General features: G+C 39.4%; 5 protein-coding genes and 1 long non-coding RNA gene across 11 annotated transcripts; 4 read left to right on the plus strand and 2 right to left on the minus strand.

Moving 5' to 3' along the window:
- The first annotated feature begins 12,373 nt into the window (after positions 1-12,373).
- Positions 12,374-20,758, plus strand: LOC103715469 (ARID/BRIGHT AND ELM2 DNA-binding domain-containing protein). Its single transcript, XM_008803092.6, has 2 exons — positions 12,374-13,751; positions 19,354-20,758. Exons 1-2 carry the CDS (start codon positions 12,885-12,887, stop codon positions 20,287-20,289), a joined length of 1,803 nt encoding a protein of 600 aa, XP_008801314.4. The 5' UTR covers positions 12,374-12,884; the 3' UTR covers positions 20,290-20,758.
- Positions 20,759-34,210: 13,452 nt separating this feature from the next.
- Positions 34,211-40,164, plus strand: LOC103715470 (uncharacterized). 3 transcript variants are annotated; one of them, XM_088718195.2, is made up of 2 exons: positions 34,211-34,386; positions 39,779-40,164. In XM_088718195.2, exon 2 carries the CDS (start codon positions 39,779-39,781, stop codon positions 39,950-39,952), a length of 174 nt encoding a protein of 57 aa, XP_088574321.1. In that variant the 5' UTR covers positions 34,211-34,386; the 3' UTR covers positions 39,953-40,164. The 3 variants fall into 3 exon arrangements, with proteins under 3 accessions (XP_088574321.1, XP_088574320.1, XP_088574319.1); XM_088718194.2 differs by having other exon boundaries at positions 34,216-34,386; positions 39,708-40,164; XM_088718193.2 differs by having other exon boundaries at positions 34,222-34,386; positions 39,773-40,164.
- A 5,944-nt stretch (positions 40,165-46,108) lies between these two features.
- Positions 46,109-55,453, plus strand: UBC6 (ubiquitin-conjugating enzyme 6). Its single transcript, XM_008803097.5, has 6 exons — positions 46,109-46,309; positions 46,411-46,490; positions 46,951-47,065; positions 47,220-47,272; positions 47,411-47,539; positions 55,181-55,453. The coding sequence occupies exons 1-6, from the start codon at positions 46,266-46,268 to the stop codon at positions 55,309-55,311; spliced, it is 552 nt and encodes a 183-aa protein (XP_008801319.1). The 5' UTR covers positions 46,109-46,265; the 3' UTR covers positions 55,312-55,453.
- An 81-nt stretch (positions 55,454-55,534) lies between these two features.
- Positions 55,535-56,838, plus strand: LOC149768083 (uncharacterized). The gene is made up of 3 exons (XR_016399875.1): positions 55,535-55,673; positions 55,859-55,953; positions 56,755-56,838. It is a non-coding gene; the product is annotated as an uncharacterized LOC149768083 (long non-coding RNA).
- Positions 56,839-69,139: 12,301 nt separating this feature from the next.
- On the minus strand, positions 69,140-73,772 carry LOC103715472 (uncharacterized). Of its 2 annotated transcripts, XM_088718196.2 has the most exons (3): positions 73,631-73,731; positions 72,535-72,577; positions 69,140-72,333 (listed from the first exon to the last, which is right to left on the minus strand). In XM_088718196.2, the coding sequence occupies exon 3, from the start codon at positions 72,259-72,261 to the stop codon at positions 69,241-69,243; it is 3,021 nt and encodes a 1,006-aa protein (XP_088574322.2). In that variant the 5' UTR covers positions 72,262-72,333; positions 72,535-72,577; positions 73,631-73,731; the 3' UTR covers positions 69,140-69,240. The 2 variants fall into 2 exon arrangements, with proteins under 2 accessions (XP_088574322.2, XP_008801321.4); XM_008803099.6 differs by lacking the exon at positions 72,535-72,577 and having other exon boundaries at positions 73,631-73,772.
- A 9,106-nt stretch (positions 73,773-82,878) lies between these two features.
- Positions 82,879-102,919, minus strand: BRM (transcription regulatory protein SNF2). 3 transcript variants are annotated; one of them, XM_008803102.6, is made up of 14 exons: positions 102,273-102,919; positions 99,720-101,054; positions 98,249-99,568; positions 96,520-96,632; positions 96,183-96,270; positions 96,006-96,092; positions 95,645-95,737; positions 95,475-95,558; positions 92,510-92,713; positions 91,421-91,666; positions 89,749-91,341; positions 89,086-89,610; positions 85,694-85,951; positions 82,879-83,780 (listed from the first exon to the last, which is right to left on the minus strand). In XM_008803102.6, the coding sequence occupies exons 1-14, from the start codon at positions 102,450-102,452 to the stop codon at positions 83,070-83,072; spliced, it is 6,837 nt and encodes a 2,278-aa protein (XP_008801324.4). In that variant the 5' UTR covers positions 102,453-102,919; the 3' UTR covers positions 82,879-83,069. The 3 variants fall into 3 exon arrangements, with proteins under 3 accessions (XP_008801324.4, XP_008801323.4, XP_088574323.2); XM_008803101.6 differs by having other exon boundaries at positions 99,720-101,057; positions 102,273-102,898; XM_088718197.2 differs by having other exon boundaries at positions 99,720-100,948; positions 102,273-102,896.
- Between the last annotated feature and the right edge of the window lie 17,163 nt (positions 102,920-120,082).

Genomic DNA, 120,082 nt, shown 5'->3' on the forward strand with positions numbered 1-120,082 from the left:
CGTAACTCTGCCCTTGAAACCGAGGTGTCGAAGATCTAACACCCCCCCCGCTGCCACCACACTGGAACGCGGACCCTTGATAGGAAATCCGACCCCTCTTCTCCTGCCTCCATCCAGGACTGAGCCATCAAATTGACCTTGAGAAAACTCGAGGGTGGGGGCTCCTACGTGAAGAAAACTGTATGAGGAGCTGCCGAAGCAATGTTGGGGCCCCAAGTGTTCCGAACTCTCAAATGTCTGTGATCTAAAACTGCATAGAGAATCTTTGCTGCCTGTACCTGAGCCCGCTCCATCACGAACCATGGGGACGGACTGAGCTCGCTAAATACCCAAGCGTTCCTGGCTGTCCATACCTGATAAGCTATGCAAGATGCCCTAATAGCCACACGACACATTTGGGGGGTACGAGACCAACGTCAAACCTCCTCCAGAAAGCGGTCCCTCCGGCTCCAAACATCCTTCGGGATCTCAGATAGCCCTCCATGTCCCCTCTCGCCCATACACGCTGGAATAGCACATGGTCCACCGACTTGTCCACCTCACAGTCCAGGCACAAAGGAGGGATGCCAACTCTTCGTTTGCTCAGCATGGTACTCGTCAGCAAACGCTCCCAGGCCACCTTCCAGAGAAATAGTGCAACCCTCTAGTGTAGCCCAAATCTCCATACCCAGCCGCAGTCCATAACCAGCTCTGACTCCTGCTGAAGAATCCGAGAAACATCGCTAATCCTAACTCTAGCTCTGTAAGTAGTACTCCATACCCTAACATCTTGACCTGCTGATCCCGGGACGGAAAGAGCCCGTACCCGCTCTACTAAATGCTTCCTAAATAACTGACCCAGTCTGTCGTCATCCCACTCCGCCTCCCCCAGCCTAAGGAGGCCACACACTCGGAGCCTAGCAGCCCCCTCACCACTGATCACAGTCTCAATGAGAGTGCATCCACCCATAGTCCTCCATCATATCAATGCTCCGTCCATCGCCAATCAACCATCTAGAGTGCACCCGGGCCATTGTCAGATACCTCCCAATCTCTTGCCACATAAAGGAGCTCCTCCGGCTGCCCGCCACCTGGCCAACAGAGCCTGTCTGACCATATCTAGCTATCATGACCTGACTCCAGAGTCTATGCGGCTCTAGAATAATCTGCACAGCCCGCCATGCCAAGAGTGCCTCGCACCTCACCAATAGCGATTGCACTCCCAAACCACCCTCGCTCAGTGGCAGACAAACTCTCTTCCAGGCCACCAGATGTACCCCATGGCCCCCCAAGGGAGCCCCACAGGAAGCTTTGCATGAGCCGCTCAATCCCCGCCAGTACCATCTTCGGCACAATAGTATGAGCCATAAGATAAACAGGCATGGAGCAAAAGACTGACCTAACCAGCATCAATCTGTCCATCATAGAGAGTAATGATGCCCTCCAACTCTCAAGTTTGCTCCGCACCCTCTGCACCAAAGTAGCGCACTCCGCCACTTGCAATCGCCTCCCTATAAGCGGAACCCCAAGATAGTCCAGCGCCCCCTCCTACTCCTGCATCCCCAAGATCGCTCTGAGCTCCCATCGCACCCTCTGCTCCATGCTCGGACTGAAATATATGGATGACTTTTGGAGATTGACTTTCCGCCTGGATGCCGCACAGTACTTTGTCAACACACTTTAGAGGGCTCTTGCGTCTCTCGCCCTCGCCCTGGTGAGCAACAGGCAGTCGTCTGCAAAAAACAAATGAGAAATGGGACGGGCACCAGGGGCTGGATTGTAGCCACCAACTCTCGGTTCCCACAGGCTATATGCAGAGCACATAAAAGTACATCAGAGCAAATGATAAATAAGTACAGGGACAGAGGACATCCCTGACGAAGCTCCGTAGTAGTTCAAAAAAAAGAATGATGGCATGCCATTGACCAGAATAGAAAAGTTAGGCCCCTGCACACAGCCTAGCACCCAATCGATCCAGACCTGATGGAAACCAAAACTCTCCAGCGCCTGCTTGAGGAAATCCTTACGAATCCGGTCATAAGCACGCTCCATGTTCAGTTTCACTGCTATCAAACATTGCCCCCTCGGGGCTCGCTGCAAATCTCTCATCATCTCCTGAGCCAGCAAAATGTTGTTCGATATACTCCTCCCTCCCACAAAAGCTCCCTGCTCCTGGTTGATGATGCTAGTAAAAGAATCCTTCATTCTCCCTACCATGAGCCTCGCCACTACCTTATATAAAGTAATGCACAAGCTAATGGGCCTGTAAGCAAGAATATTTGATCACACTTTCTATCCAAAAAAAAAAAAAATCTAGATATAAGAATTGCATTTTTTTAATCCTTTTCTAGATAAAGGCCCAAATTCCTCAAGTCGGCTATCGATCACCACACTGGTCCTAGACTGAGCATAGAGAGTGGCAGTGAGACCATACTTGTGAAGTGCATGAAGAACAAGATGCTCTGAATTTACTCTAATGTGAAGTTGAAAAGATTGAATTTTCTTTTTCTGGAACCTATGCCTGGTATACACGATATGAGTATATGGGTTCTCAAGCAAGGGGTTTCTTCTTCCATGGTAGCTGCGTTGGGAGTGGCAGCTGCCTTGGTAGTCTTCTTCCAAGGTAGGAAGAAGACAATAAAGGCCATATTATAAGCTATGAGCGTCGGATAAGGTCCGATAAATTCCTACTCCCATAGGAATTCAACCCGAACTGAACGCGTTCGTGGGTTGTTATTGAACCATGATATTGGAATTATATTTCTTTTCCCATTTCGAAGGCAAAATAAGGTCCAAATACATCAAGTGTGCCATTAATCACTTTCTGGCCCTCGAGTTGAGGAGAAAGAGTGGGGTTTGACCATTATCAGAAAAAAAGCAAGGTTTTAAATCCTGTGAAATAGAACTGTCTCGGTTTTTCCATAAAATGGATACGCCGCCTTCCCACCCTATCTTGACACTTGGGATAGCAGATGTTGTGGTTCAAATTTGGCTTGAAGGTGACCACGCCGGAGGAGTCGAGGGGAGCTGCCAGACAGAACGAAGAAGGAAGTCGCTTCCTGCGCGCCAGCGGACCTGCACAACTCGCCGATGGGGTTCCGGTGAGGACCCTCCGATAGCGAAGTTAGAGTAGATTTTAGGTGGTCCAACCAAAAAATCGTTAGGTGTTACCTGATGAGGCTATTTATAGTCCCCGCAGAGGTGCCCAGGTAGCGTGCAGTCAGGGCTTGCTTGAGGCATACGGTGTAGGCCGTCCTTGTGAACGGCATGGCATCGACAGAGGTGGCAGGGTATGGCCCTTGGTTGACATGTCGTGGAATGGCCAGCAAGCAAAGCATGGCGCGGTGAGGCTGTAATGTATGGCCACGTAGATGTGGCTGTGGACGAGGTCGGGCTCGCTTGAAAGCCGCAACATATGCTTGACGAAGTTAGCTTGATGAGCACTGAGGTCGGGCCGACTTGGGGCCATGACATGTTTAGTGAGGTCGGCTCAACGGACTCTGAGGTCGGCCTAGCCTCCTCGGCTTTGAAGTCAGCTCGGTAGGGGGCCTTGAGCTCGAGCCGGGGCGTTGTTGCAGATACCTGCAGTCGACGAGGCCTCTTTGGCTCTCGGTCGATCCTGCAAGGCATTCCGAACCCGGCTCGAGGGGCGTCATTGTAGATACCTGCGGTCGACGGGGCCTCTTCGGTTCTTGGTCGACCTTGCAGGGCGCTCCAAGCGGAGAGGTTCGGGCGAGGTTTGCTCGGCCTTTTGTAAGGTCCAGGGTCGGACTGGTGTTCAGGAGGGCTGAGGTCTGGCCTGCTCGGTGCTGATATCAATTTGGCTGAAATTGAGTGGTCTCATGTTGTGAACAAGATGATCGTTTTTGCCCCCCATTAGCAGATATCTCAATATATGTTTACTAGGATGCTAGGATAATGGTGGGATGGTTGTGTTCTACGGGACGTGATCTTAGGACTTGCGTTCTTGGCTAAAAGAGGAAGAAGGAAATAAGAAAGGAAGAAAGAGGGGCAAAAGAAAAGAGGAGGGGGGCCTCAACTGGGCCAAATAGTAGTGCAATTTGTGTTTTCTTTGACTTGAACCTAACTAGCCCAAGTCACTTGTTGGGTCAGGTTAGACTGATGTTTTTTAAAATTTGAGTTGGACATGGGTTTAAAAGTTCCCAATCTAATGTTTTTAGGTCAGGTGAAATTTGAGCCCAACCTAAAAACTTAATCTTTGTCAGTCCCAACCTAACCCAATGAGCTGCAATCTAGTAAATTTGAGCCCAACCTAAAAACTTAATCTTTGTCAGTCCCAACCTAACCCAACGAGCTGCAATCTAGTAAATAAATAAGTTTATCTATATGGAATACCAATATATCTTGTTTAACTATCGCTTTAGTCCCATTGAATTATAGAATTATGTAATTGAACTCAAATAAGTTATCGACCAATTTGATATCGACCAATTTGATCCAAACCCGGCAAAAAGCACGTCTGAAACCTCTCTTGAACTTAAATTACCTATTTAACCTTATCTAACATGACTCATCCAACCCAACCTAGCCAACATGACACCAAACCGACCAACCTGAATTGATCTTAAGATGAGGTTGGGTTAGGGTTAGCCCTCACAACGATGATTGATATTTGACATAATAACAATCTAACCATGACACCTTTCAGGCCTATCAAAATTTTCAATCCATCCTTCCTGGCAAAGAGGGTCACAATGGAAATAAAAATATCCAACGACCATGATTGATGGGGGAGAAGGCCTCCATGACACAACCTCAAGTAGGATCATATCATCCATGTGCTCTGGAGTTCTTAAGGCATGCTGAACAAGTTTTGGGAGGTTGTCACCTCTATTAGCTCTTTCAAGATGAGTTCTAAAGGCATGTTGGATCCATGTTTGTTGGATGTCCCCTCTCATCGACACACTTAAAGATTAATTTTGATGGTTTTCTGTGCTACGATAAAGCTGGAGCAAGATTCATTATTAGAGATCATGAACGAATGCCGAGTCGTCTATATTAGTGGATGAGTTTTCTCTTCCTCTTCTAGTCCGAGTAAAGCTGATCAAAATCCGGGCCGGGCCGGGCTCTACAGCAAAATTAGGCTCGATGGCTATGCCCAAACTCGGCCCGACTGTCGGGCTTAAATTTTTGTCCAGACCCGACCCGACTTTATAAATCTGGTCCCAGGCCCAACCCGATAGGTCCGATTTTTTTTTTTGTTTGGAATCTGAAAATGGGCCAGAATGACCCAACAGCTTAATGGGCTCTTTAAAACTGGATGTATTTTTCTACCTTTATTTTGTTTCTCCAATGGTGTTTTATATATAAAACACGGGCCAAGCCAAACTGGGCCATTTTAAAAGTTCCCAGGCCCGGCCCGCTTTTTTGATTGGGCCGCTTTTCCTGCCCAGGCCCGACCCATGGGTTTTTTTTAATACCCAAGCCCGAAAAATTTCGGGCCGGGCTGGGCGGGCCAGAAGGCCTGTGATCAGCTTAAGTTTGAGCAATTGAATTATGAGCAGCTTGGGAGGGCACGGAGGCTTCCTTTGTATGTTCAATGCTAAAAGAATGACTTTATTAAAGTGGTTCAATGGATCAAGAATCTTGAGGACTCAACCATTCCTAATCAACATCAACTACAGGATATTTGGACGATGGGAAGCAACCTTGACTACTTAGAGCCTATTTGAGTGATTGGGCTGAAAATCCTATTGGATTCGTGGGTTAGGCCAGTACAACTAGCAAGATCATCTGATTACAAGATGGTTTAGGCCTACATTTATAAATATCCAGAAATAGCTTTGGAGTATACCGGCCTGAATCTCATAGGGACAAAAAAAAAGGCCTCAGCCTAACCTATGAATCTAATAAGATTTTCATCCAAATCATCCAATATGTTACGCACATTAAGGCAAACCAACTAGTCAATTGGCTTGCTTGGAGAAGTGCTAAGTAGGATTTGTATCGCCCCATGGTCTTTCTCCTCGACTCTTCTTGCGTATCTCTTCTGATTATTCCCTATGTACTTTTATTAGATTTCGAGACCTCGGTCTCCAACTGTACTATAAAAAAAAGGGAAGACTGACGGATTGGCACCATCTACCTCAATTGTAACCAAAACTATTTTCTTGACAAACTTTACCATTGTTTAACAATCAAATGTTTAGCACAAATGTATCCATGTGGTATTACTAATAAATGGGCTATATTGAGATGTGAACAAACTAGACATAAATTAGAGTTATGCGTGTTCATGATCATGTCTTAAATTAGATAATCGAAGGAAGACGAGGGTCACAAGTCAACGGCAAGACTGGTAGAATTTAGAGATGGGCATCGGGCCGTGCTGGGCCCGGCCCGGCCCAGGCCCACCGGGCCACAGACCAAACGGGCCGTGCCTGGCCCGACCTGTTACTAAACGGGTCGTGCCTGGCACGGCCCGCTTAATCTAAAGGCTAAGCCCAGCATGGCCCTAGGCCCGTGGGGTGGCAGGCCATGCCGTGCCAGGCACAAGACGGGCCATGCCTGGCACGGCCCATCTGTCAAAAAAAAATAGCCGTTATTTGTGGCCCATAACAGCTATTTGTAGCTTTTTACCCTTTTTGCCCCTCCCAACAGCCATAAAACGGTAGGGGCGGCAATCGCGTCGGGTCGGATCATAAACGGGTCGGGTCACATGCAGGTCGGGTCAAAAAATCATAAACCTGAACCCGACCTGTTTATTAAATAGGTCAGAAATTACAACCTGAACCTGACCTGTTTATTAAACAGGTAACTCGATCCGACCCGTTTAACCTGTTTAATAAACAGGTAACCTGTTTATCCAACTTGACCCGACCTGTTTAACCTGTTTGCCCAACCTGACCCATTTAACCTGTTTAGACCTGTTTAACCTGCCCAACCCAACCTGTTTAACCTGCCCAACCCGACTTGTTTAGACCTGTTTCGACCCGTTTAACCTGTTTAGACCTGTTTAACCTATTTAACCCGTTTAACCTGTTTAGACCTGTATAACCTGCCAACAGTTAAACGGGTTAAACGGTTTAAACGGGTCAGACATCTAAAACCTGTATCCGACCCAATTAATAAACAGGTTAAACGGGTCGACCTGTTTACGACCCAAACCTGTTTAGGCCAAACCCAAACCTGTTTATGGCGGGTCGAACACGGGTCGGATTGGCGGGTCGGGTCATATTTTGCCACCCCTATAAAACGGCTAATATGAGGGGTATTTTGGGGAAAAAAATTGGATTTTGAGCCCGCGGGCCGTGCTGTGCTTGGCCCACGAATCGTGCCAGCCCAGGCCCTTATGAGCCGTGCCGGGCTCGGCTCGCGGGCCAGAAATCCTTAACCCAACCCGGTTCCCTTTTACGAGCCGTGCCTAGCATGGCCCGTTACTGTAGCAAGCGGGCCGTGCCTGGCATGGCCCGCTTCGTGCCGGGCCATGGGCGGCCCGGCCCAATGCCCACCTCTATGGTAGATGCACGGGCATACTACCAGTCTTCCTTCAAATGCCTTGGTCTTCAAAGATAATCGAAAGAGGATGATTAGAGTAGTATGAGTCCAAATGCCTTGGTTTTCAAAGACTTTTGCTACTATCACACCGTCCGTTGAAAAGAAGATGAATGGGGACAGAGTATAGTCAAGGCTACGATTGAAATGATCTACCTCCACTGCTACTCCTAAAGGTAAAGTAGAGTTTTACTGGTAAACTACGAGCAAAATAAAGTAAAGATAATTAAAGATAAATTGTATTCATTGATGTGTCAAATGGTTCCTGTTGTGGTTCAAATTTGGCCTGAGGGTGACCACGCCGGAGGAGTCGCGGGAGCCGCCGGTGGTTGGAAGAAGAAGATGGGGGCCATCTCCTGCGCAACGGTGGCGGCAGACCTATACCGGTGAGGGCCCTTCGACGATCAAGTTAGAGTGGAAAAAATTTGGTCTAGCCAAAAAGTTCCTTAGAAGTTACCTAACTGGGCTATTTATAGTCCCGGTAGAGAGACCCAGGTGGCAGAGGCACTGTCCTCCCTCATCATGAGGGGGCGTGGCTCTGAGTCGAATGGCGCGCAGCTAAGGCTGGTTGGTGGTGTGTGGTGCTGTCCGTTCTCGAGAACGGTAAGGTGTTGACAGTTACAACAGGATACGGTCGGAGTTGTCATGGTGCCATTCTTTGCCTGTCGAGGGCCAGCTATCGAAGTGTGGTACGGTGGTGTTGTAATGTACGGCCACGTAGGAGGGCATTGGCATGCACATAGGTGCGGTTGTTGGCGAGGCCAAGCCCATTAAGAGGTCGCATCATGCGTTTGGCAAGGTCGGCTAGACGGGTGCTAAGGGTAGCTCGGCTCTCCGGATTTCGAGGTGTGCTCGATGGAGCGCTCCGAGCTCGAGGATCGAGGCGCACTACCGAAGTAGGCGCCCCGTGCTTGGTCGGGGCGGGTTGGCGAGTATTGGAGGCACCCCGAACTTAGTCGGGGGAGTCAACGAATATCCGAAACCAATGGAGGTTTTGGCGAAGTCCAAAGCCGAGCTAATTCTGGGCCGAATCAAGGATTCAACCGGTCGGTGTTGGCGTTTATTGGGCCAAAACAGGATGGCCTCTTTGTTGTGGGCTGGATGATCCATTTCGCCCCCCATCAGTTCCTTTTTTTTCTTATTACATTCATCTACATGAAGATACCCAGAACAACATCTAAAATCATCAGTTAATCGCCTATCCCTTATAAGGCTCGTCATTCATGTTTGGCCTCTTTCCAGATAGTTTTGGAATTTGTTTATAACCACTTCTCATATCCCACATCTAAATAATTGTCCAATCATGTGTCAACCACCAGACTATGAGGAGAAGCAGCCAATTCGCCGCCTCCAACATGTAATCACCAGCAAATTTGGAGGTTGATGGTCTCGAGAATTTGACCTCCATTGTGGAGCTCCTAGGCCCACTTGATGATCGGTTTAGAGTTGCCGAGGATGGGGCCACGTTCGCAGACGGAAAAGGATGACGGTGCCAAAGGCATAGATGTTGGATGAATCCATGGAGTTCTCCTTTACAGGATAGAGATTAAGATGGCGTGCCCTCCCAGGCTTCTAACGTCAAAGCTTCAGTCAATAATATCATATCAAACCTAGCCATGGAATTTGTTCTAAATCATGAAATTCCAAATTTAGAAGTAGCTGGCTAGGGCGGCTACAAAGGTGCTAGTCTAAAATATTGTGGGGCATATACTCATATTGGGAGTGACACTCGATACTTGTAAGATTGTCTTTGCCAACTTGACCTTACTATTGTGCCATATAGGCCACAATTGTTATGCATGATAGATAATTCAACTACTCCTTCCTATGCATGGACAATGATAATTGTTGGCCAACCACCCTGGTTTGGGTCAATAGCTCTCACTCCCATGGGTCGATACCCCAGTTACTTGGTCTGCATTTTGGGTGTATCGGCTTCCAAACTACTATCATCAGTCTTGATGTGGTGGAAACAAATGCTAATATATTACAAGTGATCAATGGTAATAGAGATAAGAATAGTGCAACATGGTGTTGGTTAGCCGCATTGAAAAGTTCCATTTACTGTTTATGAAAAATATTTGTGTTTATGAACAAAAAATTCCATTTACCACATGGCAAGTTAGGATTGGTTCAATACTTAGAGAGGTCAGCTAAATTAAGAAGCATTGCATCAACACCACTTCATAACGAGGATTTTTTCATGCGATTGGACAATGCCATTAGTATTTTTATCTTAACAAATCCTTAAGTTGTATTACACATAGATTTTGATTGTTTCTAGAGCAATCATTTTTGTGGAGTAATGCATCTTAAGCTGGGGGTATATAATAACATCCATTGAAATAAAAGTGGAAAATTAGAGCATGTTTCATACAAAAATAAAGATAAAAAATATGTTTCATACTAATGTTTTTATTTTTATTTTCCAAAAGTTACCTCCACTATTTCTAAAAAAATAAAAAAATAAGAAATGTTTACTTTCAATTTTTTTCAAAAATAAAATATTCATATTTTTTTTTCACCATCTCCCCACCACGACTATCGCCTCCACCGATGCTGTTACCCCTAACCCCACCATCATCAGCACCTTTACCATAACACTGCCACGATCATTACTTCCTTCACTATATCACTAGTACTATCACGGCCACCATCATTGCTGTTGTTGCCATACTATTACCGCCATCATTGTTGACCCTATCATATAATTAATACCTCACTACCACCATCATTGCCACCGCCTCCACCACAACACCACATTGCATTTGCCATATTGCCGATGCCACCACCACTATTGCTACAATAAATTATATAGAGTGATATTTAAGAATATCCCTTTTTATTCTATATATTTATTAGTAATAAATTTTAAAATTGATGCCTTAAATTAGTTACTAATCTTGGATTTACCGTATCTACTTAGATTTATATATTAATTCAAAAATAATCATGATCTTAGAAGATTTGTGATCTTTTCCAAAATTCTCTATCTTTGCACTTAGGAGAGATAGACCAAGATCTCATTTTATCTTGTTCTCACTCATCCATTTAGAGATAACTAATACCTCAGGTTCTAAGAATGTGGCCTCTGACCTAGAGCAACAAAAATGTAAAAATCAAATATGTGTTTGTGTTTATTAAATCCTATAATTAATAGATCTATTCATTCAATATGTTCCTTTTTGGAAGACAAATTATCGCATTTAAATTATTTATCAGATATACTAATACCTTATCCATCCATCTGAAAATCTTTTTAATTAATTGGGAAAATGGAATCATCAATGCATCTTTCTTTCGCATGCATTGCTTGCACCTAGCATTACTTTACACAATCAAAGGCTATCCATAAGAGGTGAACCACAAATCTCTTTTTTTTTTGGTACAACGACACCTTACACAAAACATGCATGAATGCAGCCAACAAAATCAGAACAGAAAAGTTAGCGGAGAGAAGAAGGAATAGACACTTAGTGTTCTTTAGTTATAAATACACAAGGTGTCAAGAAGGATCTCATACCCAATGCCAAATCCATAACAAAACAAAAATTTAAAATATTAAATATGGCGGGCAAGGTCTAAAATACTTACATTATAAGTTTGGTCGCCTTTGATGATCTATCAAATCATCCCAAATCGATAATTTTAAAGGTATAATACGTTACATTTATTTTATAACAATTTGATATATAAATAAGAATGCCCACAATATATGCTTTTTCAATTCATAAGCACTTTAAACTTTACAAGTTACATACAATGTCTGGATTTTCGTTTGATAATTGATATGTTTAAGTTAGACATTGGTGCAACTGATAAAAGGGCACCCACAAATGCATGAAGGAGGAACGTAATCAAAAGTTAAAATTGGTTAAACCATATGAAAATTTATCAAAATTATATTAGTATGTCAGTTAAAGAATTCATGTTAGAATTGTAGTTTCTTCAACCATTTGATCTAGAAGATATTGATCAAACACTAAAAATGAAATGACGCAACTTTATGCAACATTATAATTACATGTTAAATTTTTTTTGTAATCTTTAAAACTACAATTCTAGAAAGCATTTTTTTAGAATTATCAAATTTTGATGATTTTGAACCCTCTTAGAAAGGCCTCTCAAGTTTTATATGGCCCTCAATAAAAATTCAATGCTTTCTAGATCAATATGTGACTAAAAGCTATAGTAAAATAGGGGCAATTTACTTTAATTTTTAAAATTTGAATTTTAATAATATTAGAACTTTTCAGAAAGTAATTTAGATGGCAAGGATTTCTTCAATTAAATTCCAAGGCTATGACCACTTTTGACTATAGACTAGAGGCATTTAGGTTAGGTCGGGGGTGTATCTTTTGCATAAAAGAAAGATTTACTTTTCTTCGCACAAATCCACAATTGGATCATCCACTGGTTGCTTTGAGATATATCCAGGCAAATGAATGATTGAGTTCAAAGTGCTTTGAGAGTTGTGCATGTGCGACCTAAAAACGGATTTGCACGAAGGATGGTGAATCCTTTTAAAGAAAGCAAGTCCTTTTTTTGCGCAAAAGAATATGATTCCTCCTTTCACATGAAAAATACAACCCCAATCCATTTTGGTTAAAAAAATTGACAGACAGAATTTAATAAGATAATATCTTTTTCATTTAATAATATAGTATAGATAACTTTTTCTTTTCGCTTTATGCGTTACAATTCCATCCTTCTTATAATAAGTATGTATCAAATACAATGAACTATACATATTAAATGACACTTGGTGTCATGCAGTATGTAGACGATTTTTTGTTAATACACTTGTACAGATTCAATGTAGATCCATACAACAAACAAAGATGGCAACTATAAATCCTTCGAAACAACAAGGTGCACTGAGCCCATCCTTTCTCAAAATTAGGGTTTCGTGCTTTTGGGCACTCATCCCACAGGAAGGCCACAAAACCATTGAATTAAAAAAACCCTGGCACCCTCAACATCCAACTTGCCCTTAGTTTCACAAAACCTAAATGAGGTCCTCTCTCTCTTTCTAGGGGCTCAAATGATAAAAAGACCAGGCCAGCCCAATCCTCCCTTCTCTCCCCCTTGATTTTTATTTTCTTACATCCCTCAAACTCCAAGAATCTCAAGCCCCTGTAGCCTGTGTAGCCAGTTTTCCTCCTTCCGTAATAACACCCGCACATCGCCCCTCTGTTAAATTTTTTGACTTCAACCCCGCCGGGCGGTCGAAACCGCGCGACTAGATGGGCAGCTCCGCCGGCCGAGCGCCACCGCCGCCGCCGCCGCCGTGACCTGCTCTCCTCCGCCGCCACCTCGCCGCCCGCCGGCGGCTAAAGCCCTCTCCGCATATTCGAATTCGGAATCGTCGTAAGCTTTTCTCTCTCTCAATGGCTGGTTGGTCCCTCTCTTCGGAATCCCTCTCCCTCGACGTCGTCGACATCCTCCACAAGCTTCAGAGCGTTGGCTTCTGCAGGGATCTCGATGTCCCCGCGATAGAGCTCAGCCGGGAGATGCTCGGCTCCCTCTTCTATCAGATGCTATCGGTTTTCTTCAAGGAGATCTACCAGAGGTGGGAGATCCGGCCTCTGCCGCCGATGCTCGGAGACGGGCGCCCGGTGGATTTGTTTAAACTCTATTTGGTTGTGCGCGGGAAGGGCGGGTACAGCTCGGTGACGGAGAGCCATCAGTGGGAAGCGGTGTCGGAGGCGATCGAGTTGGACTCTGGAGTCGCCCCTTTGTTGAAACTAATATATATCAGGTATTTTGATGCGCTTGATCAGTGGCTTTGGATAGTTTCAGAGAAGAATTCAGTGAAGAAATCGAAGGCGAAGGTCGGAGGCCTTCTGTATGACGTTCCTATCCAGAAAGCTGAGGAATTTCGCTCCATGCCACCTTCAAATTCGAAGAAAGATCACTTCTTGACACCAGGTAGAGGAAACGAGTGCAGAGAGCTGCTGCTTGCTAATAGTGAGTGCGACAATGGTGGTGTGATGGTTGAAGAAATGGCTGCAGTGAATGGTGGGTTCTCTCATCTTAAACGAAAGCGGGAGACCATGGTGGGGATGCTGAACTGGCTGAAAAATTTGGCAAAGAATCCTGTAGATCCTTCGGTAGGAAAGTTATTCTCGAAGGATGGCGCGAAAAGTAAGGAGGCTTATGCATTCAATGGACTCTATGTGCAGGTGCTTCTGGCTAGGCAAGCAATGTTTATAAAAATGATCCGTCACACGAGCTCTAACGGTTCTCTCGTGCAGGTAATTTAATGTCATTTGGCCGCTATGCAATTGCAAACTTTAACTCTTGATGCTTTATTCGATGGTGCTATGTCGTATACTTGACGATCCGTAGACGTATAACCCTTTGCATGGATGCATAACCCTTTGCCTTCTATAGAGCTATTTATAACACTAGGTCTGTATTGGTTTTGGTAGATGTTCTACTCAAACATCAAATGACAGGCCTATGTTAGTTTTAGGTACTTAAGATGCAAATATAGAAGGGATTAGTCGATTTGGCTGTAATGTGGAATAGCAGATATCAGAATTCTGACCTCCACCTAATGAATCAAGAAGAACATTTATGCTCTAGTTCCTAGCCCTATAAGAAAAACCATTCTCATCCAGTAATCGGAGCAACACCTTTAAATTGTTAAAGTAACTCCTAGAGCCATGTACTGAGCATCAGCTAATGCACGATGCTAGACTGGAATAACCTTATCCAGGAAATATTTGAAAGTCAATTTTAAAACAGAAGAGGTGAATAAATCCAAACTTTGTGCAGATGGTAATTTCGAATTTGAGGCTTAAAGGATATGTGTTTTAAATAACCAACTCTACTAATGCGTGCATCCCTTAATTTAACAATTTAAGTCGAGTGTCGAGTTCACAAGCACATAGTGTCGATGGTCTTCACATAGTGAAGCAACATCTGATTCTAGAGCTATTAGAAAATTTTATTTTAGTTAAATAGTATTTTGAGTCAAAAATATATGCTTAATGCATCCAGATAAGGTTTGATGCAAAATGCTTTAGCATCCAATGGTTTTTTTTCAGAAGTTGGTCAAAAGTGACTATGGACTGCTTTTTGCTTGATTTTCTTAACATGCCTTTTAAGAGTGTTATGATTGCTTGATTTTCTTATGATGCCTTTTAAGAGCGTTATGGTGCTTTAGAGCCTATAGAGCACACATTGTGCTCAAGTTTTGAGTAAAATAGTTTAATAAATTAAATGTTTTGAATATTATAATTGGTATCAAAAGCCATGCAAAGTCTGTAATTTGATGTTGTAGACACATCTTGAAGATCTTAATTTTTATTGTAAGATATGGAGGAACGAGCCTTGAAAAACGATTGCTGTCAACTCCATGTTATTTATGAGAGAGTACTTTCTCTTTGTAAATATTCTTTTGTTTTCCGCTTTAACATCTTCTATATGTTTCTTTTCTTAGTTAAGCCACTTACTTATTACGACCAATTATTTTATTTTGCTGTTCATTACTTTAGCTATACTTCCATACTAGTGTAACTTGTTTATATCAGCTTTAAAAAGGAGTAATTGTTATTACTATAAGGGGTTTTATTATACAAATAGCGGAAAGATATATTAAGAAATATATAATGGTATTAAATTGATTCATTGAAGTGGAAAGGTGATTCTGTGGTATTATGTGATCAAGATATACTCTGGTGTATCAAAGAAAAAACTTCTAAGACAATAATAGGACAATAACAAGGTCTACAATGTGGTATGGTTTATAATGTTGAGTAATAATAATGGTCTAAGAAAACGTGCTAAACATAGCAAAAAGTGAGAATATTGAAATTGATGTGCGGATAGAGAATTATTTATAGTAGAGGAGCTATAGGAGTTGCAAAGATTAAGGACAAAATGATGGAGAATCAGATTTGATATCACAACCATGTAGAATACCATGCTGAAGGGGATGTAATAAGAAGTGGTGCTTTCATCATTGTTGATGGATGTCGGAAAAGGATGAGATGACCTAAGATAACATGAATGAAAGTTGTAAGGATAGAATATGGTAAAGCTTTAAAATAACACGGGAGAAAGCCCTAAATAAAAAATAACACGAGGAATAATTCATAAAGTTGGCATGAAATACTTAGGTAACCAAGTTGTCAGTCTTGGTATCAGACTGGGTTGGTGTGGTATACCCCTGTATCAACACATAGTTCACTGCTGGAGATGGCAAAGCAGCTTTCCTATGTGTTGAGACGGACCTGTAGCAAACCCCTGTGCCATACCAATGCTGTGTCGAGTTGGTGGGGTACAATCAATACTTGACAGTATAGGCTAATCTAAATCCCCTGAGGCTAGTGCTTGGTGGTTATAGTTAACTGGGAATAGAATGAAGAACACCATTCATGACCCCAACATTTGACTCGATCAATTTGGTATTAGCACAAGTCTTGTTCATTTGGGACTATGATCTTAAGGTCAAGATCTAAGATTGGAATTTAGAGGTCCTCTTGGAGGGGAGGGTTTTGTTGGTCCATGCATTTTGTGTTTCTCCGTAAGGATATTTAACAACACCAATGGGCACATTATACATGTGGATTCTACATTGCATGCTAAAGTAAATAATAAACCTTCTATTCCTCGAAGTAAATGACGCTCTTCCTCCTGTTCGACCTATAAAGTCTTTAGCGGCTTACCGTTGGTATCGTTCCCCTTTGACTGCATGGTCTTCTTGCTCTTGCCTTGCAATGCTGACTGGAGCTAGGTAAATAAAATAGGGTCTGCGGTAGCAAGATTCTTGTTATGATTACTCACTCGACATAAGGGAATTGTCCTAAATGGAAGAGGATTTCTTCACAAAGGAGAGGGATTTATGGCAGTAGATTGGCTTCAGATTTTCATGCTAACATTCGGCATCTAGATGTATATAAAGTCAATGATTTACGGGGCAGCATTTGGCACCTAGTTTAGTGCGGTCTTCTATAATGTCCAGTTGCTTCATATAGGTAAGCAAAAAAATAGTCATAAACTAACATAAATGAACTGACATAATGCATACAATATAGGTTGGACGAACACATGGAAAGATTGACTTGATAAGTAAATGCAAGCTTTAAAGCTCTCTTGACAATGATTAAACATGAACATCGATCATGAAGTCATGTATCAAGAGAGGTGATGCAACCAATAGGCCCTTGTAGCTAACATGTTTGAACTTCATGAATATGACTTTTGTAACTGAAGCTGAGGAAGGGATTAGGGAAGTAGACCTTTGAATATGATTTTAGGAAAAACCTAGGAAGTTAATGCATGTGCATAATTTTGGATGGTTCTGGAGTAGATATGGTAGTCTTGCAGAATATTCTGGCTACTGATGTCTAGTCTAAAATAGAAAGTGTTCATAAAAAGCATTCGAAGGTCAAAATTGAATCTAGCAGATAATTGTTGCTAAATAAGGACAATTTGTTATCATGAACCTGTCATTAGTTTAGAAGTGATGCAATACAAACTAAAACAAAAATATTTTCCTTGATAGTTGATATTGTGTATCAAGTGTTTGAGTAGTTGCTCATCTGGATTTCTTTGGTTGAAAATTTTGATGATATCTAGCTGTATACTAGATCGAAAGTGGAACATTGTTGTCATCTGAGGCAAGTGATGTGCGCGGTGCAAGAGGATAAAGTATACATTACTTCGAATAATTCAACCCTAGTCAAAGGTTATCCTTTCGTGGTTTGTCAATTTGCCAAGGGAAATTGAATTTGACCATGAAAGTCATTTATTGACAGAGCTGCGGGGGAGCTTCCATGGCTAGTGACTTTTTATATGATGTTACATTAGATCTTTTAGAGCGATCTGGGCACCAAGGGATCAAATACTAAATCCTCCAAACCAGGCCCATTTTGTCGGGGCTAAATCGGCTAAGAAAGCTTGGAAGAAAATAGAGTAGAAGATAACTAAAATTATGCTTGCATTGCTGGAGTTTAAGAATATCTGTGAGGTATCATACACCATCACATATGGTAGGAGGATATCCAATAGTATAATTTAGTAAACAATTTAATGATGCTCGAATATGATTCAACATGTAACTTTGAAAACTATGTTATTGTTTAAACAGTCGGGCATTGTTAGCATTACTTGATCCATGTCGAATATTTATTATATTTTGACCATGAAATTAAGGGGTATGTTATTCTCAAAATAATATGAAGTTGCATAAAATGGAGATAGACTATAAAGAGGTCAATGCCTGGGGACTGAAAACCTACATCGTATAAGCCATGTGAGGATCCGTGCCATGCGGTTGTGTGTTTAGTCCCATATCGGCTATACACTAGGTATATCTTGAGTATTTATACGGGGCCAAGAAATCTAAAAAATACCTTCTGGCCAGCCTTTTTGGGTGAGATCTTAGGTTATGACTAATGGTATCAAAGCGAACCTGGTCCATAGCTTGTAGACTAGGAGAAACTGCTACACAGGTACATTGGGGCTAATCATGGGCCGTTCGTGGTGCTTGTAATTGAATAGATTTGAACCTTTATTCTGACGAGGATGCCAGGGTTTAAATGGAGGGAGTATGTGAGGATCCATGCAAATGTGTATTTAGTCCCACATCAACGATGCACTGAGTAGATCTTGGATACTTATACAGGGCCAAGAAACTCAAATAATACCTTCCGGCTAGCTTTTTGGATGAGGTTTTGCATTGTGACAAGCCATGACCATCGAAGTTGCATGGTTTAAGAAAGTCAAGAATCAATATGGAAATGATACGTATTTTGGAACCACTTATGGAACACAAATGCATAAAGTAGAAACAATCTGAAGTGTCTATTGCAAATGGGTATTTGGCCAATGGTAGTTCCACCATTTCATGCACTTCTCTTCGGCTCATTAAGAGTGGGATCCGGGCAGAGAGCAATTACACGATATGCGCATCGTGGTGGAAAAATATGGGTACGTATATTTTTCGACAAACCTGCTACAGTAAGACCTACGGAAAGACGTATGGGTTCGGAAAAGAGATCCCCCAAATGATCCACCGAAATCACTCCCGAACTCTTTTCTATAGGAACATGTCACTTGTAGTAACATTATCATCTCATTTGAGTAATTCTTCAAATATATCTAGCCTCAACAATTATTTGCCGCATTTCTTCATGAGTATTTTGTTATAAAATGCAAGCAGAGATATTAATTTGAATTCAAGTAATTAAGCTTCCAACTTATTGACTGTAATTTCTCAATATTTTTTGTGGATTAATTGGTAAAATCATAGAATATAACATGAAACTATTATTTTTTGCATTTTCTGTAATTACATTGATAAATTGTCCGTTTGGAAATGTATATCTTGAGAATTAGCAGCAGCTTCTTTAAGCTTTGGGTGATTATCTGAGGATCCATTATTGGTAATAATAGAGTTTCACATCAGGGGTTTGTAAGAAATTTTGGTTGGAATAATTCTTCTGGGGAGGCCTTTACCCTACTTAATTGAATTGTACTACCGAGTAACACAGTATCTTGTACAAGACAACATGATTTTACTGCTAATGCGTGGCTTATACGGTTACCTCTTTTAGGTTAATCTTTCTTTTGTAATGTTTGCAAAGTTAATCTATGTTAGCAAATCCCGTAACTGTACCAGATATCATTGCTGTGGATGCGGATTGATGTACAAAGCGCCAAAATACAACAGTTGGCTCTGTTAGTTGCTTTTAACAATTACATATCTGAGCATACGAGTATTCCTCTCCGTTAAAGGGACTTCTATTTGCCTTTATTTTTTCATTTATAATTGTCCTACTGGTTTCCTTCTGGAAATTGCATAAATACTCATAATTCTTTTGTAAACTCAATTTGGTCTTGCAGAAAGGGCAGAAGGTACATCCTTCCATTTATGATGATTCTATTTATGGAAATTCCGAGACTGTAAAGAAAATAAGATGCAGCCAGAGGCTTCAAGCCGTAAACAAGCAATATAATCTGGGCTATTGTTCTGATGCATCCACACATCCTGGCGGTGACATGGATGAGATGGGTCTTATGGCTGTGGGATGGGAGATTAATGATGTCAAACGAAGACTCCAAAATCCCAGCTTGATGCTTGATGGAATAGTTGACTTGCTATCTATAGATCAACTACAGAAGCAGCAGGTCCCTGTGGGCCCATCATTTCAGGCAGATGTGCCAGATTGGACTGGCAAGCCTTCTGAAACTTCTAGTGATCCTGAAACCTTGAAATGGTTGGGGACACGGATTTGGCCTCCAGAAAATCAAGAGAAGAGGCTGTCATTCAGTCAAAATTTTATTGGAGAAGGAAGGAAAGATGCCTGTCTTTGTGATTGTCCAGGTTCTGTAGAGTGCATTAGATTTCATATTGCAGAGAAGAGGTTCCAACTGAAACATGAACTGGGTCCAGTTTTCTATGCTTGGAGATTCGATCGCATGGGCGAAGAAGTTTCACTTTCATGGACAGAGGAAGAGGAAAGGAAGTTCAAGGACATCGTGCTGCAGAATCCACCATCCCGAGCAAAGAGTTTTTGGGACCAGCTTCATCTATGTTTTCCTTTTAAGAGGAGGAAAAATCTAGTGAGCTACTACTTCAACGTGTTTCTTCTTGGACGCAGGAGGTACCAGAACCGGGTGACTCCAAACAATATTGACAGTGATGATGAGGAATCAGCATTTGGCACTTTAAGTAATCGTTTTGGTCATGATACAGTCAAGGTTCATGATCCCCAGTCTATCATCTGCGTTCTTAATGAACAATGTCTGGATTTGGATGATGATATGGACACAAATTAGAATTCTAGGATGGTGGTGTAAACTTGAAGCATCATATTTGATCTTCAGAGCAGCAATTTTGACCGCAGATGATTATTTTCACTCTTTTGCTATGATGATGATGAAGAAAACTCTCTTAGAGGCTAAATCTTGTTGTGGATGAAGATATGTTTGTTCAAGGAAAGGAAAAGTTTGTAAAGATTCCAACTGACATGGTTGGCATGAACTCAGATAGACTTGGATTCTCCTGCAGTGTTGGGATGATAGCAGCCATTTGGATACATACTGGAACAGAGAGGCTGGCAATTGTAGACTGTACCTTCATTTTGACCTCAAGCACCAAGTAAACTTGTCCTGACAGTGGCAGCATATATTTCGAGGTTTCATCATACTTAGATTCCTTGTGCTTTTTCACTTTTTTTATCTTGTCCTTAAAATGCTTAGTGAAAATCATATGCAATAGCCATTATGTCGAAGGATATTCAGTCTAGTTCTTTTCCTTAGTAAACCATATATCCTGCAATTTTTTTGTCCCACCATCAAGATAGGGAAAGGAGGAAAAATAAGAAAAAAGAAACATTAAGGCGGCCTTTCAAAAAAATCACATAGTAGATTCTGTTGTTGAAAATATCTTACCACACATATGCCTTGAGCACATCATAGAATGATCTAGGAGTGTTCTTGACCAAAGAACACGTGTTCTTTGCCACTTTGGGAGGCAAAGGCTTGCATTTTGCTGTTGCTGTTCTCATAATTTGTGCTACAAATGACTATTTTTCTCCTGCACATGAAATATTAGTTTGCTTGACAAGAAAACAACTCTTCTAGCTTATAAAATGTGAATTGATTGGAAAAAATTAACCTCACGTATGAAACTTTCAACAGGGATGGAACTTTTTCATGATTTAAGTTACCGAAAGCTCATTGAAAGTAAGATAACAATGGTTAACGCACCATATTCTATCTGCAGTACTAGATTTAAAATCTGATGAAAGAAAAAATGGAAGTTATCCAAAAGGTTTCTGAAACTATTCTTTTGAAAAGGGCTAGAGGGAAAAGAGGCTAAAGAGCTAACTAAAATTGTGCCCATTTTTTAGGTCTTAAGTCACAGCATTTTGAAAAATATCATGCTTGTTCTCTTGTGGCTTTTAAATGATAGTTGAATTTCCAGTTCATTTATGAAATGATTTGAGAAAAAAGTGGTCAATATCGCTAGAACTTACCACTGGAAATTTTAATATAGAAGTATGATGAGTAGTCTAATCAGACAAGGAATTAAATATTGAAGTTTCGGTCAGAGACTGAGCTATTTGGATAATGTTGGATGACATTGTCTAACTGAAAGCATTGTATTTTTCTTAGGGAAAACTTTTTAAGATGTCATATGAGAAACAATTCTGATATTTAGCAACATATTCTAAGTATTGTGGGTAGTATTTGAGGACACCCTTTCACTTCTACCTGTTTCCCATAAACCTTTCCAAGGCTTTCATCTGGTGCCTTTGATATCATTCTCTTGAGATCCATTCCTTCAATTGGGCATGCTTGTGATTTTAGATTTCGAGTACAATTACATGTTTTGTTGAGCTTGTCGTGGTTATACATTTTATATTCATGATCCATTATTTACTGATATGATCTTAATATCATGCTTTGTGCTGATTTTGTAATTTAGGCTTTGTTCAGTTAGAAAAGGTAATTTGAAGCTAAAAACTGTGTTTGTATAGGCATTTAATGTATTCTGTTTCTAGATTTTGGTTCAATGATTGAGATAAATGAAGATTCTTATAGCCAGGGTCTGTTTCAACGAGGCACTTGAATCAAGTCAATGATGGACAGAGATTACTTAAATAGTTGTATTTTGATTAGCCTGAAAGATATTGGATTCTCATAGGGCTTTTTCTTTATCCTTCCCTCATAATCTAAGCTTGGTGCGGTGGAGGATGACCACAGTGCTTTTTGGATAATTTATAGGAGGATTGAGCATGACTAGAAACATATACCATTGGGAAACTTAGGTGATGGATTACAAAAATACTTGTTAAAATCTTTGTTGCTATTGAAAAAAGAAGTATCCAACCATGGATCTGTGAGAATAAGCATGGAGAGTTAAGCTTTTTTATTCTATCATCTGTTTCATTACAAGGCTGACTCCCGTTATGTTTATTTGGTCTGGTTTTTCTTGAAGAAACTATGAAGAAGGCAGAAGAAATGATGACTTTTCACTTTCAATGTTGCTTTTTTATAGCATATTACTGAAAGGACAAGCAGTGTGAGATGGAAAAGGTAGGATTAAAGAGAGGTAACAATTGTGCTCAACTATCACGATCATCTTCTTGACATTTTTCTTAGGTCTCCTACATATACTTGGATTTTGATTTCCTCCTTCTGATAGGAAGTTGCAATGATTCTTGTATATGTGTTAGAGTTGTTCTTTAGGATGTTGTGATCTAGTAAATAAAGAAAAAAAAATAAGGAATTGCTTTAAATGCAAAATGATGCGATCCATCAAAGAGTCCAAAAATTGAAGTAAAAAAGAGGAAGGACAGAGATAGCTGAAATCTGTTAGGAGCGCTTTCTTGGAGAAGCCCTGCTATCGCTTGGAGTCCATTGGCTTGATATGCTAGGTATGCAACATGTATTAAAAACAGTAATATTAATATTTTTGTAGCTTTTAGTAATTGGAATTCAAGACTTGATGAGAACAGAATCTTTGAGTTCACTTAATTTAAATTGAGTTCTCTAGCATTGTTAAATTGGAATGGACCAAAAATTGCATCAAAGTGATATTCCAAATCCTTATAAAGCTGTCTGGTCAAACAGTCCCAAAAGGTCAAAACCTTATAGGATCCACCTGCAACTAGTTGCATTCATATAATTAGGTTAAGTTTGGGTCAAACAGACCCAAACATCCCTTATGACTTGCCAGAAAATGCTTGTGCAGTAAGCATTTTGGTACCTAAACTTGGCAAGAAGGACTACATTTTGCAATACCTTTATAAAATCATAGTTCGTAACTGATAGAACTAGTTTCGGGAATTTTATGAAGACAGGAAGCAGGGAATACTTTTTAGAATATGTGCTAAAGAAGGAAAAAGGAAACAGAATTCCAAGGCTGAGGAAGTTAATAGTCTGAGAGGCTGCTAAATCCCACTGGTTTGTCTTAATATTTGTTGAATTTTCTGATAACTTCCTGGGTTCCACTACAGTGGGGGGACTAAATTGAAGCAGTTTACCTGATGCTTTTCCTGGGGTGCTATTTATTGAGCAGGAAACATGTCTATTGTTATTTATGCATGGAAGTGCTTTTCAGAGGGAAAAAGTAATACCAAAACAGAGCAAAGGGAAGACCATTGTTAGGCAACCCATTGGTAGCTGTCCACAATAACCTGGTGATCATTTTTTTTGCCATTTAAAGGTGATTCATCTTAGTCAAAGATTACCGGTTATTAAATGCATCTTAATGTTGCTTGGGAGCTCCTTCGAGTAGTATTTTGGAGCTTTATCAAGCAGCATTGTCGGTGCAAATTAGTCATGTTAACCTAGTGTGAGGACTCATACGGATCTGTGTTTGTCTTACATTGGTCCTGTGGCGAAAGGTCTTGGATGTTTAGAAAGGACCAAGTCCTAGTTGATAATTTTTGGCTAGATTTTATTGGGTAAGGTCATGCATCGTTGCAAATAGTATTAGCGCTGACTTTTAACCACCCATGAGCGGCTAGGGGATATTGCAGCATGAATTCGTTTGGGATTGATCATGAGCCAATCATGGTATTTATGATTGAATATGTGATCGTACAGCCGGAACTTATATGGAGTGTGAGGGGATAGTCATGTTTTTATCCCACATTTGTTGCGGATTAAGATTTTAGGAACTTAAACAGGACTACGATCCCAATTAATAACTTTTGGAGTTCGAGATTGTTATGCTCGGATCACTCTAGCCCGTCTCTCTCCAAGTTTTTGTCTCATGAAGAAAATTAGAGCCACTAGGTTGGCCATGTGATCAATGTCTAAGTTATATATTTTCAAGCTGAACTAAGATAATTGGCCAGAAAGGATCAAGATCAACCGCGTGAGGGAACTTGGGACATGCAATCGACATTTATGGGAACCAGACATGGCATGATCAGTATATAGGTCAAGCTTGAGCCAAGGATTTTATATTTAGTATACAAAGGATAATGACTAAATTGTCGATCGGTCTGAGCAGCTTGAGCTCGGCTCAAAATAATGTTGAAGATGGCTGAGTTTTGAATAGAGCTCCTGAGCTTGAAGGTGGTTCATAAGCTTGAAATTAACCATTTTGATCAGGCTCAGCTGATATAATATTAATAGATACATAGTCAATCATCTTGATCAATAGTTCAATAATTTTTTTTTACAAGATTACATTATATGATTGATATTTTCGTTAGTGGGTTCTTGAATCAATTGTGTTAATTGAAACTTAAAACAAACTTGCTGCAAGCTCATACTGATTTTTAAGGTTACCAAGTTGATCGAAACAGGCTTATGTGCAGTTTGGTTCAAAATTAAGCTTAAATTAGGTTCAATCAAATAATAATAAACCAAGCCTCATTCCGAATGCTGAAAAAAAGTTTCAAGCCAAGTTCAATGAGGCCATCTAGCACTTGCTCGGATAATATTTTCTTGTGGCACTTGGACAATGAGAGGATTCAATTCTATCTAAATTTGGTCTAAAAGGTAAAAGATTCGGATTTCTCCCCACTTTTTTTCAAAAAAATCAATCTCGATGAGACAATCTTGATCGAGCTCGTATTTCCTTGCTCTTTTAATAAGAATACCACAATAGTCAACTTGTTCCATGGTTTTCATCGCAATGACTGCTATAAGATATTTAAAATAATTTCAAATCTTATTATCTTTGTTGATGCAGTGCATGTATTGAAATTCATAGCACTGGATTAATGCTGTCCGCTCCAATAGACCATCTAGATTCAACCATGAGGCATGCTAGCAATTGTGAATTGCTTTTAGGTACAAACTCTTTTCCATTTGATGCGTAATTGTAACAAGCGTACGTGTGATGCGTATTGATACGATCTCTTTTACATTTGCTTCTGAACAAACTTTGATTCGTCTCAGATAGGCTCACCAACAGAGATGGGCATCGGGCCGTGCCGGGCCCGACCCAGGCCCACCGGGCCATAGACCAAACGGGCCGTGCCTGGCCTGGCATGTTACTAAACGGGCCGTGCCTGGCACGGCCCGCTTAACCTAAAGGCTAAGCCCGGCACGGCCCTAGGCCCGTGGGGTGGCGAGCCATGCCGGGACCGGCACAGGCCGTGCCGGGCACGAGACGGGCCGTACCTGGCACGACCCGTCTGTCCAAAAAAAATAGACCCATAACGGCTATTTTTTTGGCTCATAACGGCTATTTGTGGCTTTTTACCCATTTTGCCCTTCCCAACAGCCATAAAACGGCTAATTTGAGGGGTATTTTGGGAAAAAAATTAGAGTTCTTTTGTTCCGGGCTGGCCCGCGGGCTGTGCCGTGCTTGGCCCACGAATCGTGCCAACCCAGGCCCTTATGGGCCGTGCCGGGCTTGGCCCGCGGGCCAAAAATCCTTAACCCAGCCCGGCCCCCTTTTATGAGCCATGCCTAGCACGGCCCGCATCGTGCCGGGCCGTGCCGAGCCATGGGCGGCCCGGCCCAATGCCCACCTCTACTCACCAAGACGGGCAGCCTCGAAACTTGGAACCATCGCCAACCCATTGAACTATGGGGCGAGTACGGGTCCAAACCGGACCTATTGTCTCTTTTTAGGTCTGATCTGAGTCTAGTAACGATGTATCTGACCTGGATTTGATCCGATCAAATCATATATATTATTAATTATTTATCACGATACAGGATTGATTTTTATGTACTCAATCCAAATTGCACTTGGAAACAATCCGGATCTAATAGTTTATCTGGTAGATTATACATATTGTTATTCTCATATTTTTCCTATTTATTATAAATTTATTAGTCACATTTGAAACTAGAGAGCGATCGTATAGATATGTATTTAGTCTCATTTTGTACATTGAAGAAATTTTCACTATTTTAATGAGACTAGAAATTCTAAATATAATTTTTAACTAGCTCTTTTTTTTTAATGAGCAAGGCCGATTCAACTCATAATTGATGTAGACCGGGAGATACTGCAACCACACTTTTTTAAGACTGATCATGAGTCAAACATGGTATATTTGTTGCTGATTAGATATTTGTCTAGTCAGAATCTCGCTGACATAGATAGGAGAATATCACCCCTATTGTATTCAATCTAAATCTAATGAGCTCCGGTAGAATTCGAATATTAACGTAACCGGCCTAGGCGTGGTTTTGATAAATCTTATGAAATCTCTGCTATTGAATCAAGACCCGACTCTATAATAGTTATGTTCCAAGTGTCGAGCTCAGAGCTATTTGGAAAGAAATAGCTTATGCGCAAGTCAGATTAGGAGCTGAGTGTATCCATTTGGAAGGTGATTCGGATACTATAATCAGGTGGATTCAGGGCTACGTAAGAGCAGGAGATGAGCATCCGCTGCTACAGGACATTAGAGATCTCCTAAGGAATTGTATGGCCTTCTAAGGGCTCGTTTGGTTCGCGGAAAAAGAAGGGGAGAAAATATGGTCAACGGAAAAGTAATGAGATGCCTCTTGTTTGGTTCGAGTTTTCAAAGGAGAGAGACGGAAAAGTTGTATTTCCATGGGAATATGATTCCCACATTTCATGGAAAAATTATTTTCGCATGAGGTGGGAATCACTCTATTTTTATTTTTTTCCCAAAAAGGCCTTTCAGCATTAAAGAAGCATTAAAGAGGCATTAAAGACCTAATTTTATTAAGGGTATACCTAATTTTATTAAGGGTATAATAGGACTTATACATAACTTTTCCAGGAAAGTTGATGGTTAGCCAAACATAAGCACTTTGGAAATTTGTCACTTTTCCATGGTCAACCAAACATGCCAAAAGTACTTTTCTAGGCATCCTCTTTCTAAAAAATACTTCCCGCGAACCAAACGAGCCCTAAGTTTCTCATGCTTACTGTGAGGTGAATAGCATAGCTGATTGGGTCGCCTTGTTCGTTGCACCGCACTCCGACGGCTAGATTTGTGAGAGTTACGAGAATGCTCCATTCTTTTTTTGTTATTTTTTTTTGATTTTTTTGGATGTATTAATAATACTAAAAGAGTTTGATGTATTGGGAAAAAAAATAAGACCCTACTCTCAAATGTTTGAGCCAAGCCGAACTTGCTTGCTGGAGGCTGGGAACGTAGCGGTAGCTGACTTGGTAGCGCTGCGACTCGCGGAGAAGTCGTTGGATTCTGCGTTTTCGTTCTACGAAAGCTAGTACGTTCTGGGTTGTCAAGTTTGAGAATGGAGGAGAAAGCATTTCTTTTATTATTTTTATATCTTATTTGTCCATTAAAGGGCAATAATAGGGAAACTAATATATATGAATCTTGAAGTTATAGCGGTAGAATTACTCTTTTCCTTGAGAAAATAAAAGGAAAAATAAAAAAATAATAGATACAAATTGGAGCTTATTTCAATGGTCATATTGTTTTGCTTCGTAATCAAAGATTTTCAGCTTGAATTGAATTTCTAAGAGGAAAAGTAGCACGGGTTAAATTGGATGTTCATATGTGGAAATGAAGAGATGAAACTTTTTTCTAATAAGAGTTTGTATTATAACAATAAGGATGAAGCACTAAAGGGACATATAGGACCAATAAAAGAAACATGGCAGCTGATATAGAAACTGTACCAAGACGCGTAATATTGTTGACATGTGGTAACTTCAGAGACCAGTTCCCATCCTCTAAGATAGGATTGTTGAAGAATGCAGACTAATTTGGTATCTTATAAGGTGAAACGTACCTATCGAAAAACTAATAGTACTGTAGAGCGGATGGCGACATGCGTAGTTATTGGACTATTTATGGAATGCTACATCAGATATTTTTTTAAAATTATTAGATATTTTATTTTCTGATTTTCACTACAAATTGGTGGTGGTTTCGCTATAGGAGGCCTTCATAAGCGAGAGGTACTTAGTGGACCAACTAGCTTAACCATGGAGAATAAAGTTTTTGTCGCTTTACCTCCTCTCCTCGATGAAACCTGACGATATACGTAGTCAACTTGCATCACCTCTTCCTGCCAAGACTTGTCGCTCCACCTCACCAATGACGTCAAGCATATGCAAATTAGCGATTGTCTACCACCACCGAGCAATTTGGCTGGGACCTGCAGGCCAAGCATGTGTATCGAGAGGCCAACGGGGCAGCAAATTGGGTAGCCTCCTATGTGGTTAACTATTCTGATGAGACTTTATGGCTGGAGAAGAGGGGACCACCCGGTGCCTTCGGGAACTTGTTATTTTTTGATTTCTTTGAATGTATTCGTATATGTTATGTATGATACATCCGTTTCAGCAATAATAATAATAATAATAATAATAATAATAATAATTTGACTGGGAAGAATGGAAGGGGGGACGACGTGAGAGAGAGAGAGAGACGCCTCGTTTTGGAACAATTTTAGTTACGTTTTCTCGATGCCCATCCGTCGTTGTTCGTTGGCGCCACGGTTTCCTCCTTGAAGACTATTTGTTGATGCCGCAGGCCAATAGCCTTACGCATCCTCATACCATGGCTGAAGATAGCATTATCCCATAAGAAACAAACCCAAATAAGTGGAAAGGATAGAAGCAAGAATTCTACTAGCCAAGAAAAACATTAGACACAAGATAATGCACAATATCCAATAAGAAGAGGTTGAGTAGTGCCATACGGCTCCCATTATACGTTTACATGAGCAGTTCTCTTATCATGCTGTTTGGGAGAATTGATGTAACTTGTAGATTTGTTGCCGCGCATGAAAGATCGGTTGATTATGGAGTTGCCAAATCAGTGTCTGTAGGCTTGGTGATTTTTTTTTTTCTTGTAAGATGGCACGGTTACATGACCCTAGGTATAGATCCAACTAATTATGGTTTTGGAGTCTCCCTCCAGTATAATGTTGGGGGCTGTGGCTTTGAGGATTGTGATAGCATAAACCAAGTCTTTTCAAGTTCTTCTTAGCTCCACGAAAGGCGTTGAACTGTCATAAAGATGACATCCACCTTCTTGCACCAACTTTGAGATTGCAGATGATAAACACAACACCATTTTTTAATACGCTGCTATCAAAGTTGACCTTGAGGAAACTAAGAAGTGGAGGCTGCCAGGTAAAGTGGATCGCCATATATAGAGGATGTAAGGACTGCAGTAGGAAAGGCTCAATTTTTCCTAGCTATCAAAGGCCACCGAGTGCATTGGCAGCAGTGACAGTTAGGGGATGTGCATTCTTTTATGGTGCAACACAAATCAACGTAAGAGACAATCCTAAGCTACTTTTCAGAGTAGGAGGGCTACTCCAAGATGAATACCCAGCTTCCAAATCCAAGCAATATCTTTAAGCACCATGGAAGTAGGCCACAGCAGCTTGTGCAATTCCTTGATTCCAACTTTGGAGCAAAGCATTCCCTCCCATCTTAGTTTGTTCGGGCATCTCGATGTGGGGATAGCCATGGAGAGATACTTCTAGTCGAGTCCTCGCCAAACACTCGAGGTATAGAGTTATAATCCCATTTTCTTTCATTGACTATGAAGAGGTTCATCACTCTCATATTTTCAAGTCTATCGAAGTCAATAGTATTAGGTGTAAGAGCTGAGAGCATGCCTCATGGAGAATATCAATGGACCTGCCATCTCCAATCCTCCATCTAATATATAGAGTTATAATCCTATTTTCTTTCATTGACTATGAAGAGGTTCATCACTCTATATTTTCAAGTCTATCGAAGTCAATAGTATTAGGTGTAAGAGCTGAGAGCATGCCTCATGAAGAACATCAATGGACCGCCATCTCCAATCCTCCATCTAAGAATTTCGATGCATTGGAGGTTGAAAGATTGGATACCTATTAGCCTCTGCCACAACGCTTTATAAAGGCCCCATTTGGAGGAGCTTTTAGAGGATCAAAAAGCACTTTCTGACCCTTCAAAAGTATTTTTGGATGAAAAATAGTATTTGGTAAAAATTTTGGAAAGCTGTTTTAGCTTTTTTAACAAGCTAAAAACAGTTTTTTGGAAGAAGCTCCATTTTGGAGCTTTCCGAAAAAGCTGTTTTGAGCTTTGTTGGAAAGCTTTTTTTTACCAAAATACCTCCATTTAAAAGTCTCTTTTTTCTCCCAAAACCCTTCATCCCGCCTCTTCCTCTCTCACCCATCCCCCTCCCCCTCCCTTTCTATCTTCTTCTTCCTCTCAACGCCGCCACCCAAGTTTCTTTTTTGTTTTGAGAGGTTGCCTGTGGCTGCCCATGGTGGCAGCCACCACGCCGGCCACCTTCCGTGATCGGTGACCCCTCCGCAGGTCGTTGCGACGCCACCCGTGGCGCGCGGCCAGCCTGTGGAGTGGCCGGGCCTCCGCCAGCTGCGAGACCGGGGAGGCGAGCCGCAGCGAAGCCCTCATGGCGGCCCCCGCCTCCCGAGCCCCCTCCTGGCCAGCAACTGTTTGTTTGGAATCTCATTCTCTTTTTTTAAATTTTTTTTGTTGAAACAGGTGATTCATTTAATTCTAGTACAGATACATCTAACAAGATCAAAGACAACATATCCGGAAGCGTACTAGGCAGCTCTCTTTCTCCAACCCAAAGAGTGTCTCTAAAGTGGTTGGCCACGTATAAGGCCACCCAGTCTGCGGCTCGCTCAAAACTTTTCAGATTTCTCCTATTCTCCCGCTCAAACTCTTCTTTCCTTCTATTAGAAAAGGATATATTTTCTCTCGTTTAATTTCCTCTTTTCTTTTCTTTTTTTAATAAAGAAGTACACCACTTTGCATATTTCCAAATATCAAGGATTGTGGTCCGCCCAGATCAAAATTTGATTTTCCAAGAAAGCTAGCCATGGGCCTTCAGCTTTGTTTGGAACTGGAGAAGTCCAGTATGCATATCACGGCTGCTGGTGCATCAGCTCCGTGCAATGCACCATGCCTAGTCCCAGGGAGAGGGCTTATGTGATCATAGATTGTCATGATGTACAAAAATGGTCACGGCTACTTGGTCGGACCTCTTGAGTTCCATATAGAACTCTACATGATCCATACTCAGAGATACTCTCTATTGTTGGTAACAAAAACACCAATTTAGGTGCACAGATGCTCGGCCATATCTACAGCCATGGGTTGATGGAGGTTAGACGCTACCTTCAGCATAAGCACTCGAAGCAGATGCTATATCATGATTCGATCGGTCTTGCTGCAAGTTTTTATGAGACTGGGAGTTATGTGAGGGATATACAATTGATAGAGATGGTTTGCAACATTTGTAGCTTCACAAACTTTTCTAATGCTAATACCCACCCTCTTCTCCCTCATCCGCCACCTTTTTTTTTTAAATTTTATTCTGGCTTAATTATTCCAAAAATCCTGAACTTTTTGGAGGTTTTCATTCTTATCCTGAACTTCAATTCGTTGTAATCTGGTCATCTGGCTTTTAGGACATTGGAATTACATCCTTTCATCCGATAGCTATGATAGAAATGGTCACGTGTCATCATGCGACACGTAATGGATGCCGATGTGCCATCAGCCAGTTTCTAATTGCAACGTTTTAAAAGTTAGGTGGCCTAATTATAATGAATTGAAATTTAGGATGAAAATAAAAATCTCCTAAACATGATTTTTGGCATAATTAAACCTTTTACTTTTGTCCTATAGATAATAGGCTATCTTGTGGACAGCCCCTCCTTTAATTATCCCTTACTTTGCAAATGCCAATAAATGCAAGATTTGCATCTAAATCACCGGCATAGCATCCGATGCCCTTTTTTTTTTTTTTTTGTCAAGTACTGATGAGAAGGACCCGTTGAGATGGAAGAAATTTTTGTTTCTTGGATGTGAGATATTAAAATCCCCCATCCATGAGCATTTTTAAATGTTTCATGTGAGGACCGATGTGGGCATGTGTCTAGTCCCATATCGATTATTTGCTAGATAGATCTTAGATATTTATACAGGATCAAGGAATCCAGATAATACCTTCCGGCTAGCTATTTTGGGTGAGATCCTGAATTGTGACAAATGGTATTAGAGCGGATCCGGCCCATAACCTATATGAAATAGGGGACACTGCAGCACGGATCCATTGAAGCTGACCATGAGCCAATCATGGTATTTGTGATTAGATTTGAATGAATTTGAATCCTTAGCCTGACGAGAATGTCAGAACTTAAACAGAGAGAGTATGTGAAGACCAATGCGGGCGTGTGTTTAGTCTCACATCGGTTATTTGCTGGATAGATTTTGGATACTTATACAAAATTAAGAAATCCAAATAATACCTTATGATATTTTTTTATTGAGTTATGACACGGATAGTCTTTAAGCTTGTGCATTGCTTAAAAAAACCATAGTGGGTCATGTCCCATGTCAAACATGAACGAGATCTTCCAGCTACCGGACCAACGGCAAGGTAGAGAGTGCCATATACCAATATCGGTTACTTTTTTAATTTTTCCACAATGCTACTCAGAGTACTTTGAACTCTTTCATTCATCTATCTATAAAGATCTCAAAGCAACTATTATATGCTCCAACAGCGGATCCATGCAAGAAAAGGTAAATCCGTCTTTCACACGAAAATTGCAACCCTTGTCCACTGAGTTAAAGGCTCATGAAACTAGGACGGTAAATCGATAGTCAAAGTGAGGGCTGATATCTTGTCAAATTGAACACCACTCCTTGCCTTGAGTTGCAAGAGGCGGTACCATTTTATAATATAGAAAAATAAAGAAAAAAAAAATATATAGACATGCTTGGATATGCTGTCATTCCAACTTTCTCTTTGATGCAATTATATTAGCTTCTATCAAATTGGTGAACTAGAATTTATTACAACAAAAGGAATTTACAAGGTTTCCAAAGACACTTTATCAACTTTGTCTACCATTTGTGTTCCAATATAAATGCTATCTCCGATTGAAGTGGTGCCAATTGATTCAAGTCCTATCAACAAGACACCTTCTTAGTCGATTGTCTGATCTTCACTCTTGCTTTGCTGTTGGATTGGTCTTTCAGTATCTATGACTGGAAGTATTCCTTTAGTTAAGAATAAAAATAGTAAAACTTTTTAGATGTAATTTGATGATGAATTTTGTTTAATTTTAAAATTAATTTGAAAATTTATAAGCCTATGAGGTTATATATCATTAAAAACTTTTAGTTTTACATTCTAATATTTTAACAATTGAAAGCATACATATTAGTTATAGTTATTTTTTATTCTGAAGGTAGAAAATTATAAACAAGTGGTGGCAAATGCAACATTAATGGTTGCGATTATTGTAACAATAGGTGGTGGCGACAACAATGACATGGCGGTGGCGACAATAATAATGCTAATATAAAATTAAAATTTAATTTTATAAATATATAAATAATTTATATGATGCCATAATAGCAACAACGATGACGAGGGTTAGGCATGGTGGTAACAGTAGGTAAAACGATATGGGACTACATCGAAGGCCATGATAATTGTTAATTAGGATGTCAAATGAAGTTCAAACAACAGTGTTATAGCCGTTTTAATTGGTAATATAATGTAATACAGAAGGATAAATCTCCTTATACGTGGGAGAGGTTGTTTGAAGGAGACAAATTGCATGGAGAGATTTTAAAGGAATTCGGTCTCTCTGTTCTGGCAAAGAAATTTGTCAAAATAGGTGAAATTTTGATTACGGTATTGCTAAAATGGGAAAATTTTGATCGAGTTTTGAAGATAGAAGGGAACCGAGGAGCTACGACTAGCATGACCGAGACATTTATAAACTCCCAGTGCCGGTCCGGTCCAGAGTGTAAACCGCACGAATCGGGACCGGTTCGAGCCCAACTCTCCCCGGCCGGCACCAACGAGAGAGTAATCGAGGGAAGCCCTAAATATAAACCGCGCCGCGCCCAAGAACTCCGGACCTCGCCGTCGACTCCTTTACCTAGAAGAAGCGCCCGCGGATCGCAAGTTGTAGAACTCGTAAAACCCTAGCCAAGATCAGGTATGCTTCCTTAATTTTTGGTATCACGATTCTCTCTCTCTTCTTCCTCCTTTGTTCTTGTTGGAATTTTGGGCGGATGGTTTAAGTTTTGGGCGGAATTATATAAATTGTTGTTGGATAAAAAAAAATTATTTTTCATCTTTTGTTTTGCATACTGATTTGTTGTACCTGCAAGCAAAATCTCTATAATGCTATTACTAGAACATGCGTGCTTGTGTACATGCATTTTCGTAATTCTTTGTATATAATCTCGTCCTGCAGTTTTGACGGCTTGAATCCTTCGCAAATAAGAACTAAATCTCCAGCTTTGGTTCTTGTATACCAAGTTAGAGTCATATAGGCATGATTGTTTTTTTTTCCCGGTTTGTTCATTTGGCATTAGCATATTATTAGAATTTTGACCTTTGTTCTTGCTGATAGATCATGATGATGTATGCTTACAGTCTCGGGCTTTAAATTGTAAATTTAAGGCTCGGAAATGGAAGAATTGAAACTTCAGAAATCACGAGGAGCATGAATCATGATTCTATGTCTCGCAAAATGAAATCTGCCATCTTTCTATTTGTAACTCCCTCCCTTCTTGGATTTGTTTGCCCCACTGTTGGACAAGTATCTTTCATAAACAATATATTCATTTCAAGATGCTTTCACACCATAGCATAAGTACTGGTTGGAGTTGCATTAGATAAATCTTGAGAGTAGCCAAATTAGCAAAGATGATGAGATTAGTTGAATTCTTCGAGGAGACAAGGACAAAAATTCTCAGACAAAAACTAAAAGCTAATTGTAAAATGCTGGATCCAGAAAAGATTTTGAGATGATTCAAGATTACAAAATATTGCTACTGATAATTTTCTGATAGGAGAATTAGTTTTAAACTGAATTCCCTTAATCTTCATTGTTTTCTGTTTTTCTGCTATTTTTCAGCAAATATATCATGTTCACAATCACAAAAAACGAACTTAAAAAAAGAAAGAAAGAAAGATGAGATGGTAGATGCAGAAGAAAAATCTGAACATTATTTTGCAATCATTTTTTATAAATATATTTTCTGATTGATTTTTAAAGTAACATGTGTGTGTATATCCTAAGATTTTTATAAAATGACATGTAGTACTGTATGCATCTTTATAGCATTCTTAGAGTTCATAAGGTTTGTGGGAAATAGAAACATCCTTCATTTTGTTCAAATAAACTCTGTGCAGTGCTATCCTGAATACGGAGATTATATTTTCTTATTTCTATGCAAGATGTTTAGTTGCATATGCTCCAAATCTCAAACTCTTATTGGTGAAGACTTGTTGTGATTGACATTTTTTATGCTTGGGATGCATCAAAGTAGTCTTTGAGATATATATAAAAAAAGTAATAATGAGTTTGTTAATGAGATTCCTCTAACACAACCATATTAATGTTATCTACAACGTGCAAATGTCCATGATTTAGCAATTTATTCTGTGCACCAGGAATATGTTTGAGGAATATCTATATGGTGTAGTGTTATCTTTGTTATGGAGCAGTGCATCATGACAAATAAATTCCATGGCCTAGGGTTTAGATATTAGAGTTCCTTTAAAATCTAATAATGTTTTTGTGGGAACCTATTAATTACTTAAAATGCTTTAATCAATTGGAGCTCACATGTGACAATACTCTAACTTGTCACTTACGATTATCACTTAGGATCATGATATGTTATTTGGGTTCTTTGGCCCTATATAAGTTTCCAAGATCTACCCAATGCATAGTCGATGTGGGACTAAACACACGCCCGCATGGATCCTCACATACTCCCTCCGTTTAAACCTTGGCATCATTGCCAGGATAAAGGTTCAAATCTATTCAAATCTAATCACAAGCACCATAATCGGCCTACGGTTAGCCCCAATGGGCTTGTGCTGCAGTGTCCTCTAGCCCAATAGGCTATGAGCCGAATCTACTCTAATACCATTTGTAACAACCTATGATCTCATCCAACAAGGCTAGCCAAAAGGTGCTATTTGGGCTCTTTGGCCCTATATAAATTCCAAGATATACTCAGTGCATAGCCGATGTGGGACTAAACACACATCCGCATGAATTCTTACAATGTGAGTCATATCATTTGGAGCCCTTGAATTAAGGAATTCTCTCTCTGAACAGGTATTTGATGCTTTTGGGCTCATCAATATTCTGAATGTTGCTTTAATTTAAAGGGTTCTGGGTCAACAGATTCTTTGCTTGAACAGCAAGGTTTAAATACTTGGTTCTGATTTTGACCAGACCAGATAGTTTCAGTCTTGGTGATTCTACTCTAGTTTCAGCTGTTTTTTTTTTTGAAATTAAATAAAAGTTAAAAATTGTCAACTAAAGTGAAGGAACTTTCAGTATCATTAAAAATTATTAAATTTCACATCATTTCAGATATGCCACATCCTTTAGAACCTTTAGATGTAACTTTCAGTTGATTTATTCTGGAACAAAAAAAATAAGTTTTTAATAAAATGTTCAAAATCTATGTTTAGAGTGTAATTTATCATTTGTATTTAACTATAATAATAGAAATGACTGTGAAGTTTAAACCTAGAATATGCAAGCTGCATTAAAAACTTTAATTTTCATTTGAATCTTTTTGGATTATCACATCATTTCAATTGTTTTGGAGACTTGTAAACTGACTATAGAGAACATGCTTCCGATATCTTAAAGAAATAAAGGATTTTCACATGTTACTCCCCTTTTCCAACCGAATGTTAAAGCTATACACACAATTAGATTAATGACAAATATATCCAATTGGATATCAAAAGTTAGCCCCAAGGATTACTTTCAGCCAGAACTCCAAAACCAGCACCACTTTTCTATATCAGGTTCTGGCTGAAACTAAAACATTTGGTTTTTGGTTTTTGGTTTTAGGGTTTTAGATGTAACATTGAACCATAGAGGATGAGCCATAGAGCAACAGTAAGGTTGCTCCATTGTGACTCGGAGTTCATAAGTTTGAAACATGGAAACAACCTCGCCTCATGCAGGGTAAGGCTCTGTATATGTGACTCATCCCAGACGCGTAATGGTAGGAGCCTTGTGTGCTAGATTGCCCTTTTATATGTAACTTTAACAATGATTGAAACTCTACCAATGTGGGTGTTGGTCCTAGTTTGATACATTGTTCCCTAGAGAGATGAAATGCTATGAAGTTGATTTTCACAATCGCTATTCCTTGCAAATGTTGTAGATGAGACTTTGTACATAGCTAGGTTTTAAATCCCATAGGATGGGGTGTCCTCGTTTCTCTATAGAACGAGATGCCCCACTGTCCCATCCCATCCCGATAGGTACTCTTCGTCTCTCTCCCCTTCCTTTTCCTTTGTTTTTTTTTTTGTCTTTCTTTTGTTTCTCCCATCTTCCTTGCTTCCTTTCTTTTCTTCTTTGTTCCTTCCTTCATTCTTTCCTTTTTCTTCATTCTTTTCTTCCTTTCTTTATTTCCTTTTGTCTTCTTCGTTGTTTCCTTTCTTTCTTCTTTCTTTTCTTTCTTTTTCTTCCACCTTCTTTCCTTTCTTCATTCCTTTTCTTATTCTTTCCTTCCTTTTTTTCCTTTTCTTCTTCTTTCCTTCCCTTCTTTCTTTTCTCTTCCTCTTCTTACCTGCATGGATGAGTTTTAGAGTCCCACCTTTGTCCCAGTCTTGTTTTCTCACAAGAATGTGACAGGATGTCCGAGATGACCCCTATCCCACTGGGATTTAAAAGATTGGTATGCAAAATGATAAAATCTATCGATAGGAGATCTATCTTGTCAAAAGGGGTGAATCCTGAAATTATTGAGTTGAAGTTACAATTAGGTTTCATATCCATGATCTTGACTGCTTAACTTGGATCACATGTGTGAAAGGCCGTCCTAGAGCACGGGGCTCCTGCCACTGTGGGTTTGGGGTCAAATGTATGAAGCCTTACCCCTGCATACGGAGAGACTATTTCTGTGTTTTGAATTTGTGACACCTAGATCACTATGGAGCAATCTTACCATTGTGTGCCAAGGCCCACCCTCTAAAAAAATTTAATTAAGTTGGTGATTCTTGATATCTTGAATAATTGGTAATTCATGGATTATCTTTTCAAACAATTGTTAGTTTATTGCACTTAAAAGACAGATTTTACCCTGTATAGGAGTGGAGACTAAGAGATGATTAGTAGGTGGTAGCCTTGATTTAATTCTCGAAGCCTTACTAGATGATAATATGCAAAAGTTGACATTTGCATAGGATGTGACTAGGGAGTCAAAATAATCAATATGTTGCCCCCTCCTATCAAGGAAAAGGCAGAGCTATAAGTTGAGCTGCATTTATTTGGACCACACTTGCAGTCAGCTAATCAGCTAAACAATATTGCCATTTTGTCAGACAACTACTACTGGTGTACATTTTATGGCCATCTAACATACATTAAACATTGATGTATTCAAATTGTAGTTCTATAACTAATAATCTGAATCTATTTATGTACGGTTAATATATCTGAGGCCAAACTGGGTTTTGTATCGTAAGAGTCATGCAGAATGAAGCAGAAGGATCCAGTATGCTGCTTGTCTCGTTTGTGTCAAATTCAATTCGTAGAGAACTATGTTTATTTTTCAGATTCATCCACCCTTCACGTGTAGCATCACATCGTAGTCTTCCTGTCTTGATTCCCACATCTTTGAGGTCTCTGCCTAAATGACAACAAACTGTTCTGTCATATAAAATTTTCAATTAGATACTTTGGATGCTCTTTTTCATCTGTTAGCTCTTGGTGACATCCCTACAGATTGTAAATCGAAACATTTACTTTCCACTGATTGTGAGAATCGACTGAGATATTTAATTTTTGATGCACTACTATTTACATGTACCAATTCCTGCAACTATAGTGGCAGCACAAGAAGATGAAATCAATTTACCGTGAAGGAACCATTTGTTTGGTGTCGATTCCCTCACTACTGATCCCCAATGACAAAAGGTGTCGGTTGGATAGCACGAATATTGGATGGATGCTTCAAGCAATCATAAGAATAGTCATAAATTTATTTATTTATTTCTGAAGCAATTTCTAAGAACAATTCTTTAATTGCCGAATCATTTACACAATGTGAAATGATTTTGCCTTTCCCATGCTGCTGCTTTGTTTTTTTTATCCCTTCATAACACCCATGATTGTTGTTTTCTTGCAAGAATTTTCGATGCGGATGTCTCAATCATTATATCTTCCATTTTAATTCCGTTTTGATAATTTTAGGACTGCTAGTTTATTTCCAAATATTGAAGTAGTAAGAACTCACTACCAATGTCTTATTCTGCTATGATGAACAGATAAAATATCGCCTGAGGCTAAAGCTTATTTGGTGACTTGGTTTTTCTTCGCTTTATTTTGCTAGACATAGATGGGAAAAGCCAAGGGTGGATCAATTTTCATCAGGCTGGTTTCGGCTGCAGGAACTGGATTTTTTTACGTTAAGCGAAAGAATCCTCGGAGAATCACAGAGAAACTCGAGTTTCGTAAGTACGACCCGCGTGTGAATAAACATGTTCTCTTCACAGAGGCAAAGATGAAGTGATTGATATCTTTCATGATGTTTCTTCCAATCTGTCGCCGGATTTACCGTCCAGAATTCCATATGTAGCTAACCGGCCATATCACTCAACCACCAAAGAGTGATTAGCATTCCAGTTTCAGGGTTAAAAAAAAACAAAAAAACATAAATCTCAGATTTTGTACTTTTCCAGCGAAATTCTTGATCTAGTTGGCCGCACTATTCGCCTTCTTTTATATATATATATATATATATATATATATATATATATATATATATATATATATATATATATATATATATATATATATATATATATATATATATATATATATATATATATATATATGTAGTTCGGAATGCTGTAAACTCTTTCATAATTTCATATATATTTTATAGGAGTAGATGCCTATTCAAATGTATGTCTGTGGGCACTCTTCTGAGTTCAATCGCTGCATCATCCTTAAGATGGATATAGATTGTTATTAGGACCAATCTAACAAAGATGATGCTGTTTGGGAGCCCAGCAATTCATGTCATTTTGGTTAATATAGTTTGTAGGGTTTTTTATTATTATTGTTTTGTGCTGAGACGGGTATGTCAAGCTCTATGAGTTCGGATATATTCAATAAAGTTAAAAAATAAAACATTCCATTGGCGGTTTTTGGTGAGATGGCAGATGTGATCTCGCCTATCCATCAGTGCAAGCTGGGCCTTACTGTTCACTTGTTTGTACTAACAGGGTTTGGCGTACAATGCGGCTGTGCTCGGCAAAACACAACCGAGGGTCGGTGACTGCAGCATCAGAGACAGCTGTGTAAGTTACGGTCCCACCCACGCGCCAACCCGTTTGAAAGCGCTCCACATCCTTGGGTTACGACTTACGACAGTGGATGTGACACATCGATTGCCGCCGACGCGCGGGTAAAATTAGTATCGGCGGACGTCTCGGTTAATTTTGGTTTCTCTCTCTTCTTTTCTTTTTTTAAATAATAGTTATAATTATTATTTTTTTAAAAAAAATCCTACCCTCCTATCTTGTAGACTTGCGTGCACAACCATTTCAACCTTTTTTGTGGCAGAAATGCTGTCACGATTGTCTTTCTTGGCCAAACAATTATGGTTTTCTTCTGAAAAGTTAGGGCCCCTTTGTTATTAGAACAATATGATATGTTATAGTATCATTTATTTATTTATTTATTTTGAGCTTAGAAGGGAGTTTTATCTGTTTGTAAGGATCTATCGTTGAGATAAAATCTTTAGAGATAATACCATTCAACACTCTTGACCTTGGAGAGCCATAGAGTAAAATGGATCTCGACACAAATTTGTTCGACTTCTTTTTTTCGGATTAGCAGCTAAACTAGCCCTGCCTAATTCAAAAGGATGGTAATTGAAAATGACTAGCTCAAAAGCCAAATCAAGTTTTATTTTTATTTTTTTTCACTTGGTTGAATCATGTGGAAATATGTAAGAGTTAACATGTAAAATAATTACTGATTAAGCTCGACATATTCCAGTAGTTCGCATTGGATGGTGGTTTTCCTTCTGCTACATTTTAAAGAAAATAGTTTTCACTAATCTATTCCATCAAATATATATAATTATTCTAAAAAATAATAGAACAGAATTGTCATCCTAATTAACTTGTTTTATGTTTTTTGGGTGCATTTCTTATTAACTCGTTAATGTTTTTTTCTGATTGTATTGCCATTGCATATTTAAATTTAAATATTTTTTTGTAATTTTTTTGTATCGCTTGATCCTCGATTGCTCCTTTCACATTATCATATTTTTTTTTTCCTAAGATAGACGAGTACGAACACATTCAATAAAATTAGAAAACAGAATATTATAGAATGCTTTATGCAACTCCTCTTTTCGGGTCTACAGGGTGCCACTGGAGTTATTGGTTGTATAAGTGGCTATCCAGTCCGCCGCACTGTTGGCCTCTTTGAAGACGTGCTTGGTCTGAAAAGCTCTTCCATCTCCATCCATCGACCAAATATTTCGAAGTAGGAGGTGATCTCCACGCAGGCCACTCGGTCTTTTCTAAATTCAATCTATCACTATGATGGTGTCATTCTTCATAATGATTGAATCGGTCTGTAGCACCAGTCCAGCACAGTGAATGCCTGTCCATGCCGTCCAAGCTTAGTTTTAGGAACAGTAGTGTCGGAAAGCCTTTTTTTTTTTTTTTTTTTTTTGAGTCTAGCAAGGACGTGGAATCTTCAAAGGTGTAAAGATACCCTGCCACCGCAAAATCACAGCCAATCATCGAAGCGAATCTCTGCCTTGTCAAGTACCACTGTTGACACCAGTCATCAGAGATAAGATGGCTGTGATGGTCCTTCCGCTGAGCCATCATTTGAATGGCCCAAGCAAATAAACCTATAGCGTAGGACAAGAGCACTAGTAATCCCCTACCCTTCAGCCTCATAAATTAAATCAATTGGTATCAAAAAATTAAATAAATATTTAAAAATTAAAATTAAAGAATTATAAATCTGCATCGAATCCTCTAACTCCACAAATTATTGTTCGAGACGTGTATCTACAGGACGATTACGTGTCCCACCTCATGTTGTATATATAATATGTATATACATGTACATGCATCCACAAACACCATGGAAGGTAATATTTTTGGATCAGCTTGATGTCGCCACAGAGACGTAATCTGAGTGACTCACACGGCAATAACAGGTTGATTACAAAAATCATCTTCAGAGTTTGCTATAATTACTGATATGCCTCTGGAAGATGTAGCTGTAACCATTTTCCCACATGCAATGCATCATTGAAGGTCAATACAGTAACGAGGGTACGATTGGAAAGAGAAAAAGGAATCTAGAAACTAAAAAGAAATTATTTTGAATTTCATAGCCTAAGTATATAGGATGCATTTGGTTCTGTTATCGAAATTAGAATTAGAATTGGAATAGAAATTTAAATACCATGTCCTTCAACGTATTTGGTTTGCAATCTGAATTAAAAATAAATTTGAAATTAAATTTAAATACTAAAAAAAGTAAAAATTAAATTTTAAGAAATTAAAATATTTTTAATTTTTAATAAAATAGAAATAGAAATTAAATTTTTTTCAATCAAATAGTCGGAATGAGTCATTCATTTTTATTCTAAATTTAATTTAATTTTTTCCAACCAAATATACCCATAATTTAACTACCAATAAACTAAAGGTCGCATGGAAACAAATCCTCAATTTTATGTCATTTCATCGTATGTCATGATAGCTCCATTATTTGAGTTTGGCTTCTTAGGCATCAAGATCTTAATGGAGTATGTTATTTTAATATATCTCAGCATCACTAACCACTAGAATAAAAATGGCGGCTATTGTTTACTTATTTTCTATCTAACTTTTGAACGATTTTTTTGAATTAAAAAAAATCAAGGATCTGCAGCCAGTAGTAGGTGTATATGAGAACGACAAAATTGTTTAGTGAATATTAAAGAAAGAACAAATATGGCAAGTATTTCTGTGGTTCCTATAGTAAACAAAATTTTAAAAAAAACTTTTATATATGTGCTAATATATATATATATATATACACACACATACACACACATAATCCAAAATCGGGCTGCTAAGAATATAAATTATAGAGCTCATGGTAATATAAAATCAAGCCATATTTTTAATATTTTAGAAAAAACAGTCAGTTTTGCAACTATATGATTATTGAGGCAAAAATACAGTGACATCCTTTCAAGTTTGGATAAAAAATAGATTGACCCTAAAAAATTGAAAATTTTTAATTAACTTCAAAAAAAAAAAATTTTTTGTGTCAATGTGGCCTAACTTTTCATCTCCATTAGAAGGCGTTATCATGTAATCTATCACATGACAATTTAATATGAAATGCCCTTCAATTATACATGGGCTTACAATTTTGGCACCTAGGGAAGAAGAGTTGCATGACTATCTTCTCTTCGCCTCTCAAAGCACCTCAGGGCCCTTCTCCATTTGCCAAACCTATGGTTCAGCTCTAGCACTCACATCATTGTCGGATTTATCACTACTAGCAACCCTCCTGCGAGGTTTGCTCCATCATTGCGTGCTCACCATGCGGAGACCCTTCTTCTGAAAATAATTCCTACGGATACGATGTTGCGAAAGCTTGCAAATCTCATAAAGGGATTCAAGGTGGCTTGCTGCAGGAGCATGGTGCTAAACTATATTTACACTGGTTGGGTGGGCTCACTTCCAAGGAGAGTGAGAGTACGTCGATAAGCAATGTAGCCACTACATGGCTTGCTACCTTGCTCGACTTTATTTTCCAAGAACCCTAATCTTGATGGATTTGCAAGGCTTTGGAAAATCCAATCAGGAAGAGGTGGTCTGGGACAAAGAAGTATGCGTTAGAGGTTGGCCAGATGAAGAAGCAACAATTGCAACTAACATCAAAGTTGGATAAGAAGTTATCGTCAAGAGTGCTGACCCAGGTGAGATGGAGGAAGGGGGAGCAACGTCGGTGGGAGGGCAAAGAGGGACCCAATAGTGGATGCAGGAAAAAAGTAGGAGAGGGGAACGAACATCGAGGGCATGGTTGGTGAGAGGAAGGCAGAGCGGAACATGACGAGGAGGAAAACCCTAGGCCTCATGAGTAGTAGAGAGGCAATGCATTGGAATGGGGTGGGAGGTAAACAAATATTTGGTAGGAGGGCGTAAAGGGAGGAAGGCGAGTAAAGAAGAGTACTTTGGTTAAGAAGGCGAAAGAAAGAAATTCCTAATCAATAATAAAGATATTATTATCTTTTCAATTAATTTATTATAGATTATATCAATACAATATAATGGTGATTAATTGATTTTTTTTTAAATTTTGGGATCAAAGAATTTCTCATCCAAAGTTGAAGAGATATTGTTGTATTTTCACTCTTATTGATTAGGATCAATTTGATTATAGTGCAACTCACTGGCATTGTGGTCCCAAACATTTTTTCTTTTATAATGAATTTAAAAAACCCTCATTTTACCAAGCATATGCACAAGATATGCTTGAATTATACCTAGAACCTTGTCATGGTATATTATGAAAGAACAATTGGAATCATGCGTCTTCACTATTTATATGATCAAAATAATATATTTTAATTTTGGCAATTCACTACGTGATGTGTCAACACTTAATAACAGCATAAATAGCCACATTATTAAGTGTTGACACATCACGTAGGGAATTGCCAAAATTAAAATATAGCCACTTAATAACAACATAAATAGCCACATTATTTTGTCATTATATTTTTCTCTTAGAAACAAAATCTTTATAATCTATATTTAGCATTACAACGAGTTGTAATTGTTAATACAACAACTACCATTTTAAAAAATCCACAAACATATTTTATTTTAATATTAAACAATAATTTCCGAAGAAGGTCACTACAAAATTTCATACTTCGTTTTTTTTTTTTTTTTGAGAGAGAGAGAGGCGTGATATTGTTATATCAAGCCATACAAAAACTCATGCCTAGTGCATAGATAGAAACCTGGCAGAGCAAAGATAGAAACGGTGACATTCCCACCGTGTGGTCACCAAATTGTCACCACACGGTAACAGCCTGTGTGCGTCTCACACTGATTCTGATAGAGCTTCGACCCCGAGGGGCAGAATGGGATATAGAAATGGACATGGTGGGGAGGAAGAAAGCGAGGGGAACCTGAAAAGGATGACGTAAAAAGTGAGCGTGGAATCTTAATAAAACCCCACCGCCAAAAAGGAGCGTTGAGAGATATATTATAATAAATTTATTTCAAGCTTTATAGGCAGCTACCACGAGGGATATTGGATAGCCTTTGGGCAAACATATTTTTTATAAAACTAATGGGACTTCAGATTGGATGGCTGCCTATATAGCTAGCTATATGGATAGTACTATATAGGTTGAAGATGATGAGTTATTTCGGGCACTCTAAAATGTTATGTTTTCTATTTTTATAGGATGTATTCGTATTTACCAAGATATCGTCCGTCATATATATATATATATATATATATATATATATATATATATAATAAATTTATTTATTATCTAAAAATAAATAAAATGTGAGAAAGATTTAGATATATTTATAATAAAAAAAAGATAACCTAAAAAAAATTGAGAAAAATGGTCTCTAAAGGGTAAAGACTAAAGGGCGGCCCGTTCAGCGTTTTTGTCCTCTGCCCATCTCTTTTTCTCGTCCCCTGTCCCTTAGAAAGGAGAACAAAAGAGTTCCAAAGAACCAATCTTTCCTCTCTTCTCTTGAGAACCTACCGGAAGGAAGAAAGAAGCCCATCTCGTCCTTCGAAGAAACGTAGCCAGGATGTCTTCTCCAAGCAAGCGCCGCGAGATGGACCTGATGAAACTGTGAATCTCTGGAACCCGCTGCCCCTCTGATGGATGGATTTCTCCCTTTTGTTTTTTTTTCCTTATTTTTGAAATTTTGGATTCTTTTTGATGTGATATAGGATGATGAGCGATTACAAGGTGGAGATGGTGAACGATGGGATGCAGGAATTCTATGTCTATTTCCATGGCCCAAATGAGAGTATATCATCGGAGCCATTTCTTCGTTTTATCTTATTCTTGAAAGTTTTTCTTGGTTTTCGGTTTTTTCCCCCTTGATCTGGGTAGTTGATGTACTCACTCTGGAAGGAAAAAGTGTCTCGATTTTTTTTTTTAAGTTTTTTCTTCTGATCTTTCTTTCTTTCTTTCCTAAAGATAATTCTTTTATCGATTTATGAAGCAAAATTTTCTTCTTGAAGTTGTCGGTTGTCTTTGTTTGTGCTACCTCGTCTATTTGCTCAAAGTTGCTCTTCTTATGTCTGCAATAATATGCAGCCCCCTGATGTTCTCAGAAATTTCTTTGAGATGGTTTATTGATTTCATGATCTAGTCTTACAGTACTTTGATCTCTAAGTAGTTTAATGCTGTCCTGAATTCTTACTGGTATCATAAAACTGGTATTTTAAGAGATTCTTCTGTGATTCAACTATGGGATGTGTCAGGTCTTTATCAAGGGGGAGTGTGGAGGGTCCGGGTGGAATTGCCTGATGCTTATCCCTACAAATCTCCATCCATTGGCTTTGTTAATAAGATTTATCATCCAAATGTTGATGAAATGTGAGTTTGAAATACTGACACTATGGCTTTTTAAACTCTAATGGCGAGATTCTTCAACGATCACTATTTGTTGCTTATGGTATACTAAATCAATAGAAAAAAAATGACTTCGCAGTTTGCATCTTACAATTGATTTTCTTTGACTCTATTTTAGGTCTGGTTCGGTTTGTTTGGATGTCATCAACCAGACTTGGAGTCCCATGTTTGGTAATAGATCTCTTCTTCTCACCATTGTGCATTAATGCCATGGCTGACTTAGAATTCAATAGATGTTTGTAGTGGCTGGTTAGTAGCCACTTCTGGTCATCATGAGTTACACTGATCATCCCCTGTCTTTCTTAACAGATCTTGTTAATGTTTTTGAAGTGTTCATTCCTCAGCTTCTTTTGTATCCTAATCCTTCTGATCCATTGAATGGGGAGGCTGCAGCATTAATGATGCGTGATCGACCTGCATATGAACAAAAAGTGAAAGGTGAGGTTTTTAAAGTTCATCCTTGATTTATCTTTCTGGAATAGGTACTTCTTTAGTATCTGTATTTGGATAAATTTTCTGATGATTGTGCCGGACCAGTGATGGCCTAAACTTACATGTGAATGCTTGCTATTTTACACCACTAGGTTAGAATGTATGATGCACAGGGTCATTTGTATAACATTATGTTGTACTAAGTTGCAAGTAGGTGTTTTATGTGAGAAACATTATATCCATTTACTCATCTAATTTGTAATGTTTATATGCAAGGGAATTAAGCAGCTTGTCATTGCATCTGCTCATGCTTTTGAGACGGTTTCTATTCTGTATTACATTATTTTAATCCTTGGAACTCTGATGATAAATCAACTCCATATGCACTCCTATATGTCAACCCTAACCAAAAAGAGGCTTATGGAGGAAACTGTTTCTTTGTGTGGATATTTTAGCATATACAATTTTTAATTTATAAAATGAACAATAGTTATTCAAAGACAAACCTATACAACTCATGAAAGGTCTCTCATCTAGTTTGATACAAATGGCATTGGATTGCACCTGTAGTTTCCCTAAGGAATGTAAATTCCTTCTTGTTTCAGAGTGCTAGGTTTCTAAGTCAATAAATAACCTGCTGTTTCATTCTTAATTCTTAATGCTGTATTCCATAACGCAAAATTAAAACTGAGATCTTCATAAATTGGACAAAAACATGAGTTTGACATCTGTTGAGCTTCTCTATTTGTGATGTTTTTTTGTCCAATGAAATTCAGATGTGTGAAAGAAGGTTTTGTCTGAGATAGTTGAAAAGGTTCATTGGTGTTCTTATGCAAGACTTTAAGTATACAGTTAAATTTCTTCCACTCTAGTTTCTTTGAAAGAAGTATCAGTAGAGATAGAAAAAAATATAAGTCAAAACTTGTACTGATCTAACTCACTAGAGAAAAATGAAGTAATAAAGGGCAGCAGCATCTTGAAAGATAAAGGAGGGGATAGAGTCCCAAACGGTGTATTCGAAATAGTTAAAACAAGGTCTCAAGATCCAATGAAACTGAAGGCATACATCTAAGGAAATCTGACTAGGGATACAAAATTCCAGATCTTCGAATTAGTTAAAATAAGGTCTCAGATCCAATAAAATCAAAGATATACATCTAAGAAAATGTGACTAGGGATATCTTTATCTCTCCATTCTTCATTCATAAGTAATGCTTCTATGGAAAATTTACTTATCATATGTGTCGTGTATGTTTCTTTTTCTTATATCTGTATATGACTACAAGTATAATTCTGAGTGGTTTTTTCTCCATTGAATGCCTCCTTTTTCTAAGTCAGTTTGAAAGTTCTCTTGTAGATACTTGTGAGAACTTTATTTTCGGCACAAAGAAACTTAGTTTGCAGCTGAACTCAATCAGCTAGTCTTTACCAACCATATGGAGTTGGCCTATTAAACTGAATCCAAGTTTGTATGGCTTGAAATCCTAATATTAACCATTTATGAATTGGATCCATTTTTACCATGAAACTTGAAAGATTAACCGCTTCTTTACCCTCTAACCCATCCTTTCTCAATATGTTTTAATATTGTTTTGCTTTACATTTTGGTCAAATGGTTCTCTTTGGATGTTGTGGCCTCCTTGATAGAGATGATTGCCATGAATATAGCATTATTAATAACGTTTTCCTAGGTCCTTTTGGAAAAAAGAAGGTATATTTTACTAGGAGTGAGTTCCCAAATATGTGCATCATCTTCGCTCTAGCTATATGTTGGAATCACCTGCGAGGAACATATATATTAGAAGAGCTATTGGATTTGCACAAGTAGGGGCACAATGATGGAGAATTGATTGAGATATAGGCATATACAATGTACTATTAAGTATTCTCTTATATGATGATGCACTTGGATGATCTTTGTTGATGGATTTTGGAAGATTATGTTTTCGTGAAAGTGAAAATGGTGTATAACAAATAGCAAATAAAAAAAATGAGCTATAATTTTAATAAACTAATGCATAGGTGGCCCATGCCCAAGAAGCTTGGCCTGCATACACATCTAATAAGCATGAGGAGGTTGTTGGCAAAAGAAGGTGACAATTCATGGAGAATTTTGCTGCATCGAAATCTCAAAATGCAGCACTGATGCATCCTTTCATTGAAGATTTTAGTAAGAATGTAAGAGTGTAAGATATTTAGGTACAGTTATAGTGGGTACTCTCTTAGCTATGTAATTACTTGTGCTATTACATATCTTACTAATGTCCCTCCCAACAATAAAGATTCCCTTTTCTAAACCAGGAAATTTCTCAATGACCAACTTCAGTCTGTTGGTTAAGAATTTAACTAGAATCTGCAATGAATATTACGTAAGATATGAGCTCCATTACATGGACTTGAGGATTTGAATCTATGATGTTTATGCATGTCTAAGTGATGGCTCCTTTCAATACTTGAGTGTTTGCTCTTACAAAGTAATGTCCAAGTGTCATTCCAGTGTCCATTTTCAAGTGTTAAGTGCAGGTAGTCTAGGCTAGATTGAAGGGTCTGGGTAACATGGGGTATGGGCTATACTTTTGTTTTTTGAGAGGATTTTCCTACTTGGGAATAAGGACACTGTAAGCCAAGTTCCACTAAGATCGAAGAAACCTGATTTTATGGAGTTAGCTTACTTCATTGCAAAGGGTGGACAAGCAATATCCCAATATTTTGTATAAAAATCCCCTTCAAGCCCTGCAGCCTTCCATGCTAGAGATAGCCTAAACAGTTTGCTTATTCTCTTGATTAATAAAGGTTCTAACTAACATCTCAGACCATGAAGGGTCTGAAGAGGGTGGAGTTGGCTGTTCTTCACACTCAAAAATCTGATCATTACTGTTCCACAGATCTTGGTAGAAGTTAAGGAACTCATTCTAAATAAGAGAGGGTTCTAAAGACCAAGATCTATCAAGACATAGGATATGCTCTATATGGTTTGTACCATTGTCGAACTTGCTTGGGACCCTTTTTTTCTCCACTTCTCTCCTTCATTTTGTTTGTGCGACAATCTGCATCAAGCTGAGCATATTTTCCCCAAAACTTCTTGCATTCTTAGCCATTCCAAGGTTTAATAGTCTAGGAAATGAACCTTGATGCTCTTTTTCCCCTTTCATTGATGCTCTTTTTCCTAAGTCAAGATTTTTAACTTCGAAGCTTCTCTTTTGTAGCATCTCCTTTCTGAACTGATGATTTGTGGAACTTTGTACCTTGTGTTTTGAAGCATTTTTCTATCATGTAACTTGGCCTGCAAGAGGAAGCACGTTAGGCTTCGAGACCCCAAAATTTTCTCATTCAAACCTGAAGATTTTTTAACAGATTTAAACAAATTCAAAACTCAATTTTCTGTCTAGAAACTTTTTAACCTCTTTCATTTCCTAATCATTCCCTCAATGTAGATTTCTCTTGTATTTGCTGAAGATTTGTAAACTCCAAGCATGTTTATATGTTTTAAAGCAGGTTTAGGTGTTCATGCTTGAAATTGGACCTTGACATATCCAAAACACAATTAAATATGGTGGTGTTGTATTTTTAGAAGTTGATGACCGCATCATGAGATTATAATGGTTGTTTGGTCATAAACAATTTTTCGAGTGTTGACCTGTGCTGATCCATACCAGGCCAGTTTGGTAACCAGTAGGGTCAATAGCACCTGGTAAATCATTTTTTAAAATATTTTGTTTACTATATTTTGATCAGTTTCATCAATTCCTTCTTGATTTGGTTCATCATTGTAAATTGATTTTCGATATTAGTAGAAATAGCAGTAGATATTTTTTATAAACTTCTTGTATGTCACAGTGGGTGGCATGTGTACTGGTGGCTGGCATGTCCATGGGCATCAGAGCTTAAATCCTTGGTCATAGCTGATGTTGTAGCCAGAAATACAAAAAATATAGGTTTTTAGACCATCTTGGCTGAACAGCCCTTCCCTAATTCAATCTCTAACTCCATGCTTTAATTTATTATTCACTTCTGTTTCATTTTCTTTCTTCCTTAATTTCTTGAATTGAGAAGTACATTATCAGATCCTTGGTAGAATTGATGTTAGCGTTGACAGCTTTTCTAGGTTGATTCTGGAGCCATAAAGTGAAGATTTTGTGTCACTATTACTATTAAAGTCAAGTTTATCTCATATTGCATTGTAGCCCATATAACCACCTCTGCCTTGAAAAATCTTCTTTTCTTGCTTGTTGTCAACTTTTATTGAAGTTCCCACTTATTTTTATAATCATGCTTATGTTGTGTGTGGAATTTAGGCTAAAGATATCAGAGTTGAAGGGCACATCTTTACTCTAGATGTGCACGAGATAGCAGTGGAGAGAAGGGAGTAGTATTGTTCTCAATGTTATATGCCTAAATAAATAATCAAGAAATCATAGCTAATTAAGGTTAGATATATGGGCTTACCTTTTGTAGGGAGTAATCAAATTCTGTAAGTTCATATATCCTAACAAAACACATAGTGTTGTTTAACCCAGTAGTAATGCATTTTCAATTTCTAGAATCTAGTTCTAGACCATTTTTTAAATGATTGAATTGGACCCTTCACGTCAACAAGCTTATAGTCTTTGAACTTACTAATACTTGGTTGCAGTAGGAATATGGTAACGGAGATCTGGATGTCATAATGGTGTGCTTATGTCTAAGATTGTCTTTTTTAGCTTCAATTTTGGTATCTTGATCATCCATTGGATCTTTAAGTGATCTTTGGGTGCCTGTCGGAGATGGTTTCTATGACTACTTGATTTTCAACTTTGATCAACCATTTGGCTCGGAGACTTTGGCTTTTAATAGATTTCTGGCCAGATATCTCACACATTATCCAAGTTGCTTTCTGCAAAATCTTTTGTAAGTATTCTTTTAATACCTTCCGATGATGATTAAGTGTGATACGTAATACATCACCAGAAAATCATTATAATTGATGCTGTGTTTCATCTTGAAAGAGCATTCAATCATCATGATGGAGTGAAAATTATTGTTTGTCTTTATAGCCATATTGAAACTTTTTTCCTTCTTTTTGTGTGTAAAAACTCCTTGCTTCAATTTGTTGATGCAAAATCCATGCTTACATCTTGTATAAAGCTGCTTCTTAATGAAAGTACTTCTCTTACCGAAATGACCCAACAAAGTGATAGCATGCAAGCGGCAATTGATAAGATCCTGCAGTTATGTATTAAGATACATTTTGATTTAAGTTTGACAAGATCACAATTCCTACTTGGCATGGGCAAAGCTGGAATTTCTTCATCTTATATGAACTTTTGCTTTTTTCCCAGTGAGGAGGGTAAATTGAGCTTTCTTTTTTTTTCTTCAATAACTAAAACCTGGGAAGACTTATGGTTATGATATTTGAATAGTTGACTTCTTGGGTGCTTCTGCTTGTTTCTCTGACATCTTCTGGCATCTTTAGATTGACTTGTTCCCTTTCAAAATGGAAGAACAGCATTATCTCTTTCTTTAGTCATAATATTTTACTAGGCTTCCCCTTGATGGATGTGATAGTCCTTTACAGGAAAGATATTACACTTCTTCCCATTTATTTTTGAACTAACTAAGCCATTGTGGTCTACCTGGATTGTAATATCATCAACCTTTGTTACTGTGTAGGGTTATTTTCTCAACCCCTTGTGATTCTTCTTTTTTTATTCCTTTTGATGGTGGAGGCTCTTGCTTTGATAATTTGAAGCATAATGGTCCTCACCAAGACCCATTTATTTCCAGTGGGTTTGGGCAGGGCCAGAAAATGCCAGCCCTAATGCTTATCAGATGCATGACAGTAATGAGTCGTGCATATTGGCAACTCCAACTTTAAAACTACGGTTTGTAGGCAATGGTATTTATACCATGTAGGGCTCTTTAGAATCATATCAATCAACACATGCTTAATGAAGATGTGCCATACCCTTAAGATTTGTTCCATCTTTTTGGAATATTTCCATCCTCGGTTCCTTCCCATCAATCGACTTAACAACCCTTTATTTTTTGTAGAGGACTTAACAACCTTTGATGGTAATCTTTTTGATCTGATCATTGCAATCATAGGGATGCCAATAAAAGAGGGAAATAAACATTTTTGGGAAATTGAATTTTTCTATTGTATGTTGTTTTTGAAACTCTTGGCACTAAAAAAAGGGTTCTTGGAAAAGTAGGATGAAATCTGTCAAAATCTTCTTGTATAATGCTCTTTTTGAACCCCCAATCTCATCATCTCCTCAATCATTCCACATCTTCCAATAAATTCTGCAAAACACTCTTGGTCTTGTTTATTCCTTTTTTTTCCTGTTATCTTACAAGTGCTGGAAAATCTGATAGCTGCTCCATCTCTTCCTTTTCTTATTAAAGATGAAATATATTTCCATTCTCCAAAGTAAATTTTCTACAATTTCTAATTGCTAGAAACCCCTAAACACAATGGAAAGAAATTTTGATGAAGTTAATCCAATACTATCATAAAAAGTTTCTGTAAGGTCAAACTCACCCATTTCTACTCACTTTATGAACAATCATGTTAGCATGTTAGCATGTCTTCAGCCTCCGACCTTTGTCCTTCATTACCACCTTCATTTTCCATAACAGTTCACTGTAGCCACCATCATCCTTGGCCATTGTCTCCTGCTTTTGCCATCACAACATTCCACTCGCTGCCATATTAACCATCCTCCACTGCCACCACTTGTTCAACATTGTATTTTGGTTTTTGCAAATATTCCTTCACTATTGCTAAAGAATGAGTTAAGAAAAAACACTTTGATAGCAAAGCATCTGTGCAAATGTATTTAACATTGGTGGTTTTTATGTTGACCTCTAAACTACAGATCAGTGAAAGGCAGAACCATATCTAGTTCAGTCAATAGATTATGAGAACAATTTTTCTTTTCCCGGTACTTTCTTTTGGAGCAGATGGACATAAAATAAGGAGAAACTCTGGGAATTGTTTGGTAGAAAATTCCCACGAGACTCATCATCATTGTTATTATTATCTTTTCTTTATTATTATTATTTTTATTATCTTCTCCTTTTTTTAAATAAAATTGTTGTCGACCCTTCATTAACAAAGATTAGGAAGACAACTCGAGTAGGAAATGATTTTAGTGGAGATTAACTCTGAACTCAACTGCTACGGATTTCAGATAAAAGAACACACTGTAATAATGTTACAAAATTTAATTTGAGTACTTAGTGGTAAAGGTCGTGGGATGTGCACAGTTTCATAGTTCGTTTTTGTGGATGTCTCTGTTTGACTGAAAAATACTGATGAATGTTGATGATTTACTGTGGAAGACATGGCATGTATGCTTGCACTGAATTCAGCATATGCATGGAAGGTATTCTTCACCTATAATACAATCATCTTAGGACACAATGGTAAAGTAATGACTTGATCCCATGCCTCTCTGTTTAAAATGCCCCATACCAAGGTAAACAGTTGTATTGCTTCCTTTCCTGACTGAACCGAATTTCTAATTAGTTATGTCTAACCTGAGTCCAGGTTTTGCCTCTTTTAAGTATGTCTAGCATCTTATTTTTTGCTGTCGTGCTAGTGGATTAGAAATCCAAGTGTTTGGTGTGCTATTACTCATAAGTTTCCTCGTCATCATTTTTCAGAATATTGTGAGAAGTATGCGAAGCCTGAAGATGCAGGTGCTCCCCCAGAAGACAAATCAAGTGATGAAGAGCTGAGTGAAGATGAATATGACTCCAGTGATGAGGCGGTGGTTGGCAACCCAGATCCATGAGAGCAAGCTTATTTGGTTGGCTGGTCCCCTTGTACATGTTTCAGTTTCTGGCAAAGTAGACTGAATTCTCTGTCAGCTTCCTGTCACTGTAAATAAATGTACTCAGGTTAATGTTATTTATAATGTTCAGTGATTGAACTTCCGTGCATGAGCCAAGGCACATTGGGTTTTGGCTGCTCAGATCAACACAGGCAAGCACGTTCCCCTCAAAAACAGGCATAGAGGATTCTGAGCATTGCTGCCATTGATAAATTCTGACCATGATCACTTCTGAGAATGTGCTGAATTCAGGACATCTTCATAGAGCTTGGATTAGAGGGCAGGCTTTGACGCAATAATAAGGTTGTTCCATTGTGATCTAGGTATCATAAACTCAAAACATAATCATATTGCATATATCTGATCTTTTCCTGACTCGCAATATTAGGAGCTTTATGCATTGGAATATATATATATATATATATTGCTTAATGTAGAGCTTGGATTGACAAGTAGCTATAATCATAGGTGATATCCTCTGTTGAAAGGTCTTGATTGTTGTGTGCAGGTTACTGCTACAAGCACAGGTTTCGAGGGTTGGTGGATCTGTTTATGTTTCTAAGCCCTCAGCAACTATTTGTATCGTGTGGTGGGATGACTAAGGTCATGTTTGGGGAAGCTGTTAGTAGTAGAACTTTTGGAAGTAGAGCTGTTGGAAGCAGAGCGTTTATAAAAAGCTGTTTGATGTTTGGTAACTACATTTGTAAAGTGTTGTGGCACTTTAACATGTGTTTGGTAAACAAACTGAGAAAGTACTTTTGTGTGACAAAATAACCATAAAGGACATTATCAGTATTATATAATAGAGCATAATAAAATATAATATGTATTAATACATAAATATATGATATAGTATAATATTAATGTAATGTAATATAATATTATTATAATATAGTACTATAACATTATGTATTATAGAATAATAATTTAATATAATATTAAATTATTTAATATAACATATCAATGTATAATGATATAATGTAATATAATATTATATTTATAGTATAATATAATAATAAATATATAAAATATTATAATTATTAGTGTAAATTAATTTTTCATCATTCTAATGACCATTTATCTCTCTAACAAATAGAGAGAAAGGAAGAAGAAGATTGAGATGGAAAGGAACAAAGGAAGAGGCGGGATAAGGGTTTTGGGGGACAAAAGTGATTTAAATGGAGGTATTTTGGTCCAAAAAATAGCTTTCCGATAAAGCTGGAAATAGCATTTTCGGAAAGCTCCAAATTGGAGCTTCTCTCCAAAAGCTGTTTTCAGCTTCCGACAAAAGCTGAAACAGCTTTCCAAAAATTTTACGAAACACCATTTTTTATCTAAAAGTACTTTTGGAGGGCTAGAAAGTACTTTTTGGCCCTCCAAAAGCTCCTCCAAACAAAGCCTAAGTTGGTTCTGTTACCTCTCTTTTAGTGAAGGTTCTTTTACCTCTTAAAGATAGCCACCCAGCTCTTTCAAATGGCTTTAGCCACCCAGCTCTTTCAAATGGCTTTAGCCACCCTGCTCTTTCAAATGGCTTTGCCGACCTCATCCATCTTGCGGCTGGCTTGCATTATATTTTTGATTTCCCAGACTTTGACATAGCATGGTGTTCCTTCACAGGAGAGTTACCGATGGTAGATCATGATGATGAGAAATTTCAGGGCGTATTTTAGTGTATGTAGTGCCTCAATATAATAGATATAAAATTTTTGGAGGGAGCTAGACTCTGAAATGGAAATGAGTAACCCTTGTCACTCCCCAAATTCGGATCATGACATGGTCGTGCTATTGCAAACCTTTGCCCGCAATAACACGCAGCCACTTCAAACCTTCAAATCAATTAGGAACAATTGAATTCATGAATCTCATCAAATATTTCATCAATAAGGATTGATACAGAGCTTATAAAAATGTCAGCATTTAATATTCCATTTTTTTCCATAATCGTGAAGCATGTCACACTCCTTGTTCCTGGCATCTCCTATTCATCCATAAGAATATAAATAAATTGGTGTGAGCTATAAAGCTCATTAAGTAAACAAGCATAATGTTTTGTATGCCAATGCACTATTTGAAAAACAAACAGTTGTAGCAAAGAATGCATTTTCTATAATCAAACGAGTCATAAAACTATGCATATCCATTTATGCAACTTCATAAATATGATTATGCATCATAAAACTTTTATCATTATTTCATGCTTTGAAATCCGTACTCGTCATTATTCATGCTTTGAAATCTGTACTTGCTATTATTCATGCTTTGAAATTCGTGCTCTTAGATGATAGTGCAGCTATGGTCACTATTATTACCCGTGACAGGGCCATAATCTTTACCAACTATTATTCCCCGTTGGCAGGGTCTAAGCTAAGCTATTATAACTCGTTGGCGAGGGTCATATGCCGAGCTACTATAACCCGCTAGCGAGAGCCATAATCTTTGCCAACTATTATTCCCCATTGGCAAGGTCTAAACCAAGCTACTATAATCCGCTGGCGAGGACCATATGCGGAGCTACTATAATCCGCTGGCGAGGGCCACATGCCGAGCTACTATAACCCGCTGGCGAGGGCCATAATTTTTGCCAACTATTATTCCCCGTTGGCAAGGTCTAAACCAAGCTATTATAACTCACTCGCGAGGGCCATATGCCGAGCTACTATAACCCGCTGGCGAAGGCCATAATCTTTGCCAACTATTATTTTCCATTGGCAGGGTCTAAACCAAGCTATTATAACCCGCTGGCGAGGGCATATGCCGAGCTACTATAACCCGCTGGTAAAGGCCGTACATAGCAATTTGAGAGTTCATAAACCATATCAAACTTTTCTTGGATCTTATCTCATAGATACATTAAAAAGTGAATGATGACATTATGATGAATAAAACTCATGATCATGCTGAAAACTTTATTTTTCCATGCATCTTTCTACATCATCATAATCATGTGTATATAATAATAATCATGATGGATGCTATTTATCTAAAATCATGCAATTATTAGCTAATACATGCTTGATCCTAATTTTGTGAAAACATAAATAATTATATACTATTTATAATTAAATAGTCACATGTATTTGATAAAACATAAGATTACATCAGGGATGCTTACTTTTTCCACAATTCATATACACAATTTAAATTGCATAAATAATACTTATTCATCTTATAAAATGTGATACATGATCCATAATAAGATTAAGACAGGTTACTTACCTTAATTTGCTCACCAAATGCCAATTCTCCAATACCTAGCAAGATCATTAAATTACATATCACTTGCACATTTAATTTCTATTTATTTATAATCTTAAAGTCATTTACAGCCCATCAATAGGACTCAATTTCATTTTCAGATCCATAGCCTAATTTAATTTCTGGTTCAGGCCTGGGTCTATTGCATACTGGTTCAGACCTGGGTCAATTGCATACTAGTTTAGTTAATTCTAGGTTTAAGAATATTGGGCTCGGACCAGGGCCTAGCCTGGCCTCGGGTCTTTAAAGCCCGGTTCATATGAAGCCCACCGCTGGAATCAGGCCCAACTCGGTCCACATCAATTTTTATTTTATTTTTCTTTCTTCCTTTCTTTTCTTTTCTTCTTTTTCTTTTTTTTTTCTTTCTTTTTCTTCTCTTCTCCCTTCCCGAACCTTCCTCTCTCTTCTTTCTTTTCTTCTTCTCTTCTCCTTCCCGATCTCCTCCTCCTTTTCTCCTCTTCTCCCATGAAATTAGGAGGCGAGCTCGGAAGGGGCGCTCGGGAGGAGGCAGGCCCGAAGCCAACGGCGCTGCGGCCAACCAGCGGCACCGCGGTTCGACCTACAGCAGCCGCGGCCCGGCTGGCCGCTCTCCTCCTCCACCTCCGGTGGAGGAGATGGGGCACAGGCACCTCTCGAGGAGCAAAGGAACCGGCTGAAATCGGTGGTGCCCACGTGACGCGCGGCCGAAGCCCGCAATTGGCCTAATGGCATCCACAGTGCCCCGAGCCGGCGGCGTCCACGGCCAAAATAGGGGGATTCACCCTTCCGCTCTTCTTCTTCGATCATCTCTGGCTGAAATCAAACCGGTTCAACCCATATGAACCAGATTTGCATGAGCCAAGGACTCTTTCCATGAATCAGGAGGTAGGTTTGCATTTTTGAATTTCTAGATCTAAGGTTTTAATGGAAGGAAAAGAAATCGAGTGAAGGAGAAAGGACCTCAGCGAATGTCAGCTCACGGCCGATCATTGGCTAGACCTTTCTTCTCCCTCCTCTTCATCTTCTTCCTTCTCTCCTTCACTCTTCGATCTCTTCTATTTCCTTTTCCCTTCTTGGTTTTGTTTCATAGCTAGACTGGATCCTACTTGAATGAAGTATGAATGATACAAGGGAGAAGAGATCAAGACTTACCTAGCTCTAGAACGACTCTGTGATGTTTCTTCCGGTGATTCGGCGACGGTGTCGAGCTGGAGATACCTCTTCTTCCGTCGCCGCCGCTCCCGATGCAGTTCTTTGTAGCAGGAGGGGAGAGTGAGGGGTAGTGAGAGGGTAGTCTATTGAGTCCCTCACTGAGGAATCCATGAGCGCTTATAGCCCTTGGCCAGAAGAGGGGAGAGTGGTGTCAGGCGGTTCTAACCGCCTCAGTTGGCGATCACCGCCTTTGTATCTCCAGATGGGCCGGCCACGTTGAGCTTGGCCCATTAGCCCACTGTATGTGGGCTGGTTCTCACATTCGTCCCTCCTTAATATAATTTCGTCCTCGAAATTTACATACCTTAATTCTTAAATAAATGAAGTTACTTAGTCTTTTATCTAATATTTTACCATGTTTCCGCTACGCACTCTAATTCAAAACACTAAAATCCTTGGATTCACTAATAACTTTGGATCAAAATACTACTTGTATTATAAACTAAAGAGATCCATATTTGCAATTTTCCAAGTATGCCAATACCAATTATAATCTACATACGGATTTAACCTTGAAAAACAATCCTTTATAATACTATGAAAAAAATCTTTCTTGGCTCACTCCAATATTATGACCAATCCATGTACAAATCACACCCTAATAATCACCTCCAAATCTATATCAACTTTAAACTTTCAAGTCGTTTAACTAACATCCGAACATGGTATAACCGCTATGCCATGGTTAACCTTCCTACACTAATCTTAGCTCAAACATCTCTCATCATGATCAAAAACATCTTATCCAGTCCTTCCGTACTCACTGAATACTAAAATCCAGTACTTACATTTTATCACAATGCTTAGTGACCTTTCACCTAAGCACTGAATGTAATTTTACTACTCTTGTCATGTCCCAAGTGATCATAACTTTAAGCTATGATACATTTATGTTGCAAACCCTAGTGATCTTAAACTTATTCTCTGATTCTAATCTTGTCACAATCCTATGTGATCTTAACCTAAGCTCTGATAGTTTTCCAATTACAATTCACAATGATCTTAACCTAAGCTTTGATAGTTTTTATGTCACAATCATGTCCCTAGAATGGCTTGTATTAGCCCTACCTTCCTTTTTATTGCTCATTGTCACCTAAGACAAAATAAACCAAAGTTATTATTTTATTTTATACTATTAATATAGTAATTCTAATTATGTGAAAGCTAACTTAGCTACCCATTTCCATGATTAGTCTTAAAGTTTTTAATCATGGTTAAATCTATGGCTCTAATACCACTGAATGTCACGCATCGAATTTGGATCGTGACACGGCCGTGCTATTGCAAACCTTTGCCCGCAATAACACCCAGCTACTTCAAACCTTCAAATCAATTATGAACAATTGAATTTATGAATCTCATCAAATATTTCATCAATAAGGATTGATACAGAGCTTATAAAAATGTCGGTATTTAATATTCCATTTTTTCCATAACCCTGAAGCATGTCACGCTCCTTGTTCCTGACATCTCCTATTCATCTGTAAGAATATAAATAAATTGGTGTGAGCTATAAAGCTCAGTAAGTAAACAAGCATAATCTTATCGGATCAAGCATAATGTTTAGTATGCCAATACACTATTTGAAGAACAAACAGTTGTAGCAAAGAAAGCATTTTCTATAATCAAACCAGTCATAAAACTATACATGTCTATTTATGCAACTTCAAAAATATAATTATGCATCATAAAATTTTTGTCATTATTTCATGCTTTGAAATCCGTACTCATTATTATTCATGCTTTGAAATCCGTACTTGATATTATTCATGCTTTGAAATTCGCGCTCTCAGATGATAGTGCAGCTATTGTCACTATTATTACCCGTGACAGGGCCATAATCTTTACCAACTATTATTCCCCATTGGCAGGGTCTAAGCCAAGCTATTATAACTCGCTGACGAGGGTCGTATGCTGAGCTACTATAACCTGCTGGCGAGGGCCATAATCTTTGCCAACTATTATTTTCCGTTGGCAGGGTCTAAACCAAGCTATTATAACCCGCTGGCAAGGGCCGTATGCTGAGCTACTATAACCCGCTGGCAAGGGCCGTACATAGCAATATGAGAGTTCATAAACCATATCAGGCTTTTCTTGAATCTTATCTCATAGATACATTAAAAAGTGAATGATGACATCATGATGAATAAAACTCATGATTATGCTGAAAACTTTATTTTTCCATGCATCTTTCTACATCATCATAATCATGTGTACATAATAATAATTATGATGGATGCTATTTATGCAATCATTAGCTAATACATGCTTGATCCTAATTTTGTGAAAACATAAATAATTATATACCACTTATAATTAAATAGTCACATGTATTTGATAAAACATAAGATTACATCAGGGATGCTTACTTTTTCCACAATTCATATACACAATTTAAATTGCATAAATAATACTTATTCATCTTATAAAATATGATACATGATCCATAATAAGATTAAGACATGTTACTTACCTTAATTTGCTCACCAAATGCCAATTCTCTAATACCTAGGAAGATTATTAAATTACATGTCACTTGCACATTTAATTTCTATTTATTTATAATCTTAAAGTCATTTACAGCCCATCTATAGGACTCAATTTCATTTTCGGGTCCATAGCCTAATTTAATTTCTGGTTCAGGCCTGGGTCCATTGCATACTGGTTCAGACCTAGATCAATTGCATACTGATTTAGTTAATTCTGGGTTTAAGAATATTGGGCTCGAACCAGGGCCCAGCCTGGCCTCGGGTCTTTAAAGCCCGGTTCATATGAAGCCCACCGCTGGAATCAGACCCAACTCGGCCCACATCAATTTTTATTTTATTTTTCTTTCTTCCTTTCTTTTCTTTTCTTCTATTTCTTTTTCTTTCTTTTTCTTCTCTTCTCCCTTCCCGAACCCTCCTCTCTCTTCTTTCTTTTTCTTCTCCTTCCCGATCTCCTCCTCCTCTTCTCCTCTTCTCCCATGAAACTAGGAGGCGAGCTCGGAAGGGGCGCTCGGGAGGAGGCCGGCCCGAAGCCGGCAACGATGCGGCGAACCCGCGGTGCCCGCGGTCCGACCTGCAGCAGCCGCGGCCCGGCTGGCCGCTCTCCTCCTCCACCTCCGGTGGAGGAGATGGGGCACAGGCACCTCTCGAGGAGCAGAAGAATCGCTGAAACCGGTGGTGCCCGCATGGTGCGCGGCCAACGCCCGCGATTGGCCTGATGGCGTCCACAGTGCCCCGAGCCGGCGGCGTCCACGGCCAAAATAGGGGGATTCACCCTTTTGCTCTTCTTCTCCGATCTTCTCTGGCCGGAATCAAACCGGTTCCACCCATGGGAACCGGATTTGCATGAGCCTATGACTCTTTCCATGAATCGGGAGGTAGGTTTGCATTTTTGGATTTCTAGATCTAAGGTTTTAATGGAAGGAAAAGAAATCGGGTGAGGGAGAAAGGACCTCAGCCATTGTCAACTCACGGCCGATCACTGGCTAGACCTTTCTTCTCCCTCCTCTTCATCTTCTTCCTTCTCTCCTTCACTCTTCGATCTCTTCTATTTCCTTTTCCCTTCATGGTTTTGTTTCATAGCTAGACTGGATCCTACTTGAATGGAGTATGAATGATACAAGGGAGAAGAGATCAAGACTTACCTAGCTCCAGAACGGTGTTGTGATGTTTCTTCCGGTGATTCGGCGACGGTGTCGAGCTGGAGATACCTCCTCTTTCGTCGCCGCCGCTCCCGATCCAGTTCTTTGTAGCAGGAGGGGAGAGTGAGAGGGTAGTTTATTGAGTCCCTCACCGAGGAATTCATGAGCATTTATAGCCCTTGGCCAGAAGGGGGGAGAGTGGTGTCAGGCGGTTGTAACCGCCTCAACTCGCGATCACCGCCTTTGTGTCTCCAGATGGGCCGGCCACATTGGGCTGGGCCCATTAGCCCACTGTATGTGGGCTGGTTCTCACAACTCTCATTTTAGCTATTTAGTTGGGGGGAGTTTCATTCTCATTCCGATTCCAATTCCAATTCTAGAGGAAAATGAAAATAATCCAATTCCTTTAAATCTAATCTCTTCTCTCCTTTAGCATTCAAATTTCATTCCAATTTCGATTTCGGTTATGAACCAAATACATCTGAAAATATGGCTACTTCGATTTCCATTTCTATCCATTATGATTTTCATTTCGATTCCGATTTTAGTTGCGAACCAAATGCACCCTAAATTGAATGGTAAATTCCTTTCTCTGAAGGAAGAGTTGCACATGAAGTTGTCATTCTTGTGTTTGTTAGCAAAAATTCTAAAGTTTCTAATCAAATACTCCAGCAGATTGCCATAGCTTGCTGATCCCACACCGGCCTATCAATTTTTCTGAACGTTTTGAAGCAGCTAGCTCTTCCTCACACCTTGATGTCCTCTGAGATCGTTCTCCAGGCAACCCAACGGTATACCATCCCCCCAGTCTAATTTACACTCTAATCCATCTCCTGGCTGCACGCTTCCAAAGGGCAGTAGCTAGCAAGCGGGACGCACGAAGCCTTCATGGTTTGAAAACCAGTCACAGTACTTCGCCAAGAAAACTCCAGGCGAGTCCCATCACTGCTTGCTCGCTAGGATAGAGCCCGGTTTTGTGACAGCTGCATTAGGTATAGTTGGCAGATCATGCGTATGTTTGGGCTCTTGAGCTAGCATATGAGTCTTCAACTTTTAAATTTGGGTGTAGAATTTTACTAGCATTTCGTCTATTAAGTTGAATATATAGTGATTGTATCAAGATTGATATTTAGCTGCTGCTGCTGCTGTTTAGGTATCGATTTCTATTCAAGTATGAAAATGTTGACCAAATTCGCTATTTCAAGCTACATTTGGCCTCGGCTTCTACGCTTAGACTATTGCGACTAGGTCTAGGTTCCGAAAGACCAAAGTAGGATTCTTACACACTTCTTACACACACACCCACACACCCACACACACACACACACACACACACACACAGAGAGAGAGAGAGAGAGAGAGAGAGAGAGAGAGAGAGAGAGAGAGAGAGAGAGAGGGGGGGGGGTCTAAACTAGGAACCTTTGCAAAAACTAGGCTGCATTTGGTTGAATATCATAATCTAGCTGTAATTATTTGACTATATATATATATATATATATATATTGCTAAACTGTTGGAGTATTTGACCTAAAAAAGGATATAGGTTGCCGATGGAATTGTTTAATCAAAACGAGAAGTTATCCGGAACCTGCAAGTTCCAGAGAAAACTGAAACACTTCTATTGCTAGTTGGAGATGAGCTGGAACCCTATTCTTCTCCGGACAAGCGTACTAGGGACGACCGCGTACTAAGGACAAGGTTGAAGGCCCACGTTGGATTTCTGTGTCGCTTGGGCCTAGGTCCGAGCATACAAATCATCATCATCATAGAATTAAAAAATAAATAGCGGCCAAGGTTGAGCACATAAAATAGATCAGCCAAGAAAGCAACAGCTCGAGCAAGAAAAGAACCACCCCCGATGCGAAGGCCTCACTCGCCTTCCGGCCTGGCAAATAAGCCAGTGCATTGAACCTGATCAAAATGATGCATCATGGGTGAGAGCCACGAGAAATAGATGAGCCAATGGTCCAGTTCTCTAGTCCACATAGGCTATGAACCGGATCTACTTTGATACTTTTTATAGCAATCAACACCTCATCCAGAGATCTATCTAGTGCATAACTAATATGAGATTAAACATATGCATGATAATCTCCATTGGTCCAATGATCAACAGAGATGCTCAAATAACCTAAAAGCCATGGGAGAGGCCACGTGGCTCGCCCGACACCTGAGGTCCATGAGGCAGGCTGGGTCAAGTTGAGAGACGAGGCAGGCAGTTTCTTGGAGATAAAATTCCACAAAGGTGCCATGGAGATACCACCCCTCTGCATCTATGATTCAAGTAGCTCCCTCACCGGCAACCTCATGGTCTATCCATGCATCACCATCTATGAGTTGTTCATGGACCACGTCACCTGACCAGGCGACGACGTCCGGCTGCTGCAGTTGAATGGAATTGTGCTCAATGGGCAGGGGCTTGATTTGGAGGGGGCCAGGTTCTTCAATCGGCTGTGCAGCAAGGTTCAATATGTTTATGAGACTAAGTATTTATCGAAATCACCAAGTATCATTAATCTAAATGGCATAATTTGCCGATCGTTCTCCTGCTCCGCTCACAGCAGACATTCTTTGCAGCCTTTGCCTATTTCCACCCTCCAAGATGGTTATGTGCTCGTTTTGTATATATGTATGTATGTATGTATGTATGTATGTATGTATGTATCTGTATCTATATATATATATATATATATATATATATATATATATATATATATATATATATATATATATATTATAATAACTTAGAATTTTATCTAAAAAAAGCTAGCGAAAGGTATTATTTGGATTTATTTTTTCCATTTAAGTCCTGACGTTCTCGTGAAACTAAAGGTTCCAATACATTCAAATCTAATCACAAGCACCACAATCGGCTTATGATCAGCCCCAATGGATCCATGCTACAGTATTCTCTGGTCCACATAGGTTATGGGCCTGGTCCGCTCTAATACTATTTGTAACAACACAGGATTTCACCCCAAAAAAATAGCCAGAAGGTATTATTTGGATTTCTTGATTCTGTATAATTACCCAAGATCTACCTGCGTATAACTAATGTGAGACTAAACACATGTCTGCACAGTCCTCTCTGGCACACACGCATGTTTGTATGTATATATGTAGTTGAAGATGCGTTTATTCAACAGTTGTATTAGATGTCTTGAATATGTAATGGGTTGTCTGAGTAGATTCAGGATTTATGGAGGAATATTTAAAATAATTTCAAGTTGAAAGATTGTGTGCTCCACAGGGAAGTAAGGACGAGCATGCCCGGGCACACGTACGGATTTCAGACAAAGTTTTGTTTAAGAGTTTCTTACTTGACTACAGAGGATCGTAGTGTATTTAGGCTTGCCACAATGGCGACACCGCTTTGTTTCATGCAATCAATGAATCGTGGAAGTGTATTTCCAAGTATTTGGATCTTGATAATTTGATGTGGGTGAGTCTTCTTCCCTTTCTTTAAACACACGCACGCACGCTCACCAGAAAAAAAAAAAAAAAAAAAAAAAATCAAGGTTGTATGCTGATGTTTTTTTCCTCAAATGTTGCATGGTCGAAGGCCAAGTTTCATTAACTTCGTAGGGGAGAGAAAGTTGAAACATTTTATTCCACCGAATTAAAATCTAGATGATAAATGGTAGGTAGCAGACTGAATAATTATGGATAGTAAGGTTGATATGTTTAAAATCCAAGAGCTTCCAATTAAAGCATATAACCTTTTATTCAATCATATATCCATTAAAGCCAACTGAGTAATGTCCTAAACCTGGACAAACTCTTCCGGCAAGGAATCTCACCCAGTTGTCCTACTATAAAATATTGCATAATAAATAAATAATATGGGATTTGAACCGATTCTCTCCGCCTTCTAATCCATTAACAATCCTAAATGAGTATATTTTACAGATTTGTTTTTGGTTCAAAAATATTCCATTTAAAAATGACAGAATCTGTGTATAAGTTTTTATAACTTTCTTCATTAAAAATATTTAGGTTTCGCCGTTCCATGGCTTCTTCATTAATGGTTAGGTCTGAGCTATGCAATGGAGCAAAATTCGTTCGCGAGTCAATCTCTTTATTTTTTATTAATCCAAAGCTTTTTATTAATTATTATTTTTATATTATTTTATTTATTTATATCGATATTGATTATATTTGTGTTAATGCTTTATCGGCTTTTATGATTTGATTTATATACCATACATATTAGAATCATATATAATTAATATTTTTGTTTTCTCTTTCCATCATCCTTTCATTTATCCGCATTCCTTTATTTTTGCTTTTCAGCTCATAATCATTTTTTTTATACAAAGTATTTAATTTCAATCCACTAACAATCCTAAATGAGTATATTTTATAGAATTTTTTTCGTACAAAAATATTTTATTAAAAAATATTTTTTTAAAAAATGTCAGAACCCACGCCCTCTCTGTTGAGGACCAGAACTTGAGTGCGGCGCCTTTGGACCAGTCGGCCATCCTTTCCTCCTGGCGTTCGGCGATAAAAGATTTCTTCTAAGGAGGCCGCGCAGCCTTTGCTAACTTTAGGAAGCCATAAATTAACAGAGAAGTACATAAACTGACCTATGTTCTTTTTGTCCTTCTTGTGATGTTATATTCTCCTCGCTCAAATATATTTAATTAGCATTCACCGTAGTTAATGTAGCATCAAAAATATGAAGCTGGGACAAGCAAAGAACACTTTGAAAGCCAGAAACAATTTCAAGGCTTGTGAATGTAGTAGAAGCCAGAGCTTCAAGAACACAATGCGTAATGGGATGACTATAGAATCCGATGAATATAGCTATTTGCAATATTAAATTATAGTCAGAGGCCCCTGTGTGAAATCTAGTGGAAGCCAGAGCCTAGAGTATACATCATTCGCAAACTATGAAATGACTCCAACATCTGACAACAAGAGTTATATGAATAATTAAGCCAGAGTCATTGCCATTATAGCTTTTACAGCCCTTGTAACAACAGGAAGAAATGAATTCAGGTTTGGCAGAAGTGACACTTGAAGCCAACGATAGAGCAAAACAAAGATTGAAGAAGACACAGGAAATTAGCATCCAACCCAATTTTAACTCTAATCCAAGAAATAGAAGTATAAAAGACTATCTAGATGTTAAAAGCTGTCATATCAAAAGGAGAGTACTCTCTCTCTCTCTCTCTCTCTCTCTCTCTCTCTCTCTCTCTCTCTCTCTATATATATATATATATATATATATATATATATATATATGTATATATATATGTATATATATATGTATATGTATACATATATTGTAACCAATGGATTAAAGCATCGGTCTGGCAGTAGAGATGGACAGATCATTAGAAACAGAGACAGCATCGATCTAGAGATCACATGGTCCAAGGAACTTCATAAATTCTGGGGAGACCCCAATTATCCATTAATATTAAAAATAAGAAGTTAAGCAGATGAGGGAGAAGTGACATTACCATCATGCAAATTAAGAGTATTTTCCCTTCACAACCACTTAAGGTTCAGAGGCTCGAAAACTCAATTAAAAAATGACAGTTATCATCTCTACATGATCGGCTACTTACAGGATAGCATCAATAGAACAGCCATTATATGATATTCAAAAGGTTTCCAAGCTCAAACTAATTTTATAATTATGAACAATGCTTTCTGCAAGAGCCAAAAATATTGGAAAAAAGCGCAAGAAGAAAACTGAAGTTATTTCGGTAATTTCCTTCTTATTGAGCTGAGACATTTTTTGTGATTCTAATGTGAAACCACATGAAAGAATATATGGTGAATGATAAAGAAATTACACAAGATCAACTAACTTGAATGTTTGTGAGAAGTCTTGTCAGTTTACTAAGTGTTTCTCGAGCCGCTACTGTGTCTGGATGATGCTCACCACAGATTGAAGTCCTGATAAAAATAGCTTTGCGAATGAGGTCATCCCCTATGTCATACTGTCCACCCCTAAGCATCAGTTTTGCTCTTGTTTCTAGAACAGTTGCTTTCAAGAGTGTCAAGTCCTGCCAAAGATATGTGCTCTGAGCATCTGATTGACCTGCTCTAATGCAACAGAATGATTTATCAAACCATTTCTCAAATCTTGAAACCAATGACTCTGCAGCAATATCCAATGCATCGGTTGCAAGGCGTAGAAGTTCTAATGCTGCAGTGCACCGAGAGAAGGTGCTGAATGTATGTATGGCTAGAGGCAGAACCACACGTTTTATGAAGAATAGCAAGTCAGATGGTCTTGGCTCCACAACCACAGGATCGGTTCCAAATCCAAGAAGTAAGAAGCAAGCTGCCCATAGATGGTCAAAAGATTGAGAGACGGAGCCTCTAAGGAAAACTGCTTGAAACGTAGCATGAGCAACTCGAGTGGCCCCCCGTTTGCGAGCATATAGCTTGACAATCTCATGAAAATGGATGCGATCAGTTTTTGCGCTACTTCTCGCAATCCCAAATCTGATCAACATGGATGATGCTTCAGCTTCAGATCTCTTGATATGAGATGCTGTAAAGCTGCAGATTAGTGCATGCAAAAGCTTCTTCCAGACTGGAGAACCCTGACGATTCTCTGGAACCTTATGTGCAGCCAAAGCTAAGAGAGAAATTGGAATTGCTGAAGGAGCAAACCAACCACTTACTTCAACCATTCTGGTTGCCAAACTCCTTGGTCCATCAGCATGGTCAAATATCGAAAGACAGACATCTAAAAGCTGAACGAGGACTGTATGTCGTCTCAATGCAGGAACTTCTCTATCAGTCCATGCCAAAACTCTCGGAGGCATTCTATTTATAGTGTCAAGCAGCCGACTCGGAGTTATAGGCAGCTCAGAAAGAATAGCTCCTACAATACCAAGACCAAGTGTAAGCCTGCCGAGTTTCTCCTCGATGGCTTTAAGAGCATCAATTTCAACTATTGGATAGTCCTTCATGCCTCCCATCATCAAAGACATCGCCTCGACACCGGATAAGTACGAAAGCTTCATTGGCTCCAAGTTCATTACTCGAGGAAGGCGGGTGGTTATTATGAAATGCGTTTCTCCACCAAATCGTGGCAGAAGATCCATTATAACTTTTTGATCCCACCAGTCCTTCTCATTCTCCAAGTTATCAATGACAATTAAGAATGGGATGTCCCGCATTAGCTCTTTCCTTACTCTGGAAATGGCTTCTTCTTCCTGCTCTTCGAAGCACTTCATCTTTCCTTTTTCAAGACAATTGTTTTCAATGCTCAGATCAACATCCAGGAAAGTACATAGAGCCAGATAGTTCTGCCGAATATATCTGGTTCCCCCTCCCACCCACAAGACCATCTTGTATCTCTGGGAGAATCTGTATGCATATTCCAAAACCAATTCTGTTTTACCGATTCCTGAATCCCCAGACACACAAGCAATACCCTTCCCGTACAGCATCTTTGTCGATCTTTTTCTCCTACCATACCTCCCTCCATTCTTTGCCCTTAAAGGGGGGCATTGCCTATGTGGACTACCCAACCTCTGCATCTCAATTTCCTTCTCAGACTCCTTCCAGAGAACCGGCTCTTTTCCTTTGATGCTGCCTTCTGATTTCCGATCCTTTGCTTTTTTCTCTTCACAACAATTCCCAGACCTTCCTATCGAAAAAGCTTTTCGCCTATGGCTGGTCTTAAGTTCAAAGTATTCTCCTTCTCCAACCCCTCTGACATCTCCAAACAAAATAAGCTCCAACTGAGAGAGTTCCTTTTTCCGACCGACAAAAGCTTCATTTCGAGGATAAGGGAACTCCTCTTTCTCCACCCTCCCTCTCCACCTATTCACTCTATCCACCACACTTCTCCTCCCCAATCCTGCAGCCAAAAGAACCACAGCCTGTAGTATGCATTCTCTCCAATTACCATCAAATGCCTCCAATTGCTGGTCTACTACCCGTTGAAGTCCATCTATAGCTTCTCTCCATTCCCTTTCCAAGCCACCATACAGCATCCACAACTCACCACCATGTTTCTCCCACAGTTCTCCCCTCTTTTCAATCATGTCTCTTGCAAGACAATCAGCAGCGCTCAAGTCAAAGTAAACAGGAACCAGATTTTTTCTATCCAAAAAATTTCTAAGCTCCTCTATGCTATAAGGGTTCCCAAATGACTTCTTTGTGAGGATCACTACTCCATAGGTAGAAGCGTTCATTATTCTTTCTACCATATCATAGCTGCGAGAATTCCTGCACCAGGCCCTGTCGGATGCGAAGCAACTAATCCCTTGGATTTCCAACTCCGCACGAAGCCAATTGGTAAATTTCAGCAAGGAGGGTTTCCGCCCATGAAATCCTATGTACACATCACAGCTCCTAAGCCTACTAGCTGAAGAAACCGAAGCTGAAGGCTCAGTAAATGAAAACCTTCTCTGGCCTCTCCCCAATCTCTTCTGCTTCTCCCTGCGAGCCAAGTGACAATTACTGCTTCCTTGGCTGTAATTAGATGAACTGCCATTGCAAATACCATTAGAGGAGGAAACCGGACTGGGGTTGTTGTTAACATTTCCTGGAGTTCCAAAATTACTGGAAGTGCAGAAACTTGGAACGGGAGATACATCAGATGCCACAAAGTTGATACCAGATAAAGATTCTGGTTCAGTCACAGTGCTAGAACCAAGATGACCAACATTTATAACAATACTATTGGAAGTGTTTGCAGCGTCAGGTCGGACTGCTTCGGAGCCGAGCACTGGTGATCGTGGCGAGAAGAAAGGCGACTGACTTGCAGAGACAAATGCAGAGGAAGAAGATGAAAGATTCCTTGAGATTGTCGCAGACAACGCCCCAAGAATGGAGCTTTCTTGTTGAAGCTCCATATATCCATCTTCATATGTTATCCCGCTCTCAGTAATGTTAGAACTTCAATTCATTCTAGGCTGCAAATCTCCCTGAAACATGGAAGTAGAGCAATTCAACAAACTAGCACCTTAAGTTGGAAGAATAAGCCACTGCTTCAAAATTCTAGTCGCTAAAGCTACCATTTTACATGAAGACAAAGGCTAAAAACTTTCAGAATATAGCACTCAATTAATATTTCACTACCATACTGGCTGTCTGAAATCTCTGGAGAAGAATACTGATTCTCTCACCTTCTAGTTCAGAGCACGTGGAAAATTACTTGGAACCCAAGCTCTGAAAATTAAGTGTCAGATTTCTTTGTGACTCTAGGTAAAGAAATGGATTTGCAGTATCTATTAACAGGGGAAGAAGCCTCAAAATTCAAATAGCGATAAATTAGAAAACAACACTCTTATAAATTCATAATGAATAAGATACCAGGTTCCTGTAAAATCACTTACGAAATGAACATGAAAGGTCTCAAATATTAGTGATACGCTCCATGTTCAAGATAGTAAATCGTATGAAAATTTAGCATCTAATAACTTCGAAGGAAATGGCACATATATGCCTCCCACAACATCTAAAAACAAGAAAAGGGAGGGGGAATAATAAACACGTTTTGGAAGAAAAGAAGAAGAAAAAAAGGATTTTTATATTCATAATGATGGAGAATAGAGATTGCCCATAATGATAAATCGCTGCAAAAAATTATTAGAACGTATGCATCAAAAAATGAACTTTGGGCAGGATATGCACCAAAAATCTGATGCAATTCCATGAATCCGGTTGGAAATTAGACTTTTAAGAATTCCAAAAGAAAGGAGCTTCTCCAGGCATTGGCATTTGGAAAACTTTCTACCATTAATTATTCTATGCAAAGAAACAGGAATCTCTCCTAATGTCTAGATCTGAGCTTGTCCTCTGCACAAATGAGTCTCAAGATCTAAAATTTATACATTGCACCGAAAAAAGATCTTCATCTTTAACATTCTAAAATCCAATTTTTAGCATTCCAAAGAAAAGCAACCAAAGAATGAGTTTGAAAGGAAGAACCACCAGAACTTTCTATCCGGTCCAGATCTTAACATCTTTCACCAAAGATTAAGAATTTCGGAATTAAAAAAGAAAAGAAAAATACAATAGAAAAACTCAGAAAAATCTAGAACTAAATAGATGCTCGGTTTTCCGAGATTGTTCTCTTTTTCATTAAAACAGGGGGTGGAAGCAGAAAAGTTGATGAATAAATGGTAAAGAGGGGATTGAGAGGGACTTGAAAGCAACACATATTCCAATAATTTGAGAAAGAAGATGCTTTGATTGATGAAGAAGATGAAGGAAACTTACATTTTTCTTTCTTCACTTCCTTCTCTTTCCAAAGCCCAATCAAGAGGAGTCTCCCCTCCCTTCACCTGCTCTAAGAACTCTATATGTTTCCATGGGGGCAAAGACGAAGTATAATAGTCAAGCGTGAGATAAGGATACTATTGACTGGTTTCACATTTGTTGCCTTTCTTTTATTGGTTTCCTATTTCCACCCCGATTTTTGCTATGATATTCCATAAGTGGTGCATTTTCCTCATCTTTGCAAATAAATAATTTGGAGGAAGAGACCAGCTAGAAAGGGCGTGTTCAAAAAATTGAAGGGTTAAGATAGTAATACTTTTCGGTTTTCCTTGGTATCTGTGGGTATAGCTACAGTGCACTCCCATGTTTTTTGCCCCTTTTCCTGCCTTTGTTTTTGGAAGTTAACAGGTTGCAAGTGACGAAAGATTGGTGAAAGAAACAAATCTGTTAATGCTAGAAATATACTTATGCTAGAAGTGGTACCATTTGGTCCAGAATCTCCTGTAGTCCTGTTCATATCTTAGCTTCAATAGTTTCAAACACATAGAATGGCTTTCCTATGACTTTCTGATTATGATTTAGTTCTTATTATTTGGAAATATGAATAATTTTTATTTACATATCATATGCTGATATATCTTTTTGTTTGAACATCCTCAATTTTCTTCTCTGGTGCTTTTTTTTTTTTGTCGCTGAAACGGATGAATCATATAATTCTAGTATGAATACATCCAATAAGATAAAAAAAACAACAAGTCGCATAGCGTTTTAGGCAACTCCCAAGGTGCCTCCAGAGTGACTGGCCAGTGGCCACAAACGAAGCCAACCAGTCCGCTGTCCCGTTTGCCTTGCATGAATACATACTTGTCACGTTGCCACTCATCATAGCTTGAATGTTTCGAAACAAGAGGTGGCCCCCTCCACCGCCAAAGACTAGGCATTTTTGCCATGCCAATTCATAAGATTTTAGTTTTTTATGCAATAATATCAATAATTTGGAATTCCGAACTATGCTTTATGATATTTAACTGTACTATTGTTAGCAACCAAAGGTGTAAATAATTTTATTCAAACAAAAGGAAAGATTCCGAAAATAGGGAACTTAAATTTAGATTCGAGGAATTAGGGGTACATATCTATGAAGAGCATGAATTCAGCACAAACTGTGCACAAAAAGAAGCAGCACTGACTTTTGTAAGCAGCACAGTAGGATGATGTGGTAGAATTATTTCCCTATCAACATAAGTGTTGCCTTGGCACTTTCCATTTCTAACATTATAAGGATAGTAATTTTACTGCAATTAGAATCCTTAATATTTTCTATTTCAAGTTCAACACTCTTAAGGCATGCAAATGGAATGCCAATTATATAAGTCAGTCCATTCGGTGCACCTATAAGAGAATATGGAAACTACAAATGAATATGTCAATCATTTCTCGTATCTGGAAATGATTGGACTAGTTTGAGGAAATGAATGGGTTGGACAAATTCTATAACATGCAATCACAATTTTTCCTTCTAAAAATATTATTATCCAAGAAGTTTTAATTAGAGTAGGGATACATCTTCTTGTCACTTTTGTCATTTTGACTCATGATAGAGTGTAAATAGATCATTTTATGTGGATAACCAGCCCTAACACATAAAAATAGATCACTTTATGTGGTTTATGTTTCAAATTGTTGGGGGAATGTAAATCGCCCTAAAGCACATGAGCACATCGCCAACACGTGATCAGAAGCGCCCGTCCTCGGACGCCCGACCAGGCGCTCGACCTCAGAGCTCTCGACCTGGTGCCCGACCTCAGAACTCTCGACCTGGCGCCCGACCTTAGAGCTCTCGACCTGGCGCCCGACCAGGCGTCCGACTTCAGAACTCTCGACCTAGTGCCCGACCTCAACATTCTCGACCTCGGAAGCCTGACCTTACCGTCCACTCGCCGCGGTCACATCCTTCTGCAACTTGACCAGGGATCATGCCTTTGCCTACGCTGCCAACAATCAATGCGCATGGCCTCTGCTGATCTCTGGCTCACTCAACAATCAATGCGCATGGCCTCTGCTGATCTCCGGCTCACTCAACAATTAATGTGCATGCCATCTACGGATCTCAAGCCCTCCACGGCAAACAGCTGACCCGCTCGGCTACGGCCGATCAGCCACGACGACTCGTCAGCTTCGGCCTGATCTCCTACGGCAATGTATTAATTCACACGATCGTGCATTAATTCATACGACATGCTCAATATTGACGGTAACCCATTCGCCCCATCACATCACAGGTAATCCTGGACCCCTCTATTAAAGGGGAGCTCCTTCATCTTAGAAGGGGTTGGACTCTGAAACTCAAAAAAAGATATCTTCTCCTCCCTCATACATTGCCCCCTCTGACTTAGGCATCGAAGGGCCGGCGCTGAAAACCCCGGCCACCGGCTTTTTATAGGCCTCCCAGAGGATGCCACCCGCCGATGGACCGCCGCCCGCCATCTCACGCCGGAGCTCCTCCTTCTCAGCCGACGGCCGCCCCCGGATCCAATTTCCAGCAACACAAATTAAGACTGAAGTTGAGTCAATAAATTTTGAAACAAAGTGTGTCAAGCTAAACATCAAAAGATTGCAATCGAGTACATGAATCTTATGTCCAATTGGTATGTTCTACAAGAGTAAGGACGATACAGCTGACTAAAATTACAGATTTGGTCTAGTTTAAGTCCTAGACATAAAAACATGGTTTCTAAGTCTGTTCGTGTGTAGATCATTAGAATTATTTGGATTTTAGATCTGAAACCTTTTAATAAAATGTGAGGGAAAGAGTAAAACAAGTATTTGATCATGCAAAACCTTTGTTTCTTGGTAAGGAGGAGAGCGCAAGTCCCTTGGGCTTACGATCTTTATAATACCCTTTTTCTTTAAGTTTGTTAAGGAAGATACTGGTCTACCAACAGTAACATGATTAATTTAGCTATAAAATGCCAACTTTATACCCCCTTGGTGGTGATTGGTTCAAGCCTCCATGTTTCCATCGAGGAGAAAAGGTTTTAAGATAAAAGATATTAGATAACGGCTGTATGGATTCATTAAGCTGAACCAATGCCAAGGGTAGATTCAGGAGGGCCAAGGGCGAGAGCACGGGCCATCCCATGATTCGGAACATAGAAATGATGATGAGAGATAGGGTGGCCTTGCAGGTCAAGCATGTATTCAGAGATGCCAATTGGGTGGCTGAGTGGGTGGCTGCCTACACGGCTTACCACTCAAAATACACTTTGTAGTCAGGAGAGAGTGAGCTGCTACCGGCACTCCGCAAGTTTGTATTTTTTAATTTTATTGAGTACATTTGTACATGCATGGTATGAAGTATTCATAATAAAAAAATTTAAAAAAAAAAACTCTCGCTTACACCATGCATAGATTCCAATATTTTCTCAGTTATCCTTTAATAATTTTGATTGAGGATGTGCTCGTGAAATAGACGGTTGGCAGGAGTCTTCTCAATCAGTTAAGGGAGTCACCACATGAAGATGGAGACAAGCTTGCAGAGTCTTGCGTGGCACCAAGGTTGACTTCAAGGGAAGAGACCCTTGCACCAAATCTATGAGAGAGACATCTTAATCGAATACAATTGCAAGTGATTGCCTTTGTAATATTTGGGTGGGCTCACCAACGTTTTAATTTCTTATTTTCTATTTTTAAAATAACATATATAATTGAAATAAAAAAACATATTTAATATTACTATTTTTATTTTTTATTTTTTTATTGTTTCTAAAAAAGGTAAACTAAAAAATTCTTGCTTTCAATATTTTTAAAAACTAAAAACTTATATTTTTAGTTCCACGACTAACATCTCCTCTATCATCGTAGTTGTTGTGTGTGGTACTGCTACCATTACTATCATCTCTATTATCGTCACCATTTTCACAATATCATTGCTGCCAATATTGTTGCCTTGCCACTAGCACTCCCTCCTCCACCAATATTGTTGCTGCCATCACCATCTTCGCTGCTTGCACCATATAGCTGGCAATCCTTATGAGGATCCGTACAGGCGTGTGTTTATTTCTGCATCGGTTATTTGCTGGATAGATCTTAAGTACTTATACATGATCAAGAAAACCAAATAATACCTTCCAACTAGCCATTTTGGGTGAGATACTGGATTGTTACAAATAGTATCAAAGCGGACCCAGCCCATAATCTATGTAGACTAGGGAACACTGCAACACTGATCCATTAGGATTAACCACAAGCCGATCGTGGTGTTTGTGATTAGATTTGAATGGATTTGAATCCTTAGCCTGACGAGGACGTCGGGGCTTAAATAGGGAGAGCATGTGAGGATCCTTACGGGCGTGTGTTTAGTCTCACATCGGTTATTTATTGGATAAATCTTGGATACTTATAGAATATCAAAAAATCCAAATAATAACTTCTGACTAGCTATTTTAGATGAGGTTCTGGTTATTACAATTCTTGCTCCAACATTATCTCCACAACATCACACCAACACCATCATCATCTCCGCTGTTGTCATTGGTGCCACACCACCTACTATCATTATCATCACTTAGCACTAAATCTTCACACTGCCCGACACCAATGTTATTGGCACCTCTAATGCCAGCATCACTCCAACTCTTAACTCCACCCCTGTCATCTTTATATCTATATTTTTTAAAAAAAAATGTCATACAAATATATTTATATTTTTAACTTAAAAAATAAAATTATTTTTTATTTTTTGGAATAAAAAAATAGTGCCGAACGGTGTCTTTATTTATTTATTTATTTACATAGCTGCATTGAATGCTTTAAGGGTAAGGGAAGGAGAAGCAGTGATGGAGGGGAAATACTTTATGATGTCACAACCCGCATCCTGAGAGCTTGTCCCCCGCAAAATATTTGCACTGTTTCAATTGGGTTCGATGAGGACAAAATCATCGCCACAGGTAAGAGGCGCATAAGGAACGGCCATTGAATATTGGCCTCGGCGGCGACGTTCTCTTGGCCAACCAATGGTTTCTTGCCACGCGACGAAGGATGCACATTTCTCGTTCGGGCCACTTTTTTGCAAAGAATGAATCTTTTCTTTTACAATTTATATATTAATCAAATCATTAAAAATTATAATAAGTTAAGTTTTAACAATGTAATAATCAGTATACATTCAAGTAAATAAATCCTGATGTCTTCACGGAGGTGAAAGAATCCAATCCCCCTTAGAAATGAGGCCTCATACATGATGGTATATGAGTCTACGTGGATAATTTATCTCTAATGCTTCTTAAAGGTCTTCGTTCAGCCTGCAACCTAGAGTTGGTATTGAATTTTTAGTATTGAATTCCGTACCGATACCATCATATTACAGTATCAATATACTATATAGTACGGAATGTATAGAATATTGAGACAGTGCAAAATTATATATACTAGTTCACTACTAGTATAATGATACTAACTGGTACGATAAATTTTGCCAACAAATGCTCTTTGAGGCCTCATTAAAAGAAAAGCACCCAAACTAGCACATAAATTTTTTATCTAGACAATGGCTAATGTTTCTAGGTGAGTAGGCAAAATAAATGGGTTTAGCATATTATATTGGAGAACTGATGGTGGCCAGCTCGCTAGTAAGCCTGGAAAGTGGGAAGCGGTCAACCTTGGCAGGCTTAGCACGCCTCGCTGCCACTGCTCCTAAGAAGATCTAGAAATTTCCCGAGAAATTCTTAAGAAGCAAAGCTTATTTAACTAGGTTAATTGAGTTTAAAGCATTAGGTTAGAGGCTAATTAAAAGCCCAAGGAGTGGCTTTTCCGGAGCTGAATTGAAAACATGAAAGCATAAGGGACCATCTTTCTGTAAAAGTGGAGCCTAAAGACCCAAGAAGGACTACTCACCCAAAAATAACACTCGTCCATGCGATAACATATAGGAAGATGTCAAAAAAATTTGGATTAGATTCTACGTGGAGTTGGAAACTGATAGAAAAGATACAAAAGGAGCTTAAATCTGGATTCAAATAAATTTTAGTTATATTTGCAATATTAGACTATATGTTTGTTCGTTAGTTTATCCGATTTTGATCGAACAGATCTTTACGAGACCAAATGGGATACCTCTGAATTTTATGTCATAAGACCTTATGTTTGATTTTGATCTCCATTGCTGCCATTACATGTGAGGCTGATAATATTTTAGTATGATCTCTTTTCCTTGGATTGTGTTCTTAAAAGAAGACATTGGGCTTCGCATATCAAGACCTACCCCCTTGTTATATATAATAACCACGATGGATGCAATTAATGTATGTATCTGTGATCCTAGGCCTTATCTGCAACAAAATATTATACTTTGGCGCATGACTGTCTTCAGTGTGGTTGGCAAAGCAACCAAGGGATTTGGCTGTATGAAATAAGAGGTTAATGGCCTCCTCCAGCTTTAAATTCAAATGATCCAGGCAAGCTTAAACAGGAGCACCCGTTTGCACCTCTTACTAAAATCCTTTTATTTTTATACACATGTTCCAATTGATGAGTTGATATCAATGATTGACTGATAGCTTGCTCGCTTGCAAACCAGGATTCTCATGGAAGGTACCAAACGTAATGCCCCCAGCAGGACTCACAACAACTATCTCTATATTATAGCAACCAATTAATTAAATAATTAAGTTTAAAAGGTCTGTTAATATTGTGTAATGAGTTGTTGTCACAGTGTTTTGACATCTCGTAGTATAGGGTTGTTACTTGCCTTGGACTAGTTTGGACCAATCGCTTGTTTCTAAGCAAGCTAAGAAAGCATTAAAAAAAAATGCATTTATTTGCATCCACTCTACCACTTGTTAGGCTTGCGCAGATTATTTAGTTCACTAAAAGTGAGAATAGGTGGCTATCGTAAAGAACTATTTATTGAAAATAAGGTTATGGTGTAAGTTCTAGTGGTATGTATGAGAATCCATGCAAATGTGTTTAGTCCTATATCAACTGTGCACTAGATAGATTTTGGATACTTTTACAGGCGAAGGAACCCAAATAATATCTTCTAGCTAATTTTTTTGGGTGAGATCCTAGATTCTCACAGATGATATCAAAGCAGATCAAACTCATGACTTATGAAGAGTAGAAAACATTGCAAAACGACATATTAGGATTGACCAAGGACCAATCGTAATGCTTATGATTAGATTTGAATGGATTTAGATCTTTAGCTCGGTAAGAATGCCGAAGCCTAAATAGAGGGAGTATATGAGGACCCTGTATGGGCATGTGTTTAATTCTACGAAAATAGAAGACGAGCTACCAAACTCATCGGCTACATACTGAATAAATTTTGGATACTTATATAAGGCCAAGAGATCCAAATAGTACTTTCTAGCTAACTCTTTTTAGATGAGATTCTAGATTGTTACAATAGGAGTGCTACCTCCAGGAATTCTCCAAGAAACCCTAAATTATGAATGTATCTATTTTGTATGCAGGTGTAAGGAAGATCGGAGCAAATTCGGTGCCAGAAGCATAACTCAGTGCTACATGGATGGGTTTGTTAGCAGCCACTCAGCATCTCAAGCTCTCTAAGATTTGGCTGGAAGGAGACTCCTCGACTGTTATGAAAATGGATCACAAAATCTCAAGACTTAACCTTACATCTTCTCTCAGATATTATTCAATGTGCAGCAAATTTTGGAGTTCTTTCTTGCCTCCCATGCATTAAAGGGAAGCTAAACAACTCGCAGACAAATTGGCTAGCGGAGGAACTAATGAAACTTACCACTCGCCTTTCTTCCATGCCTCATGATATAAGATCTCTGGTTCCAGCAGACACAGTAGGAGCTAGTTTTCCTAGAGTGCTGTTCTTCTCCTTTTTAATGTTTGTGGGATCGTTTACATCCCCCTGATGAACAAAAAAAAAAAAAAGAGGAAAGGAGGCAGGGCAAGGTAAATCAAGTCTCTAATGATCTTCTAAATTTAGCATGCATCTAAAGGTTAATCAATTAGTGTAGTCCCATTATCTTCTTAGAGTTTGAGGTCGTTTCAATTCATCTTATTTGCTTGAAGTGCTGCTATACGACCTGCTTTTTTTTTTTTTTTTGAGCAAACCAAAAAAAGGAAAGGCTACTAGTTATGCAGCTTATTGCTTACCAATCTCTTTGTAATAATAATACAATAAAATAAAACATAGAATTTGAACCTTTGTTTGTCCAAGGCCCTTTTTTTTTTGTCAAAGCTATCCAACGACACAATCCAAAATGTCCAGGCACGTTAACTTAATAAGCTATCAACGAGATGGATAGCTCTTCACATAAACCAGCCCTGGGCATTGTGTTTCTACTGGTTTTTAAGCATGCAACGGTAGTTTAGTTTTAGGCGACAGTAACAACATCCAAACCTGTTGAGATTACTGTTTAAAAGGAACAGAGAAGTGATTTGATCACATTGCATCACTTCAGATGCTAACCATGCCCGACGCACATTGACATCTAGAATAAATCAAGAAAAAGAAGATATCTAATTCTTTATATTTACTTTATAATTTTATATTTTTATGCAAAAGTAGATGCATGGACATGAATAGTTGAAAGGGTCCGGGCCTCCCAAGCGAGGACCCTCGAAACAGCCGTAAAGAAAGAAGAGATAAATCCTTGGAAAAGCCAGAGCCACAGCAACCACCTCCGATGCACAATATATTTGGACATTTGTGCTTTCCAATCACGCGGCCTTCGGGTCGGGTGAATATAACCATGAAGCACCAGTAAATCTTGAAGTCCGCTTGTACTGCGACCAGGCCGAAGCAGAAACCCAATGTCCATCCTGCAACCACCCGATCCGTATCTCCTATTAAAATCGATATCTAATACGACAAGCCACCAAAGTTGAGACCTACCTTTATATATCTTTATGCAGTAATTTGGAAGGAAAAAACAAATCAAATTAAGTTTCTCATACTTTTTTAACTATTGCTATCCCGGTGGAGACCACCTGTCGAACCAGATAGCATGTCAGATCCTTCCCTCGCTCATTTTTGAGGAGACATCGGGACTCGGGAGTGGAGTTGTTGCTGCAAAGCGGACTGAGACTGCCATTTCCTACTGCAGCAGCTGTGAGAGAAGAAGATCCAAGATGAAGAAAACAAGTGCTCCTTACCGGCTCTGGCTCTGCCATCACAGTCGACAGAAACAAAGTACCCTTCAGTTGCCAGGAGATGGCCACGCAATGCAAGAGACCTCACGGGCATTAAAAACAGAAACATTAAGTTTAAATGCTCAGAACAGTTCCTTTTCTTTCCTCTTTTCTTGGATTTATAAAAGCTGTCATTGCACCAATAGGAGATGTTGAAGGGGAAACGAGAAGCAACATACAGAAAAAGGGTGGTGGGGATGCATCATGCATGCCCCCTTGATTGCTACAGCATATTAAGTAAAACATGTATGCACACACCCAGAACTCACAAATGGCTCGGCCTCCTTTTACCAGAATCTGTCCTCATTTTTTTCGCAGGCCTGGCCCATTGGACTTCGTCCATGCTTGGGGCCCCATCTGCCGCACCAACAGCCTGATGACCGGGACGCAGTGCCTGCTGAGCTGGGTGTGCATGGAGTGGGATCCTGAGGGTACGAGTTATGCTGGGTGAGGACTTGGAACCCGCCTGACCTGCATCAGTCGCAGATAAGGGACTTATTGGGCCTGGGCCTGGGCCTGGGCCTGGGCCTGGGCCTGGCAGAGAGATGGGGCCCGTTCTCTTCGCAGCAGACTTCTCCCTGTCCTTCCTCTTCTTCCTGCAGATAACCAGATCGCCTGGGTGCGTCAGCAGAGGCGAGAGCTCAGGTGCTGAATGCTCTCCGCTGCTCCCACTGGCCGGCCCGGATTCCTTCTGGGACTTGGACGGGTGGCCAGGAGTCCTCCCATCTTCATCCAGAGGCACAGAGCCACGACATGCAGGCTTCATAGGGCCAAGCTCTGCTTTCACCTCTGTGACGATCTTGTGTCGCTTGTTTTGGCTGGAGGAGGCAGCCGGCTTCGAGGACAGGGCAGTCCCAGCTCCTCCAGGAGAGGGAAAAGCGAACGCATTCCTAGCTTCTCGAAAATCTGTATCCGGGAATGCAATCTTCATGATATCAAAGAACAGCTCATGAAGCTTTCTCGTTTCATACTTAACCTGCATAAAAAACTGAAAGATTAGCAAGCCCTTACCCGAAGGATCATAAATTAAAACTCTCCAGGAAGTTAAAACTAGCATCATCCTCAGTATTACAGAAGCATGTTTGTTTATGCAAAATCAAGGCCTTCTACTATTGGCTATTACTAGTAGAGGTGGTACGCAAATAAAAAACATTCTGAAGTAATGCATTAGTTTCGTTATGTATTGCTATTTTGATTATTAACATTTGACAATTACTTGATGGGAGAAGAAAGAAATCAGTATTCCATTTGATAATAACTTGTATATTAAGGTATGAAATTGAGATAGAGAGAAAAGTTGCCACTTAAATAAGGAAATAGTAGTAGTGCAGATAGAGCCTGAGAATACTGCAACAATGGCAGGATTGACATTGATGATAGGATACTACTACAAGGTGTAGAGAATCATGCATTTATTGTCCCACCGAGCACTATAGTCATAAATCTTACAACATTAGCTTCTGCTGTGTCTTGACATCAGTGGATAGCGTCCCTAAATTCTTTAATTTAAGATCTTTGGGTCAGATTTTTCTCTGAGGTTCGTGAGTTGGTGAAGATTGTCATAGCCATACTTTAAGCCCAAAAATACCATAGATAGGAAAAATGATCAAGTAATAAAGAGATTTTCATGGAAAGATGATTGTCTATATGCTTCGAGCTAAACCAAAAAAGAAAGGTTAAGCATTTTTATTGCTTAACTAAGGCACCAGCACTATAAAACCCCTAAAACAAGAAAGATCAGAAAATCATCTCATGTTTTCTTCACCTCACCTTGTTCTATTGCTGACAATAGTAGGTTGTGCATTGAACTCAAACACCAGCTATCAGAAAAGCCTGTCTATGCAAGTGGTTGGAGAGTGCCAATCATATCAAGAATGATGGCCTCTCCCAGGTATACAAAATGGAGGGAAAGTATTTCCTTGTTTAATACAAATATTATTAACGGTCTGCTGGAAACACTTCAAAGTACTAGATCATGTTTATCTTTCTGGTTTCTATATAACTACTGAGACGCCAATAGAGCTGTGGACTGGCAGCAAATATTGGTACATCTTATTGGGTTGTCCACTGGTGGAGACAGCTATCTGAAAGATCTTAGACCATTTTGAGACTAGACATTCCTACCTTCTCGTGTCTGGGGACTGATGTAGTGGTCTAATAACAGATCCCCTTCATTGAGAAGAAAAACAAGGGAAGAGGGCAAAGACGAACAAAGAGGAACCAAAAGAGCTACCTGGAGAAAGGAAATTACCATTTTTTAAAGGAAATGACATTAAACCAAACGAAGAAGGTAATTGATAAAATTTGACATGACCCTTATTTTGTCTATTGGGACATTTGGCTTTTCTTCCAGGGGGCTTCAAGTCCAAGACTGTGGAAGATAGATAGAATCAAAATGACAATTTGTTTATTTGTTGGTTTGTTGGGTGTTCTTGTACTAATGATGAATGAATAGTGTGTTAGGACTCCAGTACTTTAAATGTATCTCCTCTATGTTTTCCAAATGATAAAAAAAGCAATATTTGGATAGTCTTTGGCAAATCGTATTTGGTCTAGAAGTCCTTAACACAATGCATATCAAATTTCCAGTTAGTCCAAAATTTATTCTTCATTAGAAATGTAAATTTGAAGTCCCTTCAGAACTTTCATTTGAGTAGGATCAATGTAACATAACCTACTAAGCTCGTTTCAGAGATTTGGTAATCCTACTAAAACATGCAATTTCAAATAAATATAGGACGTAATGAAAGCTTTTGATTGGCACAGACAACATGCAATCAACAGTACTTCATGCAATCATTCACCAACACTTCAATAAATACATGCCAATAACTTGCATGATTTTTGAAATTTAATTTCATTCATTAAGTAAAAATGAAATAAGCATACCTCGTATGAGTAATTGCAAAACTTTGCTACATTTTGTAACATCAATTGCACATCTGCTATGAAGTCCAACACCCCATTGTACTCTAAATTGTCCACACGCTGATCAATTCTTCGTAAATCTATAATATTACTTGTAAGAGTAGCAGTGCTCATCGAATTAGCATTCTGATTCTTCTTCCATAAATCAGATAGTAGGGGAACAACTTGATAGCCATCTTTATCGATTTTCCTCTGAAGCTTGCTAATAACATTCTTACACTACAAAAAAAAAAATAAAAAATATGATGATATTTGCCCGTATACTAATTTACCCTTTTTATTAGGCATGAGAATGACAATGCGTAACAATGTGCATGGCTTGAGACCAATAATGCAAAACGTAAATTAAAATAGTAATTTTACAAGGCAAATCTGAAACAAAATAAACCATAGAATGGGACAACATATACAAAACTGCAGCATAATTTCATGCTCATATCTATTAATCATAACATTAATTATTCGTCATTTGATAAATATAAATTAACCACGTGAGGATTAAGGTTCTAAATAAAAGAGCTGCTTCTTACCATAGTGCCTATAGAATTTCATCTGTAAATCAGTCTGTTGGTTCAATTAAATATAAAGATCAAAGGAGGTGGGCACAAGTTACTCATCATACTAGGAATCAGATTACACACACTCATTATTGAGACAGTTATAAAATATTAATTATATAGTACATTAAAAATTGATAGTTGAAACCTCGACCCTAGATTTGTTCAAGGAACAAGGCTATCAGATACCAAACCCAACTATAATAAATGAGACGTTCAACTCAGAACTCTCCACTTGTACAATCAACATTCCTATAGATTGACACACTGACATGTCTCCTAGTACAATCAACATTCCTATAGATTGACACACTGACATGTCTTCTAGGAAACTTTACAACTGAACCTCAAAAAGAACTTTCCAATAGAGCAATAAATCTCTATTAGCATAATTAACATTAATTTGTGCATATTTCTTTTGAACCAAAAACATTTTGGAAGATAAATTATCTGTCCCTTCGCTATTTTTATGTATTCAATTACTGCCGTTGCTTCTAAGGATCATAACTTGAAACTAAGTATCTGTTTCAACCACATTATATATGATTTCCAGGAATCTTGATGAGACATGCCTATAAGATGTGTTAAATGCAACAGGACACATTGTAATGATGTCATCATCTTTCTACCACTAAAAGTGAGATATCATCTTTCTACCACCAAAAGCAAACTCCTAAGTAGTGCATGAGGCTCTGCTAGAAAGATCATTGATCTCTACTCATGTGCATCACATATGGCAAATACCACTTGGTTGAAAGTTCTACAATGAGATGCAGGTCAGTCATATGTTTGGTCCAAGGTCGGCGGAACCATCCTAAACCGTCCGGCTCGGAGTGTCCTGAGCCGTACCGGCTGCAGAACGGGACGGTTCCGGCGACGAAAACGAGACCGATGCCAGAGAGAGAGAAGGAAAAAGAGGAAAAGAGAGAGAAAGCAGAGAGAGAAGGAGGGAGAGAAAGGAGAGAGAAAGGTCGAGGCTAGAGAGCTGCCGCGCGGAGGAGGGAGCCGCGGAAGAGGGGTTCGCTCTGATTTCCTGTTTCGTTCGAAACAAGAGGCACTTTTAAAAAATTAAGTGAAGTCGGCAATGGTTTTGCCGACTTTTACTTAATATCTCCAAAAATAAAAAGGCCCCGTCCGGCTCCTATTTCGAACGAAACAGGAGACTGGAGGGAGCCCTTCTTTCGTGGCTTTCCGGTGGCTCTCCGGCCTCCGCCTCCTCTGTGCGGTGGCTCCCCGGTCCTCCGTTGGCCTCCCTCAGTCTCCCACTTCTCTCTCTTTTCCTCTTTCGTTCTTCCTCTCTCCCGTCTCTTCTACTATGTTGGTACAGGCCCAACACGACACAAGCCGTACTGACTCGTCTCGTCGGGCAACCAGTATGGTGCCCGCTACCGGTTCCGCCAACCCTGGTTTGGTTTAAGGATTAAAACTGGTTTGATTAGAATGATGTGATTCAAAACAAAGAATGGTTTTCAAGATCTATCATGGTCTAAATATAATGTAGGGGCAAGGTCATTTCCAAGATGTTGTATAACACTAAAAGAATTCGGTATATCTTCTTGTTTATTCCTTCTTCTTCCATGCACAGTGGTTCCATGGTTGCTTTAGCTTTCTGGGCATTAGTTGCTGCCAGTTTACTCAATTCTGAACTCAGCTGGGGCACACACCACCCCTGCACATCCCCCCCACCAAAAAAAAAGAAAAGAAAAAAAACCCTTTCCCTGATTAATTTTCTTAGATCTAATCTGACAAGAATAAGCCACTTTGAGATTTGAACAATCTGGTTTATTCTCATCAAGCTCGGTCATGGAACTGGAACAAAAGATAACATAGTCCACTAAAGACAGAATTATACCTGATGTGCATGTAGTAAGGAGGACTTTCTCTTAGTTTTTTCCCCCTGGGGGAAGTGGGGGAGTAGGGGATGCACAAAATTGAACACAAGATAACACTTAGTCCGCTAAATACATCGAATTATACCTGATGTCTAAGCATATAATAAGGAGTCTCATTTTACCACCATATGGCTAGAACTACGCTAATAATCCTAGAAGCTCCAGACTTAAGAGTTTGTATCCAAACTGCCTCCTGCCTGCAATATACCTTGGAGAAATATGGGCAAATGTGGATTGATGCATAAATCCTTTATGCATGAAGTATGAACAACTAGCATCTACAATAACCCTCGGATATAAGTATAATAAAACTCATTAAATTATTAGGGACAAAAAGAACAAAAGGAAACAATTATAGGCTCTGAACCCTAGAACTTCATAGCTGAACAATTCAAATTCAAATAAACTATGTTTTACATCAATTGCAACTTCTGCATTTTGCCAGAGAAGATCCATGACAGGCAATATCTATCTCACGGAACTATCTCAGTATCACAATGCTATAAATTGCCAGATAGTGCCCCAAGAAAATGAGTTCATCGTTCCACACGTCTATGGAACTTGGCAGCCGTACTCTACATTTCATTTCTTTCATACATGTAATCTCAAAACATCAGATGCATTACCACATCATATAAAATACTAGTTATTGCAAATCGAAAGATGTGGAAACTACACAAATGCAAATAGAGACGATAAGGCCTATTAGTTAAGTCATAGTACAAATAATCAAAGCACCAATAAGTTTAACTCATAAAATGTAATTCTTTCTGAGTAGTTATGAAGTTAGAAATATATATCCTTACTTTCTTTTAAAGCATGAGCAGGTCAAAAAATTCCGGTCTCATATAGAGATATATACTTCGCTGCTACATAAAGGGAAAAGCAAGACAAAGACACTTACCTTCCTCTGCATGCTGTCGGACATTTTTGTGCCAAGGAAGCTAGGATCACCACTATTTGAGACCTTACCATTCCCAATATCCCTAGAATATTCATTGGCAACCTCTGCAGATCCAGACATGTATCTTGACTTGTTGAATTTTGGTAAATTGGTATGGAATGCCTTTCTTGATGGCAAATTGTGTCTCTGCTTAATAGAGGTATTAACATCTTGCATATCTGAAACAGGCTCATGAAATGTCTCCAGTTCCAAATTGGTCTTAGATTGCATACTGTAGTCATAGTCCACCTTCAAAGGAAGCTGGGACCGACACTGAGGAAAGATTCTCTCATTGCTGGACTTTTCTTCAAGGCTTTCAACAGTGTATCTAGGACGAACACGAAGACTGCGCTTACGCTTTACAGTTGGTTGGAGAACTTGCTCATCCTCACCATCCTCACGCTCATTAATCCAACTTCCTGATTGTTGCAGATCCATCTGAGAATCACCTGATACAGCAATTTCTCCTTCCTCAAGGTCTTCTTGCTGAAAATTACCATTTAAATCAATTTTAGACAATTGAAAATTACATGAAAGTTTGAAATAAAATAACCAGCTTAAAGTATCAAATAACATAGCTGTATGCATATAAACAAGAAGCTGAAGGAGAAATTTGCTACACACCATCCCTTTTGAAGGATGGCCAGGCCTGGCATCTATAGCAGATAGAGATCCAAATTTCTGTGAAGATATGGATGGAGTAGCAGGTTGAGGCAATCTTCGACTTCCAGAAGAAGATCCTGATGAACCAGCTTCTTCAAACCTACGAACATTTTGGTGGTCTTCCATTGTTTGGGGCATATCACACCCACTGCCATCACAAGCTAACAACTGCTCCTCCAATTGAATCCTAGTAGTAGGCTGCACATCAACAGCACTATCAGATTCTTCCTCTTCAAATTCTCCTATCTCGCCCTCTTCTTCATGGAATGAGTATGCATTCCTCTCTTCTGAGCTAGCATCAGAATCCTCACCATCTTCATCATCCACTTCCACGTAAACAGAATGTTTGTTGTTGGTTGTCGGACCCCTTGGCCGGCCCCTTCGTCTCTCAGTTTTACCAGGGGATGTACCAGAACATATTTCACCTGATTCCAAGTCAATATTTTCAGCTAAAATGTTCTTTGATGGCTTCTTAGTTAAATTAGCAATGATGGCATTTACTTCTCTAGAACCAGCACGAAGCCACTTGGGAACCTGAATGTGCTTCATCATATCACCAGTCCAGTCAAAATCATCATCCATTTGATCAAACAGCTCAATCTCTTCTTCGCTCCGAGCAATCATGCGATTCACCTCTTGCATGGATGGAACGTCATGAACAGTTCCTTGATATCTCTCTTCATCATGCAATAGTGTTTCTAAAGTCATCCGCCTTTCTTCATGTGTCGTTCTTTGATCAAACCGACCAGCATTAATAACTTCATCTGCCATATCAATCTTACATTGTTGGATATTGTTACGTATGAGGCTCTCTATTGATCCCATGTATCGATCTTTACCAGCAAGATCATCCTCCAGATCTCCTGTACCTCCATTTCTCAAATCATCTTCTTTCTGATAGCTCGGGATTTTGTCAACTACTACCTCCATATATATGACTTTCACCTCTCTCAGCTGTCCAATGCGATGAGCCCTGGCCACTGCTTGCTCCTCATTTTGAGGATTTGGATCTGGATCATATATAACCACAGTGTCTGCACTCTGGAGATTTAGACCTCTTCCAGCAGCGCGAATACTAAGCAAGAAAATGAAACAATCGGATTCAGGGCTGTTGAAATCTACTATTGCTGTTTCACGGTCTTCTAGGCTGGTTGTACCATCAATCCTTCTGTAGACAAGTCGTCGCCATTGCAAGTATTCCTCTAATATATCAAGAAGTTTTGTCATGGTGCTGAAGAGAAGCACACGATGGCCGGATCTCTGGAGTTTTATAAGAATCCTATCAAGGATCCAAAGTTTCCCACAAGATCTGACAATGAAATCTTTGGAATAATCATTAAAATAAGGGTAATTCAGTAAAGGATGATTGCATGCCTTGCGCAACTCCATACATTTATTGTTAAGATTCTTATAAACCTTAACCTGATACATTGGATTCTTCTTAGCCTTGAGCAACTCATCCTCCGGATCAACCCTAAGGGTACCAGTGGATTTAATCCAATCATATATGGCACCCTGAATAGCTGACATTCTACACCTCAAAACAATGGAATCCTGCAATCATAAATTAACTCAACATTGCTTCTAATGATTCAGGAAAACAAATTAAAGAAAATTTCGGTGAAACAATCACCTTCCGTGGAAGTGACCCTTCCACATCTTCAACACGACGCCTTAGCATAAAGGGCTCCAAAATCTGATGAAGCCGGTGAATTATAATAACCTTTTTTTCAGTCTCAAGCCAGTCATCCTCCTCTGAGCTATGTGAAGGACCATCCTTTTGGAAGGGCTTCGAGAACCAATCATGAAATGCCTTTCGATTATCAAAGACTTCTGGTAGAAGCAAATTTAGGAGGGACCAAAGTTCCTTCAAATCATTCTGTAGCGAACAACATGAGCCATCTACTTGTAAATACAGTTTAACACAATGCAAACTAGATATTGTTTTAAGGTTCAAATAGCAAGAAACATATTATATAGTACCAGAATCACAAACAAGTCCATGCATGCTATAATAAGGTTAGTACTAACGGGGGGAAAATGACCATGCCCCTACGCTAACCTCGCCATGTACTCCTTTCGTATCATTGAACTTCACGAACCTGACCTCTAGCATGTACAACTTTTAACCAATTAAATCACTTACCCGGGAACTCACAAACATAATGTACCAGGAGAAAACAAAGAGGATATTTCGCCAGAAATAATAAAATTAACACAAGAAGAAAAGTTCTATTTTGCTTCCTTGCTATTAATCCATTTATCATATTCTACATCAGGCTATTATAAATTCTGCTCTATTATTGGATGAGCTGATTCAAAGCATTTTAGTCACATTAACTCAATTTACTTCTTTCAATAATGCAAGTACAGTGGGAACCCACATCATTATCTACTAAGGTATAACCTATTTAACAACAACAAATAGGTGGATATCTTGGTAGCATAAGAAGACAGAAATAAATAACTATGGTCACAATGAACTAGTGATTCGAAGAAGTTTATAATACTATCCGATGTTTTTAAGTTTCAGCGAAGACTGACTGAATTTTTTTTCACTACCAACCTGCCCAGTCTTTCTAGTTCTACTAATAAAATTCATACAAATCAAGAAATCAACAGCTAAATGCATGTGGGGACACAATATAGACAGTATACTGGACGTACACAATTCATATAAATGTGATCCTTATACTTTTCATGCTCTAGAAAATAAACAGACCTGTAGAGGTGTCCCAGTAAGAAGCAGCCGCCTTTGGCAACGGTATCGGTCAAGGTCACGAGCTAAAACTGAGTCCCTGTTTTTCATTCTTTGGGCTTCGTCAATGATTATATACTTCCAATCAACTTTTGACAACCTTGAGCGGTCATGCATGACAAATTCATATGTTGTAACAAGCACATTAAATTTCATGGCACAAACCTCCTGGACAACAAAATCAAACTTTTAGATGTCAATCTTATTTAGCAATAGAAAGAACTAGAATATGTTCTAAGATTTATCTTTAAAAAAAAGGTTCATAACCAAAATTGCAACTTAAATAGGTATTTGACAGTTGACACAATGAGTTGTGTACTTGGAGATACATTGAGGATAAACCAGAGAAATGCGGGCATTTCCAAAGCTAGCAAGTAGGTCCCTTAAAAATGTGTTGACATATATTTGTATTGTATAGTATATAACCTACAGATCATGTCAACATTATGGGCCATTGAAGCAACCTAATCAGCTATCACATTTCTACTTACATGATTGAGTCAATAAATTCAATCTTAAATGGGTCAAAATAATATTATCCACTGATAGTTTGTCATCTACAGAGCAAACAACAAAACAAAAGTAGATAGGAATCATAGGGGGTGAAAATGGATCAGATATTATCTATCCAAATCCATGTTCAATCCGAATGTATCGGACAACTATGAATTCAAGTACATTACACATTGCATATAGAAGACGGACTTTTCGAGATCGTTTAGGAGGACAGGATGCAGCTGCAAATGATCTTGCATGTGGAATAGGATCCATAGACGTATCAAGTTCTGAGTCGTATACTAAATCCTATTATCCGCAGCCTCAGACAGCCTATGACCCATACAGATATAGATATGGATATGGTGCGTCAGAGGCATCTTCCGGTGGCTACTATCCCACAAAATCCGAAGCATCACACGTCGGATTTTGCTGCCGCCATATTCGGATGGGCCCCTACACAGTCAGAAAACACCTCTCAGACCCAAAGAGTGAGCAAGAGATCCGACAGTTCTTATAACCCGACGCGCGTTCCTTCTGGTTGGCTTGATCTGCCTCCTCCTAACTATATTTATGATCTGGATATCTACGAGCGTCATCGCCACTCGTCCCAATATTAGATATCCGAGAGTACTTTAAATATATGTAATTAATTGTATCTTAATCTAAAAAAAAATATGTTCTTTATTTTATGATTTGTATCATTTGGAAGTAACTTAATACATCATCTAGCTTAAACCTTAAACCTAAACATAGAAACATCAAAAAATATGAAAAAAATCAAGAAAATAACAAAAAAAACCAAATTTGACTTAATTTCATAGAAAAAGATCCAAAAGAGAGAACTCCCCTCCAAAAATAAAACGGCGGCGTAGCCGAAACCCGACCGAACCTGTTCGGGTCGCCACCAATACGCTGACCGATACTGATTCGGCGTACCTTGCCAAGAATCACGAAAGCAATGTTGATCTTTATATAAGTACTTCACATTGTCACAAATGTTAGGATCCAGATAACATCTACATTCACTTAAGCAATAAGAAACTGTACTACTTTTCACGAATAAATTTTAAGGAAACTAATTTACTCTCGTATGATTGCACAAAAAATGGTTGAGGGCGCAAAATCTTATTAGTGAGCAACAAAATAGTCACCTTAGAAAGTTAATGGCAAGCATCTAATAGTGTTTAACAAAATACACCGTACTAATAAATTATATTGAAAACTACAAACTTAACTCTTCTAACCAAATTATCTTTTCTCCATTAACTGGGGATGGGGAGGAAATAATACAAAATAATTTATAATTAACAAAATTAAAATGGAAACATCGTAACAATAGCTAGCCATATGAATGCTAGGAAGTTAACAAGGTACCAAGAGTATAGATAAATGTGGAAACAAGTATTTTACATGATTGTAGTATTCAAGATAAAAGGTTCAGTAATTGAACTCTCAACATCTTATAAGACATCCACAACGCCATGTGTTGCACCCCTATAGACTATAAAACAAGTAAGCCTCGCTAGCTTTCCCAAAAAGAAATTAATGACCATGTAGGCTCTCATAAAGAAGTCAGAGGCTAGGAGGATAGCATATCAATGTGAGTGTGTGTATAGAACCCATATAAAACACACACAAGGATTCACATAAAAGCTCATAAAAAGGAACAAAAATACATGTGAAAGACAATTAGGCACCTACAAAATATGCTGTCCATACAAGATGGGCAAGATAACAAGGAAAGAGAGCAGTACATGACTGTCAAAAAGTTAAACACTCCCTCTAGTCCCCCTGTGTTTGCCAACAACTCAAAAGCGTTTGCCAACATAACAAAAGCACAGATTCAAATTCCATGCATACAGACCATTACTGGCCGGCATATATTTAACAGCCACAAAAAATGGTAATTGGCATGTCCTTAAGACTAATTCGTAAGTGAACTAGTCAGGACAAGCACTGAATCAATTGTACTGCCACACCACTGAGATTAAAGGTGTTTTTTTCATTTTTTTCTCTTTTTTCTGCTGAAAGCTGTGCCAGCCAGTATCCTATGTCGGCATGGTAGATACCGTACTGACCAGCGACTAATACAAATTCATACCTTGAATTTTAAAACCTTACTCAAAAGTCAGAAAGTTATTTCTCAACTACCAATTTTTCTCATTATTGAAGTCAAACCAGCACATGAATAAATAAATAAATAATCTAAAATTAATAGACAAAAATAACTGCTAGTACGCATGCATATATTTAGAGTTACGCAGAAAAGTTTATGTGCAAGCCGGCTAATAAGCACCTCTGTCAATGCAAACACATGAAGTACTTCTGTTGAATACCTTCCACTTCTCAAGCAATTCATTTGAATAAGAAACAAATAACACAACTGCTTGCTGAAAATTTTCAAGGCAGGTCAAAAGAGTGAGGATCTTACATGAGAGAACAGCCTGGATCGTTGATCTTTTCCACCAACATAAAAAATACATGATACTGTTGGCAACCAATTATGCAATTCACTCTGAATAAATACAAAGACATCAGTGAGATTTTTTTAAAAAAAGCAAATATTCCAAATCAGCAAATATGAAAAGAAATTTATTTAACCTTCCAATTCACTAAAACAGCATTTGGAACTATTATCAGATGTGGCCCATAATTCCCTTTGAACTCCATTAAATAAGCAATCAATGACATTACCTGTTTGCACAAGAGAATAACCTTGTTACTGAACTTAGTGTCTGAATTTAGTATTAAATAGAGTAGTAAGAGTTGGGCATCGGGCATATAAATTGTAAAATGTAATACTAACATAAGACCTTCTAGTTTAGTGAACTTAGTATCAAATTTCAGTCTTTAAATTAACACAGAAAAGTTTACATTGGCTATCGACGACATAAACCTACGAGTACAGCTTGAAATTAGAAATTTAATCCGGTCATTTAAGAAATTATAATAGTGAAACAACCTGCACAGTCTTGCCTAGACCCATCTCATCTGCCAGAATCCCATTCAGCTTGTTGTTATACAACGAGAGCATCCATTGAAGCCCAACCTGGAAATAAATGAATAAAGATCAAACGATGTTCCTTGGCCTAGTTTAAAAGTTGTAAAAGTAATGAAATACATTTGTCTTACAACATACAAGCTGGTAATCTCTTAAAGTACCACACCGTAACATTGAGGGCTGTCTTACAACTCTTTCACTCACAGCATGTGCCAGAGTATAGTACCTGGTAGACATGAGATAGATCAGCCTCGTTCAGCAGTTTTCATTTGAAAAGAACTCAACGAACAATATTGATATTTTGAAAAATAACAAAACAATGCTCCGCATACTCCATAGTGAAAAAAGATCGTTTTGGAGTAGTTAAATCACATTCACGTCAGTATGCTTGGAAAAATTGACAAAACCATTAAAGATGTGTTACAAGCATATTTGTGATAAAGACATCATTAAAATAGTTCAAAAATAAGCTTACCTGTTAGCCGATGAACTATCTTTTGGGGCATTCATTTCAGAGAATCTATTCTTAATCATAACTTCCTCACCATCACATGCTGCAGCAGCCTTGACCACTTCTTCAGAAAGACCCTGTACATAGAAAGATTATACTTACAGTTTTAAACAGATTAGATCCATGCAAAATCCAAACCCACAACAGGACTCATCAGGACTCAGTCTAGGTTTTCTATCAGATCAAATATTAGATTGGAGTGTCCGTTGGATTTTATAAGGCTCTACTCTTCCAAATCAGCACTGTCTCTTGCGATACCTCCCCAACCTCACCATTTTTTAAATCAAAAATTGACTTTGACGTAAAAGATTCCTATGAAATTTCTTACTCGAAAGTAGCAATATAGCAAGTCTTTACTCCTCCCTCTACTTACCAAGGTGATACAAGTTTTGATTTTGAGTGAGTGCGTGGGTGGGTACTGAGACACAGAGACAGCCGCCAACCCAAGGTTAATTACATAATTCCAAGTACTATGCGGAGACACCATCTAGAACTAGAACTTGGAACCGGATGCATCACCTAGAACCAGAGCTAGGAACCTCCTACGAGGAGAAGAGGAGTGTGATCACTGGGGCATCACCCAGTTCACAAGGTAACAGGAGTTTATAACCATGATCCTTTACAGATGTCAAATTTTGATTAATATGACGATCCAGGCTGATTTCAACATATTATATCTGTAAGATTGTAATAAGTACGATATGTGTTGTGCCAACAGGCAATGTACATGTTAATATACAAAGGTTCTGCACTGCATATCTGAGTAATATGCATTCATGAAGTATGGTACTGCAGCATAGGGTATGCTAATTCATATCACATGGAAAGTAGCATGGACACAAGATGTTACAAAACGCGAGAGCACCTTCTGCTGTTGCACTCAGATCAACCAATAAATCTAGGCAGAGCCAACCTGAACTGTGATGAAAAGAATGCACCACATGGAAAGCCACCTTAGTTACATCTGCCTGCCCACTTAAAATTACTCTTCATCTGCATATATTAACTAAAGTTTGGCACATGCAATGACCATGAATGATTAATATGAAGGTACTAAACGGATGGCAGTCAATAACTTTGATTCCATCACATGCAAAGCATGTAATTGATTCAAGTGGAAGCTCTGTTGATCAATGACTGTAATCCCATCAAACAATGAAATGCACGAATCAAATTCATCTGAATTACTTAGTACAAAGGTGACTGATTTAAGGAGTATAAAATGGATGGTTGTGAATTATATGACACAGATAACGCACATTTCTGATTTGGGAGAAAGAAGAATTTGATGAATGGCAGAAATCCCATGTTGGGGAAGATCCTGAGGCATCATATCATTCTTAAATATGAAAATTGATAAAAATAAGATCTTCAAAGAGACAATCTACAGGTAAGTTTAGTTATGAAATGGTGTGTATTTTGGGTGGACTTTGGATGAACCAGTACTGTGCTGGAGCTTGACCCATGGCTTTCATGTAAATCCAATGTAATAATCTTTTCAAATCTAATCTTGGAAGCAAAGCACACGTATCATAGAATAATAACCAAGTGGCTTATAGGCCACCGTTTAAAGCCTACACATATTGCCAAAAGTGACTGCAGATAGCAAGTAGCTACAAAGAGGGGACAAAGGCAAATAATAAAAATAACAAGAACAATAACAATAATGATATACACATCCATCAATACATACCTGGGACCGTGCAGCAGCTGCAGCAACATTTGCTGCCTCTACCACGTCCTGGTGATTCTTTGCAGCAGTAATTTTTCCCCCAAGTTTGTGAAGATACTCTTCAGTCTCAGACAAAATAGAAGAGAGAACAGCATATCGTTGTGCTGCATCACCAGGAATACTAGTCTGTTGCTCCAGCAACATCTCTCGGTATCTATCCACATCATTGTTCTTCAATGCTTCCATTCTTTTGTTTCGATCATCATCTTTCTTCTTAGAAAACTCCCTTAACATCCTCTCATGATATTTAGCCACCCCTCTATTGCGAGTAGTCCGTGCATCTCGAATGGCCCAGTGAGCCTCAAGGAGCTTCTTGCGCCACTGGAAGATGCATTTTAGTTGCTTCTCCCTATTTGTCTTTTGTAACTGTTGGACTTGCCTCATGAGCTCCGTGCGTTGGCGTTCGCACTGTTTGGCAAACTTACGATATGGCCTGTCAGGCATTGCCATTATCTCCTGCTGTTGCTGATCAACTTCATCCCTCAGACGAGCCTGAAGATCTAAAAGTCGAAGCTTTTTTTCTTCAATTTGCAGCCGCAAAACTAGATCAGGCATAATCCTTTTCCTCTCTAAGTTAACGGTGAGTAAGCCACTAATCTTTCTTAAATTCTCTGCCCTTTTCTTGTTCAAGATTTCAGTCCCTTCCTCACATAGCAAATCCTTCACATCATAAGCTAATATTAAATTACTCGAGCCATTTGCAACTGTTGATCCAAATGATTCATGTTTCCTTGTAAAGAAAGGCAAATCAAAGAGTGGACCATGATACTTTCTGGTGGTAACCACATCTTTTGAAAGTGCTGCATTGCTCATGGAGGCTGGTTTTTTCACTTGTCCAGCATCAATTGTGGCATGGTGCTCTGGAACAGCCTTTCCCTTTTCAGCATTACAATCACTCTTGATGGATATCTTTTGACTTTCCTGTCCAGCATCCTGCTCAGATTTAACAGAAACAGGACTGCAATGCTCTACATTTCTAACATATGCAATTTGTGTAGGCTCTTTTGCTGAATCCATTACTGGTTCCGAGTGTCTGACCATCGTTGTTTTCTCCTCTCCACTAAAACCCACCTTTGACAAATCATGACCTTTACTCAAAGAAGCAAGCACAGGCGCCTTCTCAACAGTCTCTGCATGACTTACATGCTCTTTGACATTCTTTGCAACAGTTCTTTCATGGTTGGCAATTTCTGGTGAACGGAAAGGCTGCTGCAGCTGGGAAGTAAGAGGTGATGGTGTAATGGCATCAAGAACTTCTGGTGGAAGTTTACGATCACCATGCTGCAAAACATAATGATAGAGGGTTATTAACAAATTTAATCCGGCATTTAAATGTGTCTGCTGTACTTTTGCATCAAGCAAAGAGCTCAAATAATAAATAAACAGAGAAAAAATGATTAAAATTTTAGAAAAGGAAGGGAGAGTGGGATACCTTGATACGCCTAAAGGCTAGTATTTGTGCTTTAAGAACATGAAGTTGTTGCTTTGTAAACCCAATGTTTTGCTGTGACACCTGGGCTAATCCTCCCTGAGATGGAAATTGGGTGCCAATGACCTCCGTCGAAGGAACTGCAGGTTGAGACATCGGTTGGTTCATTTGCTTCAACTGACTGTAATACTGCATTGGTAGTGTCTGAATGCCAGCAAATTCTCTCTTCATATTTGAATGTTCAATGGTCTGGTTCGTGCTCCCAGAAAATTGCGGTGGATCCATGATTATCCCTCCATTTCCATTTGCTAATGGGGATCTGGCAACCCTCTCATTTTGGCTATCCTTGTTCTGAATGGCAAATTGATGCTGCATCTGAATATTAGAGGAATTCACGAAGGTCGAAGAACTGCCAGCACCAGATATTGACCCAGAGGGAAATGTTTGTCGATTTTTCACTGGCCCAGCCTGAACAGGGTGATCACTCAAGGAATTTCCATGAGCTGAATTTTCACTACCACCTGGTGAAGACAAGAATTGTTGCTTTGAGGAAGCCAAGTGTGACTGATGTGCAGCTGTGCTGATTTCATTTGGCTTTCGCATTGCAGCCAATCTAGCAGATGGCCAAACTTGAGCAATCAAATTGGCATTGGAAGGATGAGAGAGGTCAATGTTATGCTCCATGGCCCATGCTTGCATAGCTTGCAGTTGCACCATCATCAACTGGTTATTTGCAATATTTTGTGTGTTTGTTTGTGCCTGTAATGATTGCGTGGGTCTTAACATATTTGTTGGTGCTATCTGCCCAATTACTGTCTGCGGAGGCTTTAGTTCATTTCTTTGCTCAGAGCTAGTACGTGGTTGTTCCATGTGCTTCTCACCAGGTCCAATATGTTCAGCTAATTTTGCATGAACTGGCAGATGTGCTTGATTGGCCACTTGATGAGACATGATATCCTGTATCCTCGAACTGTTTATGTGCATGTCTTGATCTCTCCCAGAGGGGCCAACATTATTGATCTTACCTTGTTGCTGAACAAGCAGATTCCCATGAGATTTTTGGTGTTGAGCAGTTTGAAAAGCTAACTGGAGGTAAGCTTGATAAATTGGGTTCTGCAGCTGCTGCTCTATACCTTGCCCTTTATTCCGGTTCACTTCATGAGGCTGAGGACCAGCATGAGGGTGACGTACATCATTGAAATTCCTCAGTGTCTGGGACACAGGTATAGCACCTGAAGACGATGGAAAGTTATTCCCACCAATGACTCCATGTAAACCACTAGGCCTATAAGGATCACCTTCAGGCTTCCTTAGAGGCTGCTGCTGTTGCTGTAATGTCTGCTAAGAAAGGGAGAATGGCATGCATAATTTAAAACAGAAATTACTAAATGAATGTAATGAGTTCAGTTTTGCAATAAATTATCGCTCATTTGTTGTGATTAATCACAGCACAAACGGAAACAGAATGTACAAGAACAAGGTACGGTGTTAATATCCAAAACCATACTATCATTGCACGCAAGTTTCAGGCCAAAGAAGGTGTAAAATTCTACTGACAAGATGATGTTTAGCATCCAAAAAGCTAGTTGCAGGATAACGTAATAAATAAAACACTCTATGGCAAAATAAAAAAATAAAACGAAAAATGCTGAAAATTAAGGCCTATACTACTTCCAATAAAATTCAATATTATATCTTTACCTGCAGTTATATCTCTGTAGAATTGACTTCCACTCTAAAATAAATTTGGGAAAAAAAAGGAAGAAACCTGTACTCATAAAAGCAGTTGGAGATTTATATGGAGCACATATCATTGCGTTAAACAGATCATAAGAAGAACAAAACTTTCGAATCCTTTCAGAGGGGGACAAGCTCTTACTCCAATGCAAAACAAATACAAAACATAAATATGTGGCACTATCATCAATGACATCTGACACGAGAGCGCCCGCAAACTTCTAAATCTTAATCAAGGGTAAAGAGCCACCAGCGAGAAATTAATCAATTGCTACCCGAAATAAATAAAAAGATGACAAAATCGAAACATTAGCTTCCAAAGATTGGAGAACACTATTGACGCGATCTGGTCGGTTCTATTCGAACTTCTCATCCACACATCAAGCAACTTCCGATTCAAAAGGTTTGACAAAGGTTCCCAATCTACATCAGAAATCTTATCCTGAAATAAGAAAAAAGTTCTATATTTCTTATCTTAAACGGTCCGCCCAAGATCTCATCCCCAGTATTCCACAAAAATTAAACGGAAAAGGAAACAACCAAATACAAAAAAGGGAAACCAAGAACTGCAACGGAGTGACGGTTACGTAGAAACCCATAAACACTTGCGGAGAAGATGAGCCACCAAAATTAAAATAATTTTTTTTCTAAGGATGGAATCAAGCCCGTCGATTCCACCGCAGGATCCTATGAACACGTTACCATTTCCTTCCAGTTTGCAAGGAAACCAATTTATGACCGTTTCTTTCTCAGAAACCTACGCAACAGCAATAACAGTCTCTCCAACCAGTGTAAGGAAGGCGCAAAAATCGTACTCACCTGCCTCAGCGCAAGCTGCTGCTGCTGCTGCTGCTGGATCGATTCGAACCCTAGATGGGTCGGGGCCGACGCCGCGGACGAGGAGGATGACGGTGACGCCGAAGAGGAAGACAACGGTCGTCCCGGCGCCGTCGCCGCCGGGATCCGGCCGGGCGCTCCGGCTCCACCACCTGATTGCATGCGAACGTTGCCAATAAGGAAAATATTCGGGATTTGCGGAGCCCCAAACCAAACCCCCCGGGTGGGGTGGGGGGAGGGGTCAAAACCCTAATAATCCGATTCTTCGGCAACGGCCAAAAGGTACAACCCTTGAATTAATGTTAAAATCTCCGAACCCTTATCCCGACGCCAAAAACGCCTCTCTTATCCATCCCACCATTCCGGCTCCGCCGAGAGCAGTTTCGGAGCTTCCTGCGGTGGTTTTCCGATGATTGCTTCGCCGATTCGCCGCGGATCTTGAAGGGTTTCCTCGCCGGAGCGCCGGTGAGTCCTTCCCCAGCCGAACTCGATCCCTACGGAAATTCCCTATTTTCTCGCCTTTCTTTTATTTTCTCTTAATTTGTTTTCCCTTTTTTCCCTGACGCGCAGTAGGAAAGTAGGAAACGTCGGTTCCTTCGCCAACCCGTGGCGATGCATCCCGTAACCGCAGTTAAAACCCCGACGAGAGGAGGGGTAGTTCTATATACACCCCCCCTATTGCTCAGGACACCCCCCAAAAACCAAAAAAAAATTACCCAAACTAACCTTTAGTGTAATTACCATATTGCCCTTGAAATTTTCTCATACACCCCCTCCTCCTCCTCCGTTTCGTTTTGAAAAGAAAAAAAAAAAACACCCCTCAAACCCCCCTTAAACCCCTCCTCCCCCGTTCCCCCTTCTCCCTCTCGTCGCCGGCATTCTCCCGATCTCCGACCACCTCGCCGGCTTCTCCCGGAACCACCTCGCCGGCTTCTCCCGAAATTTTTTTTTTTCACGGTTCGTGCTCCGTTCGGCACTGGATCGCCGAACAAAAGGCTTCTGTTCGGCTGAACAGTGCCGAACAGAAGCCTTCTGTTCGGCAACCCTCAACCGAACAGATCTGTTCGGCTGCACAGTGCCGAACAGAAGGCTTCTGTCCGGCACTGTTCAGCCGAACAGAAGCCTTTTGTTCGGCGATCCAGTGCCGAACGGAGCACGAACCGTGAAAAAAAAAAATTTCGGGAAAAGCCGGCGAGGTGGTTCCGGGAGAAGCCGGCGAGGTGGTCGGAGATCGGGAGAATGCCGGCGACGAGAGGGAGAAGGGGGAACGGGGGGGTTTTGGGCGTTGGCGAGGTGTTTTGGAGGGGAAGAGCGGGGTGGGGGGGGTTTGGGGGGTGTAGAGAGCAATTTAGGTGAGGGGGTGGGGAGGGTGGGGGGTAATTTAGGAATTTTTAATTTTTTAGGGGTGTCCTTAGCAAATGGGGGGTGTAGAGAGTATTTAATTTTTTTTTAATTTTTGGGGGGTGTCCTGAGCAATAGGGGGGGTGTATATAGAACCACCCCGAGAGGAGGTGGGCCAGGTTAGAATGGGTTTGAGAATGCCCCTGGCGTTGGACAGAATGACGAGAATGGCCTTGACTCTGGAATTCCGATGGGAAAGGAACGGCCTTTATCTGAAATTACCAAAATATTCCTCTTCTGGTGGAACCAACCCGAACCAAACCCAAATCCAACCCATTGACCTCCAGCCAACGTACCAACCCTTCAATGTCCGAGCCCATTTAGTTTTGGGCTTTACATTCAATGGTAGGCTTTTCTTTTGTCATGACTTTAGAATCACTTATGCTCCAACTCATCACTCCTTTTGGTTGAGTCAATGATCGGATAGCATATATATATATATATATATATATATATATATATATATATATACACAATAATAATTAAAATATAGGGAATCAATAACCCTCTTTCTGACCTAAGAAGTTGAGAGGCTTTGATTTAAACTTGACCCGACCCACTAGAAAGTTGGGATTGGCTACTTGACTCTTGAACCCAATGTATCAATTTAGGCAGTGTCCGTGTAGGGTTGCATAAATAAGCCGGGTCATAAATTTCTACCTCTAACTTAAATCTGACCTTGAGTTCCCCCAATATCGGCATGTCTTACTCCCAAGATTAGTCAATCATGGATTGAATATACAGATTAGGAACAAATTTTCGATCATATTGGGTATGGATCTCATAAGTTTGGATCCAACTATAATTGACTCACAAAAATTTGACCATAACTTTAAGATGCCATATAACATGTTGTAACCTAGACTAGACCAATCAACCGGCGGATCAAATATAGGCCGTGCTAGTCTCGAACCGAGCACAATCCACTTACATTGCTATCGCTAGCAACGAGTTTATTTTAAACCTTGGAATTAAGATAAACTATGGTCCACTCTAATCTTAAGATGTAACATAGGAATCCAAAATATATTGTAATTTGAGCCAGACCCATCAACTGATGGATTAGATATGGATCATGCTAGCCTCAAACCAAAGACAACCAACCTACATCGCTCACAAGGAGTTTATTCTAGACCAAAGATATCAAGACATGCCAGGAGCTAGTATGAGTTTGAGATGATGAGAGATGCAATTAGAGCATATAATTATAATTGATGTGAGATCAAATGAATAAAAAGTGAAAAGAACTACTAGCAAGAGCTAAACATACACACTAGATAATTTGTTAAGAACGCATCAATGGATCCATATAAAATCATTTTTAAAACTAGAAGAATAAGAGGTATAATATATAATATATAATTCTTGTTCTATTTTTGTTTGATGAACGCATCAACAAAGAATTTTCACAAATTCTAGTTGGGGATGATCGTCTTTATCAGTGAACAGGTGGTTAGTTCATGCACTAAACTTGAATGTCACTTTATTATGTTCGTTGTAATCTTTCTGATTTTAAACTACTTTATCCAAAACAACAAGTGGGTAGGTAAAGGATGGGTGACAAAGTAGAAGACAAAATTAATTTAGGAGTCGAGATTTAGCTGACAATTTTTTTCTTAATACAGTTTTTTTTACTTTTTTTTTTTTTTTTTGCTAGACCAAAAGGGGAAGGGGGAAGAAGGGACAAGCCCACCCCCGCGTAGCAGCCACCACTGAGCCCTCATCCCGCTAGAAGAATGTTCGATGCAGGCAAAAATGACCGTGTATTGTGAAAGTTAATCCTAAGTTCTTCAGTGTTTAGTATACTGAATTTTTTTTTTTGAAAACTATGGCTGAACCTGATCGGGTTGCCTACGTACCCATTCACAATGGGGATCAAGCCACACGTAGTTCTTTTTAAGTTTAAAAAACGCAACGGAAAAATGAATCAAACAATTTAATACATGCATACTTGCAAGATCAAATCTAGAAATCAGTACATTAAGAACACATAGGATTATGTCGGAATCGTTTAAACATTTTTGTTAAAACTTTTATGCATGATTAACTATCAGATCTGAAACTTAAGAACTCAAATCGAATGGATTCTGGAGATATCTCCGTGAGGAGCCCCAAAAGAGGGTAAAACCTCGGAGAATCGGATCTAGATCTTGACACCATAATAAATGATTAATGCTAGATTAATACCTTTTATGATGGATGAAAGTTGTGGATCTGATCCTTGACTTCACAGCCACGTACACGAATGGCCTATACGAGAAGTACACGCGAAGTTTTGAAGGATCTTCTTCCGCAACAGTGCTAGTAGCTGTAGAACACTTGAAGGTTGAAATCTGCTCGCCGGGATTCAATCAACTCTTGATCAATCGTCTTGAAATATATAGAGATGAGATTTGTAGGAAAAGTAGAGGACTCAGATCTGATCTTGAATCTTCCAGATATTCACCCTGAAAAACCTAGCTAAAATGGAGAAGGAAGAGGAGAAGGAGGCGTGTGAGGAAGAAGGCTGCAATGCCATGTGTAGTCGGCACCCATTTTTAACCCCTTTTAATGGGATTCGAATTTTATTCAAAATTCAAAAATTAGCTCTTGAAATCCTCCTTTAGTTGGCGCATGCAATGGAATAGGAACAACCCAAATCAGATCTCAACCAGATTTGATTTAAATTCAAAATTTAAACACATGCGCAAGGGGGGAGTAATGCAGAATTCCATGCGGCAAGGCAAAAGACTTCATATTTTCGAACTCACCTCTTGAAATTCGAATTTAATCCATTCAAAAACTCATACACCACCTTGGTTGATGGTTTGAGTGATTAAAATCATTTAATACATTGCTTAATGTTTGAATTTAAATTCAAACACCAAGCAATGTCGCCAAGTGTCAAGCAATGGGTTCATGCGCCATGCATTAATTTTGGGTTATTTAAAATTCATGAAATCCAATTCCATGTCACCACTAATTGCCACATCATCTGAGCCTAATCCTCTTGGGTTGCACCTAATCAAATTTGGTCAAACCCGGATTAAAACAAAGCAATTCGGTTGAACCCAATCTAATCAGGTCAGGCCCTGATTGAGCTCAAATTGAATCCAATTCAATTTTGGCTCATCCAAACTCAATCAAATTGAATTAATTACTTTGTGTTGGACCTAATCCAATTAGGTCAATCCTCAATTAAGCACAAATTAATTTAAAATTAATTTGATCAGTTTAAGTCTTTTTGGTTCTGACCTAATCCAATCAGGTCAAAACTCTGATTGAGCCCAAAGTTGAATCCAATTCAATTTGGCTCATCCTTAGCACAGTTACTCAATCAAATTAAGTTTATTAGTAATTTAATTACTAATTAATCTTTCAATAATTACTTTAATTATTTTATAAGATAATTTGTCAATCAAATTGACCAAATTACCCCTCCGAATGATTCTTAATCATTCATCAACCTTCTTGATCAATCAGGAAACTTCTATGCATGTGACCTCATAGGTTCAAACCTAAGCCGGTAGTATAGGAATGAGTTCCTACACTAATCGATGTGACCATCTAGCAATGGTACCCGACGTCCGAATAGGCCGAATATATGCGAAGCAAATATTCTAGAATCCTGGACTATGGTTACTGTATAATTCATCCCTTTGACTCCTAATGCCAGGATGACTTAGAGCTCACTGTCAACCCTATAATTAGTACATCCATTATGTGATTAACTTTAGATATTCCGTGACTCCTCACTGGGATTACCCTGGCCAAGGTTTTGCTAAATTAATCACAAGACATTATCTCCTATTTTCAGGGGGGTCAATTCAATCTTGACTCACAACTGACAATGCAAGTACTTGACTGCACCCAGTGACCTTCCGTCACTGAATTAGAAATTCAGATAGTCCGGTACCAAAGTACAGTGAGTTGCTTGGTAATCACTGTGGTGATCTCAGGTCTGAGGGATACTTATACCCATATCCACTCGGAATATCTCTCGACAGTAGAGTGTTCTGGAATTGACCACGTTCAGTGAAATATACTCCTACACTTCACCTGTGTGGCGTACCAGTGTCTCCACACTCCTTGGTTAAGAGGACAACCAATGTATATGTTACACAACGACCTAATCTCAATAATGCTGTCGTCCTTGTAACAACATATCATTTGGTCGCGAACTGGTTTAAAGACTCGAAAATAAATCCTCCTTTATCATTAATAAGTCCTAAGGACTTCATCATATAAGAGTTCATTTGAAGATGTAAAATGTTGAATAATGCCAAAAAAATATTTTATCAATTTGTCAATTCATTTACAAAATTCAATCATCAACATGCTGACGATTGACATTTAGGATACAATTTCCAACATGTTGGACACTTCGGCCAGTTTTACTCATACCCTTCCCACCCGTGGGCCCTGCTCGTTACCCCTTTGGGCTCCGGCACGATTACTCTCCGTGTGAGTATGTCACACCTAGCACCATCGAGACTACCAGCGGACCAATAAGCCCTTCCAGACCACACGTTCGAGTAGGGAGCATCCAGTCTCCACAATTTAATCGACGCTCGCGCGTTTCGAACTTAGAATTGCTTGGTTGGAAGTAAGGCCCAGTTCCACTGAGCTACTACCTCTGGTAATTTTTTTTACTCTTTCAGGTAATTTTCCACCTCTCTTAACGAGAAGATGGATATGTACTGGATTCAAAAAAAACTGTTTTCATTAGTATAAATAAAGCTTTATGTATCGGCTATATTGTTAACTAATGAAAGCATAAGGTGTCTGAAATCTTGCGCTTAAATGTTTTTATTTTGGTTATTTCTTGTGAGAGGTCCAAGAGCAAATTGAAGGAATTTTTCGCTTTTTTTCTTCAATGGGATAAAAAGCTATGACCTTTTGAAATTTGATGGGAATTCAATTGGAAATTTTTAGTGGGCTTGTGTCGTTCTTCAATACTTGGATACATGAAATATGAAAATATGCCGAGTTTAAAGATTTAGTAAATATATTTTCTCATCATTATATATAAATATATTTCTCATACGTTAGTAAATTATATGGTATCTTATATAATATTGAAACTGCACAAGGGATCCAGATGGTTAGGGTTGATAATTACATCAGGTTAGATCAAATATGGATTGGTTGAGTCAAACATTTGTCAACTTGAACCGAACTTTTATTAAACAAGTCAGAACTTAAAAACTAAAATCGGCCTCATTATTAAATAGGTAACTCAATTGAACTTACATAACTCATTTAATAAATGAGTAGAGTTAAGTTAAGTAAGTTGAATAGGTCCTAAACAATTTAGTCGTGCCTTGTATGGAAGGTCGTTATTGCAGTGACTTGACCTAATTATTATATATATCTAAACAAATTGAATAGGTCAGGATTCCAACATTTAAACCTGGTCTATTTAATAAATAAGTTAAATCAAATCAATCCTACGATCCAAATTTGTTTATGCTAAATCTAAATATGTTTATTTTGGTTCGGCAAAGAAAGGTATGATATTACTATTAAATATTTTTTTAGTGAAATGGCTTCAAAACTTTTGCGCCATATCATTCCGTTAAGGTGGGCCTTTTTTACCCTCCCGATAATAGAGAGGGTTCTATCCTAAACTTTTGTGACATCAAGGCACAGAGTCAATAGAACCCAAGTAAGAGAACTAATGTCGGCGGAAGCGTCCCGAACTGGGTGGTATCGGTCGTACCGAGCCATCCTGGAGGCTGACTGGCATGGTCCGGTAACAGAAACGAAATTCGTTGCCGGAGAGGGAGAAAGAGAAGAAAAGAGAAAAAAAAGAGAGTGAGGGGGGGAAGGAAGAGAGAGGGAGAGGAAGGAAGAGAGAGGAAAAGGAAGATAGAGAGAGCGAGGTGGAGGCCGGCCGGCGGAGCGCCGACGAAGGCCGGTGAGCTATGCGGAGGACGCTCCTTCGGGCTCCACAGTCAGAAAACAAGGTAGGTCTCTTGTTTCGAACGAAACAGGGCATTCACCCTGTTTTTCGGCTGCGGAGGTTTCCTCCGCCTCTTGCTCAGGTCGTCTCCCTTCGACGACCCTTCTCTCTCTGTTCCTCTCTCCTCCTCTCTTTGTTCCTTTCTCCCCCACCTCCTCTACTATGTCGGTATGGGCCCGATTCGGCACGGCGCAGGCCCATACTGACTCCTTCCACTGGGCAACCAGTATTGGTTCTGCCGACATTAGAGAGAAGAATAGCATGCAAAATCGAATCCCATCACTGTCCCAGTAGGCAAGCCTAACACTTCCCAACTAGACATGTATTAGTGATAATGGTGTGATACATGGCCATTGCAATATAAGATACAATTTCCCACCAGATATATGCATCACAGTTTAACAATCTTTTTCCTCAAGAAACATGTTCGCTAATTATGCAGATTCAAGGGGATGACAGCATGATACTATCACCCTAGCAACATCTAAATATCATCAGTGCATTCAACTTGCAATTCTTCTCGTTCTAGTTAGGGATCACTGTCACGCCCCGAGCCCGAAGCGCGACAGACGCCGCACGCCCGCACGGCGGGCCGCACAGGCGCGCAAGGCAGCAGATCATACCAAAGCAGATACAGCTTTTCAAAGATAACATAATTATTTAAATTGTTCAAAAGCAGTCTTACAAAATTTTAAAATAGCATATGCCAACATGATCCAAATGTTCAGACTAATCTAAAATGCTAATAACTGAAGGAATCATCGTAAAATCTAACGCACTCCCCAATCCCGTGCGATCAAGCCTCTGGATCTGAAAAATGAAGAAAACAGAATAATGAGCTACACTAGCCCAATAAGCAACAAAATACCCCAGAGTGGGGTCAGAGCATATCAGATCAAAATACCGGATAATGTTTGAAACAAATCATAAATAATATCATTTTTGTTTTTATAAAACTCTGATATCATAATCTCAACATGATAGGCTACGGCCACGTAACCCAGTGGCATGGGTTGCACAGAGTGCCAGAAACCACTATTGTTAGTCACCGGTGGAAACGGTGTCCAGAAACCACTATTCTAATCACCGGTGGCGCGGTGTCGAAACCGGTTCCTCACAGAATACAAGTCGACAGGTCCAACGTATAATCCCCATTGGCGGGGCCAGAACAGAACAGAACAGATCATAACCATGCTGAGAATGCATAAATATAAAAATAGATTTCATAAACTGTACAAGCATGTTTCACGAAATTCAGAGCATATAATAAAATTTTCAAATAAAATTAAATATGCCAGACCCATTTTACTAAACACAAAACATATTTCAAAATTTAATCCAGTAATAAATTACTTTACCAAATAATTTGGAGAAATGCACTTTGAAGCATTAAGTTACTTACCTCTTCTCGCTTAACCCCTGCTTCAGATAGGCGGATCAGGTTCATCTGTTTAAATTTAATTAATTTCTTGTTAATTTCAGAACTAAGCAAAATCCAAAAATAATTCTATTGGACACAGCCCAAAAGGGCCCAGAGTTGGCCCATAATGGGCATGGCCCAATAGGGCCCATATCGAATACGACCCAATGGGCCCGCATAGACCCAGCTAAATAGGGCCCCCAAGGTTGGCTTCTAATTGGTTCATTTATGCAATAAAATTTATTGCAGGGTCTAATACTTAATTACAGAATACTATTCTATAAAGCTTGAATGGACTAAATAAATATAGTTGGGGACCTTTATGTAATAAATCTTTCTTAGGGATCAAACATAAATTACAGAAGGCTCTTTTGTGCAATAGTATACTATCAAGGGCTTAACTGTAAAATTTCATTTATTGGCCAAACGGGTTCGAATTTCGGGTTCTGGGTTTCAAGTTTCGGATTCTGGATTTCGAATTTCGGGTCTGAACTGGGTTTCGGATTTCGGATTTCAGGTTTCGGGTTTTGGGTTTCGGGTTTTGGGTTTCGGGTTTCGGGTTTTGGGTTCGGATTTCGGGTTCCGGGTTCGAATTTTGGGTTCGGGCTCCGGGTTCGGGTTCAGAGTTGAACTGGGTTTCCGATCGGATTTCGGATCTGAACTGGATTCTGAATTTCGGGTTTCGGGTCTGAACTGGGTTTCGAATTTTTTTTTTTTTTTTTGTTTCGGGTTTGGATCTGAACTGGGCCCAAGTTGGGCCCACAAAGGTACTGCCCAACTGGGCCCAACCGGACTGGACTGGGCCCAAGTTGGGCCTGCAATGGATAGGGCCCAACGGGCCCAGTTTGGTCCGTGATGGGCCTCCTTCCCCAAAACCCCCCGCCACAGACAGGGGAAGAAGGAGAGACGGAAGAGAGAGAGAGAGGGCCGGCGGGGTGGCCGACCTGGGTGGTCGGAGGCCGTCGTCCAGTCGACGGTCAGCCGGCCATGGTGGCAGCCGGTGGCTGCTGCGGCGGCTGGCGTTGAGGAAGAACCGAGAATGGTCTCGGTGTGGGCCGATGCAGAGGAGAAAAAAACATGCTATTTGGCATGGAATCAAGGCAAGAGAGGGCTTACCGGTGGTGGCAGAGGCAGTGGGAGGAAGATCTCGGCCGACGGTGCTCGATCCGGTGGTCAAGCGGTGGTGGCGGCGGTGCTTTCCGAAGAGGAGGTAGATCCAGAAACAGGGGAAGGCCGTGAGGGGATTCGGACAGTACTCGGCCGGGAGAGCTCGCCGGTCACTTGGGAGGCAAGAACAGAGGGAGGAGAGGAAGAGGAAGAAGGGAGAGGAAGCGGAGGAGAAGGATGAGAGGGAGGAGGGCTCGGAGGTGCTCTTACAAAGAGGAAGATAGGGGTTTTATCGCCCCATTTCAACGGCTCCCCGCCGCGATTTTCACGACGGTGGGGCAAGATCAATGGCCTCTCTTGCGGCCGCGGGGTGGACGCGGACCCTCCGTGGTGCCGCCGCGGTGTAGCGGCGTCCTCGTGCCCGGAGATGTCGGAGGGGATCGCGTCTGCGATCCCCTGTTCTGCCCCTTCCAAAAGGGGTGTTGGGCTGAAGTCGGCTGGGGCTGCCGGCTTCAGTCCAGTATCTCACAATCACATTGAGATACTAGTGATATCTCAGCCAGTGAGATATCAATGAAAATATGGAATAAATTGGGTTTGGATTGTCTCCTTCACGTGAAAGAATAATTGATCTTCTTCCGCTATGGCGATTGTTGGACTGCACTCTATGCAAATCTCAAAGCACTCCGAGCATTTTTATTCATTCTCCTGTATAGATTTTGAAGTGACCACTGTACGATCCAACAATGGATTCATGAAAAAAAAAAAGGAATTCTTCTTTCAAGTGAAACACACACCCTTGGTCCTCTCAAGGCTGTGGCCTATTATGAACTCGAAACTGCATTTGTGGGTCTAATGTCCATCAAGTGCTTGCTTGGATAGTACTATCATCTTTTGCCACTTGCATAAAAGGTTAGGGTTCAATTCTTGATCGAGTCAAATTCCAATAATGGGATGGCTGCTTTCTGGTCTTAAAAAATTGAAAAAAAAAAAGGCTTAAGCTTTCCTTTCTTTTCTTTTTCTTTTTTTTTCTTTATTGGGTCAACAAAAATAGAGCCCGAGTGGTATTATTAATATAGAACTAGACTGAGATCAGTCTTCAAAAGATCACTAATGGGCTGAGGCAAATTAGAAGCCCAAAATCCAAAATTTGCAGACAAACCTTGCTGGAAGAGAAAGTCAGCAACCTGATCGACTTTCTTGCACGCACGTACTAAATTTGAAAGCATTAGACAGCAGACATTACTAAATGGGCTGACACTACAGTAGCACGATCGCACATGAAAAGTTTGTGCTGAGATCCAGTTCATGTTTTTGCCAATATTTCAACCATTGGCCTTTCCTGAATTCACTCGGTGTCAAAGGTTTTGGTTTGTCCTGTCCCATTCTGATTCTTTGAAGCATCCTTATGCGATTGTAACCGGGCAGTGTGATGGCCTGGTCAAGGCCCAGTCTGCTTGGCCCAGCCCAAGCTCATATATATAAAAAAAAAAAGTAAAATAGAAAGGATGACTCCCAATGGGAGTTTTCTTCTCCATCCAACTTCCAGTGGAAGTCGACATCCGAGAGATAAGAAAAGCTTGTTTCCTCTATATAGGCACCTCCACACTTCTCTTGGTCCTCCACCGGTGATTATTGAGTTCATTTCTCTTTCTTTTCTCCCGTTGAGTTCACAATTGCCCATCTTCGTGTTTGCCGAAAATCAGGGCCACCGGACGCCGTCGGAGACAAGGTAATGCCCAAGTCTTCTTCCCCTTTCCTTCTTCTTCTTTCCACGATCTGACATCACAGTCGCCAGCCGAGAAATCGGCCGAAAATTGATCGGAAATCAGATCCCCTGTATTTCCCCTATTTTTACCCATCCTTCTTCCCATTTTCCACCCACTGCCGCTGCCGACGTTCATCGCTGAGAGCCCCAGCCCCTTCCCCGCATTTGCTCGGACCCTCAGCTGTTGACAAGCGGACTTGGGATCTGAGGATAACCAAGCCAAAATTCTCTTGTTTGGCCATGTTTTGGGTTGAATTCGGCCGGCCGGCTGCCGCTGTCGACCGCTCTCTGCTACTCGCCACTGTAACCTGTAGCTCTTTGCCGGACCACTATAATCACAACCACTAGCCCGCCTCTACCAACAAGAAAAGAGTGAAAAAAACAAAAAGAAAAGTTAGAAAAGAAGAAGAAGAGAAAGAACCTCTCTCTCTCTCTCTTATTTCTTCTCTCTCTGCCTTCTCTCTTTTCTTCCTCTATCTCTCTCTAGGAGACCCTGAGATCCTGGTAAGAGGTCTCATCCACCTATTCTACAAACCCGAGTTGACCTCTGAAAAGAGGCCCTAAACTACTCTAGTGCTTGGGCCGCTTACTAGACCAATTACCCCAGCCCTGTTAAGTACTTATATCACTCTCTTCTAACCTCCTGGGAAAGGAATATCTTTCCAACCTTCCTGGATCAAGAGTTGGTGTGGAGTGAAATTCAATCTAGTGTTTCAGTGAAATTCTTGTAAATTTATGGTTAAGTGTCTCAAGATTTGGTTCAAGACATTTTTGATAAGTTAAGAAGTCAATTTGAACCAAAGTCTGAGACTCGAGTCGACTCCGGGAGATTACGAGTCGACTCCAAGCGTATCAGAAGCACTGGCACAGGCTTGAGTCGACTCCTATACATTACGAGTCGACTCCGACTGAGAACAGACAGACGAACAGAAAGATCCAACTCAAAACCTGTCAACGAGTCGACTCCTGAAGAGCGCGAGTCGACTCCGATACTGCCGAGTCGACTCCAGGGTAGTACGAGTCGACTTCAGGGAGTTACAGACAGAAAGACAAAGAAGTTATTTTGGACCCTGAGAGCCGAGTCGACTCCTGAGGAACTCGAGTCGACTCCGATGGTTGGCAGGTCGACTCCAAAGGAAGCGAGAGTCGACTCCCAGTGTGATACAAGGCAAAAGTCAGAGAGCAACTTTCGGACACTGAGAGCCGAGTCGACTCCCGCAAAGTCCGAGTCGACTCCAAGACAGCGCGACCCCAAAAAGACAGAAGACAATATTTTTGTCTCTGAGAGGCGAGTCGACTCCAAGACAGTTCGAGTCGACTCCAAGGCAGCGCTACCTCAAAAAGATAGAAGACTGCTTTTCGGATACTGAGAGCCGAGTCGACTCCAGGACGGCACGAGTCAAAAGACAGAAGATCGGGAGTTCAGACTTTGAGCGCCGAGTCGACTCCCAGAATTTTCGAGTCGACTCGAGTGAGCAAACTTGAAGAATGCATCCCTGGATTCCTTATATCGAGTCGTCTCCAAAAGTGCCAGGTCAGCTCCAGACTTTGGGGAGTCGACTCCGGGTTAAGTCGAGTCGACTCCCAGTCGAGAAGAGCACTTTAATTCAAATCCGAAACAGTTGCCGAGCCGACTCCAAAAAAGCATGAGTCGACTCCTGCTGCAGCCGAGTCGACTTCAGATCGCGCGAGTCGACTCCGATTCCAACGGAAACATTGTCAGGATGTGCAGAATGTGCAGAACGGCTAGAAGATTGTGTCTAACGGCTAGTTTCCGTGGGGAATGGCTTAAATAGCCACAGAGAACTGTAGCAAGGTAGAGAAGCGACATTCCATTCAAAGAAAACAAGAAATCTTCATCTACCAAAGGATTTCAAAGGAAAAGAAGGAAGAGGGTCATTAACTCCATTCAACCAACTCTTTCCAGCATTAAAGAAGTCTCCTTCAGTCTTCAAGTCTTCAAGACATTCAAGAGGAGACCCCGAGTTCCAGAAGCCCTCCCTTACATCTTCATAAATTTGTTTGAGGGCTCTTAACTTCTCTCTTATTTATATCGCTGTATATCTGCTTGTTTAGAAGCTTTATTTTTCTGTTTGTCTTTGTTCAAACCGTTTGTTCCTTACTTGATTCAATCAGGGGATTGAATCAAGGGTGTAAAGGTTTGTTGGTGAGCCTAGGTTGAAACCAACGTGTAAGGGTTTGATTGTGATCCCGGAAAAACAATCGGGTGGTTCTAGTCGGTGAGCCTGGAAAAACCGACCGAGTTCGTTGTGATCTTGTAAAACAACAAGTTAGGTTGTGAGCTTGTAAAACAACCGGCTGTAATCCGAGGGGTTATAGTGAATTCCCAAGTGAGGCTTGGGGAGTGGACGTAAGAGCAAGGGTTAGCTCCGAACCACTATAAATTCCTTATGTTTGTGATTGCTTTGTTGTCTCTTACCTTCATTTCATTCACTGCACATAGCATCTAATTAATCAACTTGCAAAAAGTATTAATTAGTTATCCACAAACATTTTAATTGTAATAATAATTTTAAAACCCAATTCACCCCCCTCCCCCCCCTCTTGGGTTGTCTATCTGGGCAACAGTTGGTAACATCTGCAACTGCCCTAAGCGTGAAAAGCATGCAAGGGAAGCAAAGGTAGGGAATGATACCGATTCTCAAGCCAAATCTGAAGCCCCCTTTTGTTTAGTGCAGTTGTATGTGTGAAAGCTAGGTTCTTAAATGGTTTACCTGAGGTTCTTATTACTGTAGCTAGGGGGATGTAGGAGCGGAGCGAATCTTATAGTAATGATGAATCCTATCGAATGATCTTAGCCCTAATTGAGTTTGTGCCCCATGATTTATTGATTAAGTTGCTTAGACCTGACCTAACTGGGCCACTGTCATCTGGCCAACCGGTCCTTTTGTCTTATTATTCCAATACTATCAAAGTTATCAAATGGAAATTAATCTTATTCTTAATATCTTTAAATAGGTTTAGCAGGTTCGCTTAGTGAAGCTTGAAAGTTTAAAACAAAAGATGTAAGCAATCCTAATATTTTTTTATTAGTTTTCAAATTTCTACTTATTTTTTGGTATTATGAAAATACGAAAAAAGTATTAAATATTGTTGATATCATGTTTTCTTAAAATCAAGCATTAAGCATATGATATTTTGAAACTCATGATTTAATGTGAAATAATGGTTCTATGATTATTTTACCGTTATACACTATTTATAAACTATAAACTCTATATTTATGAAATTTGTATTTTGTTATAAAAAATAATTTTAGATTATTCTACTATTAAAGGTTTAATTATGGACTATAAATTCTTTATAGTCTTTTAGCGATTTATTCATGTATAATTTAAGACAATATGATTTTAGAAAATATGAATTAAGAAAAATTATTTTAAAAAATGACTATGGGCTCTCAGATAGCTATATACGACCCTTGCCAATAGGTTATAGTAGCTTGACATACGATCCTTATCAGTGGGTTATAGTAGCTTGGCAAACGGCCCTTGCTAATGGGTTATAGTAGCTTGGCATATGGCCTTTGTCAACGGGCTATAGTAGCTTGGTATACGACCCCACCAATGGGCTATAGTAGTTGGCATGATATTAATTACGACCATGCCACCGGTATAAGATAATCTTAGCATTTAGTTTGAAAGAGTTATTATAAATTATAATATGGCAAAATGACAAATGATTTATTACTTTGTAAAATTAGCACCATTTATGATTTTGTTTATGCATTAGGAACTATATTTATATAATTTGCATGATTTATGCATATGAGCATGATTGATTTATAATTATATTGTTATTATGAAATATTTTTTAATGGTAGTACATTTTTCTAAATAATTTATTGAACATGTAAAAACTTATGCTTGATCCGGTAAGGCAGTAAAAGGTTTACTTATTGAGCTATGTCACTTATATATCTCTATTTTTATTTTTCTCTTTCTAGACGAATAGGGTCGACATAAACAAAGAATGTTCGAGGCTTGGAGTTCAAGCTAGCAAGCTTGGCGATTTTATAGAAAATTTTTACTTTTTTAATTAACTATGAATTTGTAGTTAATGATTTTTTGAATATTGAGGGTTATGGATTTGGTATTTATGTCTGGATTTAGATGCTCTAAACCAGTATTAGTTTTATTTAATGGATGATGAAATTAGACTTTTAATTATTATATTTTGTTTGTGATGGATTTGAAAATCTAAATGTAATATTAGTTTCATGCTATTATAGATTGTACTCCTCGATAGCACCACTATGTTATACTTCAGATACACTGAGGCTGGACGATCCTACCTTTGGCCATCGCAATCTAAATAGGAATATTTTTCTAAAATAAAGACACGATCCTTAAGGAGGAAAGATGCAAGCACTTGATGATGTTGACCACATTGACAATAAAAGTGCCTATCCTTGTCCAAACCCACTTGTTCCTTAAAACGGAAGGGGCTGCAAAATAGGACACTTCTGGTATCCTCTTGATATAGAGAAATTATTATATGGATTATGTCCATTACGTACCGGGTGAAATTACCAAATAGATTTATTCCGCCTAATAATTTCTCCTTGATATGGCTGCATAAATCCCGAGCATGGGTTAAAACTTCGGCCATCAGGACATCTAATTATTCTAGCAGTTTGGGAGGCCTCTAGTTGCATCTCCTTTGAACTGATCTCCATTTCTAAGGCCTTAAAGTCTTTTCTTTTTTTGTTGCATTTCGTTATAGATGTGCTCTAGATGATCTTCTTAACGTGAATGTTTCTAGCTGTACTTCCGGATAGAAAAAGGCATCCCAAAACATCCATCTAGCACCATCCAATCCTATCATGACATGTGGACTATCACTGTATAGCCGAGATGGTTCCAGGTTACTCATGTCTTCCATGAGGCTAACCAACCTGCCCGTTGGGTGGCCAACTTCAAACCCAATAATATTGAGAGCCTCGGATTTTATCCGATTTTAAAAGGACTTATCCAAGCCTAGCTCTGGTGATTAGATCAGCTGGGTTAACCACATGAAACAACTTAAATAAAAACATTGCGTTTGTTTCTCAAGTCTATGATAAAAATCACAATTATCCATGAAATGCTCCATCTCTTCAATAGATGATGTGTATCTGATGTGTCGAATTTAATTTAGTTCGGTATCTTCTATTCATGAATGTGGAAGTATGCGTGATGTAGGTCTCTTCATGCTCCACAAGCCCAAAATGATCTAACTAGACCACCTCGACTAAACCTGCATGGAAGTTATCCTTCATGCGCTGCACCAGTGTTATTTTTTTTTTATAATTTTTTTCTTGACTATTCTTCTAAAAATTCAAATTTGCACTAATATCTTCTTAAAATTTATATTTATTTTAGGATCTTTTGCATGGATACCTTTCTAAATATCGAATTTTGCGTGAATATCCTTTCAAAATTGATATTTGTATGTATACCCTCATAAAACTTTGTTATTGTACAAATATTGCTAATATAACGGTTGTTCTAACAGTGCCTTACTCTTCTCTCCCCTCCCCTCCGCGCGCGCGCGCCCCCACCCCCCGGTGCCCGGCTTCAGAAGACAGCTGTTCTTGTGCCAGAAGAAGGAGAAGACAGCAGCTCCACACAGCTGTGCTCTGCTTCGAATCTCTTGGGCCCGAGAGAGAGAGAGAGAGAGAGAGAGAGAGAGAGAGGACTGCTGGTTTGAGTTGGAAAGAAGGTGGCTTGTCTAAGGACCAGAAATGATGCTAAGTAGGTGGCTTTAACAGCACTGATCGAGTTGGTGGTAATGGAAACAGAAAAAGAGAAATAAAATCAGGATAAAGGCTGCACAAAGCCACCTAAAATCCAGCAAAAGCTCAGAGAAATGAGTTTGCTTTGTGATAACAAGCAAGAGAGTCGCTTCTTTTTTTTGTGTGTGGGTGGTGGTCCTATTGGTCGTTTTTAAGTGAATTTATGGTGGGTTTTCAAGGCAGACAGGAAGGAGATATGGGTTTCTTAGGAGCTTGTTAGCTTGCTCCCATGGCCTTTTTATTCTCTAAAGGGATGGGAAATGTCAGCCAATGAGGAAGGAGAACAGGTAGGAAGGAGGAAAGAGATCGCGAGCGAGCTGCATCGCGTTTTCGGGCCAACCTTGCTCCCCATGGC

The sequence above is a fragment of the Phoenix dactylifera genome, chromosome 3, assembly GCF_051530095.1.
Source record: "Phoenix dactylifera cultivar Ajwa chromosome 3, Ajwa_hap1_PhDact_Kaust_v1.1, whole genome shotgun sequence".
NCBI classification, from domain to species: Eukaryota; Viridiplantae; Streptophyta; class Magnoliopsida; order Arecales; family Arecaceae; genus Phoenix; species Phoenix dactylifera.

Coding starts and splice junctions, on each gene's coding strand:
- LOC103715472 (XM_008803099.6), bottom strand. CDS start 72,261: ATGGAGCTTCAACAAGAAAGCTCCATTCTTGGGGCGTTGTCTGCGACA.
- UBC6 (XM_008803097.5), top strand. CDS start 46,266: ATGTCTTCTCCAAGCAAGCGCCGCGAGATGGACCTGATGAAACT. Junction 46,491..46,950: donor TTTCCATGGCCCAAATGAGA/GTATATCATCGG, acceptor GGGATGTGTCAG/GTCTTTATCAAGGGGGAGTG. Junction 47,273..47,410: donor GACTTGGAGTCCCATGTTTG/GTAATAGATCTC, acceptor CTTTCTTAACAG/ATCTTGTTAATGTTTTTGAA.
- LOC103715469 (XM_008803092.6), top strand. CDS start 12,885: ATGGCTGGTTGGTCCCTCTCTTCGGAATCCCTCTCCCTCGACGTCGTC. Junction 13,752..19,353: donor CTAACGGTTCTCTCGTGCAG/GTAATTTAATGT, acceptor TTGGTCTTGCAG/AAAGGGCAGAAGGTACATCC.
- LOC103715470 (XM_088718195.2), top strand. CDS start 39,779: ATGGGAAAAGCCAAGGGTGGATCAATTTTCATCAGGCTGGTTTCGGCT.
- BRM (XM_008803101.6), bottom strand. CDS start 102,452: ATGCAATCAGGTGGTGGAGCCGGAGCGCCCGGCCGGATCCCGGCGGCG. Junction 99,569..99,719: donor TAGCCTTTAGGCGTATCAAG/GTATCCCACTCT, acceptor TATGTTTTGCAG/CATGGTGATCGTAAACTTCC. Junction 91,667..92,509: donor TTACTGGGACACCTCTACAG/GTCTGTTTATTT, acceptor TGTTCGCTACAG/AATGATTTGAAGGAACTTTG.